This window comes from Alosa sapidissima, chromosome 9 (genome assembly GCF_018492685.1).
Source record: "Alosa sapidissima isolate fAloSap1 chromosome 9, fAloSap1.pri, whole genome shotgun sequence".
Lineage (NCBI taxonomy): Eukaryota > Metazoa > Chordata > Actinopteri > Clupeiformes > Clupeidae > Alosa > Alosa sapidissima.
The window spans coordinates 22,852,045-22,996,223 of NC_055965.1; the positions used below are offsets into that span (position 1 = coordinate 22,852,045).

Here is a 144,179-nt window from a genome sequence, read left to right on the forward strand (position 1 = left end):
TTCCCAAGTCTAAATTTGCTATTCCAAGATATTCTGCACCTCTCGTGTGTTCCTCATCAGAACAGGACACTGTGTTGATTAAGGCTACTCGGCCCTATAACGGGTAAGATCCTTGTTTTTGGCCTGCATTGGGACGACCTAAGGCAGGGGGGTTGCCGCCACAGGTTCTGGATGGCTGCTAGCCAGGGAAGTTTGGTTTCAAAGCGGCCTGAAACCTCTTCCTATCTGAGTACTGATCTCAGAGTCTATGTGTTGTTCACATACCACAACAGTATCATGTGGGTCTACATGATTATGACAATGGGAACCAGAGGATGCAAAGCTGCACTCGCAGCACTAAAATTTGAAATAGTCTTACTTTGGATAGTAATGACTAGGAAGGCAGAGCATGGAAGGCATATTTAACCATATCTAATCATTTTTAGTATGTCCTCTGTAAAACTAAGGACTATAACCATTACACATAAGGAAACAAAATTACTTATGATAAACGAGAACAACTATTTTAGTAAGATTAGTAGCATTAGATGAAATTGTAAGTGTCGTGAATCAACCAAAGACTGTCATGATTGGCTGGTATGGGCTCCTGTAGATGTCATGGAGATGTAGATTTTAGTTCACCTGTCAATAGTGATAGTCCTCCGGTAGGGCGAGTGGAGGTACATTTTTAAACACCACTTTAGGGAACCGACTCGGAGCCCAGCCATTTGTCTTAAATATTTTGGTAAATGGTATCATTTATCAATTGCTGCTACACTAGTGTCACCAGTATGTATTTTAATTGTGTTGTTTATCTTGTGTGCCTTATGCAACTTATGTCAAGTTATAGCATCATTTATTTCCACATTTGCCTTAGCAATCAGCAAGCTAGGAAACACTGCCTAATGACGTATACTAGGCTATATGCAATGACTTATATTTTTTATGCAATCCTTATGTTCTTATTATACTTTATGTGTTGAAAATGTGATTCCCTTCAGCGAGACTTTTGCAAGCCTCGAAGGGGGGATTATGTGGCAGATTTTTTTGAAGATGTCATGTGTTGCCAGGCAGCAGCCGAGAGATATATGTAGTAAAGTTCATGAAGAGTTCATGTGCAGCCAGGTGGCCAGGCGGAAGCTGGGGGAGGATGTCATGCATGTGCACGAACGTGACACAGGCCTACTGGGGATTATTTAATAATTTTTGTGGCAGCTTGGTGAGCTCATCCACCAATATAATTTATTGAGTGTATACTGATTGGCTACAAGGGGGTCTGCCATTTACATAGGGGGCAGACACCCGGCCAGGGTTGGCCATACGAAAAAAGGAGGTGTTTTGATAACATACAAAAACTTTCCCCAAGAGGAAAATCCTCAGAACGTGCGCACCTTCTCCCCAAGGCCTGGGTCATGGAGTCTCCGCTGCAGAGGACATCCATCATTCACAACTCCTGCCTGGCGACACTTAGTCTCTGTGCATTTTTTTCAGAGCTGTACCCAGCAGGACTTGTGAATAAAAGGCCACAAGTGGCCACTTCTCATCTCAGACCGTTCTCCGCTGGTTTTTGTTCAGAGTGCTAAGTTAGAGTTAAAAGTTAGTGAATTTTTCCACGACAATATCTCAATTGGAAAAAAATAAAACAATATTTCTATCGGGTGCCTACCATGGACTAGGCTGGGTGAACCCAGCCTGATCTGCTGGCGATTTCTTTTTCGATTTCTTAAAAGATTGAGCTTGGTCTGGCGACTAACCATGGACCTCACAGTTGCAAAATGCAAGGGAACATGAATCAGCCTATATTTGCACGAACAATAACGGACAGCAGCTCTTCAACGTTAAAATGTGTATGAACAGTCTAGAGACGCATTTCATGAAGGCCCTTTTGGACATGTCAGTTATTTGCACCACTGGGTAAAACTGCATTTTGTTTTAGACTACTGGTATTTAATTTGTGCATTGACAATAACGTTGAATATCATATGAACTAGATAACTAAACTCTTGCATATGTAGAAGAAGAAACATTCACAAAAATCTATGACATGACCTCTCTTCTTGATAGTTGTTGAAAACCGCATGGATCTGACAGGGATTGTTTTGTTTAATAATAAATAAATAAATACATACATACATACATACATTATGTTGCTACCTTCTGCTTTTCCCAAATGCAACGTAGCCTACAGGTGTACCTTTCATCAGTCCAGTTGCAATGGATGGACTGTAATGTACTGCCCTACTTGTGATTGTTTAGATATTTTAAAGGTTTTATAACAATGCTACAATTTTTTTGGCAAGTGTTACAAATCTATTCACCTTTGCAGCGCCAGTAGGCTACTTTCTGTGCGGCCCGCAAACACACATGCCAAACAAGCATACACAAAAGTTTCAAGAGTGGGGGATGGAGTAGAAGATGGAGACAAATTGATTAATGTGATTTATTTTCACGGAATGGATGTACAGGACTGAGCGGCGCTATGCGGTACATCTAGTTAATATGTGCATTTTCCACTGTACATGTGAAGTGAAGCTTTCTTTTTCTCCACCATATGTATTGGTTCACTCTGCCAACATAGGTGTGCTTGTATGCTGGGCATACTGTATACAACTTTCTCTTACTCTTTTATTTGTATACTACTGGGCTGTTGTGACAAGTAAATTTCCCAGCTGTGGGATCAATAAAGTCTTATCTTATCTTATGTTATCTTAAAGGGAAACTTGGCAGGATTTCCCCCTCTGCTGGAGACATTGTGCATTATGCTATTTCAAACTGTGGGAAAAGGTAACGATAAAGCACATGGATTTGTTTACAAGCTAGCGAACGGTTAGCATAAGTTTGGCAGAACTATGTGGATGTTACAAGGTAAGAAACACGATTTAAAACAAGTTTCTTGTTTCTCACTTCTCTTTCCGGGACGGTAAGTCTCAATGTTGCAAGGTTGGTTTTCCACCTGGGGACGCTAGGCGCAGCGGGGAAAGTCACCATTTTCACCGGAACAGGTCATTTAACCATCCGAATGATTTTTAAACGGGTTTATTACGTTGAAATAGTTGCCAAGTTCCCCTTTAAGAACAGGGACACCATGGTCCCTAAACCAGCTACTGGTAGCTTTGGCACTGTGTCCTGTTGGAAAATGAAATCTGCATCTCCATAATAGTACATGAGCCACAGGCCCAAAAAGGGGCGTGTCACTACCACTTGCGGGGGGGGGCTACATATCTCTGGAGTATAAAATGGTATGATAGCAAGTTGGATCTTGTAGCTTTGTGGCTGTACAGGCCTTGATCTACAAGAGTGGCTTGTAGATCAAGATAAACCAGGTCCCTTAAGGTTGGTTAGGACGGAATTTACATTGTCCCACACCCAATTGTTCAGGCTCTATCATGTTATGCCTTTGACTCTCTCTATCTCTCTCTTTGGACCCTGGAATCAAAAAAGGGTTGATATGTATTCACCTTTTAGAGATACAGTATGCTGCTGTTTGATTGGCTGTCTCCTCAGCCCTTCTACTCTACTGGACAGACAGGAAGGGAGGAAGTTTACAAGCTTTGTGAATGCAGATGATATTGGTGTCAGCTATGAGAGTGTGTGTGTGTGTGTGTGTGTCCAAACATGTGTGTATGTGTGCGTGGCATGCTTTTATGCTTTTTTCAGGCCCCACCCGCTTTTATCCATCTCAGGGCCTGTCCAACTGGTTTGAGGACGTCACACAGATAGATGACACCTAGGTGAAAACAGTATCTATCTCACTGTCTCTCTCACACACACACACACACACACACACAGAGAGAGAGCCCGATGGATATGTGACCTGTTTCCTACAAGTGCAGAAGCCGAGAAAGTCAACAGTGACTGGGACATGCTGAGTCCAAAGAAGAGCGCCACATTCATGTTTATGTATTTTATTTGTTTATTCCACGATTTAACTCGGTATGGCAGGCGTGCCTCTTTCATCAAGTACCTTCGGAAAGGTCTGCATCCTGATCATGGTCCTCGGGGCTATCCAACTGCTTTACATCCTGTACTGTGAGGAAACCTGGTCGATTCTGCCATTTTTAAACAGCACCAGAGTGCCAGGAAACAGCAGCACGACGTCAGAAACAGTAATACACAGAGCCATCGTGTCAACGGAGAAGAACTTGGAGATTTGTCCGGAAACACCTCCACATTTGGGTAAGTCTACAAAAGGCAACTGTATAGGGACTTATAGGGAGCAGCGCTCTCACACTACAAGCACACCTGGAGCTCCAGTTTATGCATTCCCCCAATGCCTTTACCAACTCCAATTCTGTGTGCCAAGAAGGACTTGATTGACTTGAGGGTTTGATATTCAGTTACAGGATATAGTTTGATCCTTCCCAGCTGTCGACACCACAGGCAATAGACTCAGGCAGGTAATAGGTCCTCATTAGTCTGAGGAAGGGCCGTAAGGGCTTGACACTTTACCAATAAAAAAAATTACTTAGACAGTGATATAAAAAACAATATCAGTGCAAGAATAGGTTGAAGTAATAGGGTTACAACCATTGATCAAGTATTAAGTATGAAGTATTAAGTAAGGCCTCAATCCAGGCTGTGGGAGGGAGGGGTTATGCATATGTGCTAATATAGCATGTTAACAGTGTAGCAGTAATACAGTAGGCTAGTGGACAGCCATTACACAAACATGGAAAAGGTGGAGATGTGCGTGATTAAACCATGCTTGTTCAATAGGTCCTCATTGTCTTTGCATATTATTTGAATCAGGGCGCGCAATTTCTTCACCAATGCTAATCCTGTGTGCCAAGAAGGATTTGACTGATATTGATAAAATTGATAGAAAAAGATTGGAAAAAAAATGTTGGGGTTATAATCCCGATCCCTCATAAAAAGGTTGAGAGCACAGGCAATAGACTCAGGTAGGTAATAGGTTCAGGTAGTTTCCCTGGTGTGCCTGAGTACAGTGCAATACACAAATACGAGGAAGCAAATATGCTTATTACCTGCCAAATTTGCCTGCCACCTGCGTTTGCATAAGAGTAATCGTCTGCCCATCTCTCTGTGTTGGTGAGCTCAGCCCCAGCCCACTGCAAAAAAAAATATGTCCTTTTAACTTAAAAATATACTGCTAAAAAAATTAAGGGAACACTTCAATCAGTCTGAAAGTCTTTGTGAATAACTTTTAAGAGAAAACGGACCCTGAACACTCTGATTTAACAACAGCAATGAGTAACAGGCAACACTAGCAGTGCTATTTAAAACAAGACCAACATTCTCTATTCAACACCGTCCCTAACATTTCAACACTTATCTATTTTCCAGGTAGGCTATTATATCTAGATAATCTGTAAAATATTATTACTGGACGCTAAAGACCATAATGTATCGATAATTATTTAATTTAGTGGACTAGACTTCATGCATGGCACATTTACACAGTAGGCTAACTGCTGTAGTTAGGACCATAACTTACAGTTTTAAGTTCAGTCCGCATACAGTATTATTGAGTTGACGGTAACACTTTATTTTAATGTGTTGCTGTTACAGTGTACCTAATTAGGTACAGTGGTACAACCTATGTAACAACATGTACTATCAGGTACTATCATTGTACTTGCATTATGTATTTGTGGGTACCTACATATAGTTGTTACATTGTAATACTGAATGCTTTTACAAAACATTGTCAATTTGCCTACATTTTCATCAGAGGCAAAGAGCTGACCTGACACCTGCTGGATGGGGTAAATCTGGTCATGATAGATTTGATATACAAACCATTCTTAGCTCCAGTCAAAGCCTCATTGTCTTCAGTGTACATGTAACAGCTGTGCTGTTACAACCTTGTTACTCTTTGATACAGTGGAATAAACCTATTAAGTGTACCAGTTAATTACTTACATGTACATATGACATGTATGTTGTGTCTTCGATGTCTTGGAACAGGTCTACTAATTCACATGTACTGTGTGGTGTAACAGCAGACACGTTTCAACACATCAATTACAGGATGCATGACATCATTGACAGGATGTATATAATATTTTGGGTATTGGATATTTCAGCACCGCAAGCTCCCAAACTAGCAGCTATGACTCCATCACACTCTCGACCGGCAGCTGACGCTCTGAAAGTTCTTCCGTAGCTGGCGGTGGAAACCCGGCCGCTGTGGTCGTGTTCCGAGGTCCTCAGAGAGTTCGCGCTCTTTAGGGATGACATCCTCGGAAGACGGCAGCATCGACATCGTCGAGTTAGGAACTTCTTGCCAGCCGTGGACACTTCCGCGACATCAGCCGGGGCCGCTTCCTCCAGCGCTCCAGCTTCCCTTTCCTTGCCTTAGTGCTTTTTCTTAGCGTGTTCAATACTTTTTCCCTGTGTCATTCCACTTCATTACATATGACTCTACTTATGGACTTGTTTGGATTTTTTATGTGTGGATTACCTGAGTTAATACTAATGTCTGGTGAAAATGTTGTGCCCCCCGTATTCGACTTTTCAAGGGCCCTTTCCTCCATTGGGGTCCTAGTACTTCCCACTTTTCCCCCCAGTCCGATGCCCTTGAATTTGCTGAACCTTCAGCTCGTTTCCAAATATTAAAAAAACTCTCTGCAACTCAACATTGGCCTGCCTTCCTCCGCTGCCTGTGAGCGGCTTTTCAGTTGTGCTGGATTACTGTTCACTGCAAAGCGACCAAGGATGAATGCAACTAACTTTGAAAATCAACTACTGCTCAAACTTAAAGGAGAACTCAGGTGATTTTTCACATAGATCACCATTTCTCAACGTCACCGAACTCTCGGTACGAACAAAAACGGAAATAATCAGTTTTACCAAGCTCGAGTTGCTGCAGCTACAGCGCTACACACTTGGATCATTAACATGGCTGCCTTAGCTGCTGGCTGCAGCCATAGATATATACAGTATAATAAAGGCTAGATGTCTCTCTGCTGGCCAATGGAGGTCAACGTCCGCATCTCGCTCCATCTTGCCACAGTCAGCTCGCTAACTCATAACATTGTAGTGACCTGAAGGTGTCATTGTTATAGCCTGGGGGCATTGTTCTGCCTTTAGTAGAAGAAGAGATATACCTTACATCAGGTACGACAGAGCCCACCAGAAAGCTTGCCTGTGACAAGATAGCCGCCGGTGATGCCGTTAGTGACTCCGCCATAAGACATCTAGTGTTTATCATATATATCTATGGCTGCTAGGTAAAACTGATTGTTCTAGTACCCCCCCCCCCCCTCCTTAAAAAAAAACGAAGTAACTTTTACTTAAAGTACATTTTAAATTAACTACTTTTTACTTTTACTTGAGTACATTTTCAGATCGGTATTTTAACTTGTACTTGAGTAGCCTAATATTTCATCAAAGTATTGGTACTTTTACTTGAGTACAATATTTTTGTACTTTTTCCACCTCTGCCAATCTGGCAACACTGCCTACACATTTCCTCTCTTTCTTACTCGACCTCTTTCTTATCTTCAAACGTCTTCTTAAGTGACACAGACATAAAAGGTGCAACAATCTAATCTTAAAGGGGTCATAGAATGCAAAACCGAGTTTACTTTGTCATAGATGAATAGTGATAGTTCAGTGGGTGAAATGGACATACAGAGAACTTCAAAACCCCACCGACACCTCCTTCCTATGCAAATCTCACAATTCGAAACTCCCGCCATAAAACGGGCGAATCCAAACGAAGCTGCGAGTTTACGCAAACTCGCAGGTGGTACCTTATTTGGCTCTGGCCTGTACATTTGTCACGCCTCAAAATTTACATACAGACCAGCCCACTGGTGCTCTGAGCCCAGGAACGTGAATGGAGAGCGAAGATGAGACAAACACTAGTTTAGCTGCCTGCTCGTTTACTTCCACAGGAATTATAAAGCAGACAGTTCTTCAAGGATATCGAAAATGAGCCACGGTCGTAAATGCAGTGTTCCAGGCTGAAACTTAGGCTACAAAGAAAGCTGAGACTTTCCTTAGTCTTCTCAAGGATTCAAAAGTTCGAGGGGCATGGATAATGTTTTTCTACCAGAAGATCCCTGCAAAGTTCGACACTCCGTTATTAATTTGCAAAACATTTCACCGAAGGCAGTCTTCAAAACCTTGTACAGTTAAGCAGGATTTGCTAAGCTGCTGTTACTGAAACGAGGGGTTGTTCCGACCGTAAGGTCATCACAACCGCATGCTGTAAGTATTATTTTGTCGCTAAACAGTTATTAGGCATGCTAACGTGTATCTAGCAAGTAGAATGTGTGATTTAGTTCATTGGCAAGGCTATTTAATTTTCCTGTGTGTCATTCGGATAAAACCTGTGTTGTCATGTTAACCTACATTTTACTATGCATGTTTGTCGAGATCTCTGACAGGTTCTCAGCAAGATAGCTAACTGAAGCTGAGTAACACGATAGTTTGGTTGCTAAGCTGTAATATAACCAATACCCATATAACACATACGTTTTTGACGTCAGAAGTGGAAACAACTTCACGTTATCAATTCAAATGATATCTAGTCGATATGTTGAAAACCGTGTTGTCTAGATACAATGGATTTATTTGCACGTTCTTATTTTAGAACATTACAAGAACGGCAGCATGCCAAACAGATGCTCCAAGTGTGGCATCTTGCGGGGCTTAGAATATTAGCAAATGCTTTGCTGTGAGTTAACAGCTTGGTGTGTGCATGCAAAAGTGACTTTCACTTGTGTTACAACATTTCTGTTGTTTGGTTTAGGTTTTATCTACAGTGGGTCCCCGTTAAGTTTGGACGGGTTCCTTCAGGAATCACGATCCCCATTTTCTCAGCAGAAATGGCACAAACTGCAGTTGACACAAACAACCACAAGGTGTCACTTTGGAGTTCTGCCACTACTATTTTTGATGCGACTTGACTTACTGCTTCCATGATGCAGTTTCCAAGTCAGTAGAACAATCAGAGAAAGCTGAGCCATTACCAAACATATATGATAATACAATAGCGTGAGTTTATATATCTTATACCCTATTTGTCACGGTTACTTATAGATTTGATAGTGTAACGATAAGCGCATAAGAGACTTTCAGCGGGGGCACGGAAACTTAATTTGATCTCGGTAGTTTAAGCTTACACTTCACAAAACATTCTAATATGAAAATGTAGATGCAATTGTTGTAAGATGGTGCAGCTCCTTTAAGAAAGCACCGTGCAAAAAGGTAGACGTGCTGGAGCGAGTCATTCAAAATGCAAAAAATAACACCGCAGACAATTATCCTCATTCATTGCAACCGCAGCATGCCTGCTTGCCGACGTTTAAACAAAAAAGATATCAAAGCACCTTTTGCGTTTGAATGTAACACGAAAAAATGTTTAAACAGCTGGACAAATGATTTAGCTAATTGATTATAGCCTGTACACCAGCAATTGTTGAACATTTGGAAAAAGATCGCTCAGCTGTTGCCACAGTCACAGGCAATGTAGAAACAACATGAGAGCAGTACACACTTCCCCGAATGTGGATGTTACACTGTCATAATCTACCACCAGCCTTTTGGCAAGTTGAAAAATAGATGACTTCTGTGAAATCTCTGCTTTAAAGCAAGACCTAAATGAGAGGAGTTGTGTTGGGAATGTCGGTGCAATGTCCATGCTATAATGGTCTGACAAACGTACTGCCTTTTCAAGCAGTTCATCATCACCTGCGAGTTGAAGGATCATAGGACGTAAAGACTCAACCACATAACAAGTTTCCCGCATGCTTGCACATCTTTGGGAGAGCTGACTGATTATGATGTCCAGAGTTGCATTAAATACCTGCACTTTGAAGTATCTCTCTGCATCGGTTAAGCGTTCATCTTCCGATAGTTCGTCAAAGTGACGCTTCACTCTCCGTGCTCTAACATTTTCAAATGTACTCTGAACCCCCATTTATTTGCGAGTGTCTGCGCTGTAGCCTTGGCCTGGTCAAAGGCACGCAGGTAGTCAGAAAGGACCGGTATAGAATTTTCCAGCAATTGCATTGCGGGGGTAGCGACGGAGGTCACAGGCCCTGGTGCGACTGCACTTGCTACACCTACTAGGCCTAGTTACGCCACTGCGTGGAGCGCTAATGTGTCTACTGTAAATCATTCATGTGTGAAAGTCATTAGGCTGGAAGCGCTAATGTGTCTAAGCTCATTAGTCTACTTTCAATAGGCCTACTGTACAGCCTGAGAAGGGGAACATAACCTATAGCCTAGGCTACTGTAGAGTAGGCCTACAGTAGGCTACTGTAGGCTAAACAATCAGTTGTGAAAGTCTGCAACGAAAGTTTCCTAATGGAAGCGCTAACGTGTCTATTGAGCTCATTAGCCTACTTTCAATAGGCCTACTGTACAGCCTGAGAGGGGGAACATAGCCTACTGTAGAGTAAACAATCAGTTTACTTAGTTACATTTGTTTAGTTAAATCCAGTTTTCTACTCTATCTCCATGATATGCTTAGCCTATAGAAAGACGAAGTCGGGAAAGTGCTTCAGAGAAAACTTATTTATTGAAATAATGAACAGTCTACATTCTACAGTCTAAATTTAAAGCACGTTGAATCCCTGGGAAGATCTGCGTGTTGTGCAGAGGAATTCGTTGATCTTATTGATGCAGTCCTTCAGTTCACTCCTCCCCATAGCAGGGAACTTTCGTTGTAGTGTTGAGACCACAAAGTTTTTCACATTTTGTGGCAGTGCTCGCTTGCCCTTCGCTCCATCCCAGTTGGTGGTTTTGCTCCAGGCTTTATAGTGTTCCTCTGTGACGATGGACCTGAAGAGCAGGCATCCGTATCTGCCCACTTGGCCGTAGCTCTGTTGGTGAATCTTAGCGTGGTCTTCGGGACCAACATCACGCAAGGTCACGTCTGCGTGTTGACTAGGAACTTGGATGCTGTCGTTGAGTGTGACGGAGAGGGCCAATGGAGACATCTGCAAGGAGGACGTTTCTGGAGCTGGTGTCGAGGTGCACCTGGGGATTGGTCTCTCAGGCGTCGAATAACTTCTCTGCTCACGTAGCGTCGCCTGAAGTTCTCCGATTCCAGCTCTCATCTCCTGTAAAATGTCTCTGTGGCTCTCCAAGTGGCTGGTCTCTCGGAGTTGTTGAAGCTCTCGTTTGAGGTTTTTGACCTCCGCTTTCAACCGATCATTCTCGCAGAAGACTATTATAGGCTATTGGCAAATCATTGAGCATCATTCACACATTGTATTCTGCACAGTCTCTACACGTGGAGCGCTAATGTGTCTAGGCATACTGTAAATCATTCAAAATGTGTGAAAGTCATTAGGCTGGAAGCGTATCTACTGTCAGTGACTAATGCGAGAGTTCTGTGTTGTAGGCTATGCATTTTTCCGACACTTGGCTGCAAGCTCCCCTCCCCCACCCCCTTCTTTCACAAGCAGTGCAGCTTTCTGAAGCGGTGCCTTTTGAAGCTAATGTAACAAATACCACCAATATTGTTGTGTGGCAATAAAAGTATCCAGGGTTTGCGCAAGTAGCCTAAATAGGCCTATATAAATAAATTAAGGACATACAATCCTTAAAGCTTAACGTAGCCTACATGTAGATTAATGTCCCAAAACGTCAACAAGTCGTTTTATGCGCTCATTATATATGGATTTCTATGAAACGTCACAAAAACATGTGTGCGCAACCAAGAGGCAGAAAGCACCATAGAACAGCATAGAGCAATGCAAAAGAGCAAAAGAATAAAATGATTTTTTGTGCTGACAACTGCACCAATTCGAAATCACGATGGTTAGAGAATGTTAAATATGTTCAATATCCCTAACGGAATGCATGTCTTCGCCAAAAATGTCAAAATACGATGTTATGTTAATAATGAAAATGAAAGGCACACTTTGAAATATAGTCGGAAATGAGATGTTATCATCATTGAGACAACAGGGGTATACAATAAAATCCGATTGTAGCTTACAGCAGCCGGCTATTTAGGTTAAGTTTATAACGTTGTGGACGGCCACCAAGCGTCTTCTGCCCCACGACTGCGGCACAGTCATGAGTGACCGGATTCGTTTTCCTTTGTCATATGAATGCTGTCATTTTGTTAACATTACTGTTAAGGAGATGCTGTAGGCAAAGGCTATATTTCAACCTCGTTAGTGTCAGAACTATTCACAAGGTTTCTGGGCAGCATTTTTATGTTCTGTTAGCAAGCGAACTTCTCATGACTACCGACAAAGTAGCCTACTGCCAGCTGACGAAGCTCTCATTTTAAAACATTACTGAGAGACAGGCACTATACAATCAAGAAATCTTGCCACTGAATCCAAAACTATGTTTAACATTATGTACAAAGCTTAGGCTACAGTGGATTAGCATGTTGCAGGGGCTGCTAAAAACAGAGAAACACACTGAAAACTCGGCCAATCACAGCCCTTGCCTTGCCGTCCGGTTCGACCGTTGAACGCCACAGCGGACTATGCTGCCCCCAAGCGGCTGCAGTTGTACTTACATGTCACCCAGCTGCGTGAATCACCATTATCGTGAATGAAGTGTCAATTTTTAACGGGGACCCTCTGTAGGCTCAAATTGAAGATGTGCTTCAGTGGCTCCCCCAGTTCAGCAGCACAAGCCTTGAGTAGCCTTGGACACAGTCTGTCAGGCCCAGCTGCCTTATTGCTGCGCAATTTCTTAAGTTGGACTATCACTTGATCTGTTGTAATGGTGAGGGGTGTAAGGGGAGGGGAGGGGAGGGGGAGGGGTGCATCTGGGATCTGTGTGTCTGATGGCTGTTGACTGAGGTCGTTGTCACCTCATTGTTCGTGATCGCCATGTGGGGGAGGGGTGCAAAATCCAGTGATGGTGGGGGTACGATAGCCTGTGATGATGGAGGTGAGTGTTGCGCTGGTATTGAGGGGGTGTGAGGGTGGGGGATGGTGGACAGACCACCGCCATTTGAGCTGGAGCAGGGCAGTCAAACCTGTTGTAGAAGTGGTTCAACTGGTTCGCCCTGTCCAGGTCCCCCTCCACAGAGCTGCTGTTCTTCTTCAGGCCAGTGATAACCTTCATGCAGTCCCATGTCTCCTTCAAGTTGTTTTCCTGAAGCTTCTGTTCCACCTTCCTTCTGTAATCCTCCTCAGCTTCCTTCAGCTTGAATTTGAGTTCCCCTTGCACGCGCCTCAGCTCTGCCATGTCCCCCTCTTTGAACGCCATCTTTTTCCTGTTAAGAAGGGTCTTGACATTGCTGGTTATCCAAGGCTTGTTGTTGGGAAAGCAGCGTACAGTTCTGGTGGGAACAACAATGTCCATGCAGAACTATTTTAAATGACAAAACAGCTTTGGGGTGTGTAACAGCTTAAAATGGCTTACAATGCAGTGCAACCATGCAACATATTTGGGGACAATTATGGGCTCCAGACATCCCATAGTGCTTGGAGGAGAATGCACTGAAGTTCTTGAATTGTCAAGGACCAGTTGGGGCAGTTTCATGTCTCTGTTGCTGAGGGGCAATTCCACAAGCAGAGAGGGGGAGTGAGGGTGTTTTAATGTACAGAAGCATACATACAGTCCATCTAATCAATACGTATGGATTCAATAAGTGGATTCATAAGTGTCTGGATTAAATTTTATACACTGACCATTTTCTCACCCATTCATTTCTAATGGCCGGTCATATTTGAGACCGGGAATACACATGGGTGTTAAATAAAACACTCAAATTGTCATGAGAATTAATAAAAAAATATTTTGTGTGTTCCGATGCCCTGTATTAAGTCATGGCGCCTCATGGTAGTCAGAATAAGGTAACAATATTTTTGAGAGAAAAGAATTGTCAATCGGTCACATTTGACCGCAAACACAACAGGAGAGGTTTTATAACTGCAGTCTTAAAGATGAACTGAACTGGAATTTGAAGTAAAAGTGATATAACAGATGTATTTTATTTCTTCTCATTGGTACAATGATTAAAATGGCTGAATTTATTAAAAGGGATAAAATTGTATGTTGAAAGTGGTGTTGTTGTTACACGGGCGCCGCCATGTTGGATTTCAACAATCGGCTACGTCACTGGCATGGTAAGCTACTCTGCACTAGCACTAGCAGCCATAGCAGATAATGAGTCTGAGGCTAGCTGACATGGCTGAGGAAACTAACATTAGGCCTAGCTGAGTTACATATTGGCCATAAGCCATTTATCATAGGCTAGCCTACATCACAAAATCTCATACAAAATGAAACCAAACTAGTGAAACAAAGGCGAACACTTTAACAGGGGAAATTAATTGGGCATGAATCATACTGAACGCTATTTTGTCAATGAGCAGAAACACACACGACATTCAAACTATTGATAAGATGTGCACTATGGAAACTGGTCTGTAACTTTGGACGAATAAATGCCATTGACTTGCCATATCCTGACTTAAAAAACCCTTTTCTTGCTTACTTTATCGCGAACTCGTTGGGGCAGCTTGTAGTCTTTCCATTCATAGAAGGGCGAGCCCACAGTCTATGCCCACAGTCTAAGTTTCAACTTCGGCTTTGTTCACCCAATGCAGTCACTGGTCGCAATTACAAAGTCCGGTTCGTTCAATCGTTTAAAGTTTTAAGTGCAGTAGCCTATCTGTCCCCTTTGGAATAATATCTCGAAGTAGCCTCAGATGAGGTCCAGTGTTAGATAGGCTACCATACGATCCAACCTAGGAAAGGGCTAGCAGCTAAACACCTTGGAAACACTCTTATGTCAAACTCCACAAGCTAGCACTCCGACCATAGAGAGTATAAACCATGACTCCGACGATATCACAGATCGACAATAATGCTTTTACTAGCTGGTAATTAAACCACAGCGGGTCTGTAAACAGAATCCAATGTCCCTTTCTACTCACCCTGAAGCCAGTTGTTCACCGTCTCAGGGCAGATTGTTGATGCGAGGGAGTTTAACTCGCAGTGCTGCTATCCAAGAGACTCGTGCAATATCAACATCCACAAGGTAAAAATCTGCAAACTCTCCACTAACGTTAGCCTAAAATAAACGGCAAACTCGTGTATCCTCCGTGTATCTGGGGTTAACTTGGGGTAACGAAGTTTGTAACAGTTTCAAGGGAGGGAGAGAGAGAGCCCGTGTGAGTTGCTGTTACGAGTGCCAGTAGTCCATACTGCGTTAGCCTACATTGACGTGACAATGCGTGTTATATAGCTTATTTGTATATGCACCGTAGCCTTCGCATAGGCCTAATGTAGTGGTGGTGAGTGAGTATGCAGTTGTGTGGAGGATGTACAGTAGGCAATGTGTGTGTGTGTGAGGGATGGAGGGAGACAGAGAGACAGCGTGCGTGTTGCTGTCTCAAGCGCCCCTCGTCCAGTTTTCCACATGACCTGTAGGCTAGGTCTACAGTAGCCTATGTTGTGCCGCACAAAATGTATCTATGTTGTACATTGCACAAAATGTATACCCCCGAAATAAACACATACATAAATAAAATATTTTTCCCGTCACTTTGGCTTCCTTGAACATTTTCCCTACGTTTCGCCACTGCTTTGCAACAGATAGATTCCAGTGTCCATGCTCCGGCAGCGCCCCCAGTCATTTTCACCCAAATGATCCTACTGAAGGTTGAGCTGGAGCCTGAAACCCATCTAGTGGTAGTCAAGACACTACAGGCCTGTCCCTCACAGGCTCAAATTTGTAACCCATGCCATTAAAATTACTAATTTTCGTGTATACATAATATGCTGCAGCTGTTGCCTATAGAACTTCTCAGGTCCTACCATGCCAGTGACGTCACTGAAACTGGCAGCGTTCTAATACTAACAAACGCAATTTTGGTGTTGCTTAAAAAAGGCTACGTATTGATTTTTTTAATTATTTTTTTTAGTGTCATTTATTTTTAATTGTCATAATCAACACATTATCAATGTTGATTCTTTCAGTTCAGTTCATCTTTAAGTGCTGCTGGGAAAATGCCTGAGCTGAGAATGGTTCACAATTTTGTGATGAAAAAAAGAACCAAAGTCATTTTTTGTTGACTTGAAATCTTGAGGTAGCTCTGTTGGGGAATTTGTTAACTTATCAACAATGGCAAAAAGAGCACGGGAGTTATTAATGTGTTAATAATGTTACAATTAATGAAGAATGCCTGGCCCTATACATAACTAAGAGTTATAAATGTGGAGTCTCTTTTTGAAGATGAGTTAATCTGAAGCTTAGTGTTTCTCCATTTACGTTCAGCTTTCCTACATTCTCTCTTCTGATTTGCTACTGTTGTGATATTCCTCCATGGTGTTTTAGGTTTACTGAAGTCTTTCTAACCTTGGCAGGTGCTATTATACTATATAGAGTCAAGGACCCTGAGAATATTAGAGCTAAATTGAGTAAGATGGTCTTCCTGCACACATGGTGTCATAGCTACATAGCTAAGGCTTCCATAAAAAGAGTGCTGCTATTCTCATTAATTTATTTGTGGTAATTTGATGGTTTTACTGTAAAATTCACTATGATAGTTCATAGTAACACTGTCAACTTATGGATCTTTAACAGTTCAACCATGACCGCTTTTAATGTGTTCATGATAAGTGATAATGGATGACACTGTGTTCTTTAATCACGTTTGTTTTTCTGTCATGTTGTTAAACTTTAGTCGATACAAGTAGCCTAACATCTGAGTAAGTAAACATAGCCTATTTGATGACCACATCAAACATGGCATAGGCTTAAAAGTAGCCTAGGAAGCACAGGAATGAGGTAGCACAGGAATGTGAAGGATATAAAAAGAGGGAATTCATGTTTTATTTCATACAGTCTGGTATTATCCCAGAAATGTGATTTACTTTTGAAGTTGAAAATGTTTAGTTGAACTGTAAACTTTATAGTAAACCTCATAATTATGAAAACCTCAGTCTGACTATAAACAAATTGCAGTCAATCATCATCTTTACTTATTATCTGTAAACTTTAAAGTCCGCATCAGATGTGCGACCATGACGTTCATAGTAATGGGAGAGTTCATAGTCAAGTTATGATATATTCATGGTCGAACTGTAAAGGCAATGGTAGAACTATAACAAATTTAAGTTGAACTGTAAATTTAATTGTTTTACTGTGAAATTTTACAGTTCATTTTTTCGTAGGGGTTCAGTCCGCATCAACGGGACGGACCAACCTAGCCAACTTAGACCATGCCTAGGTTGGTTAAGGGTATTTGGATGTTTGTTGTGGTAATATGGTGGCAGCATGGGGCATAAGCTAACTGGCTAATTTGTTTTGTGTTTGTGATGGGCTGTGCCTGGGTTGATGGTGGTTGGCTAGCGTTTGTTATGGTTATGGTTCAGTCGGCATCAACGGGACGGACCAACCTAGCCAACCTAGACCATGTCTAGTTTGGTTAGGGACTGTTTGTTATTTATAAACAGGGCCACCGGAGGAAAATAGGGGAGGGTCATGTCTTTTTATTCTTTGTTGAGGGGAGGGTCACCTAACTTTTTTTTGTCTAGGAGGGGGGGTCATCCATCTTTTGTATTAATGAAAACAGCAAAAAATCAAAGTGGCTTGTTTGATTGTTGATTTCTGTCACCATATAACGTTCTCTTTCGTTCCATAGCTCTGTCAACATTGAACAATGAAAATAAGGGAGATTTCCCGGGTTTCTCACGCAAAATACGGAAAATGTCAACATCCGTCCCCATTAACGTTGGAAGGGTTGGAGCAACAAAGTAGCCTACTTTATTCACGCCTAACAGCCTATATCCATTTGGTCAACTTTATCCAGCCCTAAAAAAGCTAAATTTAACTTTGGTTTACTTGTAGTTTACCATGTAGCCTAGTCTAACTTTAAACAGTGTGCATGCTTATAAAGCATACTTGTGCTTCATTCATCCACACATCCAGCTCCTAACGTTTTGACAAGCATTTCTACCAATTGACCTTGTTCCTGCCCATCTCTAGCTTTGCTGTCTCTCAGACAGCTCTGTTGTTGTTGTTTGCAAAAAAATATATAGTAGGCCCTATTTATTGGTAACCAGCAACAAGTGCAATTTGTTCATCGCTGTCATTCTCTCTCCTGCCAACAAAAATGTGTTACGTTCCAAGTAGCAGTGCGTAATTCTGCTTCATAAAGTTGAACAAATACATTGGTCATATAAATAGCCAGTTTATGGTCTACAGTGTAGAGTTGGTAAGTTATGGTAGGCCAACTTGGAGTGAATATACAGGGGGATTTTTTTGGCTCTTAGCCTGGCAGGTGCGCACGTAGACATAGCCTACGGCCGAACACTGCAAGCGCCAATGAATCGTGCTCTCACGACAACCACGTTGTTAACTTAAATAGGCCTACTGTAGGTTAACATCACTCTGAGTTCACATTCAAGCAAGCAAAACGATGATTTGAATGCATATGTTTCTCTGGAAGGGCAAGGGGTAACAACAGGACAACACAGAGACAGGCCAGAATGCAGGACTAATGTTATGAGAGTATTACAGTAATATGGGATATAACCCGGAATATAGGCCTAAACCCGGAAAAAGTTGACATGTTGGCATTGACGCTCGTCTGAGAAATTGAGTTTTGGATAATGTTCAGCTTTGGCAGCTTTACAATGACTGAGGAAGCCTAGAGACGAGTCCATAGCAACAAGTTCGTGTGTTGAATTTGTTATTACCCAGTGTGCTTTGTTGAATGGTCTCAATGTTTTATTGTTTTATTTCATGTATGAATACTTACTGGAGGAGTAACTTATTTCAAGTAGGCAAATGCAGTTGCAGGAAGTGTGCATTTAGTTTCCATGCTTATTGTGTTTCCACAACAATGTTAGTGAGTAAATCTACTGAAATGGCCACCATCTTGGTAAAGTGTGATGTGTAATATCAGAAAGCAGAGGGTTAGTTTAGAACAATAGCTTAAGTCGATGTGTTTTCATAGCGTTTTATAGCGTGGGCGGAAGGTATCGACAATTGGCCGGGGAGGGCCATGTCTTTTTTGAAAAGACTGCTGAAGGGTCGTTGAAAAATTTCTTGCAGGCAGGGGAGGGTCATGCAACTTTTGATTGAAGCACTCAAAATCCCTCCGGTGACCCCGTTTATAAATAACGAACGGTCTCTTAAGGGTATTAGTTTATTGTGGTAATATGGTGGCAACATGGGGCGTAAGCTAACTGGCTAATTTGTTTTGTGTTTATGATGGGGCCTAAGCTAACTGGCTAATTTGTTTTGTGTTTGTGATGGGCTGTGCCTATGTTGATGGTTGGTTGGCCAGGGTTTTTATGGCTATGGTTCAGTCCACATCAACGGGACGGACCAACCTAGCCAACCTTGACCATGCCTGGGCTGGTTCAGAGTATTTTGGGTATTGGATATTTCAATGTGGTGGCAGCATGGAGGGGAGTGTCTCCAGGACGCTGGTTTCACTGTTAAGCCTTCATGAGGTGTCGTGGACCTAACTTAACGAAACATTGGTGAATGGCGGTGCCCACTTCATAACCCCAATGACATGCCGCATACTATATATTGCTGTTGGATGGGCCATTTGTCTTGTGTCTTGTTACATGTGTCACATGTGCTTCCAGTAGCCCGAATGGCCAACACAACAAAACATCACCAACAAATCAACCATTTCAGATAAACACAGGAGAGGTGTTGTATTCATTGTGCTGTAAGTAGGTAATTTTCCACAGTGGCCAATAACTAACCTATGCAACAATGCACAACACGATGAAGGACAACACAACACGACAAAACATCACCAACAAATCAACCTTTGTGTGCCAAAAACATTACAGATAGAGTAGCCTGTGAGATGAGTATAAAAGGAACTAAAGTAAGAGATGAATTAGTTTTAGTCTCTCTCTTTCAAAGCAATCTCTGACCCAGTAAACTTTTGTCTCTCCCTCCTTCTCTGCTAGTGGGTCCAATGAACATAAATTTCACACACCCAATACAATTAGAGATAATGCAGAAAGACAACTCTGAGGTCGTGGAAGGGGGTCGCTGGTGGCCCAGAGACTGCATTGCCCGGCAGAAGGTAGCCGTCATCATCCCCTTCAGACACCGTGAGTTCCACCTCAAGTACTGGCTCCACTACCTCCATCCCATCCTGCAGAGACAGCAGCTGGACTATGGCATCTATGTCATCAATCAGGTAATGAGCTAGACGTTTTATTATGTTTGACTGGTTTTTATTATGTTTTACTACTGTATGTTTGAACGCCCATGGTTATATGATCTATACATGTTCAGGGCAAGGCCGTAGTCATGATGTCAAGAATTTCAATACATTTCCTGCCATGCAAAAATATTATTAAAAATCAAAACCGCCTTTTTTAAAAAATGACCCTTTAAATGATGACTTCTGCTGAGTTTTGTGGAAAGAGAAGGGTGGAGACGAAGCAACTGCACACACTTGGGCTTCAGGGCCCCCTGAGCTCTTGGGCCCAGTAGGCCCATTCAGTAATCCATTCCTGGACATAGACCTGTGGTATGACTCCATTTGTCTCCAAAATTTATATTTTAAAAGAAATGTCAATCTTTGTTAACCTCTATATTACACAGAATGCAATGGCTCTTTGACTAATTACTAATTGTTGCCAGGGATGGGCAGTATTTCTAATACATGTATTTAAAATACGTATTTCAAATATAAAATAATATTTTGTAATTGAAACACTTGAACTCATCATTGACATCATTGACTGATCATTAACATGTTCAGAAAATTTAAATAGTCTGGCGAGGTGGGGCCACGGGTTGGCACATTCCCGGGATGGACCTGCTGCGTCTTCATCCATTGTTTCGTCCATGGTTTCGTCTCTTATCTAAATCTGACCATGCTTGGCGGAAAGCTGAAGGTGATTGCTGATAGGCTGCCCCAATCAGTCAAAAGGTCACACTTGGTATCATGTTTCAACACACTTTAGGTCAATATCACACCGAACTTTTTCTTTAACTGTCTTCAAATTAATATGTAGCTTGCGTGGGTTTTTAATTTGAATATTTTTCGTAAAGCAGATCTTGTCGGTAACACAAGGGAGCGGCAACATCAAGGCTACTGTACTTTGGTCCGAGTTCTGAACGCTGCTGTTTTGAAGTTTGGGTTTGGCAAACGATTCCCCCTAGATATATATATATCAGTTTGACTGCCAGCTGCCAGTACTTCGGTGGTTCACATTGATCTTACATGATTCTGTTGGATATATTCATTGCTGTGGTATAATATGTCAGTTCAATGTAATACATTGTGTTTGAAAGAAAAACATGAGTTTGTTTAATTTCATTTTATGTGGTTTAGTAATTATGTGACAATCCCTCTTTTATTTTTAGTATATATTATGCTTACATTATGTGATTCAAAAAGAAAAAATGGATTGCTCAATTGGAATGACCATTTGAACACAATAAGGTTGTGTTTTATTCAAAACTAGCCTGTTCCATATAATTGTAAAAATGTGAAAGAGAACCCAGGGCGATTTGTGTTCACAATGCACAGATAATGTGAACCGTGCCGCGGACTTCATGTCGAGACTATCTCTCGAGGTGGTCTCAGTTTGGTTCGGTTTGTGGACTGAGTTTGCCCCTGGAAGTCTTAAGTCAATGAACCCTTTCCAGACCCACTCTCAGTCTCAATTGAGATGCGGTCTGGTGTCAACAAGGCTAGTTTCTGTCAGTATCAAAAACGTATTTTTTTTTTTGTCGGCTTCAGTATACTATGTTTATCTATGGCAGTAGACTCAACTCTGAGGGGTGCAGGTCTCTGATTTTGAGGAAAAAAAAAGAGTGATTTGCTGTGAATTGTGTTTCACATACAGACATAATTATGCAAGAGATAAGAGAACATGCATGTTTGTGTGTGTGTGGGTGGGTGTGTGTGTGTCATTGCAGTATGGAGAAACGACATTCAACCGGGGCAAGCTGATGAACGTGGGCTATGCAGAAGCCCGGAAGCAGTATGACTATGGGTGCTTCGTCTTCAGTGACGTGGACATCATCCCCATGGACGACCGAAACTTCTACAAGTGCTACAGTCAACCAAGGCACCTTTCTGTGGCTATCGACAAGTTTGGGTTTCGGTAGGTAGAATCAGTTTGACGTGCTGTACCTCCATTTATTGTTTGTTTGGGTCCATCAGGAATGCTCAAGGCTATTCTGAGAGGATTAAATTGAGCATCTTATGCTGAAATAGAAATAATGAATAAAAAAGACCTTAAACTTGCTTGTCTTTACCTGCAAAGTCTTCACACAAGGAGGGCTTCACACCAGGGCTGACACTTCAGCAATATGTCACTAAAATGCTGTGAGCTTCATTGCTGGTTGGTTCTCACATTAGCTGGTTGTGATTAGGTTAAACCATTGTGGCCTAATTACCAATTATTCATTATACCACACATGTATGTAGTATCTACCGTAAAACTCCAAATAATAGCCAGGGCTTTTATTTTCCCAAATCGCCAAACTGCACCGGCTAGTATTAGAGACAGGCGTCTATATTAGACAGGCCTTTAATTCCCTTTACACAAAACTTTTCCTTTGCAAAGATGGAAAATATTATCAAATTAATTAGTTCAAACACACTGAATGTCTACCTATATGACTAGGCTATCTGATGACTCTGATGAATTAAGGATAATCATTCACAGGTGCCTGCTTTAGTCATGACTCGAGCCTGTCACTTACCAGCCAATAAAAAAACAAGGAAAAAAGAAAGGGGCCATAATAGCCAATCAAACAGCCTGCATCAGGGGCGATTCTAGACCTAGAGCTTTGCTGGGGCACAGGCCCCCAACACCCAATACATAAAAAAAAACATTTAAATGTGCACGCAATATGAAATAAATGGCTTTTACGTCTAGCACCCATCATGTCCTCATCCATTTCTTGCCTGTCTTTATAACCAGTGATAAAGTGACAGTGCACCATTTATAAATAAGGTAAAATACGAAACGTATTGCTGCCACACTAAAATAAATAAAAAGGCTCAGTATTATGTAATTAAACAGCATCAAACTACTACTTTATTTTTTCTGCTTAGGCCACCCAAATGACCAGCAGCGGTCCTGATACCAGCCTAAAGTTTCTTGAGACCTTTAATCGTCCAATTGGAAGACATGGAACCGGTTATGTGGTTGCCCTGCAAGAAGTTGCATCATGTGCAACGTAAAAAATGTTTGCTCACATACAGTACACAATACACTCCTTCATACCAACCTCAAGTTTATTGAGACTGTTTATGTGTGGTTGCCCTGCAACAAGTTACCCTACGTGAAAATGTAATTAATAATTTGCCCAGATTTGTTGTGATCATAATATTGAGATTCAGGAAGATCAAATTGCTCACATACACAACACACTCCATACCAATCTCAAGTTTCTTGAGAACTTTAAAGAAAATAAACAAGTAGACAAAAAAGCAGGTCAAAATATTTTAACAGCTACAAAAATAGATGGCCATAGATATAAGTTATTGTGGGGGAGTATATTTGTATATCTTCATGATTTTAATGTCCCCATGATGGAATTTGTTTTAGCACAGCATAGCCCAGTGACAGACAACTTTGATAATTAACTTTAATATGTTTGTATTACATTTTATTCAAGTACAAAGAAATTTTATGTGAGAGTAAGGTATTTGTGGTTGTTTGTCATTCAATTTATGAGTATGGTGTTTGCATCTGGTTTCCCTAATGTATTTGTGCTAATTTCACATCTTGAGCCTGTTTCTGTTTATCTGGATGTTTTGCCTCATGCCACCCTTGAATTAATCAGTGCCTCACTAGTGCCACCCTTGTTAAACATGTCTAGAATCGCCACTGATCATTCATTTAGTGTTGAGATGTTGTTCATTAAGTGAGAGAGGCTACAATAAGATCCAAATAGCAGGGATAGCCAGAACAGATGAAACATGTTTTAATCATTAATTACAAAGAGATCGTATCACACTGAAAGCTCATATTTTGTCACTAGCAAATATCCTATATCGGTCCTTTGTCAAATACAGTTGCATTATCAGCCCCGACCAAAACCGTTAAGGAATTATTCATGCAAAAGTGGAACGTGCGTATGTTTCATTCTCCCTTCCTTTCCGCATGAATGAAACAGCATGAGAGAGCAGGAACCATATCGTTTCTCCCGTATTTTATTTGCCATATTTGACAACCGTCTACATTTCAAATCATAGCCTATACTTCCAGGCGCGTGGAAACATTTTTGACCAGGGGTGCTGAATAACAAAATCATGGATGTCCGACGATTTCTCCCCCATATGATTCGAATTTAGACAGCTAAATATGCAATTTCAGCGCCGTGTATGAGTAGGCCTAAAAGTGAAGTTTTATAATGCCCTGGGCAGCCAAATTCCACTGCAACTTGCCACTCCGACTCATCAATAAAAACTGCGCTTGCACACACCAGACCCATAGAAGCGCACTTGACTTTACATCATTAACCTAAGGTAAAATCCTTTTCTGACTTCTTTCTCGTTATTGCCATGGCAGTACGCATTTAGAATAAAGAATAATGTTCGCGAACCATTTTGTTTTGTTGCTAGCATAAAAACAAGCTTAGGCTACCATCGGCCTATCTGCACATTTTAAACACAAGGGATGAATTGAACGATGACGAAGTCGGACATACTGTATGGGCATAGTTCATATTGAAAAAAGTTATACAATTTGGAACTCTAGCTTTTCCCCAACGCAGTCTTTTAATGCCATCTCATAACGTGCATAGACTCAGTGGCGGTTCTAGGATTTTTCTGACAGGGGCCATAAAGGGGCCACATCATACACTGAGGGGCCAAGAACCGGTCAACATCCATACACAGAAAATCTCTTGTTCAGTAAGGCAGAGGCACGTTGTCTACGTGATATGCAGGACTATACGCGGTATACCCAAAGTCCTTTTAGGCAAGTCCCTCCACTCGACGGCCATATTGCAACGCTTTTTGGTCACTCATCGGGCATCCTATTCGGCAGAAATATGCGTGCGCAAGGCTTCACGACACCAATCTTGCTCCAGCGGCAAGTTCACAACACATGATTGGCACGATATCTTCACAACACACCATATGATTGGCTCAATGTATTCACATCACACCACATGATTGGCTCAATGTATTCACATGTTGACGTTTTGCCGAGGAAGGGTTGGGATATGTGTAGACAACGCCATTGGCGTTACAAACTAGCCCCATGCATTTCTATGGAGGATTTTTTGAGTGCTGTGTCTCCTCATTAGAAAGTCTCTGGTATACCCACTTAAAAAGCATCACCATCTCAGTATACCCACTTAAAACAGACAAGGATAGGTATTAATATTTGGGGTTCATCACAGTATACCCACTACAGCTAACTAGACTACACCACAGCAGTAAGGTGCACACATTTCACCAGTCTTACCTTGTTCAAATACTTGAATGCTAAATGCTAAAAAACAAAAAAGCCAATACAATTCTTAACAATTTTCCCATTTATTTATAATGTGCATTGAAAACACAATATAAAACTAAAATATAATAGACACTTCAGTGGAAATACATTGCAATTTTAAACACAAATCATACATCATCATACACACATTTTTCGTTCAATTAAACAAGTTTTACTTTAACTGTTTCCCCTTTTGTTGATAAGAGAAACCACTTTCACTGCCAGTTTGCGTACATTAAAACAAACACACACACACACACACACACACACACAGCATGTGAGCAACAACTACATCATATTTACACAATTTTTTCAACAACTATTTTTACAATGGTCTTGTTTGGAATGGTCTTTGAAGCCAGCGTCTTGCTTCCAGTTAGAAAAGCCTGATTCTGATTTGAAGACTGACGATAGGTCATTTGAAAGCGAAAATTACGGAAGGGGTAGCAAAACACTAAAGATGGAATATTCCTACCATTTGAAGTCTTTGTATCAGAAGTCATTGAGTGGCCTCTTCCTATTTCCGTGCTGCATCTTGCGGAATACCAGTTTAGGAGAGGTTGCACAGAACCATCTGCTCTAGAATGGGAAATGTCTGGAGAGAAGAAAATGAAACAAGTTTGAGTAACTTAATTGTTATTAACTTGCATAACCCACTGTCAACCTGGCGTTTCTAAAATGAATGACAAAATATGCTCACTGTAGTGGCAATAGGAAATAGCATCATACCATTAGGACCAGCTATGCTTGGTGACTGGTGGTTCTGAAGACTGTGGGTTGAAGTCACCAGCTCCTGCGCCATCCCAGTCTGTAGGTGAAACACAAATGCGTGTTTCACAAAATCCATGCTTGTATTCAGCATGTCGTCTGGCAACTGTAAAACCAGTTATTATTATTATTATTATTAAGCCATTCAATTCAATTAATATTATTATTATTAAGCCATTCACATATTATCAAAAGCATTATGCTTATATGTTTGGGTCTATAGGTAAGTGCAGAGCTATGATTTTTCTCTACGGCTCTGGGTTAATGCACAGAGTAAGAGTAATGTTAGCTGCAGAGAGAGTGATAGAGAACAGTGACAGGCGACACTCCCATTGGACTCCGTTGTACCTTTTTGCTTTTTTGAGAAAGAACAGTCCATTCAGCATTTACACCCACTTCTTCTGATGAGGCAGGAGTTGACCACACAACCATGATCATTTTAATACTAAGCAATGTACAAAGAATCAAATATATTAAAGAATAACAACTCATTAAGCTTGGATGAATGAATCAAATATTGTTTAATAAAAAATACTGAGTGAGACAACAAGATGTGTGTGTGTGTGTGTGTAAATGTGTGTATCTAACTGGAAAAACAAGAACAAAGTGAAGGAACAGGGAGGAATATTATAAGTGATTTATACATTTAAAAAAAATCCTCCACAAATCAGGCTTCAGAGTGCATCAGGGCTGAAAGGAAGGACAACATTCATAATAAAAGTACCTGGCATAAGATAAAAATGAACAGTGTGGAACAAAAAAAAATGGGAACAAGGAACAAGCATGAATAATATCAACAAACATACGTACAGTGGCCACAACAACGATACTGGTGGTCCAGCAAGATCTGTTGAGACGGGCACAAACTGCCTAGAAAATACTTTCTCTTGCATACATCAGACTCACACCTGTGGAGTTCCACTATACACTATGGCCAGTCACTGCAGGGCAGTTCCTCTCGACAAAGCATATTAACATCCTCTTCATCTGTGTCCTGGACACTAAAAAGCAGATAAAGTGAAATAGGGCGACAATAGATTCAACAATGGACAGACACCACCAGCAGCCATGGCCAGCACCAGCCACCATTACCAGCAGCCGCCACCAGCAGCAGCCGCAGTAGCCGCCACCAGCAGTAGCAGCTACCAGCAGCAGCCACCACCATTACCAGCAGCCGCCACCAGCAGCAACAGCCACCATTACCAGCAGCAGCCGCCATCACCATCCTTCTCCAACACCAGCCAGCTCAAGCAGTCATCGCCTCCAGCAGCAGCCGCCTGCAGCAGCAGTGTTTGGGGAACAAATTAGTCACACTACTGTCTGAGTAATAAACATTTTAAAGCTCATTATGGCTTATGATATTTTTTTGTGTGTAATAATTTGTATTCCTACATGCAATCCAACAGCCATTTCAAGGGTGTAATTAAACAAACCTTATTTCTACTAGCATCAGATACACAGTACTCAGCTGACTAGCTAACACCGCCAGGTTCAGCAGATACAACCTAAAAAAAAACGTCCTTAATCAACCTTAAAGATCCTAGTAATCTAACATCAATAATTTACTAAATAAAATATGTCAGAGATTCACTACTGAACTTCGTAATTTTTGGTGTAGCGATACCTTCTTCACAGCTCGCAAAATCGAGATAACTTAACTAAGTAGCAGGCAATGACTGAAAATCGGTTGTCTACCAAGTTAAGAAAATATATATAAATTGCACTGTGCACATACAAATAAATATAAGCATATGCACCATAAAGGGCCTATTTATATAATATACAGAGTTGACAATTCAAAAGAGGTAGCTATTTAATCAATTTACGCCTGGATATAACGTTAACGTTACCTTTACAGAGGGCGAAGTCAAGCTAACAAACTAGCAGGCAATCGGTGGTCTACCAAGATAAAACATATATATAATTACGCTGTGTACATACAAATAAAGATCAGTATATGCATCATAAAGGGCCTCTGATAAAATATAGACAGTTGACAGTTCAAAAGAGGTAGCTATTTAATCAATTTACCCCTGGATATAACGTTACCTTCACAGAAGGCAAGTCAAGCTAACAAACTAGCCGGCAATCGGTCGTCTACCAAGATAAAAAAAAAATATATATAATTACGCTGTGTACATACAACAAAAGATCAGTATATGCATCATAAAGGGCCTATGATACAATATAGACAGTTGACAATTCAAAACAGGTAGCTATTTAATCAACTTACCTCAGAAGTTACTCGACAGTCAGCAATGGAAGTGAATGATGTCCAACGCCATAGAATGGCTTTTTGGAACTACGCGAGGCTGCATACCCCGCAAGTAGGCGGCAAAAAGCGTACAACGGAGTCCAATGGGAGTGTTGCAACTCTTTCTCTCTATGGCTCTGGCCAAATGTATTGTTTCTTTTACAGTTCACTGTTTGCTTTAGCTTTCAAGGTTCATAGGTGCATTACTGCCACCAGTTGTTTGGGAATGGAATTGCATCTCTGATCGTCGTTCTCAACAAGTTTGACACTTATTGATGATTGACGGTACAGGGGCCAGTCAGGGGCCAATGAGATTTCAGATGGGGCCCGGGCCCCTGTGGCCCCGCCCCTAGAACTGCCCCTGCATAGACTGCACCATGCTTAAGCCCAAATCACACCAAAGATTCGTAACGAGATGAGCTGCAACATTCTATTAACCAGCAACTTGATGCAACATTCTAAAACCTTGCAACTGTGACCAGACATGGTGAATGCTTTGCGATTGCTTGTAACGACGTGCAACATCTAATTCACACCGCTGCAACTCCTTTCTGCAACGGTTTCGTGTCATTGCACATCTTTGGTGTGAATTGGCCTTTTTTTTTTTAGACGATTAAATACAACCCGAAGCTAAAAAACAGACCAGGCCTCTACTGGAGACCGGCCTTTAACCCAAACCTGTAGCCACGCTATTATTTGAAGTTTTACGGTACAATTTTTTTCAGAGTGCCCACACTCCAATCACATCTACATTATTTTTTTGAACAATAATAGTGTGAATATTATGGTATATATATATATATATATATATACAACCAAACAACCAAATGGAAATTTGATAGAAATTATCTGGAATTGACAAAAAACATGCAGATTTTGCACATTTATGGACTTAACTTTTTTTGCATCTGAACTCTTCAATTGCAAATTTGAGCTTAACCGCTTCACTAACAAGGGTAATGTTATAAAAACATTTCAAACAATATACAAAATGTGCTATTAAATTTGTTGTTATTGAATTTGCTCTTGCAAGGCTGCCATACATGCAGATCTTCGGTGGTGTGACGGCGCTGAGCTTGGAGCAGTTCACGAAGATCAACGGCTACCCCAACAACTACTGGGGTTGGGGAGGAGAAGATGATGACGTCTCCCAAAGGTAGACAAGACAGAGCTGAACACAAACACACACACACACACACACACACACAGCCACACAATACAAGCAACGGCTACCCTAACAACTACTGGAGGAGAAGATGATGACGTCTCCCAAAGGTAGACAAGACAGAGCTGAACACGAACACACACACACACACACACACACACAATACAAGCAACGGCTACCCTAACAACTACTGGAGTTGGGGAGAAGATGATGACGTCTCTAAAAGGTAGACAAGACAGAGCTGAACACGAACACACACACACACACACACACAGCCACACAATACAAGCAACGGCTACCCTAACAACTACTGGGGTTGGGGAGGAGAAGATGATGACGTCTCCCAAAGGTAGACAAGACAGAGCTGAACACGAACACACACACACACAATATAAGCAACGGCTACCCAAACAACTACTGGGGTTGTGTATTGTGACGATGTGTACAACAGGTCTTCAGAATAGAACTAAGCATGAAGTCACATGTGTGCATTCATGCTCTAACAGCAAGACTTAATGTACACACGCAATACATTCATGATAATCACAACTGCAACACACACACTTGAATACTTTATTTGAATTCATCAATAATATTTCTAACAAAACTGACAAAGTACACACTCTCTCTCACTCTTTCTTTCTTTCTTTTGTTCTTTCTTTCTCTCTCACACACACACACAAATACAGAATAAATTATGATGTTTGTCATCCCTCTAGGGTCTCCATGAGGGGCATGTCCATCTCCAGGCCTGATGGTCAAACTGGGAGATGCCGTATGATCAAACACCATAGTGAGGCTCACAATGAACCCAACCCAAAGAGGCAAGTCCTGCAGTCGCCCGACACGCACACACACACACACACACACACACACACATAGTCAAGATCTGTTGACATATGAACCAGAGCCCAATGTAACACCTTCAGTATGTTTATGTAGCCAAAGCAGACAATCTTTTTGGCTTGGTGCTGTGCACATGTGAATAAAAACAACTTATGATTAATACGAGTGGCACCTATGCAGCCCAATATGCAAGTACATTTTAAATTGTAAATGTTCTTGAGTAAGAATGACAAGCAGTCTGAATTAAAGGTACAGTCAGCGATTCTACGCAACTTCACGCCCATAATATTGTTGGTCACATTCAGCAGTCATCTCACAACCTACTAGCTGCCCATTCTGTGGGTACACTGTAAAAACAGCTTCTCTGTAGGCAGCCCAGATTCTGAAAACTGGAAATAAACAAAAATAAAACCCTGTGTAGAGTTTCTCTGGAAATACTGAAGGCAGGGGTGAGCTACATCTTTAACCATGTTTCTTGGTTAAAAGATAATGTACAATGTGTTGGGAGAAAAAGTGTCTGCTGATACATTTAGATATAAATATAATAAACATAAAACTACTAATTAATTGGAAATAATTACCTCTGGCACTTACAACTTATACACAGTAGGTAATGCGAGTGGTGGAAGTGGCACTTGGTACCCTACACACAGTATGTAATGTAAATGGTGAGGGTGGTGGCTGGTTGACACACACACACATACACACACACACACACACCATTCCCTGATGTATTGCCATTTCTTCTGGTGCAGGTTCGACAACTTAAGACTCACTGGACAAACCATCAACAGCGACGGTCTCAGTTCCCTGCAGTACCGTGTCATTAGTGTCGAGAAGAACCCTCTTTACACGAACGTCACAGTGGACATCGGCAGCCCATGAACTTTTGTCAAACAGCATGATGCTGCTGCAATAAGCCACCTCTATCAGTTTGTCGTAATGTCTCGAGACAACTTATGGGGTGGTACAAATAAAGAGCTCTTTTCCAAAACGTTATGAATCCATTTTTGAAAACATTAATAAGTCATGTTATTTACAGTTTTTTACAACTGTTTACACACGTTTTCAAAACTCCACACACAAAACCAACAATTGCTCACACAAAATGCAAAATGCCTCAAATCTCCAGCAAAATGACACACAACATTCAAAATGTCATAAACACATCTTTAAATCAAACATTCGCCTCACATTACAAACACTTTTGTCATAATATGACATTTTGGATGCATCATGTACACACTGTTGCTCAAAACCTAACGCTATTCTGTCTTTCATAGGCTTTATGTATTTCCATACAAGAATTAAAGTTATGGTATCTACAGAGAGAAGTTGAAAATCACAGTAAAAATGCAAGCAATATTGAAACCAAAAAATTGTGATTTTTCCCAAATAATTTGCTGTTGTGAACTTGTGAATACAGTATTTTACAGCCAACAAGAACAAAGCAAAGCAAAATAGACCACCATATGAGGCAATGACCACCAGATGTACATGGAGTTCTGAAAAAGCTGATTTTGCCTATGGAAATGACTGACTACTATCAAATTACTTTGCTTTTTCCAAAGAAAAGTGTGTGTGTGTTTATGTGTGTGTGTGTGTGTTTGTCTGTATGTGTGTGTGTCTGTGTGGGGGGGTGTATTCATAGGTCTATAGAAAAATGACACAAAAACACAAAAAAGACACAAAAATATAGTAAAAAAGATAAGTTTTGAGTTTTAAGGCAATGACTGGATGGTGTTCCGTAAAGAGTGTTTACACATGTGAAGAGAGAGAGTGAAGCACTGGTGATTTAGTGTGGCATTTTGATGGGTTGTGATTCAAAAAGGAAATCAAGTTACTTCCTGTTCGATTTTTGTGTGTTAAGTAGAAAATTGTGTGTGGTGTTTTGCAAAATGTGTTTTAGTCAATTGAAAACTGAGTCAAACACTGAGAATTAGTGTATGGTTTTGCAGATTTGGTGTGGGGTTATGATGTTTGGAAGACATGATTAGAAAATTGTGTGACAAGCAAATATTTAGTGTGTAAGCATTTGAAAAAAACTGTAAGGACCCTGAGATATGCTGCCTCCATGTGGTCACTACTCATATTGCACCAGTGAAACACAGTAGATCAGTCATTCTGCACTCATTTTTAGGGCCCGAGCACCGAAGGGCACAAGGCCCTATTGTTTTTGTAAGGATTATTATTATTATTAGGGCCCAAGCACCGAAGGGTGCAAGGCCCTATTCATACTTTGCAGTCACGTGATTACCATGGATACCTGGTGGGCAAGAAACGCTAACAAAATGGTGACGAACAGTGGCCAGCCAGGGGAATTGCAGCCTTGCAGATTTCCAATACTACAATCAATTAACTATTTAGACCATATGTCACCAAAAGTTAAAATAAATATCAAGAAAAGATTAACATAACGTTAATCGGAACGTGTGATCCATAACGTTACACAGCACCCGCCGATGTTTTCATTGCGTTGAAGCTGGCAAAGTATCTATCATACCAGAGAATCCGCCACCTTACACCGCACAAAAAATGAAAGCCTACAAAAGTACAGATAGCTATCTTTTTTCAAGAGTGGATGGGTTAATAACGCTGTCGTATGGGAGGTGAAAATATCTTTATATAGGTATATCTTCATAAAAGGTGAGTGTTACTAGTTAGCTAGCTAACGTTACCCGTTTGCTAATGTTTGCATGTTTGTAGCTATAAGTTACACAAAGTGACATCTGTTCCATCGTGTGATGAAGTCTTCATCTGAATATGTACACCCTGTCTGCCGGCGAATGACAGCTTGATAAGTAGTTAAAAAAACCCTATGCCAACTGTATCATATATAGCAGGATGTCAACATTGTAGCCTACCTGCTTAGTGCTTATCCACTCCACATAGCATCAGACAACAGACAAGAGCAGTTGGGGCAGCGAAATGCGTATAATCCTGTTAGCAATCTGTTAGGTTGTAATGTAGTAGTAATAAGTGTACGATAGTATGCATGCAAAGTAACTAAGTAATAAGTAGACGCAGTACAACAGTAACGTGTCATTCATTCACCATGTATTCTTCTTCTCATATCAAATCACGTACAGATGATAATGCGTTCTCGCCACCTACTGGCGAACGTGTAAGCATGTTTATGTTAAGATTACACGAGTGACATGAAACATAACATCAGCGAATCATAAGTCTGAAATTATGCACGTCAACTGTCTCTATGACAGGAAAATGTATGACCGTCACTTAGAAGTGAAACCCAGCTGGACGCACAGCTTGCAGTTCATCTGATTTGTCTACCCACGTGATGCCACATGTAAACATAATATGTTTAGGTTATATTATGGTAAACTAATTAAAAAAAGGAAAGAAATGTGTATCTTTAAAATTATCTGTGGTAGGCTATTGTGCTTGTGAATGATATACTTTATCTAACTAAAACCTTTTTCTATGTTACATTAGGCCTTCCTTATTTGGTGTGCTGAGTAGAGACAATTCATTAATAAACATTGGCTATTCATCACTATTTCGGTATTTAAGAAGGCTAAAGTAATTTTTGATATTTATTTTATTTTTTATTTATTTACTTTTTTTTTTTTGGGGGGGGGGGGTGGGTAAAGTCGGACTTGAGTCGGACTTTGCCTCTTTGACTTGTAATGACTTGACATGTCTCGAGTCAAAAAATGAATTTCCTGATCGTGGACCAGTCACCCCAGAGACGCTTTGACCTCGTGACGAAAAAAACAAAACACATAGTGGACACAAAAAGGCAGAGCACAGTGATCAGTGCTGCTGCTACCACCACACGCATCACACACTGTGTGTAGGGCACCAAGAGACAGAGGAAGGACCAATACTAAATACATATTAGCTTTACTGCAAACTGATTTGCATTCTTGTTAGAGAACGTTTACAATGTCAAAATGTATCAACAGCATGTTACATAAAGATGATACTTTTCGGGTCCTCTCCATTAAGATCCAACGTACTGTATGCTAGCCTACTCCATTTAATTGAGAACGCATCTCAGTGTGCATGAAAGGGAGAGAAACGTAGGCCTTTGAAGGGAAATCATGAAGGAAACAAAGACGAGATTAGAGGAAATTACGGATTTATCCGGTACTCACTACTGTTATAAACTGTGAGAGCCAGGGCATTTTGACATAGGCTGCACTCACTGTGATTTGGAAAATGGACAAGAATATGAAGAGTTGTCTTTGCCTTTGTGTAATGGAACTGGTAAGTCTTGAAGTCATCAATAATTCATATACATGAAGCACATGATACAGGGTTCTCAAGTCTCACGCAATGGGCGTGAGACACACACAATTCAACAAGTTCACACACTCACACGCCACACCTTGCATTTCTCACGCAGAAATATTACTAGGGATGTCAAGGTATCTGCATAGTTATTAGAGGCGAAAGGATACAAGAGGATTTCTCGCAAGGTTCACTTACTATTTCAAGCAGAGTACTGTATGTAATGTATGTGAGTGATGACAGTGAAGATGTGTGTGTGGGCGGGAGGGGAGTGGAGCAGTGACTGTGTGTGTGTGTGTGGGTAGTGTGTGTGTGGGTAGGTGGGGGCAGTGTGCTATAAGTATGTAGAGGATGTGTGTTGGAGAAGATCCTGAAGACAATGTGCTGTGTATGTGGGGGGGGGGGCAGTGTGCAGCAAGTATGTAGAGGAGGCTTACTGTAGCAAGCAGTGTGCTGTATGTATGTGAAGTGATGACAGTGATGATGTAAGTGTGTGTGTTGGGGATGGGGGTGGGGTGGGGGGTGGGGGGGGCAGAAAGGCTAGGCAATCAAGGACATGGGTAGATGGAGGAGAAATCAAAAATAATAAATAAAAAGTGTGCAAAAGTTGGAGAAAGTCAGATATGTGTGTGTGTGTGTGTGTGTGTGTTTTGACGTGTGATGAAATAAGAAAATAAATAAAAGGTCTGTAGCATAGGGAGAGGGATGTAAAAGTGCTAAAAGTCTTGTAGGTGTGTGTGGGTGTGTGTGTGTGGGGGGGGGGGTCATGAGTGCTGAGGAGTGAATGAGTGCAAAGTCAGTATAGTGTGAGTTCAGAGTTGGGAAATGTTTGAGAGTGCTGAGGAGTGAATGTGTGCAAAGTCAGTATAGTGTGAGTTCAGAGTTCGGATGGCCTGGGGATAAAAACTTCTCCTGAGTCTCTCAGTTCTGGCTTTGTGACTACATAGGCGTCTTCTTGATTTCAGCGGTAGGAATAATCCATTGTTAGGATGAGAAGAGTCCTTCAGAATCTGTTGGGCTCTTAGGAGTACTCTTCTGGAATAGATATCTTGTAGAGCAGGGAGTTGAGTTCTTATAGTACGTTCAGCTGAGCGCACTACTCTCTGCAGAGTACTACAATCTCTAACTGTGGAATTCCCATACCAGGTGATGATGCTACCAGTTAGAACACTCTCAACCGCTGAAGTGTAGAAGGCCTTCATGATGGATGTAGAAACTTTGAATTTCCTTAGCTGACGAAGGAAGTAGAGTCGTTGTCTGGACTTCTTCAGAACATATTGAGTGTTAACAGTCCATGTTAAGTCTTCAGTAATGTGGACACCAAGGTATTTAAAACTTGTGACTCTCTCTACAGGTTGCCCGCTGATCATTAGTGGGGTGTAACTGTAGTTCTGCTGCTGCCTTCTGTAATCCACTACCATTTCCTTGGTTTTATTGATATTCAGTGTCAAGCTGTTAGATTGACACCACTGTGCCACCTCATCAACCTGATCCAAGTAGAGCTGTTCATTGTTGTTACTAATCAGGCCCAAGATCACTATGTCATCTGCAAACTTGATGATGGAGGTATGACTACTGTTGGCTTTGCAGTCATGTGTGTAGATGTTGTACAGCAGTGGACTCAAAACACAGCCTTGGGGAGCACCAGTGCTGATGGTTAATGAGTCAGATGTCAGACCCCCCACTCTAACCACTTGTGAACGGTTGGTGAGGAAGTCAAATTTCCAGTGACACAGGGTGGTGTTCAGTCCTAAGGCCTTCATCTTTGTGACCAAGGTGAGAGGTACTATCGTGTTGAATGCTGAACTAAAGTCAATGAACAGCATCCTCACATAATTCCCATTCCCCTCCTCCAGGTGAGTTAAGGTGGTGTGCATGAGGTTTGAGATGGCATCCTCTGTAGACCTGTTGGCTCTGTAAGAAAATTGGAGGAGGTTGAAGGAGGCAGGGAGGGATGAGCAGATAATGTTTTTCACAAGCTTCTCAAAACACTTCATCACTGTAGACGTCAGGGCTACTGGGCGGTAGTCATTCAGACATGATGGACTTTTGTTTTTCGGTACTGGAACAATAACAGACTGCTTGAGGCAAGTAGGAACTGTCTCTTGAGCCAATGATGTGTTAAAGATATAAGTGAACACAGGAGCTAACTGAGCAGCGCAGGATTTCAAAACCCTGTTAGAAATTCCATCCGGTCCAGTAGCTTTTCTACAATTTACCCTCCTAAAGGCATTGCTCACATCGACCTCAGAGACACAGAAAGGTGCATCCTCATTTGCTTCATATGCTGCAGCTAGTCCAATATAGTCTGTGTTTTTCATGTCAAAGCGAGCATAAAAAGCATTAAGTTCATCAGGGAGGGCTTTACTCACATTCATCATAGGAGGGGACTTTCTTTCAAAGCCAGTGATGGTTCGGAGTCCTTTCCACACTCGTGCTGGATCACCCTCCAAGAAATCAGCTTCAACTCTGTCTCTATAGCGCCGCTTAGCATCTTTAATAGCTACGTAAACTATAAGATGCTGCTTTGTAATCCGTCATATCCCCTGAAATAAGCCCAGCATTATAAGTCATGGTGCGTGTCTTTAATGCCGTTCTCACTTCTCTATCCACCCATGGCTTCTGGTTAGGGAAGCTTCGGATCTTTACAGTTGGGATGATGGAATCAGTTAGCATATTGATGTAACTCAATGATACTTCCGTAAACTCATTGATGTCAGCAGAGTTCGTCTTGAACATCTTCCAGTCAACGTTGCTAAGGGCGTCCTGTAGCCTGGCTTCCGATTGGTCAGTCCAGCGCTTGACCTCCTTCGTCACTGGGGGGTCCGTCCGACTTCTCTGTTTGTACATAGGCAGTAGGAAAACAGCGGCATGATCTGATTTTCCGAAAGCTGGTAGAGACTTCACTCACCAGAGCACTCACCAGCCAAATAATAATAAAAAAAAATAGCCACCGACATCCAATAAAAAAATAGTGTTCGTTGTGTCCGGGTATAATTCCAAAATAGGACATCCCTTCCCTGCAAGTGCAACCACGTTATGCTTGTGCGCTTATGTGGGGTTACACGTTTAAGATTTCAAAACTGCACCAAAATTCTTTTTATTCAGAAATTCAACTGTCTGTCATTTAGTAAACCAGCCTACTTATGGCACTTTAACAGTGTATTTTATTTATAAACTAAACTAAACTGTCGGTCATTAACCCTCTACTGCACAAAAGTTGATTTTGCATGATAAAAAATATTCCAGTTCATTTCTTGGTTCATTTTGGGACATTTTATTGATTAAAAAGTTTTTTTTTTTTTTTTTTTTTTGGACCCCCCCCCTCCAAAATATTTTTTCGTTGCCGTTTCGTTTCGTTTCAACGTTGTGCAATAATGTCTAGAAAGCAGTATAACTTTACAATTCTTTGACATTATCATACAACTTAGAAAAAAGAACACTTGTAACACATTGTGACATATGACACACTGGGTTATTCATCATGCAGGCCTAACATTCTTATTTTATTCAGTGTGAAATGTAACAAAACAATTACTTTGCGCAGTAAAGCAGAGGTGCACATTACACTTTCTACACACAACTTTGGGTGTTCCTGTGCACCCAGGAACCCTACATCTTCCCTTTTTTTCAGACATCATTGGCCAGTGGGAGGTTTGGTCCAAGCGGATGTCTTGGTTGGGGATGGGAGCCGTGGGTCCCTGCTTCTTCCTCTTCTCCTCGTACTGCTGAGACATTCCACTACTGGGTCGCCCTCTTTTTCTTCCATCTTTTTGGTATTTGCAGAGACTGTGTGCAATCTGTGACTTGAAGGCATACAGTCGCATGTGGTCACTTCCCGTCATTCCATTGTCAGCACAATCCCGCCGGTAGATGAGCCAACATGTCACCACCACCAGGTCAATCATGTGGAAGACAAGGCGATGATACCACTTTTTTGATCGTATGTTTGTGCGGTACAAGGCAATCAGGGAATCCAGCAAGTCGACACCTCCCATATGCTGATTATATGTGGACACGATTGCAGGACGTGGGACCTTAATGATTTTTTTTTTGCCGTTTGTCCCATCGGTCAACCTGGGACAAGGGCTGAGCTCCTACATAGGTACTGAGGAGGGTAACTGACCTATTGTCATACCATTTGACAGCATACAGCTCTGTGACACCAACACATGCCTTTTTTTCTTGGAAGGACCCACGGCCAGACCTTTTTAGGTCCTCATCCTTCACCATAGAACTGCCTGGCAAGCGGTTCAAGCGCACCGTACCTACACAATGGATGCCTTGCTGGGCCAACACGAGCATCAAACGGACAGAGGTAAACCAATTTGTCGAAGAAAACCTTGAAATTTTTATTTTTGGGAATTGGTTCTGCCAGACGCAATACTACGTTCCCACTTGCTACTATATCCGGCAAATCAGGCGGATGATTCCCACATACACCTCCAAATTGTGTGGAATGCCATCTGATCCACAAAAGGACAAGAACTTTGTATCCCCACTTCTTTGGCTTTTTTGGTAGGTATATACACCTCCAAATAGGCCTTTATCACGGCAGCCGAAGTAGGAAGTGAACAGCCCTGTTCCTGTGTGAGCACAGGTGTTTCTAATTAAGTGTCAGATTCGGCCACAGTTACTTCAACCAGAGGCCTCGTTAATGTTTTTAGGAACACCTGTGGTTTGCCTGCCAACAGGAAATTGAACAGCCCTGCTTCAGCTGCCCGTGGGCTGCCGTGATAAAGGCCTATTGTGTGGAATGCCATCTGATCCACAAAGGACAAGAACTTTGTATCCCCACTTCTTTGGCTTTTTTGGTAGGTATTGTTTTATTCTACTTTTGCCTTTGAATGGCACCATCTGCTCATCCACACATAAGGTCTCCAGCATCGGAAGATCTTTCAGCTTAGGTAAAATGTGATCAAGGAGAGGCTGAATCTTGTAGAGCTCATCATAGTTTGGCATATCTCGTGCGGGCTGACCACTGTTTGTCATTGAAATGGAGACATTTTTTAATGGCCTCCCACCGTGCGAGAGGCATCACATCTGCAACCTGAGAAATGCGGCTACTGTCGCTCCAAAACATATGGGTGGCTGGGAGGCCGAAGAGAGACATATGCAACACTGTGCCAAAGAACTGTTCAAGTTCATCAACTGTGAGATTGAGTGGCTTGGCAGGATTATTCTGAACACTGTACAGGTTGCTTTCATGAACAATGCATTCAAGTATCTCGTCTGAGAAAAACTTTCTAAAGTATAGATAAGGTGACTGAATATCACCAATATATTACCAAGGTGGTTGGGGAATGCCTGTCCATTGAGGATGTACTGAAGAGGCAGTGGTATGGGATGTTTTCCATCTTGGGGTCTGGGTAGTATAGTTCTCTACAGAAGGATCACCTTCTTGGCCACTATCTTCCTCCTCATCATCTTGGATGTCTATAGAAATGATAAAAACAGCAAATAAGAAAATACGAATGCAATAGCCTAGTAGTTGAAACCTCTTTCTTTTGCTGTCCTGATCTATAACATCAAGAATCAGTAGTTAATACCCTATTTTTCCACTTCTGCTCAAACCTTTTTCTGTATCCAGCTCTTCACTGGCATTGCTCTCTATCTCACTGTCCTCACTCTCAGATGGGATTTCCCTAACATGAAGATCCTGCCTCTTTCTCCCATAGAATACTCTTGTGTCCATTTTGTCTGTCAAAATGTGTTGAAAGAAGTTATTTTAAATAAAAAAGCAGTTAAAGATACTTATTTATAGCTTTTATTGTATATAAATGCGACTCACCCACACACAAACAAAACAATGATAACAAAGACATCCAAAAAAAGTACCCCTTATCGCACAACATTGCCTTAAAGCAACGAAAAGAAAAAGTGTATTTCTAAACAAAAAAAAATAAAAAACTTACATTAATAATGCAAATTATCTTACCTTCTTGTCACGCCATGTGGTCCAGTGACTGCCGATCAGAAAAGGAAGTCCCGCCTTCAAATGATGCCTGATAGTGGCACCCAAACCACATTATATTGTGATTGGATGGTTTTTTCACTATTCTGATTGGTTTTAATAATTTAAAGAGGCAAACACTGGACATGGGGCTTTAATAAACTTTGTGTTGCCCAAGGGCAACGTTGTGCAGTAGAGGGTTAAGAAAACATAATGTTTGTGTCGTTGTAGCTTTGTGTAACCCAGACATCAGCAACGTTCATTTTATACGACCAATCACTCTCGTGGCTGCCTGCACTTTCCCTGTCGTCATGGCTGCAACTTTCGCACTTGTTTGTGCATTTTAGCGGCGTGTTCATCAGACACCCGTCTGAGCCTCCATGGACCATGTCAACAATGAATAAAAATTTGCTTATTATCAATGAGTGTTATCAATTTGAGCGAGTATGCTACACATACATTTTTTTCTAAAGATACAGGACTGCTGCAGACAATGAGATGCCAACCATCATAATGTAATAGCAACCCAAAATAATGAACTTGCTGTCCTTATAAAAATAGAAAATAAAAAGTTGGTCTCGGCATGCACATTCTTGGCCCAATGTTTCAGTGACAATAGACTACTCAAGTGAATAAAGTAGTTAACCTAATAAATAAAATATTTGTCTCACTCAGTACATATATCTCGTAAATTGGTGAGCCATAGAATATCCCACCGTCAAGATTATTATATTTCAAGATTCCAATCTATCCCACCTAAATATGAAAAGTTATTTCTACTGACATGCTTCCTGGTGACATAAAAACACAAATGGTTTCCCTTTGATAAAGGCTGACATAAGAGACATAGCTATGCAAGATGGGTACAAATCCCATACTGTCCTGAAAAATAAACAAAAATGTATGTATGGATGGATGTATACTGTAGATACAATGACAAATTCAAGTTCTCAAAGGGTTAATGCTTCTTTCCAAAAAACTCACCAGAAGTCTTTATTCAATTCTACCTTCATTGAATGAGCACATGATTTAGCAACCTGCGTGAAGCTGGCCCCCCATGTTATTCAAAAATGATTAAAAACACTGCTATTCGTTTGTGCCGGTTTGTGCTGGGGTTCACTCTTTATTACGACATCCCGTTATTACGACAACCCTCTATTACGACATATCGTTATTACAACATGCCTCTATTTAGACATGCCCCTACTCCGATTTTTTTTTTAGTACCGCTATTCCGACATTACCAATCCTCATTTTCATTTATCTCTGCAGTTCATCCACTCCAAACAATGTTTTTCCCAATAATTGATATCGGCACACATTTTAGTCAAAACCTTAGGTGATTTTGAAATGGCCATGTGAATAAATGTTACACATTATGTAAAACACCGGTAGCTCTCATTTTATTCTCTAAGCTCTCAGGGGAAAACGGTCGTTAATGGCCGTCAATCAATGGCCAATTGCGCAAAGACGGTCGGAATTCTTATAACCTGACTCTCGCCAGATGAATTTAGTTTTGCCTAGCGAGAGTCAGAGAATTCTTGTACGTGAAGGCACTCCAGGGGGTACGTGAGATTTTAACCTTTAGAACCCGATTGACGCAAAGTGCGTCAAAAAACACACCCTTTCTTCCCTTTTACATTGCTCCGCAACTGTTAATTGCAGCGAGATGAAACCTTTATTGCGTGACAGAGCAGAAGTGGAGCTTTCCAACGAGACAACGCACTTGTCTGTACGTTAAAGTATGAAAATAAAAAAAAAAATCATGAAATTAAATCAAATTGCACCATATTTACAGTCTTTACTTCTCGTTCACCTGCGCACCCATTACTCTCGTTTGAATTACTCGCGAACCCGTGAACGCATAGATATGACAAGCATATCAGATGAAAGAGGAGACACAGGGCTATCCAACGATGTCGTGGTTGAAGTTTATAGATGGAGTCGTGGTTCCAAAGTTTAATAAATTAGACACTGATGTCACAGTGCTCTGTTTTAAGTCTTTTTTTCTCAACTAAAAATGCTTTGCGCTGGTTAGGGGGTACTTGGCTGAAAAAATATTTCACAGGGGGTACATCACTGAAAAAAGGTTGAGAACCACTGGCCTAAACCACTTCAGTGAATGTTCAAATAACCCCCAGAGTTCAGTGTCCATCAGGGTGTTCAAACGATATATTCGATATATTCAAGTTGCTTATATTGCATTTTAGAGGACAATGATAAAGCCATGTGCAACGCATTTTGGCTTGCCAGCAGGTTGGATAAACTCAATTTACTACACAATAATGTAGGCTAGGAATATATCTTTTATATGTCATGCGTGCAGTTGTCGAATTGCACATAACATGTCTGCATATTTATTTAGTATTCTTTCTCTCGACTCTAGGCTAGCGCATGCATTATCATGGCCCTATAATTGTGCAAAGACAGGCGGGATATCCGACTGACGATCTGGTGTGTGTGAGGCGCACTCTTGGACTCCTTGAGACGTGACTAACCTTTCGGTATTGTGCGTAGGCTATTATAGAATCCAATCCTGCTGCCCCTGCTATTTATCAATGTAGCCTTTTATTGTTTTTTGCCATGAATCATCTGATCTGTGATGAAATCGTGTTGTTTAAAGTTGGGATTACTGTAGGCCTAGGCTATACTGCCCATATTGGAATAAAAAAATAAAGGCCCACCCTAGGCCTAGGCCCTACTTCGCAAAAGTCCACTCCGTTGAAAAATCCTGGCTACGCCACTGTTAATGACCTCATGTCGGAATGGCAGGACATTTGAAAAAAAAGGTCAAGTGTCACTACTCCGACAATGGAAAAAAAATTGTCGCAGTAGTGGGACGCTTGAAAATTAATGTTAATGCAGCCACTTCGACAATTAGACGCCAATGTCTAAGTAACGGCATGTCGGAATAGCTGCATGTAACCGTTTATGCTGTAAAAATGAACGTTTGTGCTGTTAAGGGTTTTAAGTAATTAAACTTTGTATTTTCTGGCCAGTGACATCACTCAGTCCCCCATACTTGTCCAAATTTCCCCAAAATAGCCTCAATCGTTTGTGCTCATTTGTGCCGTTAAAAGTAACATTTGTGCTACTATGTTTTTAAAGATATTCCACGTTATTTGTTACATGTGTGACATCATCCAGCCCCCCATCAATGTCCAAATCTTCCAAAAATGGTATCAATCGTTTGTGCTAGGTTTGTGCTGATTTGTGCCGTCAAAAGAAACATTTGTGGTACTATGTTTTCTAAGTTATTATGGTTTATTTATTACTCGCGTGACGTCACCAGCCCCCCATCAATGTCCAAAATTCCCCAAAATGGTCTCAATCGTTTGTGCTGATTTGTGCCGTTAAAAATAACATTTGTGCAGCTATGTTTTTAAGTTATCACGCTTTGTTACAGGTGTGACGTCATTCAGCCCCTCATCAGTGTCCAAATCTCCTCAAATCTCCTGGACCACCAACACTGCATCACTGGCGAAGAGAGCTCAGCGCCGCCTGTACTTCCTGCGGAAACTCAGGCGAGCAAGTGCTCCACCAGCCATCATGACCACATTCTACCGAGGCACCATTGAGAGCATCCTCTCCAGCTGTATCGCTGTGTGGGGCGGAAGCTGCACTGAATACAACAGGAAAGCCCTGCAGCGCATAGTGAACACAGCTGGAAGGATTATTGGTGCTTCACTCCCCTCCCTGAAGGACATTTACACCACCCACCTCACCCGCAAGGCGACCAAAATTGTGAGTGATGCAAGTCACCCCGCTCACAATCTGTTTGATCTACTGCCCTCTGGGAAGAGGTACAGAAGCCTGCGCTCCCGCACTACCAGACTCACCAACAGCTTCATACACCAAGCTGTAAGGATGCTGAACTCTCTCCCTCCTCTCCCCCCTCCACCCTCAGCTACATAACATCCTGGACATTGGACCCAAAATGGCCGCCTGCACTACTCCACTTGCACACTTGCACACTTGTACACTTTACAACTTGGTGTTGTTGTCCTGGAAACACAACACTTCTGCTGCTCTTACATAACTTGCACCACTATGCCACTTTCTTTCTTACTTAGGTCAAACAGAACTACCCAAGCCTTTTATTGGCCTGACTTTGCACTAGTATTTTATTGACTGTCTATGCACAATTTCAACCAAATTTTGCTGCTCTTATTTTTTCATTATTATATGTGCCCTCTTATTTACTTATTTACTTACTTTTTTGTTTACTTGAATGTTATGTTTGTCTGTGGACCTAAATTGGTAAAATATGTCTTGTCTTCACCGTGGGATAGTGAGAAACGTAATTTCGATCTCTTTGTATGTCTGGAACATGTGAAGAAATTGACAATAAAGCTGACTTTGACTTTGAAAATAGTTGCAAAAAAATCGTTTGGGCTACGTGCGTGCTGATTTGTGCCATTTAAAGAAACGTTTGTGTACTACGTAGAAATGGACATCACCCAGCCCCTTCATCAATGTCCAAAGGCCTCCCCAACCCGCTGTGTTTTTTAAGCTATTAATTATCATTTAATAGAATCACCCATATTCTAAAATATTACAATTAACTGCAGACAACAAGACAATTGTTAACAGTTATTTATTTAAGACATTTGGTGAACAGGAACATGACAACACAGGTAGAACATAAGTTAGGGATAATGGACGACACGCCATTAGACTATCCAAAGTTAACATGATGGAACAATAATGTGAATTGATACAATACGGTCAAAAATAACCAACCTTATTTGCATGTTCTAAAGAGCAATGATAAACACAATGGCAATATTGAAATAAAATAAAACATTGAACAATAATGAACATGTGCATGAACATTTAAAACAGAAATGAAAAGAAACTTCTTACAAATCTCATTCCCCTGCCACTTGATATAAAGGTCTGTGGCCCCCTTCATAAAAATAATGAAAATTAAATAAGAAAAAACATTAACAATTACATGGAGTACAATTACTTTGTATTGCACCACATGTGATAAGGGTCTAAGATGGTGATGTAGGAGTTCTGTCAAGGAACTTAATATTATTATTATTATTATTATTATTATTATTATTATTATTATCAAATTATGATTAATTATAGCATCCCTATATATACCTATATTATATATTATTATTATTAAAGCTGTTATCAGAATCTCACCTGCATCTAGTCAGTTAGCAAATAGAACTCTGATGAAGGATATTACATGGGGGTTCATGTAAGACGTCTTCCACTTCACCACTCTCCCAGTTGTCTTGCTCATCTGCTTCTTGGCAGTGCACTTGTTGGAGTCAGATTTAATCCTGACTAAAAACCTATGAACAAGAGTATTGGAGTTAGGGGGTGGGGCAATATGTACATGTTAATGAGTAACTGTAAGAGCAATGAGTGATGTAGAATCATAACACAACAGGAGTTAGACAAGGCCTCTGACAACAGGTGCCCAATGGACCCTGTTTACACAACTGGACAACCTAGACTTTGCAGATGATCTCACATGGTAGCGAGTGATGGCGGATCAGAAGGGGATGTTAAGAGGAGAATAGGAAAGGCAATAGCTGCATTTGGCATGGTGGGGCCATATGGAGAGCATGTAACATCACACTCAAGACTAAGGGTGCGTTTGTAAATTCAATCTGACACTCTGAAAATAAAATAACGCTCTGAAGTTCAAAAAAGATGAGCGTTCTAACTCCCTGTGAATTTATTTAGGATTACAGACAGTATGGTTTACAATATGGATGCCACTACAGCACTTGTGGAACAAGGTTGGATGTGTCATTCAGAACTCAATTCCACTAATGCAAGAGCTTCTTGACAGTGATGATTGTGAGACAGTGAGGACTGTGTAAGCAATTGTTTTAACCTACTAAATAACCCCATTATCCCTAAGACTTACTGTTTCAATTAGTAGATGACCCCACAGGCACCGGAGCTATATAAGCACCAGTAGGTCACCTGGATGATGGAATGTTAATGTTACCATAATGCAACCCCGTCTCACTACTGACAAAGATTTAAATAATGCAGGAACACGCTACTGAATGGGAAAAGGTGGAGAAAAAATAAATAAATAAATAAAAAATGGCATGACGAAGGTGCTAAATAAGGACCCGATGGGATCTAGAGAAAGCATAATGGTCTCGCGATAGCCCCAGATCGGTAATTGCTTACCCTCCTCATGGACTGTAAGTTGCGCATGATCATCTGATCATTGCACAAGGGGGGAAGATAAAGCAGCAAAATACAAGAAATCAGATATTATTTTAAACAACTGTCTCATATTCACCAGGAATTCTTTAGTGAAAAGAAAAACAATGAAGAGTGGTTGGACAGGATGACCACAGACGGACCAATTTAGCATGGAGATTTGGTGTACCTGCGAATGTTTAAAGGTTATGCCTTGACCCTAGGGCAACCGGACCATTCATGGTGATCCAGGCCATCCCAACAGCGGTGCTGATGCAGAAGAACCAGAGGTCTGAGGGGAAACCACACCCGACCAACAACCTCAGCCAGGATGCTCACACTGGGGGTGAGCCCGCTGGTCACTCAGACATCACTGCAGTCTTCTCAGCAAGGAGCTCCAAACGCCAGAAGCCATGGCAGTCACACCAGCTCCCACAACCACCACTCCTGTTTAGTGGGAGGACTCAGGGTTCCAGGAGGCAGCAGAACATCCAAGGGAAGAACAACACATCAACGAGCAACGCCAGCAGGAACAGCAGCCCCACCAGTCCCAGGAATCGGAGCCAGAACCAGAATCAAGCACAGCCTTTGCCTATCCGACGAACAGCACGCAGAGCCAGAGGGGCCTCACTCTCCAGAACAGTACACCACCATCGGCCCTGTCATCCTCAGCTACATTCTTTGGGGAGGACAGCAACCAGAACTTTAGCCCCTTTTTCCCTGACATTGTTTCAACAGACCAGCACACGGTGGCAGCCCAGCCGCAGCACACATAGCAAGAGTCCAAGAGACCTGGCCAGGTGCAGCTATACTGGACTGGATTGGAAGGAGCTGGAGGAGATGGTCCAATACTGGACCACCGATGACGATGACAGTGAATAAGCCATATGAAATGTGTGATTTGTTGTTTATTGCCATGTATGGGACAGTATTGCTCAGACACTGTGTCTAAACAACTTAATGTGTTAAATGAAGTAGAAGAAAACACTCATTTAGTTGAAGGGAAGGTTGACCAAAGTAAGTATATGGAAATGAGGGTTTTGCAAACAAAATGGACATAAAATATGTGTGCGATGAGTTTCCACCACCACCAATATGAAAGGTCGAACAAATTCAAGTAACTAATAGCTGTTAGTGTACATGATGATGAATGATATGGTAACATGTGAAGCCGTGTGACCCACATGGCACGTTGATGAGGATATGATGTGATAACTATATTAATTCATATTATTAATAATGATCTACTATTGATACGCTATAGGCAGTATGGACAACACAATTCTGCAAGAAGCCTAGAAATGTGTAGGGATGTGGAAGGTTATACTTACATGTATGTTTTTTTATATTAATCATATATAATTACACACATAATTCCTTTAACCATGTAATCACATGCATGTTTTTTCATTTAATCATATACTCATAGTAGAAACTTAGAAAAAAAGCAGTTTTTCCTAAATAACTACCTGAACCGTGGCACTGAGGATGAAGAATCTTTTATGGTATGTTGGTCTCAAGGGCCCACATCAATCTGGCCCATAATCACTCATTTGTGATTTGCACCCCCCCCCCCCCCCCCCCGGTAAAAAATGAAAATGCAATATTATTCTGCTTTAATCGCCCCTATCTTCAGTTAAGATGTTCAGAACTGCACTAAATTTTATGTGTATGATTGACCTGGCATTCTCTGGGGGTATGCCAAGTTTCGTAGAATTTCATCCATGGGGGGGTCTAAAAAAAATTAGTTTATGTGTACATTTAGTGACTGTACACTCATTGGCCTGTAGATGGTGGTGCACACATATACACATGCACACACACACACACAGGCACCCACATACTATCGGTATTAGAACGGCCGATACATAATTACAAATTCAGTAGGATTAAAAGAAAGCCAAAATAAATATTCATCATCATCATCATGGCTGCATTTCCAGTATTGGCGATAAGTAGTCGTTTGTCCACTAGATGGCGCGTCGTTGCAGTGAGACGTAATTTTGTTGGAAGTTAAAAGTGGGTTGGAAAAACAATGGACGCTTCATACAAGGAGTGTAGTTTACCGCAGAGAACGTCTAATAAGGATAGGATGATGTTCCCATGAAATGTAATTTCCATTTCTTCTTGAAGCCGAAATAAATCTGAGGATGTTTATCAGACATGCTTGGTTTTTACTGCAGGTACGTTAATCTTATAATATCAATAAGGACCTAGGTAATGTTACCGTTAGTGTTGGTTGAGTGATGGAGGCCAATTTGATTGATTGCATTTGTAGAAAACTATAAATGAGGTTATACCAAGCAAATTGATAGCAGCACTGTAATTGTATCTTTCGACTGTCATTTGTTGCACGTGCTACAAAAATCATTCTGTGCAATGGAAGATTTACCAACGTTACACCGGTCTGATACAGTTTTGCCTATACATGCGTGAGACTGAGACGCCTGTTTATTTTGTTAAGTGCGTGCAGGGTGTGAGAGGGGAATCGATGTGCTTTGATTCCAGCTTGGTAGTTGTAGTCTGTGAAATTAAAAAGCACGTGTGTGTGAAGTATCCAATGACACCTTCATTTCATTATGGCTGCTTTAGCAACACACCTTAAGCTACTGTGTAGTGGGTCCCATTTAGAAGTGGCTACTTCATTCGCGCTTTCCTTGACTCATGGAGCTGCGTGAATTTTATTACAACTTTTCGCCACAATATGGCAGTTTAAGTCCGCTTGATACTGTAAGGCGTAAGCCATTGGAGATTTTATTTGTGTCGGCAGCATAGCCTATTGACAATTTATGTTGTAAATAGGCCTACCTTATAAGCCTACCTGTAGCTTAGGGAAGCTAACAGCTTTCTATTAGGATCTAGTTTGTTAGTTACAGTTTTGTCCTGATGCATTTTTGCATTTAGAATAGCCAGAGCGTGGATATCTCAATCGGAAAATTAAACAATATCGGGTGCCTATGGACTAGGCTGGGTGAACCCAGCCTGATGCCCGCTATTTATTTTTTGATTTCTTAAAAGATTGAGCTTGGTCTGGTGAAAGCCAGACTAGCCATGGACCTCAGTTACACAATGCAAGGCAACATGAATCAGCCTATATTTGCACAAACAATAACGGACAACAGCTCTTCAACTTTGGCCCGTTAAAATGTGTATGAACAGTCTAGTGACACATTTCATCAAGGCCCATTTGGACATGTCAGTTATTTGCACCACTGGTTAGATGTAAAACAGCATTTCGTTTCAGACTACTGTTACTTAATTTGTGCATTAACAATAACGTTTCAGACTACTGTTACTTAATTTGTGCATTGACAATAAAGTATTACATGAACTAAAGATGACTAAAATCTTATGTAGAAGAAGAAACATTCACAAAAAATCCATCCATCCAAAAATGACCTTTGTTTTTGATAGCTGTTGAAAACGGCATGGAACTGACAGAGATGTTTTTGTTTATAAATAAATAAATAAATAACATTATGCTGATATCTTTAGCTTTTCCCAAATACAATGTAGCCTACAGGTGTAAGTGACCTTTCATCAATCCAGTTGCAATGGATAAACTGTGATGAACTGCCCTACTTGTGATTGTTTAGAGATTTTAAAGGTTTTATAACAATGCTACATCTTCTTTGGCTATTCTACAATCTATTCACCTTTTCAGCACCAGTAGGATACTTTCTGTGCAACCACACACACACACTCAGGCATGCCAAACAAGCATACACAAAAGTTTCAAGAGTGGGGGATGGAGTAAAATATGGAGACAAATTCAAGTGTGATTTATTTTCGCGGAACGGATGTACAGGACTGAGCGGCGGTCATATTTTGTACCGCTATGCGATACATCTAGTTTATTGAGTGTATACTGATTGGCTACAAGGGGGTCTGCCATTTACATAGGGGGCAGACACCCGGCCAGGGTTGGCCATACGAAAAATGGGGGTGTTTTGATAACTGTGAGGGCTCTGTCGGGGATCAGTGCCCCACATGGCTACAGACAGGCCAGCAAAGGCAGATGAGAGGCATAGTATTGGATGGGCGGTACTACCTAAGAGCAGTGCGTTAGGAAGCTCCGCCCCCCAGGTGTCTGTGCTTGCCTCTGGCCAGGTGCAGAGGGTTAAATATCGGTCAATATCACACCGGAATTCTCCTTTAATCAGGAAATTAGCTGCCTTTTTAAAGCTCAACAGGACAAACCTCAGGCAGACTGGCTTGTGAGTGGAGACCAGACGTCAAAGCCAGTCTCAGGGTAAGGGCTTCCGGCCACCCTTTTCAGAAGTAACCTGTTTGCCCGTTGTGGAACGTTGTGTTGTGATTTTGTTGAGTTGTGATTTTGTTGAAGTGGAACGTAGCTGAAGATTCAACATCAATATGACATCAAACATTGACGTCAAAATGATGTCAAAAAACAGGTCTAGAATGAAAGTTGTATTGACGTCAATGTACTGATGTCAATTTGATGTCAAGATTTTGACCTCCGCGATGTCATTTTGATGTGATACTTTGTTGCCATTTGATGTCAATTCAACATTTATTTGACATCAAGATGTTGATGTTTTGATGCTATTCTGATATCATTCAATGTCAAGCTTTGATGTCAATTCGACATTTATTTGACATCAAGATGTCATTTCCATGTCAAGCTTTGTTGGCATTTGATGTCAATTCTACATCTCTTTGATGTCAAGTCAAGTTTATTTATATAGCACATTTCATACACAGAGGTCATTCAATGTGCTTTACATAAACAAAACCAAACGATAATAACAAATAAAAGCATAGAAGGGCAATATAGTCAAAGAATAGTTAAAAGGTAAAGATCATAATAAAAGGAAAACATAAAACACAAGGTAAAATCATTTAAAAATAAAGAATAATTAGTAAGCAAAAACAAAGGCAAAAGTAGTAAAAAAAAGTAATAAAAGACAAAGTAGAATAATTATCGAGGCAGATTCAGAATTTGTAACTCGGCACAATTAGCAGAAAGCGTCTGAGAACAGTTTGGTCTTAAGTCTAGATTCTAAACTGGCTACAGTTGGGGCCTTTTTAATGTCATCCGAAAGTTGGTTCCACAGCTGAGCCGCATAGCAGCTAAAAGCTGCTTCACCATGTTTAGTTCTAACTGTAGGTTTTACTAGCAGGTTTTTCACCTGGGACCTGAGCGGACGAGAAGGTGTGTACTGCTGAAGCATGTCTGACAAGTATTTAGGTCCTGCTCCATTTACTGATTTATAAACAAGCAATAGTGCTTTAAAGTCAATTCTGTGACTTACTGGAAGCCAGTGCAAGGACTTAAGAATTGGAGTAATGTGGTCAGTTCTTTTAGTTTTTGTTAGTCCTAGCTGCTGCATTTTGTATCACCTGAAGCTGTTTAATAGTCTTTTTAGGAAGGCCTGTGAACAGTCCATTGCAGTAATCAACCCTGCTGGAGATAAATGCATGAATGAGTTTTTCTAAGTCATGTTTTGACATCAGCCCTCTGAGTTTGACAATATTTTTGAGGTGGTAAAAAGCTGATTTAGTTATCGCTTTCATGTGGCTGTTGAAATTTAGATCACTGTCAATTAATACACCAAGGCTTTTAACAGTATCCTTTGCCTTCAACCCTTTTGTGTCAAGGAGAGTGGCAACCCTAAGTCTTTCCTCATTTTTACCAAATATAATTACTTCAGTTTTTTCTTTGTTCAGCTGAAGAAAATTTTGAGACATCCAGGTGTTGATTTATTCTATACACTGACACATAGATTCAAGAGGACCATAGTTGTTTGGTGATAGAGCTAAGTAAATTTGTGTGTCATCTGCATAGCTATGATATGAAATCAAATTATTTTGAATGATTTGTCCAAGTGGGAGCATATAGAGGTTGAATAATAGTGGCCCCAAGATCGACCCCTGGGGAACACCACAGGTCAAGGACGTTGGTGTTGAGGTACAGTTTCCGATGGCAACAAAGAAGCTCCTTTCTTGTAGATATGATTTTAGCCAGCTGATAACTATGCCTGTAAATCCAACCCAGTGTTCTAGTCTGTGTAGTAAAATATTGTGATCAACAGTGTCAAATGCTGCACTAAGGTCCAGTAGCACTAGGACTGATGTTTTACCTGAATCTGTGTTGAGGCGTATGTCATTGGAAACTTTAATGAGAGCTGTTTCAGTGCTGTGATTTGCCCGAAAACCAGACTGAAAGTAATCAAAATACCCATTTGATGTTAGGAAGGTGGTTAATTGATTAAAGACTACTTTTTCAATAATTTTGCCAATAAAAGGTAGATTGGATATGGGCCTGTAATTGTTTAGCATGGAGGCATCCAGGTTATTCTTCTTGAGAAGTGGCTTTACAACAGCTGTTTTCAGTGACTTAGGAAAAGTGCCAGACAGCAATGATACATTTACAATTTGAAGGACATCCGCCGCTATGAGGTGAAACAGTTTTGAAGAAATTGGTAGGCAGAGTGTCTAAGACACATGTGGAAGGGCTGAGATTCTGTACCGTTTTTTTCAAGTGTTTCGTAGTCTATCAATGCCTCTGTTTGTTGCTGGAAGTTCAGGTTGTTGAATTTGTAATTGAGCAGATATGTTGAGTCTGATTTTGTCAATTTTACCTTTAAAAAAAGATGAAAACTCATTGCATTTATTAGTTGAGAGAAGTTCAGGCGCTAATTGTGAGGGGGGATTTGTTAACTTATCAACAGTTGAAAATAGAATACGAGTGTTATTTGAACTTCTATTGATAATGTTAGAAAAGAAAGACTGTCTTGCTTTGCATATTTCAGAGTTATATGTGCGGAGCATCTCTTTATGGATTTCATAGTGGATCTGAAGTTTGTATTTACGCCATTTTCTTTCAGTCTTCCTACACTCTCTTTTTAGAAGTTTAACTGCTGGATTTTGCCTCCATGGTGCTTTCTGTTTGTCCTTAACTTTCTTGAATTGTAATGGAGCAATGTCATCCATACACTGTAAACCCGAATAAGTTCCCAGAACTCAAAAAAATTAAGGCAATCGATTGCCTTAATTGTTTTAAGTTGACTAACTTAAAAGTCCACATTTTCCAGAACTTAAAAGGTTGGATGAATTGCCACTTGTAGCTTTTGATAACAGTTAAATTAAAGTGCTCAATTTAGCTCAACTCAAATATTTGCAGTTAATATGACTTGCAATGTTCAGTTTAGGCAACTCAATTATTTGCAGTTAATATGACTTACAAGTTTCGAGTTTTCAAATCAACTGGAATAAGTTCACAGAACTAAAAAAAAATAAGGCAATCGATTGCCTTAATTGTTTTAAGTTGACTAACTTAAAAGCCCACATTTTCCAGAACTTAAAAGGTTGGATGACTTGCCACTTGTACCTTTTGATGAGATTTAAATTAACATGCTCATTTAGCTCAACTCAAATATTTACAGTTAATATAGAACTTAAAGAAAATAAGTTCACAACCACACCATTTTCATGTTGACTAAACACAATGTTTATTAGTTTGTGTTAACTTAGTCAAGTCAGTGAACATCTGCTATTGAACAGGATTTTCTTGCCTGCTCCCTTTTCACACTGCAATGTTAAAATGATATAGAAAAATAAATAATAAACATTTATAAATGAAAAATAGAAAACAATATATACTTTTTCAAAATGTGTTCTTCCTCACTTAACAGTATCAAGCATTATATTAAAGCGATGGTTCGGAGTAAAATTAGGTTAATTGCACAATAATACCCCCTAACCCTACCCCCGATAATACCCCCAAACCAAATAGTGTTTTTTAGCAATGGTCGAACATTCGTGTTAGGTCTAGTCGCTGATTAGGTTAGTACTGGCGTTAACGTAACGTGTATATCTGGTAAATTACCCCACTATTAATGCCTGGAATGTTACCACACTTCTTCAGTAGTACACCTGGGGTCCGTAAGTCATCATAAACCGAGGCATTGGAAAGTTCGTAAGTATATCAGATTTTATTAAAAATAGCACTGCCCTGATAGTTTCTTCTCTCTGCTACTGCTAGCTACCACTGCGCAGACACCACTTCCTCGTTTCAGAAAAAGTGAGTAAAAGCAGTGCACAACGGTAGCTAGCAGCAGAAGATCAGAAACTAGTAGGTAAGTGCTATTTTTAACAAAATGTGGTGTACTTACAAACTTTCCAATGCCTTGGTTCACAAGTACAGACCCTATGTGTACTACTGAAGAAGTGTGGTAACATTACAGGAATTATTAGTGGTGTAATTAAGCAGATAAACACGTTACGTTAGTGGCAACGTTTTTGACTGGTTGTCATGGTGCAATTAACCTAGGGTGAATTTTACTCCAAACCATCACTTTAATGAGAACCAATGCATATTGTGTTTTTTGGGCCTATTAGCTTAACACCTGTGCAGTAACTTAGTAGGCATTACAGTATGCAGACAAAAGGAAAACTGAACTAGTCTGGTAACCCTACAACCTTCTTTCAGTTGAGTTTCTACAACATCAAGTCATTCTTGAGGGTCTGCAACTTGGGTGACAGTTTGCCACCTTCTAGACCAAGTAAAATCTTTTGAATAAATTCAAAAGTGTTGGTCAGTGCTTTGGGATAGCTGAGGTGTAGTGCATAGATCAGTCCAAAGATTACCAGAAAGGCTTCGCCAAGTCTGGGGAGGCTGACCACGGCATCACTTTCAATGACGACAGAGACTCTCACAGGTTGGTAGTGAACTGGACTTTGGACTGCGTCATGGTCACTGATGACAGTAAGGAGGCCCACTGCAATACCATCAAGCTCTGGCTCATCAGACTCGTCCTTAATAAATGAAAGAGAGATACTTATCACACATGGAACAGAACAGATGACATACCATTTATCTTTCTTCAACCAAGTCCTGTTGAAATCAAGTAAGGGAGACCTGGGTCTCATTGTAACAGGTGAAAAACATAAGATCCATGTTCTGCACACATAAATTAGCCAAATTAACAGATAATCGAAGTGGTCTGAGAGACTGAAACCAAGCTAAAGGGCATTTGCAGGAAAATGTTTTACTTTACATCTTATTACTATCGTATTACTTTGAATACAACGCCAATGCAGTTTCTTCATAGTGAGGAGAAAGAAAACAGGCCACATACTAAAAATATATGGGTGGACTAAACAAAGGTAGGTCCTAAAACATGTTAGTATTTTGATGAACTGTCTACATAATACACAGTAGAATCTAGATTTTTTTTTTTTGTGATTAACTTTTTATTAGGTTTTTAGTAAACACAAAGATAAAACAAAAAACAAACAAACAAAACCGTCATCCTCATAACATGAAGTCAGGGAATAGTGGCCATGGGGATGGGGGGGGGGGGGGGGGGGTCATCCAGTGGGCCAGTAACCAAAGAAAATTGTTCAAGGAGGGGTGCAGATATAACTCAAGAGTCTCTAAGAAGTTCACACACAAAATGTTCCCAAGCATCCACAGTCTGGCTTTGCCCGATGGGCTCGAGCTGTGGAGAGTTCCAAGTTAGCCATGTATCTGACATTTATCATCCAGTTGCTGACTAAATTCAAGTTCTTATCATACCAGTAACTCAAAATTGTTTTTTAGCTGCTGTAAATGCACAAAAAAGCATCCTCCTGTAAATTATTTTAAAATGCAAGACTGTGTCATCATTTAACAAACATAAACATGGATCTGGGTCTATTGTACACAAGAGAATCTTACTCATAACTTTACACACATGAGCCCAGTAGAATCTAGATTGAGAGGGGCACTCATCTAGCAGCTGACAGGTGCTTCACAGTAGGACAGTGCTTGTAGGAAGAAAGAGCTAGAGCACACTACAAGCTTTATCTTTTATTTGGTGCAAACAAATAGGAAATGACTGACGTTAGATATTACAACATCTTCCTCAGAAGATTATGTAGTAACACCGTCAGTCATTTTCTATTTGCTTGCACAAAATAAAAGACTAAGCTGCAGTGTTTTCCAGCTCTTCCTTTCTGCTAACACAGTAGAATCTGTTAGTGACTTAGGAGACTCACTGTGCAGGTTCTGAAAAAATCAGAAACGTCCTCGCGCAGATACACAGGAAGGGCTCGGAGAGCCGTAGTGCGCTTGGTGAAGATGTCATGGATTTCCTGTTCATATAAAAACAGAGTTGTATATACAAAAGAGGTTACTGAACAAAGCTGTCCAATCAGAACATTATGTCCACCAAAACTCAGAACAGAAGCATTTGTCATTGTCAACATTAGCCCATTGTATTTCCTCTTAAACAATCTGCAAACTAGGTTAAATGTCTTAAAAAAACTGAACTTGTGCTTTAATGAAATGTGTAATTTATTTACCTGTTCATCGTGGATTTTTAAAATTTCAGTGAGAACATCTGCGGTCTTCCCAGTTTTTGATGCTTTCTGTCTGAATAAGGTCATCAGTCGAGGAAGATGGCGGTCAAGCTCAGAATAGAATGTGTTGGGCAGGTTCTGATTCGTAATCCGCTGGAACTCTGCATACAACTACATTGAAATAACAGTAGGAGAATACAGCAACACAGGAGTTTAATTTCACAAATCTAGCAGACATTTATACAGAAGAAAACTGTGGCAAAATGAGTAAGAATCACAATTTTAAGTGAGAGAGCTGATCCACATTACCTCAGATTCTATTTTGAGAGCAGGCCAGAGGTTCATGAGCTCGTTCACTGGTGGGCAGGACATCACTATGGTCTGTCGGCGTAGGGGAAATGTGGTCTCCATCATCTTTCTAATGAGGGGCAGGTCCTTCTCAGTCTTCTTGACTTCCTCAACAATTGTCTGCCTCAACTCCTCAAGGCTTGAAGGATCCTTTCCTTGGGCAAAGTTGGGTAGGAAGTTCACTTCTGCTCGCTTGGGTCTTTTAATGTTGGAATGTGAAGGTTCATTTTCAGGATTACTTCTACTTCTTCTTCCAGCATTAACGGTGACCTCCTGACATCCAGCACGCCTCATCTTGTTCCTGTAATTGCCCATTTTGAACTTGAGGCTGTATTTCCATCCATTCCAGCCACTCTCAGATCCTGCTTCCTTCAGGCAGGGATGTTTGGCTACAAGAGCCTCAGCAGCCATTGTGATGTCTTTATCACTTGCGTAAGCCTTAAAACCATATATAGTAGATGCAAGCTTTTCTAAAATGTCATGCTTTAGGTCTCTTGTCACTTTAAGGGGTGTGTGGTTCTTCTCATATTCCGCATTCCCATCTCTAAGTTTCAGCTCAACATCAAAAGCAAAGGTGGGAACTGGAAAAGGTCCCGTAGGCCACCTGCTGAGACGCTCTGGAGAGGACACATCTGAAAGCAGAATAGTAGATGCAATAGAACTGGAGTCTTGTGAAAGTGAAATGTGCACAACTGCTTTTTGTGGCAATTCCTCAATGTCTTTCAGGGATGTAAGTTTTCCATCGAAGTCTGGATCTTCATAAAGTAAATCAAAGTCAAGGTCAATGTCCAGCTGTTCTTTTAGAATATTGATCAGTGCATCAACAGAGGCTGGTCGTGAGTTGAGTTTTAATTTTCTAGCCTGGTCTGGCTCAACAACACGTAGAATCATTGGTTCAGGGGATGCAGCTGCCATTGTGCTACTGAGAAGACAAAATCAGGTTGTTACAGAATACCATATGGACACCTGTTTAAATTACTATAGAGACTTTTAGATTTTTTTTTTCTTAGCCAGTTAATACATGGATCCAGGATACTATGCATCCTGATAAAGTCACTTCGGCCTCTGGAATTAAAATAACCCCACACCATCACCTATCCATCACCATACCTAGAGATTGGCATGGTTTTAGTTCAGTTAGCCTATTAGCTGGTTTGATTTGCATTGAGAAACCATAATTGGCAAGCTGAAAAGAACCATGCCAATCTTTAGGTTTGGTTATGGATAGGTGATGGTGTGGGGTTATTTTAATTCCAGAGGCCTAGGTGACTATCAGGATGCATAGTATCCTGGATCCATGTATTAACTGGCTAAGAAAAAAGAAAAATCTAAAAGTCTCTAAGGCAGAGAGTGAATAAAGACACAATAACTGATACATAAAATAACCATTATTACCTTAGTTCTGTCTCACTTGAATGAACCGTTTGAGGGTTAGCAGCAGCGAGCCGTCTATCTTGTATGCTGGAAGAGGGACTATCATTCAGACCAGACTGCAGGTGGATCGACAGGCTTGTGTTTGCAGTTGTCACCTCATAGGACCGTAGATGTTCTACATACCAGGAGTCATAATCACAACAGAGAAAAGATACATTGTGATTTACAAGGAAGATCTGTTCTATTTTGCAAAATGTTGACAGTCCACCGCTGACTCCTACAGACAGAAACATTCCACAGACATAGTCTGTGCCATCAACAGTCACATTTGATGTCTTGTAGATTGTATCACTAGTTGTTTGTTCTCTAATGTGCACTTGAGCAACCTCTGGTAGAGCTGAAACCAGAACAGATTCAATGCTGGAGTTTTTGGCCTGAAAAATGATGGTGCAGCAAGATGATATGCCATACGTTTTGCTTTCTGAGATGACTGAACACATCTGCTTGAGAAAAGGTTTGCTGAAATGTGTATAAAGGGCATTTAAATACCACAGGCCCTTGACTCTGCTCTGTGGGACCGATAGGCTGTGTGATATCTTGACAAATGAGTACTCAATGCAAGTGTCAGAAATGTACATATGCAATCCGCGTAGAGACATGGAAGAGGGCTGATTGTAGAGTAGTGGCTATGCTGCAGCCTGTAGTGTCTAAATAACTCTATTTTGGAAGTGAAAGAAGCTGTGCACAACTTACAGTTCCAGATCATTCTTGGACCAGCAACCTAAAAGGCAAAGAACAAGTTTAGAATTTTAAAATGCTTATACTTACTACATAATATAACCACATATTACCTTACAAAAACTGCTTGCATGTTTGTTTTACACGGACGCAGCACTAGTTAACTCTAGTTCTGTTAACAGCAATCTAGCTAGATGCTCACTGCACCAACTCACTCAGAATTTAAAAACTAACGTCCATAGAAGCTACGAAAAAATGTGAACGTGCAGTGTAGGAACTCAGTTCAGCATGCTCGTCAATGCTATTTTAATATTGGACCTTAGCGGTACACTATTGAACGTTTCTATCGACAAAAAAAACTATTACATATGAGGTGTCTGACAGCACATTAGCGCTCGGAATGAGCGCGTGGCTAGATTCATCCGTCGTCAAATTATTTTGAGTCTGGTGGTGCTAGCCCACTCTGGTAGTGCTAGTTGTGCTGCTAGAGTGTGTAATTTGTCGAATTTCCCCATGGGTTACAATAAAGTATGTATCTATCTATCTCCATCTAACTTTTAGTGGGCCACATACAGACTCAAGCTAAATGTCAACTGCCGACCACTCCATTAACGTTAGTGCTCATGCTAGCAGCAACCTCTCATCTGTTTGGCAGGAGAGTTGCATCGTCTCGCGCTAGTGGTCGTGCTAAGTAACTTTGAGAAGGTCTACGTTCTCTGAGACAAACACGTTAACAATAAAATAAGTAAAAGTAAACTAATTCAACACTTTCATTCAAAACTTACAGTAAGTGGCAAGTGTAATGATGCAGACTACTCCACGAAGGCGGTGACTTCCTGCTGAGGCTTTCTGTTGGCTTTTGTTTGTTTGAAGTTGCTTCCCGCCCGCTGGGCTCGACCAAACGGCTGAATTCCGGGGGGCGGGGGGAATGTCTCTGATTTTAAACGTTACTCTTTTCTGATTTTAAACGTTACTCTTTCCAATTGCGGCCCACCAAAACCATGTTACTAGTTTTTTTTAAAGGTTCTTCCTTTAGTGCATGTAAACTTCTAGGTACCCACTGATTAGTTTTTCCACAAAAAGTCTAATGCATTTCAGATGAAACTGTTTTAATATGATTGCGATTTCTTTGTGATCGATTTTACTTATTTGGCGAAGCACTTCGACATTTTACTGTAGGCTATTTGAGCATGTAGGCTACTATATCTGATATATATGTGCTTTTTTAAAAAAGTTATGTTTTAAAGTTCTGCTTACTTTTACACATCATACATTTAATCAAAAAGGTTTAGTTGAACTAGGCTACTCACAAAAGTGGAACATGAAATTACTTATTTCTATTAGGCTAAGTTGTAGGCCTACTTAAATTGCTTTTTTTAAGTTATACTTATTTTACTCAAAATAGTTCCACTTAATCAAAAATGATCACTTAAAATGACTCAAAAAGGAAGAATATGTAATTGCTTATTCCTCTTAAGTTGTACGTAACTAATGTTTTTAAGTTATACTTACTTTTACTCAAAATAGTTCCATTTAATCAAAAATGATCAGTTAAGTTTACTCAAAAAGGAAGAATATGTAATTACTTATTCCTCTTAAGTTGTACTTAAGTAATGTTTTTAAGTTATACTTACATAAAACACAAAACAGTTGAATTTAATCAAAAAATATTAGTTAAAATAACTTAAAATGGAAGAACAAGTTACACCAACTTGACATAATTAAGTTAGTAGAACTTTGTCTAAAACTTTGAGTATGCACTACTTAATATATTTCATTACTTTGGACGTTCGGGTTTACAGTGTAATGTTTGCCATTTTTGCATTAAAGTGATCAAATAAGTCTTCAGAGTCTGACAGTTGACTTGACTTTAGTGAAAGTGCTTGCTCAAAGAGAGCACTTGTCTGATCATTTATGATTCTCCTTTTTACCATCATAGCTGTGTTTTGAGTGTGTGGGGACATAGACACATCAAAGAACACGCAAAAATGATCAGATAAGGCCAGGTCTTTAACAGCTGTAGAGACATCGAGACCCTTTGTGATAACAAGGTCGAGGGTATGGCCGAGAGAGTGTGTTGGCCCCTGTACATGCTGTGTTAGGGAGAAAGTATCGATTAGTGCAATGAATTCCTTGGCATAATTGTTTTCAGGATTATCCACATGCAAGTTTAGATCCCCTGATATAATAAGACAGTCATACTCTATGCAAACAACTGATAGCAGTTCACCTAGCTTTTCAAGAAAAACTTTAGCTGAATGTTTTGGAGGCCTGTAAATTGTCAGTAATAAAATCTGAGGAGAAGACTTAATGCATGCACACAGATATTCAAATGAAGTAAAGTCACCGAATGACGACTGATTGCACTGAAAAGACGTCTTGAAAATTGTGGCTATCCCCCCACCTCTTTTATTTGCTCTGGTAGCACTCAAAAAACTGAAGTTTGGGGGAGCTGATTCGATGAGAGTAGCAGCACTGTTTGCTTGATCTAACCATGTCTCAGTTAAAAGTAAAAAATCAAGGTTGTGTGTGCAAATTAGATCATGAATTAAGAATGATTTGTTTGAAAGAGATCTGATATTTAGGAGTGCTAGTTTTGTTAGTTTAAGTGTTGGGGAAATATGATCCATGGGGGAAATCTGAGGTTGATTTGGTACGGGTAGGAGATTGGACTGGTTTACCCTATAAGCTCGATGCATTTGTGTTCTATTTCTTGTCAATACAGGAATAGAGAATGTCATGGGCTTACTGGGTCCCGGCATGTTCTCAAAACTACTGTCAGTACCATTTATATTGCAGGGACCCTGAGAATATCATGCAATACAGTCATCATATAATTGTCCCCTGCTGCTGCCATCTGTATTTTCCACTGCACATTCCATGCTATATGCCGTCTGAGAAAATGAACTAAGAGGTTGCTGCTGCTTAAGAGATCCTTCTAAACGGGGAGGGGGAGGGCGAGGGGGTGGAGGTGCCCTTCGCTTCTTTGGTGCTAATGATCTTGGGCTAGTAAAACTCTGCATGGCTACTGGTAGCAGTCTCTCCATTCTTGCAGGGAACATCATGTGCTTGGGTGGGGATGGTGATGGGTATTCAGGGGATCCTGTGGAGTTTGAGTGGGTGGTGGGATGAAGGGGTGGGGATGGGGATGGGAGATTAGGGGGGTTTGTGTGGCCTGGGGAGTTTGATTGGGTGGGGACGTGATTGGGTGTGGGTGGTGATGGGAAATCAAGGAGGTTGGGGTTGAAAATTGATCCAGAGTCTCCATCTGCCTGCTGAGGTTCTGGGAAGTTTGTTGCAGATGCTCCGCTTTCAGCATGTATTCCAGTAGTGTATTCCATGTTGTGTCTTTGTGGTGACAAGGAGACGACGGAGGTGGGGAGGGGTATTGGTACTGGTGTTAAAACATGACCCTTCCTTTCTGATATCCTCTCAGCAGCTTTGATAGGTGCTACCTCCTCATGCTCATCACATCCATTTGTTTGCTGAGATTCCAGGGAGTTTGACGCCAGTGATTGACTTTGAGTCATTTTAGCAGCACCCATCTTATCTTGTCCAGTGGACATGGCTTGGCATTGTTGAGCTGGTTGTTTATGTTTCTCCAAGGTCTGCATTTCAGTGGAGGCTAGCGGGTGGTTATCAGAGGGCCCCACAGCAGGGGAGGTTGGGCATATCTCTGTTTCAGCCTGTGCAGAGTGTTTTGGTTTAGCTGAGTTGTTGATGTCATCCGCTTGTTCTGTCTGTATGGCCACTGAGCGCTTATCAGAGGCTCGGCTCAAGGTTGGCAGAAAAAATGTTGGGTGCAGGAGAGAGAGGTGATAGTATTCGGTTAAGATCTTGGCCCCAGTCCAACTCAGCTCTGTGCTATTTGGTCTGAAGTATTCCCTGTGATTCCAAAAAAGGTTAAAATTGTCAATAAAATTCATCCCAACTGAAAAGCATGTTTTTGCGAGCCAGGTGTTTAAACTGAATAGTCTGGAAAATACAAAGCTTCCCTCTGCTGGGAGTGGGCCACTGATGAAAATTTGTATTCCAAGCTCATATAGGGCAGAGAAAAGTTCCTTGAAATCTTCTTTGACATACAGCTGTTCTCTGTAGATGTCATTTGCTCCAACATGCACAATGATGCGCTTGATAGTTGCATATTTTGACACCAGTTCTGCAAGCTTGTTTTTTGTGTCAGACACTGAAGCATTTGGGAAACAACATACAATCATCCTTTCCCCATTTATATGTCTCACAGCAAAGTCACCTAGAACGAGGGTTGTGGGATGAATAGGGGTCGAGTGCTGCTTCTTGTCTGTGCCCATCTTTCTTTTGTTGTGGTTTGATCGCTGCCTGCTTTGGGTCTGTTCCCTGGAAAATTCCTCTCTCACGTCCCGGAGGCATTCAAATCTGTTCCATAGTGTTAGGGGCTGTGGGCTTCCCTTAGGACCACAAGCCCTGTAGTAGCTTGCTGATCTGTCTGTATTTCTGATACGAGGCCTGAAGTTAACATCTGAATTTACTGGTGTTGAGGTAATTACAGTTCTTGTATTACGTTTTTTGTTTTTTGGTCTGGCACCTTGCCTGTGCCAAGGCTCTGTACTCACATTTCCCTTTGTGAGGTCGATGCATTCATCTGCTCTATTAGCAGTGATATTAGACTGCTGGGTTACATTCTCTGCATTTCCAGTAGTTGCTGTACTCACTTCATGAGATGCCTCTCGTAGTTCATCTGTCGTTGATGGAAGGGCATGCATCTTTGATTCCAAAGTAGAAATCCTCTGTTCTAGCTCAGTACATTTTCGGCATGATCTCCTGGGTCTCTGGCCGGAGGAGCGCATTTTGTTTTAATCCAACTTCAAGGTGAATTGCCGTTCAGTTTTTGCTCGTTGACTTGGCTGGCTCATTTAAAGTAAAAAAACTAACCACTAAAGTTTCAGATTTAAATGTACTGGTTTCACTGTCTTTGCTAAACTAGCTTGTAAATGAAATAAAAGAGTGGAAATTGCTAAAAGGATAGGTGAAGCAGGAGCAGTGTGAAATGCTTCCTACTCGCTTGAGTAGGAGTTGAGAAAAGTCAAGATGTTGATGTCATTTTGATATCATTCAATATCAAGCTTCAATGTCAAATAAATATAAATGCGACAAACATTGATGTCAAAATTACATCAGCATTTATTGACATATATTTTGATTATTTGTGCAGAATACAAGTACAAAGACAACAAAATGCAGTTTGTGTCTAACTAGAAGTGCAAAAAAGCAGAAAAGTGATATACAAAGTATAGACAGGTGGTGCATAGACAGGACAAGACATATAGTGCCGTGTAGACAGTAGTATACAGTTGGTTTATAGAAAGTGGTTTAATATAAAATAGATAGATAGATAGATAGATAGATAGATAGATAGATAGATAGATAGATAGATAGATAGATAGATAGATACTTTATTGATCCCCAAAGGGAAATTCAAGGGTCTCCGTAGCATACAGACATCACACACAACATGCACTTACAGCAGAAATGGTAAACATAAGTATAAACATATAACTAAACTCCACTGTACAATAAAGACAGTAGAAGATAACAAGGATAATAAAACTAAATACACTATATAAATTAAATTAAGAAAGTCCAATGTGCTTGAGGGTGATCAAGCATAAGACGCTTGTAGTGACCGGGCCGGGACTGGTAAGGTGCCAAATATGTGCAGTGTATTAGTAGTTATCTTATAAGGGCAGAATAAATATGGCTAAAATATGAACAATGTATGACATGTACAATGTAGTAACGAGTAATGGAATGTTGGAGAACACAGAGATCCAGTTGAATGGAGAGAGACAGAGAAAAGGTTCCTTTTAACAGGGTTCCTACACATTTTCTATTTCAAAATCCCATACTTTTTCCATCCTTTAATTTACAAACTTCTTGGTACATTTTTCTGACCATTCTTGACAATGCTACTCCAAAACCAAACGTTTGTCTCAGCATCCAGGAATCGTTGAGCACCTACATTTGTGCTTTAACATTGATGGTGTGCCACTTTTTAAATCCTCCAACTTCCAAATGTGGCCCATACTCTGCAACTTTCACAACTTTGCTCCTTTCATTGTGGCCATCTACTGTGGAGTTGCTAAACCAAATTCAGTGGAATTGGTCCATAGGCACCCGATATTGTTTAATTTTCCGATTGAGATATCCACGCTCTGGCTATTCTAAATGCAAAAATGCATCAGGGACTTATGACAACTGTAACTAACAAACTAGATCCTAATAGAAAGCTGTTAGCTTCCCTAAGCTACAGGTAGGCTTATAAGGTAGGCCTATTTACAACATAAATTGTCAATAGGCTATGCTGGCGACACAAATAAAATCTCCAATGGCTTACGCCTTACAGTATCAAGCGGACTTAAACTGCCATATTGTGGCGAAAAGTGACTTTCTCCAGGAGTTGCAGCAGTTACAGCAAGATGGCATTGTTCATGGAGGCAAAGCACTTCAACTGTCTGTGAACTGTCTCCTGCCAGGGCATTCTTTAAGTGCATTAAGAACCACAACAGTTACCATTCTTGTGAGTGATGCACTATCAGAGGCACCTATGACGGAAGGTTTGTTCTTGGGGCCAAAGAGCCAGGTGCGGTTCCAAGGACTGAAGACTGTTTTGTTTAGGCCAGCTCTGCTGCCACTCTGCCTCCACCGCACTGCTGCCACCTGTGGACAAGGAGGAGAGTTATACAACAAAATTAGTTATTAGTTGTTAGTGGCAGCACTAGTATAAAACCTCTAAAAACAATCACAAATAGGGCAGTTCATCACAGTTCAACAATTGCCCGTTGTGGAACGTTGTGTTGTGATTTTGTTGAAGTGGAACGTAGCTGAAGTGGACCCTTTCCCCACACATTATAAATAAATTCCTAAGTTTGTTTCACTGCAACCTCTGCGTCTGACTGCTTTGTTCCAATTGGTTGACCCACTATTCTGCCTCGCGCGGCCACATAACATACAAAAACTTTCCCCAAGAGAAAAATCCTCAGAACGTGCGCACCTTCTCCCCAAGGCCTGGGTCATGGAGTCTCCGCTGCAGAGGACATCCATCATTCACAACTCCTGCCTGGCGACACTTAGTCTCTGTGCATTTTTCAGAGCTGTACCCAGCAGGACTTGTGAATAAAAGGCCACAAGCGGCCACTTCTCATCTCAGACCGTTCTCCGCTGGTTTTTGTTCAGAGTGCTTTTCAGAGTGCTTTTCAGAGTTTAAAAGTTAGAGTTAAAAGTTAGTGATTTTTTTCCACGACATCCTCTTCCACAAAGATTATTCCATCCTACAAACGTGTTTTCTCTCAAACCTCAGAAGCTCCTCTGTTGAAAGTTGCTGCATCACTTGGTGAGTGAGGACTGAAGTTGACTTAGGCTACTGTAACGGTCGCTTCAAAATCCCCTCCCCCAAAAACATTTGAGTGACGTGTTACTGTTTAGACCTTTTTCTACATAAATGTCCCAAGGGTAAGCCTACATGTTGCTATGCTTGGGGCTAAAGTTATTTTTAACCAATATGTTTTTAAGAGTGTAAGAAGATAAAAAAGTAAAATACAGTAGTTTACTTTAGTATTTACAGTACTACAGTGGCTATATTGTGTTTTTTTTTTTTTTTTTTTTTTTACAGTAATGTTTTGACTACTGTGACTTCTACAGTAACACTCAGACTACTGTGATTTTATCATGTGGACACGGGTTTACTGTAAAATTTACAACAGTCTATTGTAAAACAGACCCGGCGGCAGACAAAAATTCACGGACGGGCATTACACCTTTTCAGGGGGGGCACGGGAACTTAAATTGATCACAGTAATTTAAGCTCACACTTGACAAAACATTCTAATATGAAAATGTAAATGCAATTGTTGTAAAATGGTGCAGCTCCTTTAAGAGGGCCCAGTACGCAGGGATGGAGAGGGAGAAAGCGAGAGGGGATATGTGTGAACTGAGACGAGTGTGGAAAAAGTAGACGTGCTGTTGAGACTGGAGCGAGTCATATTCAAAATAATGCAAAAATAAATCCGCAGATAGGCTAAAACCAAAATCCTCGTTCATTTGCTAACCACTTTCAGATAGAGTGTTAGGAAATTAGAATTAAAATTAGTTTTGGTGAGTGGTTGTTTTGACCATTATGCACTGGCCAGTTGTCCCCGCCCCACTAATCCCATCTAAAAGTCAAATAAAATAAAATAAAAGTTAAAAAGAAGAGATAAAAGAGAGGAGTTATAAAAAAGACACAGAGTGGTTTAAAACTTTAATTTAATTTTTCATTAAAACCTTTTGGGTGTAATGTTTTGAAGTTTTAAAATCCACAATCTCTCTGCTCTTTTCCTCTGTAAAACGGTCCAGCCTGGGTTCCCTTCAAGGCCACAGACCCTCAAATGTGTGATGTCGTGCGTCTGAAAGTGTGTGACGAGGTAAGTGTTGAGTGTATTTTTGTGTATGTTGTGCAGATGTTGTTTGAGGCTTGTGCGTAGTGTATGTCCAGTTTCCCCAATGTACAGCATGTGCCAGTAAGTGCAGGTGATAGCATAAACTAAATTGGGAGTGTCTAATTAATGGGTGCAGAACAGTGACTATGGATATTGGTGATAAATAAGTGAGGGGTGAAATATAGGTTTTCTTTAGGGGGTGGGGGTTGTAAGTAACGGGTGACGGTTGTGCGTATGAGGAGGTCTTTGAGGTTTTTATTGCGTCTATATGCGGAGATGAGTGTGTGGTGTTGGAAGGTGGGGTGTGTTGTTTGGAATTCAGTATAATGTTGTTTCAGTGTGTGTGTTGTAGGTGTTGTATGCCGTGTGCATAGGTGCCAATAAGGGGCAGGAGATGGGGTGGGTCAGGGTTGGGATTAGGAAGAGGGTTGGGGTTAGGGTTAGGAAAAGGGTTGGGTTTAGGGTTAGGAAGAGGATTGGGGTTAGGGTTAGGAAAAGGGGTGTGGTTAGGGTTAGGAAAAGGGTTGGGATTAGGATCAGGGTTGGGGTCCGGGTTGGGGTTAAGAGGAAGGTCTGGTGTGGGTGATGGGCAAGTGTTTGGAGTGTATGAGTGAGTGGGAGCAAGGCCGGCCAGAGTCGAGTGTTTGATGTGGCGGAGGAAACGTTTAGAATAATGCCTCTTACGGAGGGCTTGAAAGAGTTGTTGTATGGCATGGTGAAGGTCTGTGGGGAAGGAGCAGATGCGATGAAACCGGATGATTTGGGATTTAACTATGGATCTAAACGTGTGTTTGGGGTGATTACTGTGCTTGTGCAAAAGTGAGTGAGTGTCTGTGGGTTTAAAATAAACTTTGGAACTAAGATTTATGTGTAGGTGAAATGGGGGTGAAAAAGATGGTGGTGTCTAGAAAATTAATCTGGTGAGGGTCAATTGTGGCCTTAAGTGAGATGGATGGGTGATGTGAGTTTAAGGTGTCTAAAAAAGTGTTGAAATCCTGTAGGGGGTGTGGCCAAGCTCCAATGATGTCATCCAGAAAACGAAAGTAAAAAGTGGGTTGAAGGGGGCACTTGGCTAGGGCGGCCTGCTCCCACTCACTCATGTAGATGTTGGCGTAGGAAGGTGCAAAGCGTTGACCCATGGCAGTCCCGTGTACTTGTAAGTAAAGTTTATTGTCAAAGTTAAAATCATTGTGAGTGAGACAGATTTCTAAAAGTTGCAGGAGGATGGTGTCCGGTCTGTGGGGGTCTGGGTATTTTTGAAAGGTGTTTTGAACTGCTTGTAATCCGGCGGGGGTGTTGATATTGGTGTAAAGGCTATCTACGTCTAAAGTGACTTCCCATGGGTCGAAGCCTAGAGAGGAAGTGGTATGTATCCTTGAGGTAGGAAGGGTGTCTGTTGGAAAGGGGGTTAAGATAGGAGTCAATATAGATGGAAATGTTGTATGTGGTGCTGTTGCAGTCTGACACAATGGGATGACCAGGAGGAACCTGAGAGGGAACTGTCCAAGTGTGTGGGGGTTTGTGCATTTTGGGGAGGAGATAAAATTGTCGTGGTCGGGGGTGGTCCCGGTAAAAATATACTTTGTTTATGGTTAATGAAGTGTTGTTGATAAAGTGAGGTGACTAACCGGTGGATTTCAGACTGTGCTGCGGGTTGGGTGGACTGTGCTATGGATGTATAAAACTGGGTGTTGTTGAGCTGTCTGTGTGCTTCAGTGAGGTAGTGATGGGTGTCCATGATAACAATTTTGGAACCCTTGTCCGCCGGTTTGATGACTATATTTTTATTGTTTGTGAGTTGTGAAATGGCCTGTTTTTCTGCTAGTGTGAGGTTGCTGGTGGTGGGGGGAGGGAGGTGTCTGAGAAAGGAATTGAGTCCTCTGGAGTTCCTCCCGGTCCATGCGAGTGGTGTGTGGAATGAATGTAAGCCCCCTTTCCAACAGAGAGCGTTGTGGGGAAGTGGGTTGGAAAAGGGTGGAAAGGTTCATGATTAAATCATGAGGGAGGGTGGGAGTGGGTGGAGGGGGTGAGTGTGCAGGAGGGGGGGTGGGGGTGGGAGTTGGGGGGGCCAGGGTTATGGGTGGAGTTATTGAAAATGTAAATATTGGCACCAATGTGTAAAGATTGTATGAGTTGTATGGGGTGTCCAGTGTATGTTATCTTGGGTGGTGTGGAAGGTGTCTGGGGGGATAGTGGGGATGTGGGGGAAGTGGGAAGTTATAAAGTTCACTGTAAAAAGTTTCTGTAAATTTACACCCAGATTCCAACATTATTCACCTGTTTCCTTCAATAAACAGGACTTTCCAGTCATTAGTAAGACAAATGTGTAAAATCAGGCTCCAACACTGTTATTTACCACGCCCGTAATGTTTATTCTGGAACACACGTACTTCCCGTTATCTATTAACGTTACCTTCGAGCTGGTGATGGGAAGCTGTCTGATGAGAGAAGACGATACGTTGGAATCATACCCAAACCCATCAACACAATAAGGTGAGTTTATCTGTCATCTTTGACCAGAAATACAACGTTTGAAAGCACACTGGTCATGTTTATACAAGTTGTATAATACAACATCTCTGAATGTTACCCTGCTGAAACGAAGTTAGTAGCAGTGCTATTCAGCTAGCCAAACCCACGCTTTCGCCATGCGTTATCGTTATCACTTGTTGATAGTTTAACTCGCGTGATTTACTGCTATAACACTGTTTGCTAGCTAAGTCTGCTTAGCATCATCAGTTTAATAAACCAGTGGCCAAATAAACAATATGGCACAAACGGATCAGTGTAGTGTGACTACTGCTTTCAGTGTTTACTTGTATGCATGGATTTCGCCCGTGCTGGTAATTACTAAAAGTTGTGTTAAGTCCTTCAGTTGACAGTTTAGAAAGCTAATGCTAGTTAGTAGCCTAGCTAGCTTTCCATAGCAGAGGTGGTTGCATGACACGTGTATGGTATTCCTCCTGAGTTCATTTGAGCTAGCGGCATGCAACAGGAAGATGTTTACATGTCATATATGTGGGCATCAGTCCACTGCGTCTATTTATGTGAGCCATACCTAAATTCATGACAATATACCCAATATAGACCTTCCATGCTGTGTTCCAGATTGCCAAATTAAAGAGACATGCAGGTCTTGAATTTCCCCTGGGGATCAATAAAGTATCTATCTATCTATCTATCTAGGTCTTTAGACACACATATATAGAAACCATAAACAATGTGGTTTTGATAAGACAGACCATTTCAAAAGCAAGCACCCTCACTTTGCACACACATACACACATTCCTCACACAAACATCTTATCACACCCGCCTCATCACTTTTAATCATTCAACGGCAGACACACATACACACACACACACACACACCTTTCATACTCACCTTGCAGACAACTCACATTCACTCACTCCTTACACACACACACACACACAACACACTCACAGAGATTACATTCACTTTCTCACTCACACACACACACACATGAAGAGTTGTTCAGTGCCTTTCTTTTCTTTTGCTAAGGGATGTGCGACTGTAGCTGATGTTGAGTCTTCCAAGCCTACCTGTGACGCCTCGCCTGATATTACTAGGTATGTTTGTTTTCATTCACTAGAGTAATAATGATCAACATATACATATTTAAATCAACTTTTGAACACTAAATGTTTTTTTTTTTTTTCTGTATTGAATTTTGTTTGGACAAAATCCTAAAAGGAATCTAATCATAGTTGACATGTGGATCTATATCTTAAATTTAATATGATAAATTCTTTTTTTCAGGTGAACGACAAGGTAATCATCAAAAGTGGATGGTCAGCATTGAATCCTTAATCGTTTGTGAAGGGTCCAACCTCGCCACATTTCTAACAGGGATTGCGACATGTTTCTCCACCTTCTATATTCTGAATCTGCAATATCAGGAGGAGGCAGCGTGCACCCTTGAATTCTTCCAGAGGTAAGTTCATGTCACACTTTCGAACCAGAGTTTGTTTTATGTGTGGTATGTATTGGGGGGGTTGTGTAGTAGTCTACTATGTAGTTATAAGCACTACTATGCAGGATTACACCCTCTGAAGAGAGCAATCATGCATAGTACTGCTGTAATAACCACATAACACTATACTTCTACTTTATACAACTGATTAAATCAAATATAAATGCAGTTACAGTAAGTAATAAATGTCAGTTAATTTCATTGTGAGAAAGTGTGTTAACGTTACAAATTCACATCCGATTCATTCACTTTGGCACAATTTTCCTCTACATGAATCCTAGTGTACCCTATCAGTTTTTGTAACTCTCTCTCTCTCTCTCACAGAAAAAGGCCCAGAAGAAGCCTAAGAACAATCACTAATAAGTAAAGTGAATGTTACTTGATTTCTCATGAATGTTACTTGATTCCCTCCCTGATTATCATTTATACTCATCTCTTACTTTAAATTCTTCTGGACATAATCTGTCAGTTTATTCATTCTCACATGTACACAAGGCCAATGCGATGCAATGATATTGATAATTGATAAATATCTGTGATGATTATTCTGTATCTTATTTGATTTTGAAATAGTACTACTTTAGATAACATGTCTACATTTTACATACATATGTGATACACAAGCCTAATGCGATGTTTTTATTTTCCATGATAATTCTTTTGTACCTTATTTCCGATTTTTGAAATACAACTAGATCACGTGTCTACATTTTACATTCATACGTGATACACGAGCCTAATGCGATGTTTTTGTTTTTCATGTTAATTCTTCTGTACCTTATTCCTTGTTTTTTGAAATACGATTTTCAAAATACTACTAGATAGCGTGTCTACATTTTAAACGGGCCTAATGCAATGTATCTGTTTTCCATTGTAATTCCTCTGTATCCTATTACCTGTTCTTTGAAATCCGATTTTCAAAATACTACTATGTATCTACATTTTACATTCATACATGATACACGAGCCTAATGCGATGTTTTTATTTTCCATGATAATTCTTCTGTGTCTTATTCCCTGATCCTGAAATACGATTATAGTCAGTCTACATGTTCCTGAATTACTATTTACTATTATCTTGCTTCATGTCCCTTCATCTTTCAAAGATTACTTTACTGTTAGACTGTCAAGTAAGTGCTGTGAAATAAAATATCTGTTAAACTACAAATAAGTAACTGATGTGAAAAAATTGATTTTTATCTTTAAAATGTTGATTTGAGAGTGGATGAACTCAATATATGGAACTTGTTTCCTGTAATTGTAAAAAATTAAAGACCTGTTGTGTAACTAACGTGAAGATCACATTTTTTTCTTGTTACCCAACATGAAAATGATGTTATATACTTAACAGGAATTTAATGTTATGGTAGTCTGCCGTTAAACAACGGGAAGCTCCTGGAAGTCCTGCCAGTTGTTTCCTGTTAATTTACAGGAAATTAATGTTGTTATTTTACATTAACTTAATGTTAAACCAGGGCACCGTTAAATAACAGGAACTTCCTGGAAACTCTGCTGCCAGTTGATTCCTGTTTTTTTACGGGAAATTTTCTTACAGTGTTGTTAATGTGAGTGAGATTGGCCTGCTGTTGGGTTGTGAGGCGGGGTGAAAAGTTAATGAGGGGAATGTGTATGATTGCATCGGGGAAAACTGTAGAAGCATGTTTGTAGAGGATGAGGAACTGTCTGATGCTGGTGTTTTTGGGGTCGTGGTCCTTGTTGTTGAGGCCCACTGACAAGACCACCGACTTCACTTGGGGAAGGGGGGTGGTTTTCTGTAAGAGTTTGGCAAAGTGGTAGGTGGTGGCTCCAGGGTAACTGTCAATTTGTATATCGGGATGGGTGAAGGGGGGAATCCTGTTGAGATTGGAATCTCCTATGAAAACTAGTGGTTTGTGTATTGAAATTGACCATTCTTCCAGTTTGTTTCTGAGGGCACGGTGGTAAGTGGGGTGGAAGAGGTGTGTAGTGGGTAGTGTGGGTTGTAAGAGGAGGTTGGAGATGGTGTGGAAGGGATAGGAGGGCTGGGTGTCTCCGGCGGTCCCACAGCTTTTGATGGAGAGGGCTCAGCTGCGGTTGTGACAAATCGTTTGACTTGATGAGTCCGCCCTTTCGTCATCGCCCTCTCCAGCTGCGGAGGCGCCGGAGTCTCCCTCTCCTCCTCTGGTGGGTGCTGTGGGGACAAGGAAACTATATTATCGAGGGTGTGTACTACTAAGTGGTTGGGGGGTTGTGTATGTGTTGGCCTGGGTGTGTGTGGTGGTGGGGGTAGTGTTTGTTTCAGGTTGGCTGTGTGCTGTGTGGTGAAACTGTGTTGTGACTCTCAATGTGGGACGCTGGGGTAGTGGTTCTGCTGTATGTGCTTGTGATATTATGTAGGGGGAAAGGTGTGTGGTTGTGTTAGCAAGAGTGCAGGGAGGTGTAGAGTGTAGTGTAGTGTGTGTGTGTGTCAACTGTCTGTGTTGTATGTGTGTGAGTCTGTAAGTTGGTGGGTCCTGGTGGTGTGTTGTGATTGTGTATGGATGGAAGTGGGAGGGGAAGTGGAAGTAGGGTTGGGAAGTGTTTGAGCTAACGTGTCTGTGGTTGTGTGTGATGGTGAAGTTGTGGATGAAAGTGGTGGAAAATCAGAGAGGCATGTTAAATTAGGTGGGGGGGGGGGTATGGGACGGAGGGGGTATGGGCAAAGGGGCGGGAGTAGGGGGGTTGAGGGCCAGGTGAACTGTGGGAAGAGTGGAGTCGGTGAATCTTTTCTGGTACCTCTTCCTGGCCCAGCCACACGCTATTTGAAAAGCTGTGTTGTTAAAAGGTGCTGAAGGTGTAGTAAAGTTTAAAATGTGTGAGGTGTAGTGGTCGTGTAAATGTGTGAGGTGTAGTGGTTGTGTAAATTTGTGAGGTGTAGTGGTTGTGTAAATTTGTGAGGTGTAGTGGTTGTGTAAATTTGTGAGGTGTAGTGGTTGTGTAAATTTGTGAGGTGTAGTGGTTGTGTAAATTTGTGAGGTGTAGTGGTTGTGTAAATTTGTGAGGTGTAGTGGTTGTGTAAATTTGTGAGGTGTAGTGGTTGTGTAAAATCTGCATGTTCTGCTCCACCCACTGTGTTGTGTTGTGTTGTGTTGTTTCTGAGTAATTCTAGTGTCTGGGGTGTGGGGGCAGCTGGTTTGATAAATTCTGTGAGTTTGGTGACCTGTCTGTGCATGCCTGTGGGGAAAGTGTGTGTGTGTCCAGAGCTGTATGTGTAATCTGTTTGTGATGTGTGACTTGGATTAATTTAAAGTAATGTTTGGCTTGCTGGCGTGTGAGGGGATCTGGTTCGTGTCTGAGAGTGTTTGTGTATATGTCTGGTGGTGGAGTAGGGTGTGTGCGTGTGTGTGAAGAGGGGGGTCTAGTGGAGGTTAAGGTGGATGCATATGTGTGTGTATGTGTGGGCCTAGGGGGTCTATGTGTGTGAATGTATCTGGTGTTGGGTGGGGGCATAGGTAGGAGAGGACGTGTTATGTGAAGGTAGGAATGGGTAGGGTATTGTAAGGGAAAGCCTCTATGTGTGGGGTTGGAAATTGCATTTCTGTAAGTGTGAGGGGGGGGTGGGTAGGAGTGCGGTAGGTCTAGGATGGGGTTGGGGTCTAAGGGGGGATGTCTAGGAGTGGGTCTAGCTAAGTGTTTGGGAGGGGGAACCGTGGCAGACATGATATGTTATGGGTGGATGGAGACAAAACATGCAGTAAAAAAACAAAGAAATAATTAAAATAGATTAAAGATAGAAGTAAAATATAAGAAGTGTAGATGTATGTGGGGTAGGGATTAGGAGAGAAAGAAAGAAGAGTGTGTTTGTGTGTGTGTGTGTGTGTGGTGTATGGTTAAAGAGTGGGGAAGGGAGGAAGTTAAAGTGAGTGGTGGAATAAAAGAAAAAAGAAAAAGTAAAGAAAGGGGCTATGACTGTAAGGTTAGGCTAATCCATGGGGGGTATATGAGACTAAAGTAAATGTGTGTAGTTATAGGTATACAGGTGGACAGAAATAGAAGGGGCAAAGAAAAGGTGTGGGTAAAATGACTTGTATAAAAAGGGAAGGGCAAATAAAATAGTTTTAATTAAAAGAGAAGGACTAAAATGTGAAGGGGATAGCTAAAATGTAAGAAAACAAAGAGTCAAAACAGGCTTAAACAAGATTAAAAGGGGATAGCTGTGGGGAAATCTTACCTCAGTAAAAGCAGTAGTCCAAGTAAAAAGGCTCACCTAAGCGGTTAGGTGAGCCTCAGAGTCCAGTAGAAACTTTATTGCACAGCCAGTGGTAATGAATCCTTGTGTTAAGGTTGGAAAAACCTGTCCGGATGAGTTTATGGAGAAGGGTGAAGTTGATGATCCAGTGGTGAAGTCCTTGGTGGTTTGTAGAGAGAATATTGTCCATTTTATTTGCTACTTGCTATATTGACAAACTTATAATAGACGTATAGGCTATGCCTACATTTTTAATTAGTGTTCAAAATCAATCCATGGGATTGGGGAAGTGGGGTTGGTGCAGCCAGCCAAGCTCGTCCAGGGCGGGCACAGATGACTTCCAGGACGGGCCCGGCCCCCCAAACCCCCCCCATGACGCCGGGACTGCTGAAAAAATCATATACAGTAATGGTACTGTGAAATCCACAGTAAATAACTGTAGATTTCACAGCCATTTTTTACAGTGTGCCTCTGAGTTTGTGTGTGTGTGTGAGTGACATGCTTGAGGCTGGCCCCACCCTCCTTTACTCATCCCAAGACCTGTTCAGCTGGTTTGAAAACACAGACAGGTGACTCCTACAAAATATGATCTCTCTCTCTCTCTGGCCTGTTTCTCACAAGTGCAAAAGCCAAGAAAGTTGAGTGACCGGGACATGCTGTGTCCAAGAGAGAACGGCTCATGTTTATTTATTTAATTTGTTTATTTGTTTGCTACTCCCCGACTTCACTACTCCAATTGGACGTGAGCAGGCATGTATCTTTTGGCAAGTAGCTTCAGACGGCCCTGGCTCCTGGTCGTGGTCCTGGGGGTCGTCCATCTGGTCGTGGTCTTGCTCCACGTCCTGTGCCACATGGAAATCAAGTCGTTTCTGCCATTTTTCAACACCGCTTCGCTCAAAGTCACCAGCCTGCCGTCAGACTGGAGTATGTATGACGCAAACTCAGCGACGGAAATGGACAAACACAACGTGTCGGGGGCGGCAGAGGGCCAAATCTCAGGGTTGTCGATTTGTCCGAAATATCCTCCACATTTGGGTAAGTCTTTAGAAAGCAACTTGAAATGTAGCCTATAGGTTTAACAAGCTGCAAATTCATACTGGGTGCAGCAAAAATCACAGCTATCCACAAGTTTTTTACATCCCATGTCTACTTATAGTGATTTTCGTTGGATAGCCTACACATTGCGCACTTAATAGCCTACAGCCTGTCCAAATAGCATTTAAGGATCATTATTTGTGGAGCCTAAAGTGAATCCTTACTCAATATTGATTCACATTGTTTATTATCACATTACAGCCTAGGACAGCCTAGACACAGGGCAAACTTCTACCACCATTCCCAAAATGTTATCCCAACCAATAAAATAAATTTGTGCCTATAACAAGAGTAGGTGAAGCGCTTTCTCAAACAACTTCTTTTCCTCTGAGGGAATGTCCAATCTTCATCAACGACATACTGTGTTGTACCTTACCTTGTCTCCATCTGTAACGTGGAATCTAATTGGCTAATTCTAGCTGGTGCCAGAAACGAGCATGGTATTTCATGGTACCCATTAAACGCCATTTTCATGAAGATGGCTCCGGTTAATTTCAAACTTATGCTTTTACTTATTTTTATATGATGTTCTCTGATGATTTTGTTATTATTTTTATATGATGTTCTCTGATGACGTAAAGCACATTGAGTTGCCTTAGGAAATGCACTACAAATGAAGCAGCCTTGCCTTGCCAAACAAAGGAACCTTCGGGCAACAAAAAACAATTACCAGCAGAGCAGCCTTTGTGAGCTAAGAAAATGAACTCGTTTGGTAAAAAAAATGAAAAAACTGGTGGCATATTTGATTAATGTTTGTCAGTGCAAACTTATTTGTAATAAAAGAAACTAAAGAGTATTGGTGTAGCAGCTTTGTTTTAATAAATGTTTTTCTCTCTCCCTCTCTCTCTTCCTCCTTTACACACTCTCTCCCTCTCTCTCTTCCTCCTTTACACACTCTCTCCCTCTTTCTTTCTCCGTCATTTACTCTCTCTTTCTCCCTCCTTTACACACACGCACACACACTCTTTCTCCCTCCTTTTAAACACACTCTCATTCACTCTCTTTCTCCCTCCTTTACACACACACTCTCTCTCTCCATCTCTTTGCTAGTTGGTCGGATGAACATAAATTTCACACAACCAATAAGTTTAGAGATGGTGCAGAAAGTCAACTCTGAGGTCGTGGAAGGGGGTCGCTGGTGGCCCAGAGACTGCATTGCCCGGCAGAAGGTAGCAGTCATCATCCCCTTCAGACACCGTGAGTTCCACCTCAAGTACTGGCTCCACTACCTCCATCCCATCCTGCAGAGACAGCAGCTGGACTATGGCATCTATGTCATCAATCAGGTAATGAGCTAGGTGTTTTATCTCCGTGTTTCTCAAAGTGTGGTCCGCAAGCTATCCCAAGTGGTCCGCGAGCAGATGTAGTAAAATATAATATAGATGAGTTGTTTGCCATATTGAACCAACTTGTATGTAAATCCAAACAGTTCTGCAACACTGCCTATGTAAGCTACGCCAGTTTAAATCATATGAATCCTGACACAATAAGCAAGGTTCAAAGACAATAAACAAGGTGGTTCAGCGAGTAGGCCTATTGTGTACTGATGCGCTGATACTGCTGAAGTAGGTCTACTGGTTTTTATTTTAGCTAGGTGGTCCGTGAGGTTTTTTTTTTTTTTTTTTTTTTTTTTTTTTTATTGGTTAAGTGGTCCTTGGTCTGAAAAAGTTTGAGAAACACTGTTTTATCTAACGTTTATCTAGCTTTGTGTCACTCTGAAAAAATAAATGGTTCCTCAGACGGATGCCATACACTCTAAAAAATGCTGGGTTATTTTCTCAACCCAAACGCTGGGTTGAAACTGTTGGGTCATTGTGTGGGGTTGTTTTACTCATTTTGGGTTATTTTCTGTAACCCAGCTTGTTGGGTTGATAGTTTAGGACAGCGCCCCTCCTCTCCCCCACCTGACGTGAGTACACTACCCAGCACCAGGGTAACTTTAACACAGCTGCATAGTTACTGTATTTGAGAGTTGGGAGGAAATCGTTATTCTTTCAACCGTCCATGCAGTCCAGCAGCTGTCAACATGCAGTGGAAATCAGGTGATTTCTGAAGGTATGTATCTGCTTTTAACTTTTTTTTTTTTTATTCAGACGGATTTTAAAAGTCCACCCAGAGACACCCTTCGTGATGTGAATGGATATTCTGCCTGCCAATTTCGTTCTGCCTCAAGCGCGTTAAGAAATGAGTCATTCAAGCCAGCTAACATTACAATTACTGCTCATGTTAAATCTACACAAAGACAGACTCTTAAAAACATAGTTCTGTGTTCGAACTGCTGAATAGAAACAAAACAAACTTTTACAACAAACTAAAATTGGCATACCAACAGTTGGCTAGGTTAACGTTAGCATACGGTTGGTATGCTAACGTTAATTAAATATAATTTGTGGTAGTGCAGCAGTGTCAGCTAATGTATACAGTCAAAGTAGTCTCTTTACACGTACGGTAATCATCATGCCAAGCAACGTATTAATTCATTCAGGGTAGCTTCATATTATAGCCATGTAACTTACTGGGTGGTATTTGGTGGTAACATTAACGTTACACACAACTTGGATTTAACTAACTGAATGTGTTAACATGAGCTGGCTATAGGTTAACGTTAGCTAACAGTATCACTGCCACTAACGTTAACATTACTGGACCTATGTTTGTCAGTCTGCTGTTAAACGACTCCATGAGGTGGTTGTTTCCGAGTGTGTCGCGCTAATATTTTGTCTCCTGGGGGATTTTTAATGTTTGTCAACATCATTCACTGATAATGGTTCCTGAAAGTCTTGATATAAAGTTCTGTAAATAGCAGTGATTAATTCACTCTTTTTCTTTCTTCGATTGGCAGGGCTGACCCCCAAATGGACCGGCGGAATCTAGCTGTCTTCATGGAAGTAACTTATCACATACTGATGCTGCTTTTAGAGTAGGCTATCCGTTCAAAAATAAAGTAAACTGTCAAATAAATAATTATGTTGAACTGTTTTATTTCATTGCATGGCTGTTGCCCATTTTCTCTCAATGCAACCCAAATACTGGGTTTGGAAAACCCGACAACTGGTAATTCAAACACATACACACACACACACACTGGAGCAGCACCCTCTCAGTGCTCAGGTACTTCCCTGATACACACACACACACACCGGAGCAGCACCCTCTCAGTGCTCAGGTATGTCTTGATTTTCAACTTAAGCACTACCATATCACTGTACCATATCTTCTATAAGCGCTGGGACCAAGGTGTCGCTTAGCAACAAGGTTAAGGGCCTACAGTCAGGTTTGATCTTTAGTAAGACAACTTGCTAAACAGGTTTGCCTCTGTTAGGATGTCGTCACCCTCCCTAACTAGCCCCTCCACTCTCTGTAATATCTAAACAGATTTCTCACTCTCTACTACTGTCCTGTTTAACACCTCCTCAAAGACACACACACACTTTCTCTTTTTCTCTCTCTCTCTCTCTCTCTCTCTCTCACACACACACACACACACACACACACACACACACACACACACACACACACTCACACACTGACACATACACTCTCTCTTTCTCTCATTTCTCTCTCTCTCTCTCTCACACTCACACACACACACACACACACACACACACACACACACACACACACACACACACACACACACACACACTCACACACTGACACATACACTCTCTCTTTCTCTCACCCCCCCCCCCCCCCCCCCCCCTCTCTCTCCCACACACTGACACACCCTCTCTCTCTCACACACACACACACACACACACACACACAATGACACACACTCTCTCTTTCTCTCACCCCCCCCTCTCTCTCTCTCTCACACACACACACACTGACCCCCCCCCTCTCTAAATCATCTAAACTAAACAGGTTTGTCTGCCTGAGGCCCATCTCTGTCAGGACATCTCCAACCAGCTATGACACAGGAAAATATTTTTTAACATTTTTTAATCCTTAAACAGGCAAGAGTGAAAAAATAGTAGTAAAGAATAATTGTATGTTACATTCTGTCTCATTTGTACCTAAGGAAAACATTTCCACACTCATTTTTGAAAATTTTTGGATTTTATGAGTTGTATCTCCTGAGATACGTTGCCCTATTAAGGTATAAAAATAATCAAAATGGTGAAACTTTTCTAGTTTGTTAGTTACAGTTTTGTCATAACTCCCTGATGCATTTTTGCATTCAGAATAGCCAAGAGCGTGGATATCTCAATCGGAAAATTAAACAATATCGGGTGCCTATGGACAAGGTGAACCCAGCCTGATCTGCCTGCTATTTATTTTTTGATTTCATAAAAGATTGAGCTTGGTCTGGTGAAAGCCAGACTAGCCATGGACCTCAGTTACACAATGCAAGGGAACATGAATCAGCCTATATTTGCACGAACAATAACGGACAACAGCTCTTCAACTTTGGCCCGTTAAAATGTGTATGAACAGTCTAGCGACGCATTTCATCAAGGCCCATTTGGACATGTCAGTTATTTGCACCTCTGTGTCACGGACAGAAGACGACCCAAGAGCGCAAGTTCAAATTCAGAGTCTTTTTATTGAAGGGTTCAGGGGGGAAGAGGAGTGAGAGAAACGTGAGGTCTTGGAGGTTCCGGTTCCAGGGGTGCTAGGAGTGCCAGGGGTGTCAGGGGTTCTCGGGGCTCAGGGGAACCCACACACAACAGCAAGGTGAACAGCAAGCAGTGGTACAGACCAGGGCTAGGCACTAAACGTGGTGAGAGACAGAAGGCAGATTCGAGTTACCGGGGGGACTGAAGATCGGAGAGTAAACGAGAAGATCCGGAAGGCGGGTCGGGATAAGCGGGGCGGTAGAACAGGGAGGCAGTCAAGAAAGGATCCGAATCACAGGTAGGAGTCAGAGAGTAGACAGGCAGGCAGGCAGGCAGGCAGGCAGGTTACTGGTACAGGTTTGAAGACGATCTGACAGGGCTTGGCTGAAAAACAGGGCTTTATATACTGGGAGAGGTTAGTGGAGAAATGCAGTGCAGCTGGCAGAGTAATAGAGCAGAGTGGGGCAAGGTGAGGATGGTGAGTGGGAAATGCAGCGCAGCTGGCCAGGTAACAAGAGCAGAGCAGGGCGGAGCCAGGTGGAGCTCGTTAGGCAGAGTAGAGAGAGAGTGAATCAATAAAGGTTGTTGCCCGGGAGAGAGAATGCTCATGACAGGACCCCCCCCCTAAGGGACGGCCCCAGAAGTCCCAAGAACAACATCATGCCGGGAGGGTGGAGGGGAGCAGGCGGCGGGTCAGAACTCCTCCGAGCGGTCCGAGTGAGCATCCTCATCCTCAGCTGGAGGGTCACGGTTGGGAGACAGGACAGGTACTGAGACAGGATCAGGGTCCGGCACAGGACAGGAAGCCGGGCGGGCAGGACGGCTAGGGACCCCTCTGGGACGGCCCCTACGGATTGCAGGCTGATCAGGATGTAGTCGGTGGAAGTCAGTGATGAGGGTCCGGTCCACTATCCTCCTGGCCGGGATCCAGGTCCTCTCCTCCGGACCATATCCCTCCCAGTCAACGAGGTACTGGAGACCCCTACCCCGTCGCCTAGAGCGGAGCAGCCGCCGGACGGTGAAGACAGGACCGCCATCTAAGAGGCGCGGAGGAGGCGGCGGCGGAGCCGCAGGGACCAGGGGACTTTCATGGACCGGCTTGACCTTGGAGACGTGGAAGGTGGGATGGACCCGCATGGAAGTGGGCAACTGAAGCCGAACCGCCGTTGGACTGATGACTTTCTGCACAGGAAAAGGACCAATGAAGCGAGGGGCCAGCTTTCGTGATTCAACCCGCAGCGGCAGATCCCGGGCAGACAGCCAGACCTTCTGACCAACCCGGTAAGTAGGTGCTGGGGCCCTCCGTCGGTTGGCACCGACGGCGTAGCTGGTTCCTGACTTCAGGAGCATAGTGCGAGCCTGGGCCCAAGTGCGGCGGCAGCGGCGGGCATACGCAAGGGCAGACGGACAGGTGGCATCCGCTTCCTGGCTGGCAAACAGTGGGGGTTGATACCCGTAGACACACTGAAAGGGGGAGAGCCCGGTGGCGGAACTGGTGAGTGAATTATGGGCATATTCCACCCAGAGCAGGTGTTGAGCCCAGGCCCGGGGATCTTGGGAGGCCACGCACCTCAGTGCCTTCTCCAGCTCCTGGTTCATGCGTTCAGTTTGGCCGTTTGACTGCGGGTGGAATCCAGATGATAGGCTGGCGGTGGCCCCAAGGAGATGACAGAACTCCTTCCAAAAGGTTGCTGAGAATTGCGGCCCCCGGTCTGACACTATATCCTGGGGTAGGCCATGGATACGAAACACATGTTCCAGGACCACCTGGGCGGTCTCCTTAGCAGAGGGTAGTTTAGGAAGAGGCACGAAGTGGGTCATCTTACTAAAGCGGTCAACAATGGTAAGGATGACTGTGTGTCCGTCAGAGGGCGGAAGACCCGTAACAAAGTCCAGTGAAACGTGGGACCAGGGCCGCTTGGGTACGAGTAGGGGTTGCAGCAACCCAGCAGGAGGCTGGTTGGGGGTCTTGTTTCGGTTACAAGTGGGACAAGCTCGGATGAATTCTTGGACATCCCGTCTCATCCGCCGCCACCAGAACCGCTGGCGGACCATATGAAGGGTGCGAGTGATGCCGGGATGACAGGCCAGACGGGATTCGTGCCCCCACTGGATCACAGGTGACCTGAGATTTGCTGGAACAAACAGACGGTTGGGGGCGCTGGTGCTTGGGCCAGGCTGGTTCCGAAGAGCCTCCATGACCTGCTTCTCGATCTCCCAGGTGAGGGCCGCTACGACAAAGTGGCTGGGAAGAATGGGAGCTGGCATGGCGGTGATCTCGTCCTTCTGAAACATCCGGGAAAGGGCATCAGGTTTGATGTTGCGAGATCCCGGGCGGTAGGAGAGCGTGAAATTGAAGCGGGTAAAGAACAGAGACCACCGCTGTTGACGGGAGTTCAGCCTCCTGGCTGTTTGGATATACTCCAGGTTTTTGTGGTCTGTCCACACTACGAATGGTTCCTTTGACCCCTCTAACCAGTGCCGCCATTCTTCAAGGGCGAGCTTGACGGCCAGCAGCTCGCGGTTCCCAATGTCGTAGTTGCATTCGGCTGGGGTTAGCCGACGGGAGTAGAAGGCACAGGGGTGCATCTTGCCATCCTCGGCTGCTCTCTGAGAAAGCACTGCACCCACTCCCACGTCCGAAGCATCTACCTCCACCACAAACTGCCTTGGATTTGTTGAACACCTCTTTCAGGCTGTGGTAACAGGTCGGAACATTGGATATGTCGGGGGTAGCGCTAGATATTTCCCGATGAACGGGCAGGGTGGCCCCCCTTAAACAGGTCTGGTGACAACTCCTTCCCCACGAACGGACTGTTCCTGTCTCCCAGTCGATGTGGGGGTTGTGCTGACGGAGCCACGGGTATCCGAGAATGAGTGGTTGGCCAGGTGAGTGTAGGAGGTGAAACTGGATGGACTCTTGGTGGTTTCCTGACAGCAGAATTGTCACAGGGGCTGAGATGTGAGTGACCGTGCCCAGATGATGTCCATCCAGGGCTCGTACAGGAATGGGTTGTGCCAGTTGATGATGGTTCACGTCCAGTCGCCGTGCAAGCTCAGGGTCCATGATGTTTGCTTCGGCTCCAGAATCCACAAGGGCGGCCAACGTATGAGTCGTGTCGGAAAGCTGAAGGCGGAGATGAAGCAGGGGTTTTCGAATGGAGGGAGACTGAAGACTTGTTGAGCTCACCCGGATCTCCCCTACACCTGGTGAGCTGCGGCTTTTGCCGGACAGGTGGCGACCATGGTGATTTTCACCACCACAGTAGAGGCAAAGGTTGGAGGTTAGACGGCGCCGACGCTCCTCGGGAGTCAGAGAGGCACGGCCAATCTCCATGGCCTCAGGCTGATTGAGTTGGCCTTGGGACTTGACAGGCAGGGGCTGGACAGAGGAGGTATCGACCCGAGTGCGGATGGCAGGTTGACTGAGACGCCCCTTCTCCCTCCTCCGGGTCTGTATACGGCGGTCAATGCGGACGGCAAGGTCAATGGCGGCATCAAGCGTTGAGGGCGGGTCATGAGAAACAAGCTCGTCTTTGATATAGTCCGCCAAGCTGTGGAGGAAGGCTTGCACCAGTGCCTCTGAGTTAAACGAGCTTTGACTGGCCAGGGTACGAAAGTCAATGGAGAAGTCTGCCACTGTCCGATTGCCCTGACGGATGGTGAGCAGAGCTTGTGACGCTTCGGCTGTTGGCGAGCCTAGATCAAAGACCTTTAACATCTCCTCCTCAAAGGCACTGAAGGAGGCACAGGCTGGGGTTTGCCGGTCAAATTCCGCCGTTCCCCACAACCGAGCTCGGCCGGTGAGATGGGTGATGACATACCCCACCTTGGCTCCCTCCGTTGAGAAGGTCCTGGGCTGTAGTGCGAACTGGATTCGGCAGCTGCTCAAGAATGGTCTTACTTGCTTTTGGTTTCCATCGAAACGTTCCGGGTTCCCAATCTTTGGTTCAGGAGTGTGGGGATCTGGTGGCAGCACTGCCGGTGGTACAGGAACAGAAGAACCAGGGGTGGGTGCAGGTGGAGTAGCCGGGTTTGAGAGTAGTTGCAGGGCTTGGGCTAGCAGTTGTTGCTGCAGTTGGAACTGTTGCTGCTGCTGTTGAAGCTGTTGCTGCTGGAGAAGGGAAGCGATGTCGCCAGCCATCCGATTGATGTCTCCCTCAGTGCGTTCCAGTCGCTGTAGGGCAGTCATCTCGGGCTCTTCCTCCATAGTGGTCAGGGAGTGCGCTGGGTCCATGATGGTCAGATCGTTCTGTCACGGACAGAAGACGACCCAAGAGCGCAAGTTCAAATTCAGAGTCTTTTTATTGAAGGGTTCAGGGGGGAAGAGGAGTGAGAGAAACGTGAGGTCTTGGAGGTTCCGGTTCCAGGGGTGCTAGGAGTGCCAGGGGTGTCAGGGGTTCTCGGGGCTCAGGGGAACCCACACACAACAGCAAGGTGAACAGCAAGCAGTGGTACAGACCAGGGCTAGGCACTAAACGTGGTGAGAGACAGAAGGCAGATTCGAGTTACCGGGGGGACTGAAGATCGGAGAGTAAACGAGAAGATCCGGAAGGCGGGTCGGGATAAGCGGGGCGGTAGAACAGGGAGGCAGTCAAGAAAGGATCCGAATCACAGGTAGGAGTCAGAGAGTAGACAGGCAGGCAGGCAGGCAGGCAGGTTACTGGTACAGGTTTGAAGACGATCTGACAGGGCTTGGCTGAAAAACAGGGCTTTATATACTGGGAGAGGTTAGTGGAGAAATGCAGTGCAGCTGGCAGAGTAATAGAGCAGAGTGGGGCAAGGTGAGGATGGTGAGTGGGAAATGCAGCGCAGCTGGCCAGGTAACAAGAGCAGAGCAGGGCGGAGCCAGGTGGAGCTCGTTAGGCAGAGTAGAGAGAGAGTGAATCAATAAAGGTTGTTGCCCGGGAGAGAGAATGCTCATGACACTCTGGTTAGATGTAAAACAGCATTTCGTTTCAGACTACTGTTACTTAATTTGTGCATTAACAATAACGTTTCAGACTACTGTTACTTAATTTGTGCATTGACAATAAAGTATCACATGAACTAAAGATGACTTAAATCTTATGTAGAAGAAGAAACATTCACAAAAAATCCATCCATCCAAAAATGACCTTTGTTTTTGATAGCTGTTGAAAACGGCATGGAACTGACAGATGTTTTTGTTTATAAATAAATAAATAAATAACATTATGCTGATACCTTTTGCTTTTCCCAAATACAATGTAGCCTACAGGTGTAAGTGACCTTTCATCAATCCAGTTGCAATGGATGAACTTTGAAGAACTGCCCTACTTGTGATTGTTATAAAACCTTTACAATCTCTAAACAATGCTACATCTTCTTTGGCTATTCTACAATCTATTCACCTTTTCAGCACCAGTAGGCTACTTTCTGTGCAGCCGCACACACACACTCAGGCATGCCAAACAAGCATACACAAAAGTTTCAAGAGTGGGGGATGGAGTAAAAGATGGAGACAAATTGAAGTGTGATTTATTTTCGCGGAACGGATGTACAGGACTAAGCGGCGGTCATATTTTGTACCGCTATGCGGTACATCTAGTTATAGTACTTTGTGATCTGCATAATTACTAATATCTAAACATATTTAGTAATTTGAATACATCATATTGATATTTAAATTATTAGGTTACACTTGTCTTTAATATCATCACATTTGTGGTGTTTAAAGGTGCTGTACTGACTAAGTCCTAAATGAAGTCTAGTAATGGTTGCTAATACAGCGGATTAAGTTTAGACGTGCGCCCAGTGCGCTCGAACATAGCAAACAGAGAGTTCATTAATTGTTACAATTATCTCGCAGATTTATTTTACATCCATATATCATACAGTGGCAATAACTTTAACTCATAATACATGTAACCAAAATAACAAACCAAATTGCTCACCACAAAGGCTAGGCACAAAGGCACAGTCAAAAACTGTTTGCTTCCCAAATTAGCAACACCTGTGTCTGGGTTTCCTGTAGGTTAAATGGCCTACCTGGGCTGACCCGAGGTCGGCTGAGCCACAAAGCACATACAGCCCCCTAGTGGCACCGAGCAAAATGAAATAAAATAATACAAAATGAATATGGCTCATACACTCCAGCCCCTAATTGCGTCTGCCAGAGCAATTACCCCAAATTCAAAAGAGCCATAAAAAAAAAAAAAAAAAATAGTTACCAATAGAACCAATTACTCTTTAGCTTCATTAAGCAAGCATATTTTGGTTATGGGTCGTTCAATGATGTTTGTCTTGGTCTTCAAACGAACCACACGTACCAGACCTCTCTTATCAGGGAAGGTTTCCAGGACTCTTCCTAGCATCCATGACCCACGTGGTGCTGTGGAGTCCGCAACCATGACCAGGTCTCCAGGAACAAAACTCCTCTTCTCCTGGTTCCATTTTTGACGCTCCTGTAAAAGTGGTAAGTATTCGCGGATCCACCTCTTCCAAAAGAGATCTGAGATGTACTGTGTTTGTTTCCACCTTCTCCTTGCGTAAACATCCCCTTTGTCGAACAGTCCTGGTGGGAGAACTGGTTTTCCTTTGAGGAGTAGCAGATGGTTTGGCGTCAACGCCTCAAGGTCGTTGGGGTCCTCCGACAGCCTTGTGATGGGGCGATCGTTGAGCATAGCTTCAGCCTCACAGAGCACTGTATGGAACCCTTCGTCATCCAAGGTTTGCTAACAGCGCACAAAATCTTCCTGATCATCCATATCATGCGCTCCCAAGCGCCACCGTGATGTGACCCAGCTGGAGGGTTAAAGCTCCACTTGATTCCCTTCTTGGACAAGGCTCTTTCAATGCGGTCGTGATTCAAAGAGGCTAAGGCTTCTCGCAGCTCCTTTTCTGCACCCACAAAGTTGGTGCCATTGTCGGATCTCAAGTGCGAGACTTGTCTTCTTTGACAGATGAACCTTCGCAACGCGTTGATGCATGAGTCTGTGTCCAGAGAATAGGCCACTTCCAGGTGCACGGCCCTGCTTGTCATGCAAGTAAATACTACTCCATACCTTTTCACGATGCTATGCCCTCTTCACGTCAACTGGCCCAAAGTAATCTACGCCAACGTTAGTGAATGGCGGAAGATCAGATACCACTCGCTCTTCTGGCAGGTCTGCCATTTTTTGCTCAGCGGTTTTCCTACCATGGAGCTTACAGATGAGGCATGCCAAGTTCCGTGAACTTTCGTTCATGGGGGGCCTTACAATAAAATAATTTATGTGTACATTTAGTGACCGTACACCAACAGAGTTTTCTGTGAATATCTTGAGAACCGTAGGGCCTAGGATGACCAATTTTTTTGCGTACGTTTGCCTCTAGGGGTCATGTTAACCCATTCCATATGCACACATGTGCATAAACAGATACACACGCACACAAATACATTCACAGTAATCATACGTATGACACATACTCACACCGTAGACATATGTACGCATGCATGCACATGCACACACACAGGCACATACGCAGGCACACACACAAGCACGCACACACATAAACATAAACATGTACACGCACACATGCACACAATTCAAGAATTTCTCATAATTATGAACAGGCAAGATGGGGGTGGGGTTGTATAAAATGAATTTTACATGTGAAATCTATGAACTAATCATGTTTTGGTACTTGTTGTCTAGCAGATACCAGTGAAAATTGAGTGTGCATAATGCAATTTAGTGAGACAGTTAGAATCATATATGCCTTTCAGCGTGATTTTATTTTTGTGGAAAAAATGTGCTGGACTGGGCGGCGGTCATATTTTGTACCGCTCTGCGGTACATCTAGTTTTACCTACTCTAGGCTATTGATATAACTTAAGATTAACATAGCCTACCTGCAGTAAAAATCAAGCTTCAAGAAGAAATGGGAATTACATGTCATGCAGAAATCATCCTACCCTTATTAGACGTTCTCTGCGGTAAACTACAGTCTTGTCCTTGTAGGAGGCGTAGTGTCTTTCCAACCCACTTTAGATTAACTTCCAACAAAATTACGTCTCACTGCAACGATGCGCCATCTGGTGGACAAACGACTATGTGACGCCAATACTGGAAATGCAGCCAAATTATTATGATGAATATTTTGTTTTCCTTTAATTTGTAATTATGTGTCGGCCGTTCTAATTGCAGATACTGATGGTATGTGCGTGCCTGTGTGTGTGTGTGTGTGTGTGTGTGTGTGTGTGTGTGTGTGTGTGTGTGTGCACCACCATCTACAGGCCAATGAGTGTACAGTCACTAAATATACACATAACTTAATTTTTTTAGACCCCCCATGGATGAAATTCTATGAAACTTGGCAAACCCCCAGAGAATGTCAGGTTAATCAAACACATAACATTTGGTGCAGTTCTGAACATCTTAACTGAAGAGAGGGGCGATTAAAGCAGAATGATGTTGCATTTTAATTTTTTACCGGGGGAGTGCAAATCCAAATGAGTGATTATGGGCTAGGTTGATGTGGGCCCTTGAGATCAACATACCATAAAAAATGTCTTCATCCTCGGTGCCACGGTTCAGGTAGTTATTTAGGAAAAACTGCATTTTTTGGGTTTCGGGGGGCCCAGCGCGGAAGTCTAGTGGGGCTACATACCCACCAAATTTCATATGCCCCGGTGGTTCGGTGTCCCGGGTATCGTTGACCAAAAATTCAGGAAGTAGATGACAATCCCTATAAATAAATGTTCAAAAAACTAACAAATCAAAGAACATCTTTCTGGGATGAGATCATAGAAGAGATATCTGGTGTCTCGCAATGTTTATTTCTATGAGTATGGAAATGCACCATAGTTTATCTTTTATTTCTTTGCATTGTGCAGGTTACATTCATAAATACATTAGCCTACATAAACAGAATATAGGAACAGGAAAATGTCTCGGATCCATTGTTTTTTGCGACTGCAAGATTGGAAGCCTAATTAACAGTCAGTGATGGTGACTTCTTCTATTCTGTGCTATACAACTGTCCGTGCGGCACACCATTATTCAACATAACTTTGGTTGAAAGATTACCGGAACATCCGGTTCCGGCGCCGACGAGAGTGGCAGCACGTCAAGTAGCTCTGTGTCTGTTTTTTTCTATGTTTTTTGCTTACTTTTTACTTCGCAACTTTTTAGATTTATACACACTTTGAGGAGTGTTTCTTTATTCTATCCTATGGATACGGACATATTGCAACGCTCCAGCGGCAGCAAACTTGTGTACACAAGGAATCAGCTGATCGCACTACGACGGAATGCTGGCTGTGTTCGCGACAACATCCCAGAGGAACTGTGGTGCTTTCAGGGTTGCAGAGCGGGAGTAAAAGTGAAGATGAGGCGTCAGGAGAAGAAATGGAGATACAAGCCCTCAGTTCCATTGATTGTGATGGGAAACGTGAACTCACTGGCTAACAAGACTGACGAACTGGCTGCCCTGGTAAGAAACCAGAGATTATACAGGGAATGTAGTTTGCTATGCTTTACGGAGATGTGGCTAACTAGCCATATCCCCACTTCTAACGTTGAGCTGCCCAGCTTCAGTGTAGCTCGTTTGGACAGAGAAACTTTCTGGCAAAATGAAGGGTGGTGGACTGGTGCTGTACATAAACAATAGATGGTGCAACCCCGGACATGTTACAGTGAAGGAAAACTGTATGCTGCAAGGATGTGGAGTTATTAGCGGTTAGTCTCCGTCCGTACTAAATGCCGAGGGAGTTCTCGGACGCAATTGCTGTCTGTGTTTACGTTCCACCTCAAGCTCTCCCGGATACAGCATGTGACGTCATCCACTCCACAATCGCAAGGCTTCAAACCCAACACTGTGATGCCTTTTTTGTGATCTCTGGCGACTTCAATCACATAACGCTGGATTCCACACTCACAAATTTCTACCAGTTTGTTGACTGCCCTACAAGGAAAAACAGGACAATAGACCTCATGTATGCAAACTTAAGGGATGCATACAGTGCAAACCCCCTTCCCCCTCTGGGAAAGTCAGACCACAACCTCATTCATCTCCAGCCAATGTACAAGCCCAAAGTACAAAGGCTACCAGCTGCCACACGCACCTTCAGAAAGTGGACACCTGGAGCTGATGAGGCTCTGAGAGACTGCTTTTAGTGTACTGACTGGAGTGTGTTACAGAATGGAGAGGACTTAGAGGAGGTCACACAGTGCACAACTGACTACCTGAATTTCTGTATGGACATTGTTGTTCCCACCAGAACTGTACGCTGCTTTCCCAATAACAAGCCTTGGATAACCAGCAGTGTCAAGACCCTTCTTAATAGGAAAAAGATGGCGTACAGAGAGGGGGACATGACAGAGCTGAGGCGCGTGCAAGGGGAACTCAAAGTCAAGCTGAAGGAGGCTAAGGAGGACTACAGAAGGAAGGCGGAACAGAAGTGGCAGGAAAACAACATGAAGGAGTCATGGGATGGCATGAAAATTATAACTGGCCTGAAGAAGAGCAGCAGCTCTGTGGAGGGGGACCTGGACAGGGCGAACCAGTTGAACCACTTCTACAACAGGTTTGAAGGTTTGACTGCCCTGCTTCAGCTCCAATGGGAGTGGTCTGTCCACCACCCCCTGCAGTCTCAGGCACTGCTCTTGTTTGCGTGCCTGCCCTACCCCCACCTCCCAGTCTCTCCAGCTCTGCATCCGGGTGACACCCAACGACCTAAACCATCACCACCTTATGCCCAACGACCTAAACCATCACCACCTCACACCCTGCCCCCGCCTGACTCCTCCTTGCCTGTGCCTGCTGAGGCGTCCACGACTCTGGCAGCCTTGACAGGGACATCAAGGAGGTGGTCATCCCCAAGCCCCCACCACCACACCCCCTCAACACCAGTGCAACACTCACCTCCACCATCACAGGATATTGCACCCCTCCCCCACAACAACGAACAATGAGGCGACAACGACCTCAGTCAACAGCCATCAGATCCCAGATGCACCCCTCCCCTACACCCCCCATCATCACAGCAACTCAAGTGAGCGCTAAACTAAAGAAACTGTACACGAGTAAGGCAGCGGGGCCTGACAGACTGTGTCCAAGGCTACTCAAGGCCTGTGCTGCTAAGCTGGGGGAGCCATCATGTCTCACCCCTGTTCCTAAAAAGCCACATCCTAGTGAGCTTAATGACTACAGACCTGTCGCTCTAACATCACATGTGATGAAGACAATGGAGCGACTCGTCTTAGGTATGCTCAGACCCCAGGTACGCCATGCACTAGACCCGTTACAGTTTGCATACCAGGAGAAAGTGGGCGTGGACGATGTCATCACTTATCTTCTACACAGGACACATTCTCACCTGGACAAGGGAAAAAGTGCTGTGAGAATCATGTTCTTTGATTTCTCAAGTGCTTTTAACACAATCCAACCCCTCAGACTGGGAGACAAGCTCTTGCAGATGGGTGTGGACGCTCACCTGGTAACCTGGATCACAGATTACCTGACAGAGCGACCACAGTTCGTCAGACTGAAGAACTGTCTCTCTGACACTGTGATCAGCAGCACCGGAGCGCCACAGGGAACTGTGCTCTCTCCAGTCCTGTTCACCTTGTACACATCTTCCTTCTGCTACAACACTGAGTCATGCCACATGCAGAAGTTTTCTGACAATACTGCAATTGTGGGGTGTATCAGGAACGGGCAGGAGGAGGAGTATAGGAACCTGGTGGAGGACTTTGTGCAATGGTGCAAACTCAATCATCTCCAACTCAACACTTCAAAGACCAAGGAGATGGTGGTGGATTTCCGCAGGTCTAAAGGCCCACTCTGCTACCAGTCTCCATTGATGGGGTCAATGTCGAGGTGGTAAGCACCTACAAGTACCTGGGTCTCCACCTGGACAATAAACTGGAATACAGTTTAACAGTGTTGGTCAGCCAACACTGACACACTCTACAAGAAAGGGCAGAGCAGGCTGTACTTCCTGAGGAGGCTGCGGTCCTTCAATGTGTCCACCAGTGCAAGCTCCTCAGGATGTTCTACCAGTCTGTTGCCAGCGTCCTCTTCTATGCAGTGGTATGCTGGGGAGGAAGCACAAAGAAGAAGGATGCGGGGCGACTTGACAGGCTGGTAAGGAAAGCTGGCTCTGTAGTGGGAGCTGAACTGAAGTGCATCACTTCAATATCTGACAAAAGGACCCTGAACAAACTGATCAACATCTTGGACAATGAGTGTCATCCACTCCACAACACTATTGTTAAGCAGAAGAGCCTGATCAGCTGGAGACTTCGCTCACTACCTTGCACAACAGACAGACTGAGGAAGTCATTCGTCCCCAGGGCCATTGAACTGTTCAATGCTTCACTTAAGGGAAGAGGAGAAATAGACTTCTCTGCATAGTCTGTTTGCCTCTTCACCACCTCCATGTCTTGAACTGTCTGTCCACTAGCCACTTTTTACCACTGTCTTCTGCCTCACTGTTTGCGTGCTATATTAGCACATATGCACAACCCCTCCCTCCATGCCACAGCCGAACTGTGACCACACTTATACCTTCTTAATATAGTTATTTATACATAGATATATAGACTTTATTCTTGCACTGTTGCACTGTTTGACTTACTCATTTGCACCATCACCATGACACTCATTCACAAAGAGCACCTTACCTTACCTTATGCACAGAGGACCTCAGGCTCAGTCCTTGCTTCAGTCATGGCAAGCGCACCTGATTGATTAATCACCCACTATGTGGAAACTGTTTTTTAGAATTGATTTAGATTACGTTTTTATTTAGTATAATTTGTATTTTAGTATATTCTTTATCTTCTGCAGTCCTTATTGCTTACTGTATGTTGTCTGTATGCTACTGTGACCTTGAATTTCCCTTAGGGATCAATAAAGTATCTATCTATCTGTCTATCTGTCTATCTATCTCTATCTATCTATCTGTCTGTCTGTATATCTATCTGTATATCTATCTGTATATCTATCTGTATATCTATCGTATATCTATCGTATATCTATCTATCTATCGTATATCTATCTATCTATCGTATATCTATCTATCTATCGTATATCTATCTATCTATCGTATATCTATCTATCCATCTACAGAAGCTAGGTTTAGCTGTGACAATATCCTGGGTAATATCCTAACAGCTAATGCTATTTTACACAGTAAAATCCACATTTGAAAGCCTGGTCATCAGTTGCCAGTTTGTATGGCTAGTTATTATGACCGCAGCGAAGCGGCAATCATATAGGTTTAGTCAGATTTTTTTTTTTCTTTTTTTTTCTTTTTCGCATGGCCAATTTTCCGTCAAAGATTCCCGGGACACTAAAAAGACCTGGGTGCACGAAACTTGGTGAGCATGTAGCCCCACATGGATAGCATGGAACTATTGTTTTTCTTTATGATCTGTAGCCCCCCCGCTGGACTGGACCCCCTGAAAGGAGGGTAGGGCAGACACAGTTTTCTGTGAATATCTCGAGAACCGTAGGGTTTAGGAAGACCACCTTTTTTTTGTATGTTGGTCTTAAGGGGCTATGTCAACCCATTCCATAACCACTCATTTATTTCATGTATAGCGCCACCTAGTTAAAAACGAAAAAGCAAAAATGAGGTGTTGTAATCGCAGGTATCTGTGACCTAACATGGTCAAAACTGCACAAAATTGGAAGTGTAGGATCGCTATGAAACCCTCTGAATGCACGCCAAGTTTCGTGGAATTCCGTTCATGGGGGGCCATATAATAAATGAAACACCAACTGGCCTGTTAGTGGCCGGACACAGTTTTCTGTGAATATCTCGAGAACCGTAGGGCCTAGAAGGACCACCTTTTTTGTGTATGTTGGTCTTAAGGGGCCATGTCAACCCATCCCATTACCACTCAATTCATGTATAGCGCCACCTAGTTAAAAATTAAAAAGCAAAATATTAGGTGTTGTAATCACAATATCTCTGGCTGACATGGTCAAAACTGCACAAAATTGAAAGTGTAGGATCATTATGACACTCTCTGAATGCATGCCAAGTTTCGTGGACTTTCGTTAATGGGGGGCCATACAATAAAATAATTTATGTGTACATTTAGTGACCGTACACCAACAGAGTTTTCTGTGAATATCTTGAGAACCGTAGGGCCTAGGATGACCAATTTTTTGCATATGCTTGCCTCCAGGGGTCATGTTAACCAATTCCATATGCACACATGTGCATAAACAGATATTCACACACACACATACATACATCATAACCCCCCCCCCCCCCCCTCGGTTTTTCAGCCAATCAAATGACGACTGTCGTGCTGGCTGTCCGAATGATCAGCAGCACAAATGAGTTCGCTGAAACATTGGTGGGGACAATTTTGTCATCTTAAAATTTTGATTAGGACTAGTCAACCTAACAACTTACAGTAGCTTAGAGGGTGCACCCAACTTAGGATAGACCTGTTTTACTACGGTAAGATTTATGAATTGATATTTGTATATTACTATTTATATCTGTTATTAATGTAATCTTTGTACAATTTGCACTGCTTATTTAATAAAACTCACGTTTTATATTTAAATACAATACAGAAATGTACTAGTACACCATTCACGTGTTCTGAGTCATTGCATTGCCACCTTTTACCTCCAGCAGTCTAACATTGAAATCTTCTGATAGAACTGGTCCAGACACTCTATAAGACTAATTTAGATAATTAAACAATATTTTCTGAGCCGAGTGCTACAGTGATTATATTCAGTCAGTCATTTGTATGGGAGAAGTCTCTGCTCTTTCTTTTTGGGAGAGTGAAATTGTATACTGCGGTCAGTGACACACAGCTCCTTCCGTAATGGAAATTTGCTTGGGATTTGACTGCTGTGTCTGGCCATCAGGGGGGTATTCCAGAAAGGAGGTTTAACAAAATCTCTGTCTAACCCTGATCTCTTTGACGTTTGACTTCCAAAACAGCTGATATCTATGGATTAGTTCAATCCATCTTTGAGCTTGTTTACTCTGCCCGATGACTATGAAAAGCCTTCATCAATGGAGCTCAGAAATGACGAGTCGCCATGGCAACTGGTAATTAAATGCAAATTAATTCGGCTTGTGTCGGACTGATAGAGGAGAAAATGGCAACCCATGTCCAATAACAGTCAGTAGGAGGGAGGATATAGGGAGAAACGCTGGGTTTGTTCAATAAAATGTGCTAGGTACCGGCTATGTTCACTGAGTCAGTAACTGTAGTAACTGATTAAAAGTTTGAGTTCAGTGTCTTACTTGGTTCAGCCGTGGCCTACTGGTTAGCGCCTCAGACTTGTAACCGGAGGGTTGCCGGTTCAAACCCCGACCAGTAGGCACGGCTGAAATGCCTTTGAGCAAGGCACCTAACCCCTCACTGCTCCCCGAGCGCCGCTGTTGTTGCAGGCAGCTCACTGCACCGGGATTAGTGTGTGCTTCACCTCACTGTGTGTTCACTGTGTGCCGAGTGTGTTTCACTTATTTACGGATTGGGATAAATGCAGAGACCAAATTTCCCTCACGGGATCAAAAAAGTATATACTTATACTTACTTATACAAACCTGTTTGTTGGATGTGTTTGATCCGTGTTAACAACAGGAAATGCATGTGTGTGTGTGTGTGTGTGAGAGATGGAGGGTGAGAGAGATAGAGAGGGAGGGTGGGTGGAGAGAGTGTGAAAGATAAACTGTTTCCGAAAATGTTCCACTGCGAACATGTGAGAAAGACTGCTTCTCAAAATGCCCCAAAACTGAACCATAAAAAGAAAGAAAGTGAAAGGTAGAGAAAGGAGTGCATGGAGAATAATGAGAGGTAGAAAAAGGAGTGCATGGAGAATAAAGAGATGTAGAGAAAAATACTTATACTTGAACAGGAAACCCAGAGTTTCCCTCTGCTCAAGGTTATTAACAAACTCAGATGGAATAGTGGTTACTCCTGATGTTACCTGGGTAAGCCAGTAAACTTGCTTTGTATACCCCTCAGGAGGATGTAAGTGCAAGCATGGGGAAAAGTGGGAGAGGCAATTGAGGAATTTGACCATCAGATAGAGGATTACCACCCATTACTATTGCTCCAATCAAAGAAAACTTAGGGCTGCCTTAGTGTCTTAATATTTATTGACATACTATGCTTCAGCAACAGCAACATATTCAGCATGTTAATTGAAAACATGATGGTACAACACATGGATGCTTGGTCAGAAATCAGGACCACTTGTCACATTTCAATGCACTGGACTTTCATGTAACGTCATGTATGTGCAATGCAATCTCAGGTGTTGCAATTTGTAATGTCAATGTGAGCCGTTCATACAGTCTATGTACTTTTAATTTCCATTTTGAAATGGGAAAACCAAAATCGACAAACATCTTGAGAAAAATAACCTGTTATCCGTTCTTTGTTTTGACAATACAAACGGAAAGCAGAATATGACCCATTATTTGATTTTACATGCTGTGCTTATAAATGGTAATCGGGAGACTTGCCTAGCAACTCTCTCAAAAGATAATTTTGACTTAATGTAATTAATTAATTGCAGTATGGAGAAACGACATTCAACCGGGGCAAGCTGATGAACGTGGGCTATGCAGAAGCCCGGAAGCAGTATGACTACAGGTGCTTTGTCTTCAGTGACGTGGACATCGTCCCCATGGACGACCGAAACTTCTACAAGTGCTACAGTCAACCAAGGCACCTTTCTGTGGCTATCGACAAGTTTGGGTTTCGGTAGGCAGAATCAGTTTGACGTGCTGTACGTGCCATTTATTGTTTGTTTGGGTCCATCAGGGATGCCAGGGAGTTCAACCGGGTCAACTATATTTCTGATACTTATGTCATTATAATATTTCTTATTTTTCCAATTGCCAAGGTGTTCCTAACAACATAGTTATCTAACATAATCACATATTTTGAGATACACAGATATGCAGAAAATGTCAAGCGCTTAGCCTGATCATGAAACTACCCTCAGCAGCTGTTTTTTATTTTTCTTCTGATGCTTGAGTAACCTGCATTGTGTTGAACCTGTGTGATTCAGCCCTGCACACGCCTGGAGGTTTTACTAACGTTCCACATGCACACAGATACTAGCTGGCAGCCGTTACACTCACCCCCCTTAACCTCACGCCAGGACTAGAACCCGCGAAACAGCAGCACCTCGGATCAGGAGTCGAGCGTGCTGACAATTGAGCTGAAAGCCCAGGCTGCTAGCTCTCATGCCAGCAGCACTCTTGATGCATTGGGGAGTGAGGTTTACTAACGTTCCACGCGCACACAGCTACTAGCTGCCATCCGTTAGACTTGCTGCTACCTTTCATTAGAATAAACTTTCAAATATTTAACATTTCACAAGAGTAATATTATCAAAAAATGTCAAACATTATAAAACTTTGCTGCTGAATTTTTCTGCCATTATTCAAGGCTGCCATACATGCAGATCTTTGGTGGTGTGACGGCGCTGAGCCTGGAGCAGTTCACGAAGATCAACGGCTACCCCAACAACTACTGGGGTTGGGGAGGAGAAGATGATGACATCTCCCAAAGGTAGACAAGACAGAGCTGAACACGAACACACGCACACACACACACACACACACACACACACACACAGCCACACAATACAAGCAACGGCTACCCTAACAACTACTGGAGTTGGGGAGGAGAAGATGATGACGTCTCCCAAAGGTAGACAAGACAGAGCTGAACACGAACACACACACACACACACACAAATACAGAATAAATCATGCTGTTTGTCATCCCTCTAGGGTCTCCATGAGGGGCATGTTCATCTCCAGGCCTGATGGTCAAACTGGGAGATGCCGTATGATCAAACATCATAAGGAGGCTCACAACGCACCCAACCCTAAGAGGTAGATTTTGCAGTCACACACACGCACGCGCGCACACAGACATGTACAGTGGGCAGTGCTTCAACTTGGCCAGCTTCCCTCGTGGTCCGCGCACCGCGGGATCATGCAGTATCACGCGACTTTAATTTGTATTTTTCCAGTGACGCTGCAACAACCCAAACAACCGGCAGATGTCTCAAGTGAGCAGGGTGTCTCGTGAAAAAAAATGGAGCCTGGAAAACCCTACACAGACTTCACTACAGACTTTAGCAGACTGGTTTAGAAATAATTTAATAGCCAGAAATATGCCTGCCCTGCCCTAATAAAGAAATATTTGGTTAACTGTTAGTGAATCCCGTTTGCAGCCGTAGAAGAAACGCAGGACAAATTAAACATTATGGTTTTCTCCGAGTGCAACGATGATAGACAGATGATAGACACTCTGTTATCACGGAGTTACAGGCGATAAACGATTTTTGATGGTCACAAGTTTACTTCATTAGCGTTTATTTTTTTGATTATTAAAGAGTGTTTTTCATTTAAAGGCTTGACTTCGTGCTTATTCAGTAGAGCATTTAGTGCTCTTCCCTATCCCAGACGTTCACATTGCATTTTTGTTTGTAATGGATGCAACCGCGAGATACGCTTGTCATAGGCGCCGATACCGTGGGTGCTCGAGCGACAGAGCACCCACGGAAAACATTGAGCACCCACGTGTGCCAGCTTACAGTCCCGGCTAAATTTACATTAATATAACCCTTAAACAGGCAGAAGTGAAAAAGAGTTGAGAAAAATCATTTCATGTTATTTGTCTCTTTTGCCCCTAAGAAAATTATTCCCACACTCATTTTTGAAATATGTTGTATATTTTGGATTTTATGAGTTGTATCTCCCAGGATACGTTGCCCTATTAAGGTATAAAAAGAGTCAAAATGGTAAACATTTTAATGCTTTATTTCATAAACAAAACTGATACAATATTTATTTTCTTGGTCATTTATTTCACAAATATGATTTTTAAAATGGATTTCATTCAATATTTCATCAAGTTCTTCTATAATGTATGAATAGCAACATACTTTAAAAAACGTTTTTTTTTTTAAATATATTTTTAAAAATTCAAGTTAAAAAAAAAAAAACCTGATGATCACACAATGGCCCATTTCCTCTATGAACTGTCAAAAGGACAAATCTTATACAAATATTTTAATGTTTTATTCTAAATAGTAATATTTTGTTTTATATCTTGTTTTTAAAATAACCGATCAAATCAGTTCTAACATTGATTTAGTTATGTTTCAACTGATTGAAAAACACAGAATGAACAAATGAACAAGTAAGAAATGCAACACTTTGCTCTCACTTCCTGTGAAACTTTAGGAAGCAGTTTTGGCATCCTGGCGATTATAGCAGCCATGCATTGTTAATGGACCAACGGTGGGACTTTGCAGGGGTACGGTACAAGGCCACTATCATGTCCGCAAGATCTACTCCGCCCATGTGGACGTTGTATTGTGACACAATGTTTTGGACAAGGCACTGCGACTTTTGTTTTCTGCTCTTTGGAGAAACGCCTGACTTCTTTAACCGGGCTTATAGCAGCACAGGAGCTAGCTAGAGTGACCGCTTTGTTGTCAACCCATTTCACCACAGCCACTTTTGCCTCATTATCCACCCTGTAATCATAGCTGCCCTTTCCTTGCTTCTGCAGGGCACGGTCATCCTCAAGGCTGCATCCTGTCAGCCTGTTTTTGCGAATGGTTCCCAGACTCTGCAAGCCTAAGGTCTCTTTTAGATGCACAATGAGTGGTATGGATGTGAAGAAGTTGTCAAAGTAGACAACACATTCTGATGGGTTCTTGATTGTCTTGCAGAGTTCAACCACAACACTGGCCCCAACTCCTTTGATAGTACCCTCTCCTGAGTGAAATGTGCTTTTTCCAGTGTATGGCAGGAAATCATACACTATCCCAGATACAAGTGCTCGAACAAAGATCTTGAAGCCCCAATGGTGAGGTTTGCTCGGAAGATATTGTCGGAGGGACCCAGCCTTTATTCCCTTGTAGGGAACCATCATTTCATCTATTGAGAATTGGTTCTCACTCTCAATTTCAAGACATTTCTTTCTTACATGCTCCAGAACTGGTGTGACTTTGCAGAGACGATCCTGGGCAGGGTCAGACATGTCGTTATCTTGAAAGTGGATGAATCTTGAGAGGCATTTAAACCTTTTAACTGGTATCCCATCAGCGACCTTGGGAAAACGTGTGGCCTCTGCCCAATAATCATCCATAGATGGCATTTTCACCACTCCCATGATTAACTTAATGCCAACATATGACTTGACCTCATCTACAGTGGTGTTAATGCTGCATCCAATCTGTTGACAACTGTAGAGATTTGTCTGTTCAGCAATAAGATGGAAGAGATTGTCATTGAAAAATCTGGCAAAGTAGCTACAAGGAGAAGACATCTCATCAGGTGCTCTGAATTCTGTCTGACTGGCTGAGGATTGGTGCTCAAATCTTTTCTTCCTCCAACTGTATAAAAAAACACAGGTTGCGCACACACACACACACACACACACACACACACACACACACACACACACACACACACACACACAGTTATGAAATTAGTTAACTTGGTCATTTGTCAGTATTTGTGTACATTAATCTGCCTCATACCAAAATACTAGCAAAATATAGCCGTTATAAACTCTAACAGTGTTGTGCTGTGTGTATAAGACAAGGGAAATTAAGTTTTAGCGAGCCATCCACACCAATAAGGGACAGCATATTGGTTAAGATGGTTTGCCTGCTCACTTCAGTAAATATGACCAAATGTCCCTCCAATGAATGCACTGTCACCTAAACTCCTTGGCTTTTTTGGGAGCTTGTTCCATCGCCTCTTCCTCCTCCTCCTCAGCATAACTATTTTGCTTCTCTATTTCCTCATTCTGCCTCATAATTGCTCCCTCATCTTCATCCTCATCACTACTGCCTGAGTCCTCTGGGATCTCCTCTATCACTCTCACACATCTTGTGTTGCCATAAAAAGAGCTAACTGTGATACTCTGTGGGGAAATATATGGTTACACTGTCATAATGTACATACCTGTACCTGATAACATTTGTTTTTGCAGTGTATATTAGTATATCTTCCTACCGCTAATCTGGCAACGTATCTTCCTGTCTGAAACTAAATTTTCAATACTGCACAGAATACACATTGACCAAATGTTATACCGCTAATCTGGCAATTTATCTTGTGGGATACATACATTTCAAAATAGCTAAACTAACACCTAACAGACTTTGTTTTCCTTCATCAATCTATTTTGACAATTGTTATAATCAGTTATATGAGTTAATATGATTGTTTTATTGAAAATAACTATGATTTATACATAATTACTCACCTCATGGTCAGCATAGCTCCAACACTGGCGGCCATTTTGATTTCTGATCAGGCTGACAAAACGATGACAGATAACCTGAACCAAATCATGTGACCTAGATACTGATAACAGACAAGACTTTTGATATCTGATAACTTGATTTGAAAAAAAAAATATATATTGTGCCCCATACAGGATGTTAAAAAGTATGTATCTCGTAGTGCACGTTGCCTGTTTAAGGGTTAAAATCAAACATTGCAGTTAATGTTAAATTCAGCATCTCTCATAATGTGATTGGCTACAGTGTATGTTGCTGTCAATCCCCTACTCCATATACTAACCACCAATGAGAGCGTCTCTTGTATGAAAATTCCTGCCAAATTCATGACACTTCCCACCTGAAGAATTAACGCAAGGCTTTGTCGGGTCTTCAGCCCCGAATGTTTAAAATGTATATAGCCCTGAATATCATTTTAAAAGTAGTCTGACAAAGCTTATTGTTTTGTGACACAGCTAAACACTGGTACCTCATAGAACGTCTATAACATAGCCTAGGTGGTCGCAACTCACAAAAGTAAAGCAGATAGAGAGAATCTCAGAATTTAGGTCTACTAGGCCTACAATAACGTCATCACCAAATACATCTTTTATTTTTAGTTGATCAACCACAAAGAGTAGCATAGGCCTACTGTGCACAGTGCACTGACTACTGTAGCAGCCCAAGGTAACCAGTTGTTGTAGATGCAGGGCAACCACTTGTTTCAGATAGCCTGGACAACATGTTACCTGGGTGTTGCCTACGTTATTAATTGATGGTAGCCTACAATAGTTAATTGTATCACATAACATATTAGTTGGCTCAAAGAGTAGGGAATCAGGCTGGAGAGAGTCACGCGTGTGTTGCTTTTGCGGGATCGAATCCAGTTTAATGCTAGTTTTCAAAACATATATTTTTTTACATGTCTTTTGTCCGAGTGGCTGTAATGTAGCCGAGCGCTCATGGCGTATGAAAAGCGACTTCAAACCGCCTAAAACAACTTGTTTGTGAATGTCTGACAACTGCTGCAGCGCATGCATGCGCAAGGAAACCAGTAGGTGGAGAAACCAGAAGGCACACAACACCGGAACGATTTTAAGGCTATTTCGCATAGGCTACTCAATGGTGCTATTTCACACGCATTATAGCGACCCCCACTCACCGGGGTTAGGTGGAAGGTGTTAATAGACGATTGGCGTAGTCTACAGTGGACTAGGGCTGTCAAAATTGCTCAAAAATGACGTTCGAATATCCCCTCTAAAATAAACACATGTATTTGAATATATTGGAATATCTAAGCTATATTATTTGCGCATTATGTCAGTGACGCGCATCAGGTCATCTGTTTTTAACTTTTTGTATGGTTATTGCTTGACAGGGGGGATCCCAAGCAGCTTTCAGCCATAAGGCTACTTTGAGAACATTTCCTAATTCACCCGACACTGATATTCAAAATGTTGAAACTATTTCGGCATAGCCTATAAGCAGTTTAATTAAATGTAATGTTAGTTGTAAACAAACGGGCTACTTGGTGAGGCTTGGCCTCACAGATGCGCTCGTGCCTTAAATGGCAATAAAAATCTTCACGATATAGGCCTATTAACCGACCGCCTGATTCACGTTGGCTGGGGGGCAGGGGGGCCCATCAGACATTTGTTCCCAAGGGTCTATGAATTGTTAATCCGGCCCTGCCCCCAACGAACGCAACTTTCCACCTCTGAGACAGCTTAAAAGAAGTCGAGAGGACTCCTAACTCACTAAGACCTACTTACTGTAGGCTGCACAAACCACAGGTCTTTTTTTTTGGGCAAGCCTGCATTCGAGGCAGGCCTTCTGTTGAAGAATTTTATATAAATCCTGCGCTAACAGTAATCCTCCTACCCCCGCTACCACAGCTGTGGATAGTGTGACATGCTCACGCTTTATGTCTCCTTCTTGCAAACTAGGCCTATAGCCCAACCGTTTACGTCTTCAAAAATTAACAACTTGCCAGATATGCCTTCATATCTTTGGGCTTCATTCAGCATTTTGTTCTTCCACTGGAAATTACTCTTCTACATTTGCTGCCTGCTGCATCCTCTCTGTTTGTATTGTTTAGAAAACGTTTGACGTCTTAAGTTAATGCATTAAACATTGTTTGCTGGTAACCAGCCACAAATAGCCTACAGATTCTTGCGTGCGTACATTCTCTATTCTCTCCAAAATGTGCCCGTTCTATAGGCTGGCCAAGTGCGTAATTCTGCAGCATAAAGCAGATGTATTTGTTTATTGTACAGAAAGATAAAAATAAAAATAACCTGTCAATTGACTACATTGCAGTCAATAAGTAGGGCAAATTAATATACGAAACCAAAACGTGGGTCATAGTTGTTTAAGCCTCTGCTGTGAGGCCAAACCCATGAACAAAGACGCATTGATATCTGCAATAGTTTTTTTGGGGAAACAAACTCACAGCCAAACGTTGCAATAAATACATAGACCATCTGGACAAAGTCATCAACAGAGTCATAGCACTGAAGGGAGAGGCAACTGCATTGATGTTTTTGGAAACAGAAACAGAAAAAGACAAACACTGTAATGTCTGGACAAGGAAGAGTAATAGCAAGGGGCCCAGGGAGAAGAGCAGGCCCAGTGAGCAACAAGGAAGGTGGCTATGGCGAACGAAGAGCGGTTGTTTGAATCGGCGTTGGCGTCAACTTTGGAGGAGTTGGACTTGTGCTTATCTTTGAAAGTTGAGCAACACAATGCACTTAAGTCATTCCTTTCGAAGGAGGATGTATTTGCCGTTTTGCCGACCGGATACGTCCTCCTGCTCTTTGTTCTGATTGGTCGTAGCGCTGGCCTATTGCATGCCTAGGCAGTTTGAAAGACAATTCTCTGCCCGCCCCTTGGATTAAGCAAGGTAAATGGGTCGATTCCAGACTATACATTTCAATGATATAGGGTGGCCCGCCAGGATAGAAGTAAAGAGTAAAGGGAAAAAATGATTTGCTTTTTACTGGAATACTTTTGAATGTGAACATTACATGTGGACATATGGTTCTCAACCAAGAAATTTAGTGTAAAAAACGGTGGATTGCATGTTTTGCATGCAAATACCTGTAAAACTGAAACATAAAAGCCTATGCAGTTGTAATGTCAACAATAGCCATTTGAAACCTGATGTACTTTGATTGACTGCATGTACCTTGTGAAATGAAAACAAGTGTTATTCTTTGACAGAATAATTTAATTTCGAGTCAGATTTCCAGTGTTTTGGTAAAGTTAGTGTCAAAGTCAAAGTCAGCTTTATTGTCAATTTCTTCACATGTTCCAGACATACAAAGAGATCGAAATTACGTTTCTCTCTATCCCACGGTGAAGACAAGACATATTTTACCAATTTAAGTCCACAGACAAACATAACATTCAAGTAAACAAAAAAGTAAGTAAATAAGAGGGCACATATAATAATGAAAAAAAAAAAAAAAAAAAAAAAAAAAATAAGAGCAGCAAAATTTGGTTTAAATTGTGCATAGACAGTCAATAAAATACTAGTGCAAAGTCAGGCCAATAAAAGGCTTGGGTAGTTCTGTTTGACCTAAGTAAGAAAGAAAGTGACATAGTGGTGCAAGTTATGTAAGAGCAGCAGATGTGTTGTGTTTTCAGGACAACAACAAGTTGTAAAGTGTACAAGTGTGCAAGTGTGCAAGTGGAGTAGTGCACGCGGCCATTGTGGGTCCAATGTCCAGGATGTTATGTAGCTGAGGGTGGAGGGGGGAGAGGAGGGAGAGAGTTCAGCATCCTTACAGCTTGGTGTATGAAGCTGTTGGTGAGTCTGGTAGTGCGGGAGCGCAGGCTTCTGTACCTCTTCCCAGAGGGCAGTAGATCGAACAGATTGTGAGCGGGGTGACTTGCATCACTCACAATTTTGGTCGCCTTGCGGGTGAGGTGGGTGGTGTAAATGTCCTTCAGGGAGGGGAGTGAAGCACCAATAATCCTTCCAGCTGTGTTCACTATGCGCTGCAGGGCTTTCCTGTTGTATTCAGTGCAGCTTCCGCCCCACACAGCGATACAGCTGGAGAGGATGCTCTCAATGGTGCCTCGGTAGAATGTGGTCATGATGGCTGGTGGAGCACTTGCTCGCCTGAGTTTCCGCAGGAAGTACAGGCGGCGCTGAGCTCTCTTCGCCAGTGATGCAGAGTGTGTGCAGAGAAAAATGTGTTCTATTTTTAAATGAAGAGTTAGAAGAGAATGAAAAAAATTATCCATTTGGCCAATTGTGTTTTGTAGGTGTGAGTCTGTGTTAAGAGTTTAGAAAAAGTATCTGAAGTATGGGTAAGCGCTTGTTAGCGATTGAAAAAAAAACTGTAATTGGAAAGATTCTGGCACTTGGTATCCTAAACACAGTACTGTACGTAATGTGAGTGGTGGGGATGGTGGCTGGTTGAGTCCTACTGTACACACACACACACACCATTCCCTGATGTATTGCCTTTTCTTCTGGTGCAGGTTCGACAACTTAAGACTCACTGGACAAACCATCAACAGCGACGGTCTCAGTTCTCTGCAGTACCGTGTCGTGAGTGTCGAGAAGAACCCTCTTTACACGAACGTCACAGTGGACATCGGCAGCCCATGAACTTTTGTCAAACAGCATGATGCTGCTGCAATAACCTGTTTTTGGTAACCATGCCAAAATTAAATGGCCTACATGTAGACAAGAAAACCATCTGTACACACTGCAACACTACACAAACAGACTTCACACCCACAAATCTAAAACACCTTTGCCCAAAGTGCAAATTTCTCATGCCCACAAACAACTACGAGATAAGATACAGTGGAAAACTGCTCATTAATAGCATCACATTTACACTGACACACCCTGCTATAGCTCACTACCTAAAAACATATCCATTTCATTACACCACAACTGATGACATTAAGGAACATTTCTTAGATCTGAAATCAATCATTGTGACTCATACAAAAGACTACAACATAATTGACCTTAAACCGTGTGACTTTGAGCCTATTGACACCCTCAAACTCCTAGAAATAACCGAATAGAATAAAAAATATGTAAAATCTAGTAATCTATTGGTGTATATTTGGTAACACTTTATTTGAAGGGGTCTACACAAGGGTGACATGTAACAGTCATAAGAATGTCATGACACATGTCATGCACATAAATGACATAGTATTGATGTTTATGACTGTTGTCATTAAGTGTCATTCGGTTTTTGGAATGTCAAGTTGACATTGTTTGGGTGGCATCATTATAACAACTTGACATTAGGCAAGATGACATTATTTGAGGGTGTACCGGTCATGACAACTTGACATTAGCCAAGAAAATGTAAACCGTTGTCATGACAACGTGACATTAGCCAAGAAAGAAATGCAAAATTGACATATAACTGTGTTTGGCCTGATTTATCTTCTAGGTTTGTGAAGTGATGAACCTGAACAATTGGCTGTCATGACCAGGGCTCCGAACCGGTTCAAGGAACGAAAACGAAAACCGAAAACGAACGGAATTTTACGGAATTTTACGAGGAGCGGAAACGGAAACGAAAACAAAATGGTCTTCAACTGTTCCGGAACAGAAACGTTATTCTGAAATCCACAAAACCGGTTAATAAAGTTTTTTTCCGTTCTCTATATAACAGCCTAATAATTTGATTTCTGCAGTTTGAAAAAAACAAAAACAATAAATGGACCTTTGGTCCAAATGTGTATATTTTGTCTTGCTGTTGTAATGTAACCTATCCGTCTGCCACTTCGGATCTTAGGCCAGCTCGTAGCATAGGCTACTGAAACTGATTTGGAAATTGTTTGTAGCCTATGCGTAATAGCCTATTTTGCCTGTCCACGCCTTGTCGTTTTAAAGTCGGGATTTGAAATGTTTGCGCAATCATAGCCTATTCTATGTAGAAGAGTTAAACGGGAAATTTGAAATAGGCCTTGTCAGCAACAGACAGGTTCGTTTATAAACAGGGTTGGAATTATAGCGCAAGCCTTTGAAGATCTCCATATGGATAAAACTTAGGCTACAACCAGGTAAGGAGTTTGGCACGTATCCAGAAATATTTTTGATAAGAAATTATTTATAGGCATAGGTTAGGCCTACAGTAAGTCTGTAGGTTATGGGATGAATAGCCCATCTGAATGTTTTTGGATGCCGCCTGTGATTTATTATTTTTGGGCATAGCTATGGTATAGGCTAACTCAAGGGGAAATAATGAGTAGCCTACGTCTATTCTAAGGTAAAGTCCACAAAAATAGACTTGATAGGCCCGCCAAACACTGCCGGAACTTTAAGAACGAACAATATTTTGCGTTCCGAACCGGTTCAGGACCAATATGTTGGTGGCGGAACGCATGCAAGAACGAAAACGTTAAACATAGGCCTACCTGAACCGTTCGGAACAGAACGTTTGAAAAATAATTTCGTTTTCAAGCCCTGGTCATGACACCATTATAAATTAGATATAGGCTACTCAACATATTGAAGGTGCATTGCAGATGTAACCCACTCGAAAATAGCCTACTAATAGGATTACATTATTCTAGTTTAATATCTAATTTCTTACTTTTAGTTATGTTTTCCCTGCACACCGTACTTGTCCAGTAGGTGGCAGTGGTGGCGCTGCATAGAGGGGAAACTGCTACACTGATTCTTAGAGAAGAAGACAGAAATCGCAAACAGCAGAAGGACAGCAGAACGATAGTGAGCTGAAGCCATATTTAGATTTTCCACACTGAGAAGAAAAGTTAAAAATAACATTGAAGAGCTAGTTAAAAGGGGTTTTCCCACCAAACCTACTTCTAAGGAAGGAATAACAGCAAAGGGTCGAAATTACGACAAGGAGTTTACTTACTTGTATGAGTTTTCTCCGGTGAGTGTTTTACACGTGTTCGTCATTTATGTTAGTAGCAGACATGGCGTGATAGATTTTTTTAGATAGAAAAGTTTTATTTTGCTGTAACTCTATGGAAGCATATGGGCAGCTTTATTCAAATGAGAATGAAATCTGCAATATGCAATTCAAAAAGACATTACATTATGCAATTGCCAATGCCTCAAAACGATGGCAAAATGTTTTGCCCAAAATAATCCAAAATGTTTTCAGGCTGGCATTGACAGTTTTGCCAAATATGTTTTTAAAATGCAATCCTACATTGCACTTTAAATATTAAATTGCAAAACGAATTGACAGTTAAATGATGAAACTGAATATTGAAAATTGAAATGCAAAATGAATTGCCATTTGAAATTTGAGACTGAAGTACCATGGCAAAATGGAATGCAATTCAACCCATGTTTATTCTATTTTTTAACCAAAATTATTGGAATTGATTTTAGGATTTCGTTGTCACTTTGCAGATTAAAATACAATTTGTTGGAAATTATTGCAAATTGCAATATTAAATTGCATAATGAATTTGCAATTGCATAATGTAATGTCTTTTTGAATTGCATATTGCAGATTGCATTCTCATTTGAATAAAGCTACCCATATGCTTCCATATAACTCAGTTGTTTAATGCATTGTGTGGAAATGTATTGATGGTACTGCATAAGCTAAAAACCAATCGGAGTTGAACATGAGTTTAATGATTTGAAGTGCTAATTCATGCTATGTTGAAGCCATGTTACAACGTGATATGCTAGTGCTGAAGTTTCACGTAGGCTTTGTAGTGAATGTATAGATTAAAAATAAGAATAAGCTACTACAGTTCATGAATATGAGTTATATTTCCAGATCTGCTAAAATGTATCGAGAGTAATTGAATTGAATTGTTGCCCTGCTATGCAGAGTGTTCCATTGGGACAAATTTGCCATTGGGCACGGGAGGCAGAAGAGCAGAGGGCGCGAATGATAATCTTGCCTGCAACATGAACTGCTTCTACTCAATATGTCTTCATTTCATCGTAGCCTACAGATAATCGCGAGATCTCACCACTTAAAAAAAAGCATACTACCCGGGTAGATGGACTTTGCTTTATTATTTTGGGGTTATTTTATCAAAGCTCTGAGGTCATTTTACTTTATATTTTTCTCAACTTGTGTGAAAAGGTTGAAAACTAAGAGAAATACTGATTTTCACAACTAAAAGGACAAAGAGAAACAAGGTCATACTGTTTGATATTTGATGTTTAATAAATGCCGGCTATATGTTCTGGGTAAACTATTTTGGTACTTTCATTTGTCTACTCCTCTTGTGAAAAGTTCCTTAGCAAGGCAGCGCTTCACTCTACATTAAAATAAGTGCCCCTTACGCAGACAAATATGACGTCTCAGGGGGAATCGAACCCCTCAGTCCCTCAAAACACACCTTAAAACGATTGAATGGTACTACTGGTTAGGAATCCGTCATCGTAATGGTGTGTTGGGTAGACTCGTGCATGATTTGAAAAAGCTGCAGAAATGATGGCAATGAAATGGTGCTTAAAGACTAGTATATGAATAGTTCAATGCATGTTCCACATGCACAGTTAGGTTAGCTGGCATGGTAACATGTCCATGTATTATGGTTTTGCAAAATGCATTGCTGAAATAAACTCTTAAGTCATGACTGAGTATGGTATTTGTTGTCATTATAGTTGAAATTAGACTCAATGTTCCAGAAATGTAAAATGTACAGAAATATGACCTACATGATAGTGTAATGGCACTTAATGACATGTTCAGGAAACATCTCAGATGGTTCACTGTAATTTAGGTCAAAGGTAAGTATTCATGACACTGTCAGGAAACTATTTTGGTGTGTAATAGTTCTTTGTGACAGCTTAATGACAAGTCAAAACTGTACCACTGTAGTTGAGGTCAAGAAAAGTATTCATGACCAATTTATAATGGCGTCATGACAGCCAATTGTTCAGGCCCATCACTTCACAAACCTAGAAGATAAGTCAGGCCAAACACAGTTATATGAACTTGTTCATGTAATAATTAAACAATTATGTCAAGTTGTCATGACAATTCATGACACTGTCAGGAAACTATTTTGATGTGTAATAGTTCTTTGTGACAGCTTAATGACGAGTCAAAACTGTACCACTGTAGTTGAGGTCAAGGAAAGTATTCATGACACAATTATAATGGTGTCATGACAGTCAATTGTTCAGGCCCTTCACTTTACAATCCTAGAAGATAAGTCAGGCCAAACACAGTTATATGTCAAGTTGCCATGACAATATCATGCCAAACACCTTGCATTTCTTTCTTGGCTATGTCAAGTCGTCATGACAATATTGTAAACGGGTTATATTTTCTTGGCTAATGTCAAGTTGTCATGACAAAGACCCATCAAATAATGTCATCTTGGCTAATGTCAAGTTGTCATGATGATGACACCCAAACAATGTCAACTTGACATTCCAAAAACCGAATGACACATTATGACAGTCATAAACATCAATAATTTGTCATTAATGTACATGACATGTGTCAAGTCATTCTTATGTCGGTTACATGTCACCCTTATGTAGACCCCTTCAAATAAAGTGTTACCGTATATTTTCTTTACACTTTTTATTTTTCAATATTTGTTTAAAAAAATCTTGTTGAAGCAAGTGCATTGTACTTTTTTTTTTTAAACTGGTTCATATAATGTATATGTTTATTATTGAATTGAACTCCTAGAAACTACTGAATAGAACATTGGACATCTTTTTTTTTATTAAAGATGTAAAATCTAGAAATGTTTTGGTATGTTTTCTTTACAATTTTTAGTTCAATATTTGTTTAAATCTTGTCAAAACAGGTTGAAGGAAGTACATTGTATTTTTTAACTGCTTTATACAATGTATCTTTATTATTGAATTGATACTTGCTGATGAACATTAAAAAGCTGAATTCATTGATTTGTAATTTTGTGGCCCCTATTTTGCACCCTGGTGGTGTTAAACTCATTTGCCACCTGGTGGAAAGTTTTTATTTTCTTATTTTTGCATGAACTATATATGTGTGTGTGTGTATATGTATATATATATATATATATATATATATATATATATATATATATATATATATATATATATATATATATATATATATATATATATAGCTTGCTTTCAAATATGTGCAAAGACTTGAAAGAGACTTGATAAAATATCTAACATGTTTTATGTAGTCATAAAAACACAAGGAATCACAATTTGCTCTCATTTCCCTTTGTCACATAGACTGCATCACTCACTAATTCGAAGACACTTTACCTAGTCTTGACTGTTACAAAAATATCAAACATATATGCCCTGCAGTTATTGATGAAAATGGTGATGTGAAAACCAATGAATACCAAAGCCAAAAAAAGAAAGCAGCATACACATTTCATTGCTACTCAAATCCTTATAAATAAATTAGATATGATCTGAATGTCTCAGTAGTCTTAAACAAATTTTATTCAAATTTAAAACTAACCTTACCCGATAAGATTTGTGTAAAGCTGGCCTTACACTACAAGACTCCAGAGTGTGAGACTAGATTATGAGCAAACTAAAGCAATGGAAGAGACATAAACAACATTAAGCAATCCAAAATGTACAAGCTCACATTATAGAGCTATTGAATAGGCTAAGCACAAAAACACTTTAATGGCATGAAATTACAAAGACCCAATTAATATAGATTTTGTAGTCATGGGACCAGTCCAGTAGAGGAGCCATTGTAATTAGATGCAAATATCAAGGAAGTAAGAAAGCCTGTATATAGTCAGCTAAGAAACATGTTGCGCCCTCTTTCATGCTTTTGGGCTAAGCCTACAATGGCTCAGCAAGGAACTAAACATATAATTATTTCACTTTGCTTTCAAATATGTTGAAAGACTTGAAAAAGACTTGAAATATCTAACATGTTTATGTTGTCATAGAAATAAAAACAAAACAAAGAATCACATAGGCCTAGCAGTTATATCTGGGGAATGTCAATCAGCATTTCTTGAGTGGTCAGCTTTTCCCTGCTGCAATTGTAAAAATGTTGTAGAAGGATGTGATGTTAAAATAAATCATAGATTTGAGTAGTGTTTTCTGTTAAGACACATGTGTTGTGATGTCAAGCCGTACAATTTGCTTCTTCAGTATCAAAGTTGGGGATATGGGTTTGAATAGGCGGGGGTGTAAAACTGTCATCATTTATGGACACAAGAACCATATTTTCTTGAGGTGTCTAGCCATGTTGAATATGAATTTAAATATTTACATTGACAATTTTATTATTGCATGTTTTAGACATAATGTGTGTATTCCCATTGGAAACCACTGTATTTGTTACAGATTCTTTGAGATGTCATACAACTATATGCCATTATGTACAGTGAATGTATTATTTAGTTTTCCAGTTCAGAAATAGCTTATCAATGAAATAATATATAACATACTATATGGGGAGACTGTGCACTATAATTAGTTCTTATGGCTTTAGACAACTGATTGGAAAAATTGAACTTGTAGTGTACAAGACTGTAACAGGATGACAAATTAAATAAATAATACCTCTTCAATGAGTATATATATGTATATATAGTTTTTTTGCCATGGTTTTACTTTTACCTTCAGTAACTGATCAGTCACATCCTTATGCGAGTTCAGTATACAGGTTCATGATGGTATTTCCTGCTTGGCCTTATGCCTGTCGCACCTCCTCCGGTGCCCTTCGGGTCAGATGCAAGGTCGTCAGCTGGTGCCACCTATCACCGATGTTTCGCCCCCTAGCCAGTACATCTCCAGGTGGGGGGGCAAGTGGCTTGTCAGGGGCGTCACCCTACCACTCCCTGCATCTGACCCTACTGGGGTGTCTGACCCCATCTGCCATCCTTCCTCCTTACCCACAACCAAAAGCTAGCTTTCTCAGCCTCTTCTGCCAGCTCTTTGACTGCTCGCTGCAGCCTTGCCCCTGATGTTCCTGTGGCACGGAGGTGCTGCATCACTGACCGGCCTACAAAGCCCCTGCACCCAACCTCCACTGGGTGGATGGATGCTGCCCAGCCTGCCTCCTTGCACTCCATTGCCAGCTGGTATGCCCTCTTCACACGGAACGGTCAGCTCAATTATGAGGACTCGCTTGGCGGCTGTGGACCACATGACAATGTCTGGCCTCAGGGTTGTGTCCACAATCTCACTGGGAAAGACGAGCTGCTTGTCCAGGTCCACGCGCATCTCCCACGCCTTTCCAGGAGTCAGCAGTGATCTTGACTGGCCCCCTTGAGGCTTCTGCTGGTTCTCTCCTGGTCTCCTCGAAATGTAAAGAATGTACAGAGTTCTAGGTTGCATTAGGCCTATAGATCTTTTACTTTCAGCAAGACCCTATTATGTAAAGAACAGAATGAGTTCATGTCCTGTTTGCTGACTTTGGGTTTTGTGTATCAAATGTGTCCTGTCACTTTAAATGCTGATTGGTCAATTGGCTGCTGAAGGTGAAGTCTACAAAGCATGGTCAATGCTTTGGTTGGCTTTTCCTAATGTGGAGGTGAGTGTTGTAGATAGACATTTTGAATGAAACAGTTTAGTGCAAAGTTGCCTTTGTAATTTTGATGAAAGTATTGAATTTGAGAGATATTGATGTTGTGCAGGCTTGATGCCTGGTTGACAAGCAGGCCATTTCCTGTTATTTCAGAGTTAAAGAGGTTCCTTCATGTAGGCCTATGCTAGTTTGTTGCTTACTTTTTGATGTGGTTTGGCAACTATTTGTTTGAGCTACTGGAATAGTGAAGTTAGTTTACAATGTGTTAAAGGAGAATTCCGGTGTGATAATGACCTAAAGTGTATCGAAACATGATACCGAGTGTGAACGTATGTCTCATAGCCCATCTCGGCTTGTCCCCTGCACTCCAAAATCTGGCGCTAGTTAGCCGATGCTACCAACATCTTTTTCAATAGTGGTGCTTCGGCATCGGGCTAGCCATGCAAATAAATCACTGTTTTACACCCATTTACGAGGCTCAATGTATCTCCACACTTCATTGGTAGACTTCCGAGGGCCCTGACATTTAAAACGAGACATTGAGAACTTTGAAAAAGCACTGGTAGTTTACTTACAAGACGATTTATACAGACAGTATCTTCACGAAGTTTAGCGTTTGCAGCCATCTTGAATTTAGTCACGATAAGTCGAGCAACGAGTAAGAATGAACAGCTATGATAAGGGATCAGATTCCAAAAATAATTCAGTGGAAATGCATGGATTCCAGTTGATGCTACTGGAAGAAACTGGAATCCATGCATTTCCACTGAATTATTTTTGGAATCTGATCCCTTATCATACCTGTTCATTCAGAAACTGACCACACTACCCAGAGATTTAGCTTGTTGAACCTATAATCTTCTAACCTAAGCGTTAAACCACAAATAATAATATTAGCAACAATATCTTATGCTCAACTAAGTACGGGTATTGTTCTAGTCTAAACAGGGAAAATCAAAAACACAATACCCGTGCACTATTAGGCTAAGTTGCTATCACTAGAGCTCAGGTATTTACACTTCAGTCTAATTTATGTCTTCTTGCCATTATTACATTGACCTTTGTAGGCCTACAATGATGTTTTGTTTGATTACTTGCTGTTGACTTAGTGTTTTGTATGTCTTCCAGAGCACATCCTCATGTCAGGCTACACAGCTTTCTAGCCTACATTAGGTCGTCACGTTAGAAGCAAAGGTTTGTGATCTAACTTTTATTGTTGTGTTAGTTAGTTTCTAGAAGTCTTTTTCTAGTAGGCTAATACAGGTTCTTATGTGCTCGTCAATGTTTGGGAAAATCAATTCATGGATTTCTTCAGGTCACTTTCCACAGGTGTATAAAATCAAGCACCTCTATTATGAATGTAGACTGCATGGTGCTTGATTAATACACCTGTGTAAATGGACCTGATGAAACCCATGAATTGCATAACAGATAGAATTGATATTACCGAATGTCTTCTTGTGGGTGTGCTACTTAGTAAATCCTACACCTTACCACAGTCACTAAAATATTTTTGTTTCCATTGTGCCAGTACAGTTTTGTGTGAGATGGTGAATGTCCTGTGTACTATTAGTATCTTGTAACTTGACAGTAATACACATTTATTTACTTTAGGTACCCAAACAGAATACTTCATGAAAAGTATGAGTATTGATACAAGCACTTCGGATACACCATGGGCATGGGGGCCTGCTACCTCTACTGCCATCAAGCCTGTTCATCCAAGGCCAGCTAGAAGACCTCGGGTTGATCAAGAGGAGGAGGAGGAGGATGAAAGCGACATCTCCACAATAACACCTGATGGCTCCACCTATGGCCCAGCGCAATCAAATAGCAATGTAATAGAATCATCACAGCCAATGAATGTGTTTTGTGTGTTGTCCCTTCGGGATCCCCAGGACAATACAAGCCGAAACAGCAACCCAGACCTTTTTCCCTAAATAATCCCAGCACCATTTTAAAAAGGATCTGTAGGCCAGATGTCTGCATCGTCTGGCAAAAAGAGGACCTCGTTAATTCTGTGCATAGTTTGGATGTTTTGTGTTTGCATTATTTTAATAGACTGCAATATTACTATTTGTCAGTGTTTCACGGACCACCTAGCAAAAAAAAAAAACAGTAGACCTACTTCAACAGTATATTACACAATAGGCCTTCTCACTGAACCACCTTGCTTGTTGTCTTTGCACCTTGCTTATGGTGTCAGAGGATTCATATGATTTAAACTGGCATAGGTTACATCAGTGTTGCAGAACTGTTTGGATTTACATACTTGTTGGTTCAATATTGCAAACAACTCATCTATTATATTTTACCACATCTACTTGTGGAACACTTGAGATAGCTTGCGGACCACACTTTGAGTACTGCTGTATGTAAATATAATAGTTATTTATTGAAAATTGACCTGTTTTGTATATTTGTATTAGGAGTTTAATCAGTTTTTGTCCCTTTTAAGCTAAAGGTTTATCTTACCTTTCATATCTTCTGTCTCACAGAGGGCCATAGTTGTCATAGTCGAATGTTTAGTTCATTTTGAAGGGAGTACATTATGCTAAGGCAGACTGGTTCTAATCCTGGGTACAGGGTCAGGGGTACTGGTGTTGCCCATTTTTCTAACCACATGAGCAATCCCCTTACGAAAAAGTAGTATAGGAATCTTATAGTATTTGGGACAAAATATTATAGTAATCTTATAGGAATAATTGGGACATACTGTAAAAGTACTACTAATAACTATAATATCCTGTAACCGCTATAGTTTTTCTATAGTAGTCTTATAGTACCTATGGTATGTCCAAATACTATAGTATTCCTATAAGATTACTGTAATATTTAGTCCCAAAATACTATAGTAGGCTAGTTTTTCTGTCATACGTGACAGAAAACAACTTGAGTAGGCTAACCTCTGCCATTGTCAGGCTATCAAAGCCATAGTTCTCATTACCGGAGAAGTCTTTCAGCACACATTCTCTGCTTCTGTAGGCATTCTGGTACAGCAAAATATAGCTAGGTAGGCGTGTTTGCATTTAGATCTATATATATATTGGGCTATGACCAAGTGGTCTTTCAATGATAGTATCATGGAATTCAAACCATAACTATCTAGCTATTCCGATAGCATTAGCAGGCTAGGTCAGTGGCTGAACTGCATTTAGGGTGCTTACCTGTGTTGTGAAGTAAAATATCTACTAGGAAGATTGCAAAGACTTTTGACTGTGTAAAGAAATAGGTCTTTATTTTAAAAAGTTTCCAACTGTTTATTACTTGAAAGCAAGATGACGATTGTCACAAACGTTTACCTCTTTTAGGAGAAATTTTAAGCTGACAGGCAATTGTTACCATTCTATTAAACCAACGTTCACCGACAAACAATCAGGAAGCGGTTCTTCTTCCTACGAATATTAGGATCAAACACATGAAGTTGTATCTCCGAAGACATTTTGTGCAACAGTTTTGACTCGAGTTTTAGCCAGGTTTTAGCACTGTAAAGTTGAATATGGAGCATAGCACAAGGCAGAATCGGATGAGGATGCACTGGAGAAAGCGTCACAGTACTGTTAGCCAATCAGAGGTGAATTCATTAGCATGTCATTAATATTCATGACTAGAGGCGAAATCCAGTCGTTCCTCCCCGCCCACCTTCCCCACCAAACTAGAACAGCATGAAACAGACGCAGGACAGCATTTTTTTCACCAAACCGACTCACAGGGCATTCATCAATACTACAGACCACTGCAAAATTAATGAAAAAACGATGAGATGAGACCTTTAATAAGCATCAAGATGATCAGTGTAATGTTGGTCTTACTAACCTTAATTACCCTCAATTAAAAAAAATATCTATTTTTGCAATTTTCACTTCCTCTCGCAATTTCTTCGCAACAAACAGCTAAAAATACCGCAACTTCCATCACAATTTTTTAGAAAAGTTGTCGCGAAATCAGGCATTTTAGATCGCAACAATCTCAAAAAATCCTCGCGAAATCCTGGAGGGACTGTCTAATACTCTGACTAAACTAATGCCCTGTTTTGTTCTTCCTCAGGGTTTATGTGGGGTCTGAGAATAAGAAAGAATTAATGTGTATCTCCCCAGGGTCTTTTTTTTGCATGAAACACATCAAATTAGCCGTGGAGACAGTATTTTTCATTGATCAACCACTAGAGCTTGCCCTGGTATACCCTATAGCCCCAAATCACATTTTTTAACCAGTAATAATGTTCAAAACAGCACCAAACCTCGTCAGTAGCTTGCTCAGGGTCCCTACACAAATAACGAAGCGTTCAGTAACTCAGCACCCACTGTTAGCATAGCTTAGCATAGTTCATTGAGGTGGGCAGTTCCAAATACTGGTTTAAAGGAATTATCTGGAGTAAAATGCACTTTAGATCAATTTATGGATGATTGGGAGTACATACGTTGAGTTGACATCAAAATCATGTCATTCGGATGTGTTTTGAGCAGGGCTCCGAACCGGTTCAAGGAACGAAAACCGAAAACGAACGGAATTTTACGAGGAGCGGAAACGGAAACGAAAACAAAATGGTCTTCAACTGTTCCGGAACAGAAACGTTATTCTGAAATCCACAAAACCGGTTAATAACGTTTTTTTTTCTTTTCATTCTCTATATATTTTATAAAATTTCAAAGGCACATCCTAAGTGTTCTACTCGTTTGATTGTAGGCGAACAGCCTAATAATTTGATTTCTGCAGTTTGAAAAAATAAATAAATAAATAAATAAATGGACATTTGGTCCAAATGTGTATATTTAGTCTTGCTGTTGTAATGTAACCTATCTGTCTGCCACTTCGGATCTTAGGCCAGCTCGTAGCGTAGGCTACTGAAACTGATTTGGAAATTGTTTGTAGCCTATGCGTAATAGCCTATTTTGCCTGTCCACACCTTGTCGTTTTAAAGTTGGGATTTGAAATGTTTGCGCAATTCTAGCCTATTCTATGTAGAAGAGTTAAAAGGGAAATTTGAGATAGGCCTTGTCAGCAACAGACAGGTTTGTTTATAAACAGGGTTGGAATTATAGCGCAAGCCTTTGAAGATCTCCATATGGATAAAACTTAGGCTACAACCAGGTAAGGAGTTTAGCACGTATCCAGAAATACTTTTAATAAGAAATTATTTATAGGCATAGGTTAGGCCTACAGTAAGTCTGTAGGCTATGGGATGGATAGCCCATCTGAATGTTTTTGGATGCCGCCTGTGATTTATTATTTTTGGGCATAGCTACGGTATAGGCTAAATCAAGGGGAAATATTGAGTACGTCTATTCTAAGGTAAAGTCCACAAAAATAGACTTGATAGGCCCGCCAAACACTGCCGGAACTTTAAGAACGAACGATATTTTGCGTTCCGAACCGGTTCAGGACCGATATGTTGGTGGCGGAACGCATGCAAGAACGAAAACGTTAAACATAGGCCTACCTGAACCGTTCGGAATGGAATGTTTGAAAAATAATTTTGTTTTCAAGCCCTGGTTTTGAGAAAGTTCGATTTTACCGTTTTTAGTCAAAACTCGTTAGCCTGGAAGTGACCAGGGCATGTAACTTACGTGGTAGTGAGTAGAGGGTCCCTAAAGCCAAACCGAAGTAGCCCGAGGATCCCGAGATTATGTGGTCGGATTATGTGGTCGTTTGATGTGAGGCATTAATGTATATTATGCAATATCATGACAGCAACAGTATATAACCAGTGGCGGACCGTGCGTTCAGTGGTTAGGCCTTCAATGATGACTATTTTTTGACAAAAATAATAATAGGGATTCCGGGGGGGAAGATTTTTTTGCATTTCGGCGTTACAATGTGCAATTTCCCAGCATTTCACGGTGGGGGGAAAAAGTTTTCTCTTTCTCACGCAAATCTGTGTAGCACTCTAGAATCTTCGTTAGACAAACAATTAATGTTCCGAGCTGAATTCCGCATTGCTTAGATCTTCTGAAAGTGAATAGGCTGCTTAGGCTAGGCTACTTATTTATCACCCATATTCATTACAATCTGCTGCCTGCTACTGTCCGGTGAAGACGTGCAATTTAGTCCATGTCATATTGAAAGTGAACACCAAGTGCGCTCAAGTATGGGTTTGTGCAGACTATTTCGAAATATTTAGGCTTCGGTTCCCTAACTTATATTAATGACTTGTACGCACATATGGTACTGCCACAGGTCTACAATGATGTGTCCAAATCATTTAATAGTTTAATCTGACATCAGCAAACTTGCTTCAGACTGTTTATAGGGCTCTCCTACTTAGCTGTAGCTTTAACGTTGACGTTACAGTGCAACTGTTTTAGGTTGTGCTGCTACTCTGATTACTCAAACGCTAATGTGGAACTACAGTAGGCTATCCTACAGTGTTTGCCAAACGTATTTATGAGAAAGTCTCAACAGAAAATTATAAGAAAATGTCTCAGTACACCACCGTGATATTAAACATAAAAGTCAGAAAATGTATTGCCCTATGCTGCTACTACTGCTTGTTGCCTATTTCATAATGTCTGATGGCCACGCCTTGGATTTCACCAATAATGTCCACAAAACACAGATATATAAAAAGTCAGACTAACTAGCAGGGCAGGAAACCAAGGCAAATGACAATGTTCACATAGATGCCGATTAGGGTTACCACACGTTCTGGTTTTCCCGGGATTGTTCTCTTTTTTTAATACCTGTCCCGGAAAATTGATCATCTTTCGCGGGACACCAAATGTCCCGTTTTTTGGTGCAAAGGCACTTCTATGTATGTATGTAAGTATTCCCCAGTTTCACTTTCAATAAAACCTATGTTCCGCTCCTGCAATCCTATTTTTCTTAGTTATCTTGATTGAATCCTGCTGTCGGAGGCAGGCATGCGCTTATTTGATTGGTTGTAATGCTGACCTGCGAAACGAAAGTTTACCTTAACCATCAGCATCACCTAACAACTACCAGCCGCGCGCAGGAAGCATGTCCAAGAGAGTGAGTGCGTGCGGGTAGGCAACAGATTGAAGAGGGTAGCTTAGTAAAAAATAAGAAATTTCGGTTCGATTTGGTTTGATAAAATGGGGCGCGAGACGGAGGAGGATATAGGCCTACAATCAAAGTCAGGGCCAGCGGTGAAGAAAAAGAGATACACAGTACACAACGCCGACAGGGTGAAAATGGGTAACTTTTCGAAGTGGGTAGGCTAACAACTTAATATTATGCATGATAGTGGAGAGACAGTGACAGCTCGGAGAGACGGCAACCGGGGCAGAATGGGCTGGCAACCCAATCTGTGTTCACCGTGAGGAGGACACCCAAATCAAGCTACGATGAACTCAATGGAGAGATACCCCCAGGGGTGCCCAAGAGGGGGCGAGAATGAGCACCTCAAGTGGACTGATTCAATGGACAAACGACTATGAGCGCACAGTGTACGTGTGGGAAAGTATGTAAGAATGTGCGTGGCTTGAAAATCCACTAAGCAAAGATGAAGTGTTTGGGGGGAACGCAAAGGTGTTCCAGCTGTTGAGTCGCAGGAGGGGCCGTGCCCGGAGTCACCCCACAGTGCTCGGAACCTCCAAGTGTTGGCGCCGGACTTCTCAAGCACCCAATCGTAACGGAGGCGGATCAAGTAGCCGGCAGCTACCATGACTACGCTGTGGAAGCAGTTGACGTGGATCAAATTCTGGAGTCTGTAGCTAAGGGAGAGGCGGAACGGAAGCTGCAAGCCATGACAACAATCATTGTCAGGATGGCAGCTGAGAGGTTCGGTGAAGAGGAGAGGACAAGCTCGGGTACGTCCTACACAAGGAACCACATAGCAGAGAAGGTCCACCTCATAAGGCGGGAGATGAAAGCGGCAGGAGAGGAGGAACGCTTTGGTTTAGCCCAACTAATAGCCATGCTCCGGAAGAGGATAACTACTCTTCGCCGGGCAGAGTGGCATCGGAGGAGGAGACGTGAGAAAGCACGTAAAAGAGCGGCCTTCATCACCAACCCCTTCAAGTTCACAGAACACCTGCTAGGCCAGAAGCGCAGCAGTAAACTGTCCTCTTCAAAGGAAGACATTGACCAAACATCTCACACAGATGTTCAGCGATCCCAGAAGAGAGCTGGAGCTGGGATATTGCGACATCCTCATTGACCCACCTGAACCAGAGGTGCAGTTTGACATGGATGAAATGATGGAAATCAAAGAGGTTGTCCATAAAGCTAGAGCAGGCTACGCTCCAGGACCAAGTGGCACTTCGTACAAGGTGTACAAAAACTGTCCCAAACTCCTACTGCAGCTGTGGAAAATCCTGCAAGTCTTCTGGAGAAAGGTGAAGATCCCAGAACAATCCCCCCAAGAACACCATCACCTTTGTCAAGAACATGGTAACAATCCCCCCAAGAACACCATCACCTTTGTCAAGGCTGGGGAGAAAGTTGCCTCAGCAAAGAAAGCACCAACAGGCATCCTGACCTCGGCAAGAGACTGGCAGCTGCTGGTGGACCTTGAGAAACAACTGAAGTTCCCCAGCAACATTGCAGTCACCACCCTCCGCCCTGATATTGTCCTTGTATCAGAGGCCACCAAGCAGGTCATAATGCTGGAACTGACAGTCCCATGGAAAGATCGCCTGGAAGAAACGTTTGAGAGGAAGCTCTCCAAGTACATGGGGTTAGTCAATGATTGCCAGCAGTCAGGATGGAGGGTGAAGTGCCTCCCAGTCGAGGTAGGGTGCAGAGGCTTTGCAGCCCGATCCTTGGCCAGTGCACTGGGGCGTTTAGGAATCGTCAGACAGCAAAAGAGGAGAGCCATCCGCAATACCACCGAAGCGGCAGAGAGTGCCTCAAGATGGCTGTGGCTCAAAAGAGGAGAACCATGGAGTCGTGGTAGCTAGCATGCCATCTGGACACAAGCTGGGGTCTGATCAACCCCGGCTGGGTCACCTGGATGAGGGTGTATGATGTTGAAAGACCCGAAACACCCAATGATTCCAGGAACATCACTAACGATGTGTCCAGTCACATCAGTAGATGTATTCCCACAGTGCATAGTATTGTTAATGTTTTATGGATTATCTTAAAAGAGCTGGTGAAAGGGCATTATAAGAACCGTTTAGACTCAGCAACCTTAAAGTGACAATGAATGCACCATTTATAGTTAAACAGTGTAAAATTTTCAGCATTTGTTAATAAATTATTATTTAAAACCAGTAATAGGCCTAGTATAATTAAAGGCATTTAACATTAATCAAAATCATAACTAACTTTTTTTTTTTGAGGGGGTGGGGGTCGGCAATCAAATGCGGCAACCATAATGCCGATCCAGACAGCTTTACCAAAGCCACATCAACTCACACACAACTTCAAGCTAGCATACAATCTAGTAGGCTAGTAACCAAGCACTGCGGTTTGCAAGCAGCACAAAAACACTTTCTTTATATAGAAAAGGGCCAGATTACAAGCATGTATTAAAAGTCTATGTTATCAAATAAACATGAAACAGAACTTACCAATTCCTGCATCCTGCATAGGCTACTGGGGGCAGCCATGGTCTACTGGTTAGCGCTTCGGACTTGTAACCGGAGGGTTGCCGGTTTGAACCCCAGGGGCGGCTGAAGTGCCCTTGAGCAAGGCACCTAACCCCTCACTGCTCCCCGAGCGCCGCTGTTGTTGCAGGCAGCTCACTGCGCCGGGATTAGTGTGTGCTTCACCTCACTGTGTGCTGAGTGTGTTTCACTAATTCACGGATTGGGATAAATGCAGAGACCAAATTACCAGCTACAGTACGTGCAGAGCTAGCTGACATTATGTGCATCTTGTAACATGTAGTCCAGTTGACACTGTAACGTAACATGATATAATTTTGCTTTATGAAGGCTTATCAATATATATTTTTTAAACAAAAACGGTCAATATTCTGTCCATAGCTATAACCATAGCCATGTCAGTGTGACATGTACTTTTCCAGTGAATGTCAGTCTGACTGACGTTAGATGCTCACAAAGTTCCTCAAGTCACATAGATTGATGAACGGTTCCGGGTATTCTTTTCGAACATTGCAGGCCCAACTGCAGTCAGACCTGCCTTCCTCGCCATAATAGGTCGATTTGATTGGCTAATCAGTCAGATGTAGCCATCAATCAACCTGAATCCAAACATATGATTTCTAATGGTTGCTTAGGTACCGAAAACGCAGTGATTTCTTGTGAAGGCCTGATGCGGGCCTTAACAAGGGAAGACATGCGATTGGATAAAAATGTATCGCACGCCCTCACTATTTGTTCAAACAATCTGTTAATCAAGTATAGCGGACAGTAGTAGCCAATCAAATATAGCCTAGTCAAGAACGATCGGGAAGGGGAAGGAGAAGAAGAAGTGAATAATAAATGGTAAAGTAAAGACACTATTATTTTTCATTCGTTTTGCCCCCACTGATAGTCTTTACTATCACTGTCACTTGGTTATGTATCGTAGATGTATTTAAACAATGTAATTGTATGATTAAATTTCAGATTAATATTAATATATTCAGATATTAATAAATTAATAATATTTATAATAATATTAATAATTAATATTAATATATTCATTAATATATTATATATATATATTCAGATTAATATCTGATATCTTTAAGAATACGTGGACTGGAGCTGTGAGATGCAACCTTTTCTTATGTGTCCTGTGAATTTACAGAATTGTCCGCATTTATGTTTGACAGATTTTGTCCATGGCGATTAAGTGACTTTGTTCTGGTAATTTTCTGCCAGTATAAATTCTTTTCTTTGACATGCATTTTTTTTTCTACTGTGGTCCATGTAAAACTGATTATGAATAAAAAGTAAATTGCTGCCTGTATTTATTTGCATGCCTAGTAATTCTGGGTCTGAGACTTTCCTTTGTAGTGTGTGGTGTCAGTCTTAAATTTCGTTCATAATTCATAACTAATAGCCTTAAAAAGTCTTAAATGTAACATGTTAAAAATAATCAGCGACCCTGTTCTTTCGCTCCTTAAAGGGAAACTTGGCAGGACTTCCGCCTCTGCTGGAGAAATTGTGCATTATGCTATTTCAAACTGTGGAAAAAGGTAACGATAAAGCACATGGATTTGTTTACAAGCTAGCAAAACGGTTAGCATAAGTTTGGCAGACAATGTGGATGTTACAAGGTAAGAAACACAATTTAAAACGAGTTTCTTGTTTCTCACTTCTCTTTCCGGGACGGTAGTCGCAATGTTGCAAGGTTGGTTTTCCGCCTGGGGACGCTAGGGGCAGCGGGAAAAGTCACCATTTTCACCGGAACAGGTAATTTAACCATCCAAATGATTTCTAAACGGGTTTATTACGTTGAAATAGTTGCCAAGTTCCCCTTTAATCATGTAGGCTGGAGACACGACATTCAACAGGGCCAGACTTATGAATGCTGGCGTTCTGGAAGCCCTGAAAAAGCATGACTACAACTGCTTTGTCTTCAGTGACGTGGACAGCATCCCCATGGACGACCGGAACATCTACAAGTGCTACAGTCAACCCAGGCATCTTGCTGCGGCTCTGGACAAGTTTGGGTTCCAGTACGTGCCAACGGTTTGATTTCTTTTTATAAAGTTATATTATGGTTGTACGAGATGAGAAAGTTTGAGAAACTGTAGATTAATACACACAAACAGAAACGCTTCAGAAATGTGCGTGGTCAAATGAACCAAGTGGTCAAAGCGACTTACAGCAATAGGATAACATGTAAGCTATTAACATTTTAAGCATTTTAACATTTAAACTACTGGGGTGTTCTTAAGGCTAAAAGTAGCTCCTAACTGGCGAAACTCCTAAAAATAATGGGCGTGTCACTCGTAACTTTATGACTCCTTTTTTTTTTTTACTAAGAGTAATTTATTAAGCATTTTATCCCTAAAAAGTAGCACCTAAGTCTGGGACAGCTTAGAAGTAGTTGAGAGGACTCCTAACTCACTAAGACCTATATTTTAACTAATCAAATAGCAAACATCCTGACTTACATCCACATATGCACATCTCATTTCCAAATAATAGCCTTCAGACACGGACACAAGTTACTCTTCTTCTTAAAGTGAAAGGCCCCTAGACTTACACACCACTAATATAATGTAATCATGACATTAAAGGTAGGTGTTAAAGTAAAGAAGCTGATAGTGGGTTATGAAAGTTAATAACAATTAATACTCAAACTTGTTTCATGTTCTTCTCTCCAGACATTTCCCATTATAGAGCAGATGGTTCTGTGCAACCTCTCTTAAAGGTATTCCGCAAGATACAACATGGAAATAGGAAGAGGCCACTCAATGAATTCTGATACAAAGACTTCAAATGGTAGGAATATTCCATCTTTAGTTTTTTGCTACCCCTTCCGTAATTTTTTCGCTTCCAAATGACCCATCGTCTGTCTTCAAATCAGAATCAGGCTTTTCTAACTGGAAGCAAGACGGGGGCTTCAAGGACCATTCCAAATCAGACCATTGTAAAAATAATTGTTGAAAAAAGTATATATACTCTTTTGATCCCGTGAGGGAAATTTGGTCTTTGCATTTATCCCAATCTGTGAATTAGTGAAACACACTCGGCACACAGTGAGGTGAAGCACACACTAATCCCGGCGAGGTGTGCTGCCTGCATCAACAGCGGCACTCGGGGAGGAGTTAGGTAGGTTCAGCCATGCCTACTGGTCGGGGTTCGAACCGGCAACCCTGCGGTTATAAGTCCGAAGCACTTGTGTGTGTGTGTGTGTGTGTGTGTGTGTGTGTGTGTGTGTGTGTGTGTGTGTGTGTGTGTGTGTGTGTGTGTGTGTGTGTGTGTGTGTGTGTGTGTGTGTCAGCTTCCTAGGCTTTAGAAGGAAAAGCAGCGGGAAACTGGACACACAAGCTGCAGGCTTTGGAGTCCGATCAGACTGGCCGGACCTAAATGATCTGTGCAACAGAATGTCAGTTAAACTGGAATGGACACAACACAACTCACACACAGCACCACAGGCATCTGATGCAGTTGTCACAGACCCATCTGTAACAGCAGAGGCTACTGTATATCACAACGAGGCACAACACACATTACAGAATACAACAGCAAGGAGATTCCTTCTTTACATAAAACAAACAGACACCAAACAACACTGGACTGGACTCAGAATGCAGGGAAAGTTGGCATGCCTACACTTTGTCGACCACTCTGTCTCACACTACATGTTTACAAATGCCGCTGTTGGGGAGGACATCCTCTGTTTCTCTGCCAAAGCCAGACTGCAGGTGTTACCCACCAAATACAACCTTGCACTATGGTACCCTGCAATCCACCATCCACGCTGTATAATGCACTCAGACTCTGACCATGACCTCGAATCAGTTGCCCATATTGTTAATGGCTGTACTATGTACAAAGGACTTTATACTGCATGCCACGACAGAATTGTTGACCTTATTGCTAGCACTGTTAAGGATGTACTTCCAGATAATGTGACCATGTACAAACATTCGTGTATTATGCCAGAATGGTTCCAACAGCACCACTAATGTGTTTTGTAACATCCCTAACACCCCTGAAGTTGTGTTTTTAGACCGAGACAGAAGGGAAGTACTTACACTTGAATAGGATGTGTGTACGATCTCTACATGGACATGGCTTTTAAAGGGACACCAGGCAAGCCTGATGCTTTTTCTCTACAAAACTCCCCCTCGCTCGGTCTGAAGCTCTTTTCCTTTTCTTTGTGTCTTCTGTCAAGGGTTTTCGCTGCTTATTCGCCGGCTCTGCCATTATACACACGTTTGCAACAATCTCTAGCGTTTCGTTAGCCTGCCTCTGTGCTGTAAACTGATCCTGCTTCGGTCGGCGGTTAGAATACACCGAACTTGCAAGTGGGATATTCTTCCTACAGGCAGTAGGGGCGGGCGAGAGAGCCTTCATTCGCCCCGTAATGAGTCATTTAACCCATATACCGACTTACGAAGATGATTAATTAACACGAAAACGTTGCCTGGTGTCCCTTTAATGATAAAATTATGAAGTACCAACCCATACGGACAAAACTATGTGACCTAGGCTATCAATGTAAGCTAGTGGTGTTGATCTTTGGCAGCTTAGGACATGTCCACAATCTTGTTTTCAGTGGGTTAAGGCTGGCAGGGCTCTTCAGCAGAAAAGCAAACTCCCGGACACTGAATTCTGGCAACTTTGAAAACCAGCTTCTTTTGAAGACGAACAGACACGTTTTCAGTTTCAACTAATGACTGGCATATTAGTAGCTGCTGGACATAGGTGGCCTGTGTGTGTGTGTGTGTGTGTGTGTATGAGAGAGAGAGTGAGATGGTAAGTAGGCTAAATCACCAAACAATATAGCCTATCCATGCAAAAAACATGTAGCCTAAACATTAGTTAAATATGCCTCTTTGTGGAAGCGTGGGATAAGCTACATTTCAAATGCTTTCTTTCTTTCTTTCTTTCTTTCTTTTTGTTTTTGTTAACTTGTGGAATAGTGGACTATTTTTGTTAACTTCTCAGTTGAAGTGAATTATTATATAACCTTTACACATTTGTTGAACCATGGTACTAATAAAAACTCAAGGATAGTAAGAGCTGAAATGTTGCTTCATTTATCCAATTTCCACCACTATCGAAAACGTGGGCCGGTCTTGGGCCTGAAACTCCCGGACACTGAATTCTGGCAACTTTGAAAACCAGCTTCTTTTGAAGACGAACAGACACGTTTTCAGTTTCAACTAATGACTGGCATATTAGTAGCTGCTGGACATAGGTGGCCTGTGTGTGTGTGTGTGAGAGAGGGAGATGGTGACCTGGGGAGTAAGCCCTAGAAATGCTCATACCACATGGCCAAAATGTTCTCCCTACAAGCAGGTCATTTATTTTTTTGAAAGAAATAAGTTATTTCTTTTTCATTTTTACCTGAAGTTCATACAAAATTGACATTTCTGTTTCTGTTTTTTTCTTTGATGTCAGCTCTAAAAATATGCTGTTTGTTCTTTGAACTTAAGAGAATTATGCATGAAAAGTCCTAGAAAAGAATGTGATTTTGATTTGATGAGTGAGATTAAGAATATATGGGAACCCTGAATATGCTCTATGCTTTACTATAAGAAAGCCAAAATAAAGTTCACAATAAAAGTTCAAAATAAAACCGCTTGCTTTTTACTTTTTACTTTTACTTCAAATACTTAAGTACATTAAATATCAGAAAATTACTTTTGATACTTAAGTACAGTATATATCAGATACCTAAGACTTTTACTTAACTATTGAGTGCCAAAAATGTAATATTACGCTTTTCCTTCCCATGCGTTGAGTGCCAAAAACGTAATATTACGTTTTTAGCTTTTTTTTTTAATTACGAAACTAGACACTCTAACACACCTTATATGTGATTTTGGGAACTCTGTGATGAATGAAAATGAAATATATGACGATCGGAAACTCATGAAAACGCACAATCTGGACATTTTATCTGGATATTTTATCATAACTTGGTTGCCGCTTTGGGTCGAATCAGTGATGCATGCACGTCATCTCAAAACCAGGCCATTTTCGTGGGTCTATCACTAGGTGGCAGTCTCGCCAGGTCACTTCCCGGAAACTTTACAGGCAACACTTCATATTTCATGAAAGACGTTATATCTCCATTTCTACAAAAAAGCTGTGGCTGTACAAAAATCATCAACAATGGTCTAGATTGCTGGCACTCTATGACAAAGCCTCGAAAACAGCTTGGCATTCAATGAGTTAAGTAATATTCTAAAAGGTAACTTTCACTTCTACCAAAGTCTTTTTCTAGTACGATACTTGTACTTTTACTCAAGTATTGCTTTCTAGTACAACACTGCATCACAGTGATTGTTGGGATGCCACTTTAACAAGTTAACCACCCAACTCTGACTCAATTCAAAGTCATAAACGTTTGACATAACGCTTCTGTTATAAAGTGTCATTCGTTTTTTGTCATAACAAGTTAGAGTTAAGGTTAAGTTTAGGGTTAGGGATAGAGTTAGGATTAGGGTTATGACAATGTCATGTCAATACTGTGTCCTAACAGGATGCTGTGAGTGAACATTCTCAATAAAATGTGTTTAATCCCATTGTTTTCAATTGGAGTGTCCTGATAGCAAGAGACGCGAGCAGCACAATGCAACGCAACATTTTGAAAGAACATCTGTTGGACACCATTTCTATTTTCTTTTCTCCCCAATTTTGGGAGCCATTTTAAAAGATGGTTGTGGCAAATCGGAATGCTAAGTGGCTTAAGTTAACCCTCTAAACCCTAGGACGATTCTAAGGGCCCAGCACTGCCCCCAGAGAGCCCCCTCTCTGTTAATATGTCTCAAACTTTTCTTCAGCTGAACAAAGAAAAAACTGAAGTAATTATATTTGGTAAAAAGGAGGAAAGACTTAGGGTTGCCACTGTCCTTGACACAAAAGGGTTGAAAGCAAAGGATACTGTTAAAAATCTTGGTGTATTAATTGACAGTGATTAAATTTCAACAGCCACATGAAAGCGATAACTACATTGGCTTTTTACCACCTCAAAAATATTGCCAAACTTAGAGGGCTGATGTCAAAAGATGATTTAGAAAAACTCATTCATGCATTTATCTCCAGCAGTGTTGATTACTGCAATGGACTTTTCACAGGCCTTCCTAACAGACAATCAAACAGCTTCAGGTGATACAAAATGCAGCAGCTAGGGTTCTCACAAAAACTAAAAGAACTGACCACATTACTCCAATTCTTAAAGGAAAATTCCGGTATTTAGCACTTTGAGTTCCTTTTCTGGTTTGTTTTGGATGAACTAGGGTGGTGGACACCGAAATTTTGACTGTCGTCCTGTCTCGACTTTTCTGACTCGTTTTGAATCACCTTTGACTTCTCAGTGTGGCTGCAGACAGGCACACTGTAGGCTACTCAAACATGTCCTAAAACAACCCTTAACGGTCGTTTTCAAAACTGTGCAACTCACCGAGTGGTAAGTGGTGTTCGTTGATTATTAAAAGCAAATTTATCGGCGCAATGTATGATTTCCAACTGTGTTATTTGCTATTGTGGAACTATTTACAAACTGCTCAATATTTGAACCTGAAGCATAGATGGTGGCGCAGTATATCAACGTGCAATGAGTCTTCCAACAGAAATCAATGGCAGACATCCCAAGTCTCCCGGAAGTTCCGGGAGTTTCCTGCATATTGATAGCGGCTCCCTGATGCCCGCAAATTAGATAAAATCTCCCGGAATCTAGAGCGAGCGAGCAAAAGCGTGCACGCAAGACCAAGACTTCAAATCACGTACAGTATGCATCTGAGTTTAGCGCGCACACGACGGGGGGAGAGAGAGGGAGGGGTAGTGCGTGTGTGCCTGAAGCAAGATAGATAGATAGATAGATACTGTAGATAGATACTTTATTGATCCCCAATGGGAAATTCGAGATTCAACCAATCAGTTTTCAATGTTGTCAGGCTTTTATGTCTTTTATCCCGAATTAAATTAAGCAGTTCAGTGTATCTAGGAACAGGAGCGTCTTGCAGAGTCAGAGTGCCCCCAAAACATGAACATTTAAGACCCATTTCGCATCAGACTACACGGAAGTGTAGGCCTACCCTTGTCTCATAAGAGTAAAAAATAATGATACTGTAGTTGCATTCTGCACTGTTTGTAACAGTGACTTATTGCCCATGGCAGGTTAAATGATTGCAAAAGACATGTTGAGATGAGTTTAACAAGTGTCATTTCATGTGCATATTATTCAGGCCTATACTAAATGGCTAGTTGCCAAGGCTACATGAAAAGACCAAACTACCAAAATCTACATATTTTATCATCACAATTTCTATCAATAGGCCTTCCTGATTTGGTGTACTGACTAGACATTATTGAACAAATATTCATCTGTATTTCAGTATCTAAGTATACTGGGGGTCTTCGGGATACCACCCTGAAATGACTTTTTGCAGGTTGAGATGTCTGCAATGGGATTTTACAAAATGGCAAATAAAACACGACAGAAACTGTATTTCGCTACGCTACTTGTTTTGGAACATCAACGAACACCACTAACCACTCGGTGAGTTTCACAGTTTTGAAAACGAACGGGGTTGTTTTAGGACATGTTTGAGTAGCCTACAGTATGCCTGCTGGCAGCCACTCTGACTAGTCAAAGGCGAGACAGGACCAATCGTCAAAATTTCGGTGTCCACCACTCTAGTTCATCCAAAACAAACCAGAAAAGGGACTCAAAGTGCTAAATACTGGATTTTTTTCCTTTAAGTCCCTGCACTGGCTTCCAGTAAGTCAGAGAATTGACTTTAAAGCACTACTGCTTGTTTATAAATCACTTAATGGAGCAGGACCTAAATACCTCTCAGACATGCTTCAGCAGTCCACACCCTCCAGACCTCTCAGGTCTCAGGAGAAAAATATGTTAGTAAAACCTGCTGTTAGAACTAAACATGGTGAAGCAGCTTTTAGCTGCTATGCGGCTCAGCTCTGGAACCAACTTTTGGATGACATTAAAAAGGCCCCAACTGTAGCCAGTTTTTAATCTAGACTTAAGACCAAACTGTTCTCAGATGCTTTCTGCTAACTGCACTGAGTTATAATTTCTGAATCTGTCTTGACAATTATTCTACCCTGAGTGTGTCTTTTATTTTGACTTTAATCATTCTCTATTTTTAAATGATTTTACCTTGTGTGTTTTATGTTTTCTTTTTATTATGATCTTTACCTTTTGAACTATTCTTTGACTATATTGACCTTCTATGATTTTATTTGTTATTATTGTTTGGTTTTGTTTATGTAAAGCACATTGAATGACCTCTGTGTATGAAATGCACTATATAAATAAACTTGACTTGACTTGACTTGACTAATACTATATATCATTGTGGGGCCCCAGAATTATTGTCAGTCAGTCATAGGGCCCAAATTCTCAAATCCCCTGCAGACACATAATGCAAATAAGCATTGAGTGCCCAACTTTGTGACACCGCCAAGGGAGAAGATCAAGATCAGGCTGTCTGACGGCCATCAGGCCTTGGCTGTCATTCTTTTGTCTGCTCCTCCTCCTCGCCTGTGGGCAGGGCGACTACTCAACAGCTGTTCTGCTACTCTGGCGCGCAGGTGGCTACTGGCTACTCTTTATTACAAACCTGTAGGGTAACGGATTGAATGAATATCTCATTCTGTCACGTTGGTGTTGGATTTAGTGGTGGTAGAATTTGGTGGTACCGATAATATTAATAATGCTTGTTAATATTAATAATTTGTTCAATTCGGATGTAATGGTTATAGGCTGTGGGATTTACTCAATTGGATAGCCCCATATGATTGTAATTGTGTGTGAATACTACAAAGCTGTTTGTCTGTACATTTTGATTAAGGTACATTTGATAATCCTTTGAAATCCTGGGGGATTTTTCTTATGGGGGAAATGTGACGGCCATCAGGCCTTGGCTGTCATTCTTTTGTCTGCTGCCCTAGATTTAATTACAGGTGTTCCTGTGGGCGGGGCGACCACTCAACTGCTACTCCGGCGCGCAGGTGTAGCCGGGCATATTGGGAGTGTCTAACTGGTCCCGCGGCCTCTTCCTTTTTTACTCTACACTGGAACATGCAACATGCACACAGCACACTCCACGCATCCCAAAACCCCAGACACGACAGATTACCAACTCTATACCTGCTGACTAGCTCCCGTTACTTTGACCGGACTATTGATTGCAAAATAAATCCGTCTTTGCATTGCAAATTGCACGCCTCTGTCCCCCTTTATTGTTCCGACTTCCCTAGGCCGTAGCAGGCTGTATAATACAATAATTGTCAGAAGTACTATTCTATTTTTTCTACATTTTTGTATGTATTTAATTGTTTAATTGTTTCATACTTTCTTCAATTTACTCTTATTATTGCTGGATCCATCTTCTCTGGCTGTTGTAACAAGTGAATGTCCCTGGTGTGGGATCAAATAAAGTCTTATGTTATCTTATCAGTACATGCAAAGTGTCTGGTACACAAGGAGCAGTCATATTGATTACAAAATTCACTGAACAAAATATCAACATGGGACCAAAATGTTGAATGTGATTTCTCAATTGACATTGATTTTATTATTTATTCATGCTCATAGAGTTTGTTTTCCTCTCAAATGATGGGCACATATTCACATCTGAAGCCATGCTGTGTCATTAGTATTCAATACAGATGCTTTTTGTATGAAAACTATATGTAACTAAAGTTTCAAGTCTTTAATATTGTCCAATGCTATACTGTATGTCTATTCCTGGCATCTATTGTATAGTACTGCAATGTCCATGCTCACAAAAACATCAGTGTCATTCATTCACGTCACGACATCGAGCAAGAACAGTCACACTCACACTTCCTGACGAGCAGTTTCACAACTTTTGAAAAAAAAAAAAGAAATTGTAAGAGGAAACTGACACAGAGTCAAAGCCAAAGCCACAATCCTCAGTAAATGTCCCACACACAATACAGTACATCACAAATCTGAGGAACCACAAGTGCCCACCCCAGAAAGGGAGTGGGGCAAAAAAAACAACACTGAGGAGTGTCTGTCTGTGACACGGCTATCCCTGTTCGTGTGAGGATGTCGGTCTCTCGTCTCAGGGTGAAGACCCTGTTCTTCTTGTTCTTCATACTCAACATGACCTCCCGTAAGACCTCACACTAACCCATGTCATTTATAGGCCCTAGGCTTATGTCAAGGCAATTGTACTATCAGGACTTTTATCTTACATAGTATGTATGTATGCATGTCTGTATATACCTATGGGATATACCTATGTGGTTCATCTGTGGTCAGACTGACAATTCAAAAAGGTACGTGGGGATGTGTTATGTCCAAAAATAAAGTGGTGTACACCGACTGTATAAATATATAAATTGGACAAATCCTCTGGGCCGTCTCCCATAGGTTTTCTGAAGAGCAAGTATAAGAGCTGAAAATAGGAGGCTATGAGTGGCACCATGTTTGTTATGATCACTATGTGGGGTAAGCCTGTGGGTGAGGCTGAATCATTTGACAAGAAACAAGAAGTGATACTTTGGCATGGGATAGATCTCTTTGAAACCATAATATGTGACATGAAGCAGCAGTCACAAGACAAAGAAGAGCTCCACAAGACATATCTAGGTTTAGGAGTCACCCCATGGGTAACACAACATGAGGACAGAGGATATAACAACGTTATTTCAGTGTCATGGATGACAACAGTAATAGCCCCCCTTAACTGCAAAATGGTATATCGCTATAGTTATAGACATTAAATTACACTGAATAAATAAACAATTCATAACTTTATTTATTTCTATTTTGTATAAAGCCTACACTGTAAAATGAATTTGTATAATTCACTATAAAATACTGGCGTTTATGGTTGACAGAACTAACTTATCTTGTCTTATACACAATGTATAAGACATTATTGTAAAAATAACTGTCAATAATAAATCATAACATCTAAAGTAGTATATTGCGGTACTGAAAATGTAGGCTGTTTTTTCTTCTTCTTTTTATTTGGTGACGTGTTTGATGTAAGATTTTCTATATTATATTTTCATGACTTTGTGTTTAAATTAATTCACATGGGTCCCCCATCCTCCTCAGCTCGACAATGACAGTGTATGACGGAGATTGCGTTATTGAATTGTGGTGTGAATCAATCAAACTCACTTAGTGTGTTGTCATTAGCCTTTAGGCCCATAATACTTGTTGTATCCCTGGCTGTTGCTGTGGTGGTGGTGGTGGTGGTAGGAGCTGCCATACTCCTGTTCTCCAGGTTCAGAAGACACAATAGACCAGGTGGGTCCTAACCAGTTACTACTATTGCAGTAGTATGCCTTCATAATGTATTTCATACATTATGAAATACAGAAAATGACCGTGTGTAGACAGTTATATGTATGATGAGTGTGGCCACACATGAACACAACACACACGGACACACACACACACACACACACACACATTCATGCAAACACAAAGACATACATAGACAAATGTGCAATTGCAGGTCCTCTTACTGGGAGTGAAATATTTCTTTCATTCCATCCTAGTCATCTGGAACATGAGGCATGCTCAATCCAACTCAGGTCAGGTGAGGTCTTGTCTGTCTGTCTGCCTGTCTGTCTGTCTGTCTGTATCTGTCCATCTATCAATTTCTCTGTGTCACGTGAGGTCACTGGTGGTGCTACTCAAACATGTCCTAAAACAACCCTTAACCCTCGGTGAGTTGCACAGTTTTGAAAACGAACGTTAAGGGTTGTTTTAGGACATGTTTGTAGCCTACTACAGTATGCCCATTGCCAGCCACTCTGTGAAGTGAAAAGGCGATTCAAAACAAGTCAGAAAAGTCAAGACAGGACCAATCGTCAAAATTTCGGTGTCCACCACTCTAGTTCATCCAAAACAAACCAGAAAAGGGCCTTAAAGTGCTAAAAAACAGAATTTTCCTTTAAGTCATTTAGAGACGAGACAGACTAGTCCAGGCAGTGACGTTAAACTGGAAGTAGGTACATAATATACTTTATTGTTTATGGGTAATTCATCGGGAAATTTTTTTCTTTTGACAGTCTATGGAAAAAATAGTCGCATCAGGTATACCTTTTTATTATTATTCAGAATTAACATTTATTTATTAAATAATTGATTGCGCCTGACTCTGTCCACGTGATCTACCAGAGTCAGCTGGGAGAAGCTTGAAAAGATGACCCTGGAAACACCAGCTGATGTGATTCACATAGCAGAGATCGCGGCTATGGTTTAAATGTCCTTCCTATTCATTAAACTTAACATAATGACTGACAAAATAAATTACTATGGTGTTTAATAAACAATTGTAGACATAAATTTAACAAGTCATCATTATATCACATCAATTAAGTGTTTTCTGTAGGCTAAGTTACTGTGTCAGACTGGTTTACTGGTTTAGACTACAGCCAAAAAATCAACAAGTTGGCTAATACGTTTTCAGTAGCCTACCACTGTTGCAGAAATCACATATAAGAAGGTATCCTTTTGATTTTCTGTACATTTTTGCAGTTCTTAAGTGAGAAAACAAAGACGTTCCTACGAAATACTGTCTTAAGAAGGCTTTGTGAATAAGGCCCCAGGTGAGTGAAAGTTAAAATGGTGGTCATTTCAAATGTTTTTTTTCCACTTCATAAAACTCTAATAGCTTGAGAACTTTAAATTATTTGTAGGGTATTACATATTCTCAAATTGAGCTGTCTATGCAAAGACATTTTGAATAAAATATACTTTTGGGAATGCTAAAGTCTTTTTATTAGTATTTCATTTGAGCTATTTCCATGTTGAACTACATTGTATATTGATATGACATGAGGGCAATATAAAATAAACACAGCTAACAATTGTATTAGATTTCAATAGATGATTAAATGTAATAGATTAATATTCAACTAAGGTATACTGCTGTTGTTCACAGCACTAAGCTCTTTACAGTTACTGACAAACTCAGAGTTTCTGGCCCTCTCTTAGAGCCAGATAGTGAGCTGGCCCTCTGAAGGAAAAGTTTGGGAACCACTGTTTAAGAAACACCCAAATGTAATAGATTAATATTCAACTAAGGTATAGACTGCTGTTGTTCACAGCACTAAGCTATTTACAGTTACTGACAAACTCAGAGTTTCTGGCCCTCTCTTAGAGCCAGACATAGTGAGCTGGCCCTCTGAAGGAAAACTTTGGGAACCACTGTTTAAGAAACACCCAGATTTTGGGGTTGCTCCTCCACGTGTACAGTAACTCCCTCTATATCAAATGGTTAAAAAATGCTATTTGGGAAGCGTTTGACTCACTGCCCCTAGCTAATCCCATAGACAGTAAAAGATATGGACAGAGTCATCACGTAGACGTCAATCGAGGCGGGTGAAGCAAATTTCAACCGTTTCCTGTTGGTCGACGAGGCTTTCTGCGCAGGCTCAGGGGACGTAAATGTAACGTAGGCACGTAGTCTGACTCGTGTAACTCTTGTGATAGCTGCACCGAGAGATTGGGTATGTAGCCACTTACTTCGTTACCACCATGTCTACATTACTGTTCTAAATGTCCTAGTTGTTCGTAGATAAATGTGATTTAATATAAACAGCACTTGCCACATTCATAGCCTAGGCTACTGTCAATCCATCAAAACTTCGCTGAAATGTTGTGCTCCGATGCTTTCGTTCTTATCCAGAGAATAAGGTTATTTTGCTCCTGTGCGACGCTTTCACCCACTCTGGCTGTATGCTTACAGTATTACGTTACTTTAGCATTGATTTCGGAAAAAAAACGTTTATTACTCAGCCAGTAAGTCAGTTACGAGGTTATGACGCCAATCACACAATGTTGTATTACTCCGAAAATAAAAAAAGTTCATATACAGGCTTAAAACACTTCAGCTGTAATGTTATTTGATGTCAAAAGTGGCGCCAAATTGAATGGGGTTCAATGGGGATGGCTAGGTGAACTGGTCTACTATTTAGCCTCAGATCCGCCATAGTGTCTATGCTCTTCGAACGTTCGCCTGCCCCCTTGGCTAATCCACTGTTTGCGATTTGGGTCTATAGCATACTGTATATCGGGCCAAGCTCTGTAGTGGTTGATCAACGGAAAATGCTGTCTCCACGACTTATTTGATGTGTTATAATGCAGAAAAACACCCTGGGGTCAATATCTGCCGGAATTACACTTTAAGAACCAAACCAGATTTTGTTCAAATCTACACACCTATGGCTACTGAAAAATGTAAGGTTAATTTATCAAATGTTATTTTGAAGTATTAAAAAACATCTTTGTTTTAGAATTTTCACACCCGGAAGATACTTCCTGTTTGACGACAAAGTTGCCAGGGTGTTGCCACTGTGACCATTAATGGGCTTACAGCTAATGACACTGGAGGTTATTCCTCGCACCTGTTGTTTCCAAAGACAGGATGTTAGGGTACAATGTTTTCAGCAAAAGTAGAGTATTTTGTGGTGAAACCATTTTTTTGTCATTCTGTCACAGTTTGAATTCATGTCAGGTGCTGTTAATATAAATATAATTGTTTTTATGCCCATCCAGTGGGGCACAGTGTAGATTCAAAACAAAATAGCCACACACTAACATAGGAGTCATAAACAGGCCGACAAATGCATTAAAATAACATCTGATCCAGCGGACCGAGACAGGAAATGTTGCGTAGAACCAAAATGTTACCATTTTGCCTGGGTGATGGGGACAGATGGGGCTTGACAATTCCCTACCTTACAAACACAGAAAGTTTGATAACCACTTCCTTAAAATAACATTTTCAAAATCATTTTGATGGCACATGTTATTTTATTAACCAGCAGAGGACACTGTCACTTTAGGAATGACGATAAAAAAATGTAGAAACAGTGGTTTGGATGAAAATGATCACTATAGTGCTTATAGTACTGTATAAAGACATCTCAGCGTACACACAGTATATGTTTCTGATGGCTACTGTAATATACATGTAACAGCTGCAGTATAAGATAGGGTTTGGTGAAGCAGTGGTAGAGTGGACCTGGGTTTGGTTCCTGAACCTGCTCTTGTAGCATTGTGGTGCTTTGAAAGGTGTCTGCAAAATAATCAGCCTCAGCTAAATAAATAACTCATGTTCAAAATGACATATGGGGGACAAACCCTCACTGAAAAGAATGCTTTAGAGTCCAGTGTCTACGACACAGTGGGCAAACCGCTGTTGATACCAACTTGCTATTTGTTTACTCCATCCAGCCCTGACCACACTTGCCTCTTCATTTCTCTAGAACTGTGAGGATGTCACACGTACAGAGGATGTGGCTGAGTGTGTAAGTGTGTGTGTGTGTGTGTGTGTATGTGTGTGTCTGTATGTGTGTGTGTGTGTGTGTGTGTGTGTGTCTGTATGTGTGTGTGTGTGTGTGTGTGTGTGTATTAATATCATTCTGCATGAGCCAACATCCCTTCTTTAATGTGTCACCTTTAAGGTTTGGGGTCACTTACATGTAGAAATGTCCTTATTATGACCGCCGCGCAGCGAAGCGTATTTGAGCCCCCTTTTTTTTTTCTTTTTCGCATGTCCAAATTTCCGCCAAGGATTCCCGGGACATTGTAAGACAGGGGTACACGAAACTTGGTGGGCATGTAACCCCACATGGATAGCATGGAACCTCCTTTTTTCATTTTGATCTGTAGCCCCCCCCCGCTGGACTGGACCCCCCGAAAGGAGGGTAGGGCAGACACAGTTTTCTGTGAATATCTCGAGAACCGTAGGGTTTAGGAGGACCTTTTTTTTTTTTATGTTGATCTCAAAGGGCCATGTCAACCCATTCCATAACCACTCATTTCATGTATAGCGCCACCTAGTTAAACACAAAAAAGTAAAAACGAGGTGTTGTAATCGCAGGTATCTGTGACCTAACATAGTCAAAACTGCACGAAATTGGAAGTGTAGGATCATTATGACACCCTCTGAATGCACGCCAAGTTTCGTGGAATTCCGTTCATGGGGGGCCACACAATAAATTAATTTATGTTACTGTACACCAACTGGCCTGTAGGTGGCCGGAGACAGTTTTCTGTGAATATCTCGAGAACCGTAGGGCCTAGGAGGTCCACCTTTTTTTTGTATGTTGGTCTTAAGGGGGCATGTCAACCCATCCCATTACCACTTATTTCATGTATAGCGCCACCTAGTTAAAAATTAAAAAGCAAAACATTAGGTGTTTTCATCACAATATCTCTGGCTGACATGGTGAAAACTGCACAAAATTGAAAGTGTAGGATCATTATGACACCCTCCGAATGCATGCCAAGTTTCGTGGACTTTCGTTCATGGGGGGCCTTACAATAAAATAATTTATGTGTACATTTGTGTGTGAATCTTAGCCCCATAGCCATGCTTTACCCAACCTAATCTCCACTGTAATACACCACTGCTTTAATAATCCACTGCAATGCTGTAATGCCAATATTTTTTTTTAAATAAACCAATAATATAGTGTGTGTGTGTATGTGTGTGTGTGTGTGTGTGTGTGTGTGTGTGTGTAGGGGGCAGGTGAAGTTGAAATGTATGGCTGTGCCATTTGAATGTGTTAGCAACGTCAGCATATATGTACGTCATGTGGTTTTCTGAGAAAGACTCACACCTCCCCTTCATTTGATTGTGCTCAGAAGTTCTTCTTGGAAACCAAGATTCTCAGAATCACCAACGGATTATCACATATGGGCTGCCAAAAATAAAAAAGACATCAAATGACATCCAAATAAAAGTGTCATCAGCTTATTAAGGCTTAGAGGCCATTTTTGTTGTTGCTGCGGCTTGTGCCAGGTTCTGTGACACTTCCACATTTTCATTAAATAATAATAGGCTTTTGAGCCCCATTCTGTATAGTTAAGATAAGACATCTTGTGTTCAAAACTAAGACAGTAGCCAAAATACCCTTCAGTGGTATTGAATTCAAAACAAAGCAGAGAAATAGTAGGTAAACGTGTGCCACTGTATCATAAACATAATTTGTTGAATTGTGTTGAATTGAAAGGGCCCACAGGGTTTCTTTTGCCTAGAGCCCCCAAAGTGTCTTGAAATGGCTCTGCCGCCGTAAGGAGTCAGTCAATGTGGGCTGGATGTACAAAGAAAGCGCTAATGCAGAACTGTTCTATGTGTGAAAGCGAATGCTGTGCCTTGGTATATTGCGTGGAATTTACTAAGCTGTCATTTCATTAGGAACACAGCGCTTCTCACCACTCCTACAATGCAATCTGTGTGCCCACAGCTGATTCAACCACAAGTGCAGTTTAATGGAGTTAACCGATGGCGACATTAAAAATAATCGAAAGTTTAGTAATCGAAAGTTGAGTGATCATACATGAAAGTAATATGAGACTTTGATACCTGTCCCTGCCAAGACATGTTGAAAGAACACCCTAAGTATACACACCCCTATGTTAAATTCCCATAGAGGTAGTCAGATTTGTATTTTTAAAGGCTAGTTATTTCATGCATCCAGGGTACTATGCATCCTGATAAAGTTCCCTTGGTCTTTGGAATAAAATTGCCCCACATCATCACATACCCTTCACCATACCTAGAGATTGGTATGGTGTTATTTCAGTTATTTCAGTTCAGCCTAATAGATGGTTTGACTTGCATTGAGAAATTATCTTAAGGAAAGTACCCCATAGTGTATACTTATGCACCCTGTATTTTAAGAAAGAACATTTATTTATTTACAATACATTATTCATTCACAAAGCAAATTGGTGTCCTTAAAGGTTGGATCTTTCCTCATTTTCTTAATTAAGGCATTAAGATCAGTTTCCAAAAGATGACCCCCCCCCCCCCCCCCTTTAGTCAACTTTAGCATGAGTTCACATACTTTTTCATGGCACTGTATGTGATGAGGTATGAGTATGAATCTTTCTGAAAAAGTAATTCACAACACGTGTTCCTTTGAGAGAGATCTTCATCGACAGGAAACTGGCAAAAATACTGATCCTGCTAGCATCTAACAACCAAAAACACAAATAGACATCCACATGATATAACGTCACCTAATCATGTATGTCATGTGTCTAGTTACACTAAAGTCAACATCTATGTAACGTACTATGTGTATTCATAG

The 144,179-nt window shown here is 41.5% G+C and overlaps 3 protein-coding genes and 3 long non-coding RNA genes across 9 annotated transcripts; 4 read left to right on the forward strand and 2 right to left on the reverse strand.

Moving 5' to 3' along the window:
- The first annotated feature begins 3,716 nt into the window (after positions 1 to 3,716).
- Positions 3,717 to 31,365, forward strand: LOC121719336 (beta-1,4-galactosyltransferase 1-like). The gene is made up of 6 exons (XM_042104821.1): positions 3,717 to 4,155; positions 19,825 to 20,060; positions 21,797 to 21,984; positions 29,394 to 29,516; positions 30,245 to 30,349; positions 31,127 to 31,365. The coding sequence occupies exons 1-6, from the start codon at positions 3,915 to 3,917 to the stop codon at positions 31,254 to 31,256; spliced, it is 1,023 nt and encodes a 340-aa protein (XP_041960755.1). The 5' UTR covers positions 3,717 to 3,914; the 3' UTR covers positions 31,257 to 31,365.
- LOC121719337 lies at positions 26,609 to 28,500 on the reverse strand. Of its 2 annotated transcripts, XR_006034250.1 has the most exons (3): positions 27,540 to 28,500; positions 27,015 to 27,383; positions 26,609 to 26,953 (listed from the first exon to the last, which is right to left on the reverse strand). It is a non-coding gene; the product is annotated as an uncharacterized LOC121719337 (long non-coding RNA). The 2 variants fall into 2 exon arrangements; XR_006034249.1 differs by having other exon boundaries at positions 26,609 to 27,383.
- A 21,976-nt stretch (positions 31,366 to 53,341) lies between the features above and the next one.
- Positions 53,342 to 73,277, forward strand: LOC121719680. Its single transcript, XR_006034281.1, has 6 exons — positions 53,342 to 53,354; positions 60,285 to 60,289; positions 70,217 to 70,484; positions 71,515 to 71,582; positions 71,773 to 71,947; positions 72,311 to 73,277. It is a non-coding gene; the product is annotated as an uncharacterized LOC121719680 (long non-coding RNA).
- LOC121719429 lies at positions 54,221 to 60,993 on the reverse strand. Of its 2 annotated transcripts, XM_042105057.1 has the most exons (7): positions 60,324 to 60,989; positions 59,554 to 59,581; positions 58,822 to 58,975; positions 57,388 to 58,348; positions 57,082 to 57,249; positions 56,776 to 56,871; positions 54,221 to 55,551 (listed from the first exon to the last, which is right to left on the reverse strand). In XM_042105057.1, exons 4-7 carry the CDS (start codon positions 58,339 to 58,341, stop codon positions 55,234 to 55,236), a joined length of 1,536 nt encoding a protein of 511 aa, XP_041960991.1. In that variant the 5' UTR covers positions 58,342 to 58,348; positions 58,822 to 58,975; positions 59,554 to 59,581; positions 60,324 to 60,989; the 3' UTR covers positions 54,221 to 55,233. The 2 variants fall into 2 exon arrangements, with proteins under 2 accessions (XP_041960991.1, XP_041960990.1); XM_042105056.1 differs by having other exon boundaries at positions 58,822 to 59,581; positions 60,324 to 60,993.
- A 3,529-nt stretch (positions 73,278 to 76,806) lies between the features above and the next one.
- On the forward strand, positions 76,807 to 107,920 carry LOC121719528 (beta-1,4-galactosyltransferase 1-like). Its single transcript, XM_042105249.1, has 6 exons — positions 76,807 to 77,228; positions 78,339 to 78,574; positions 98,366 to 98,553; positions 99,247 to 99,369; positions 99,594 to 99,698; positions 107,606 to 107,920. The coding sequence occupies exons 1-6, from the start codon at positions 76,946 to 76,948 to the stop codon at positions 107,733 to 107,735; spliced, it is 1,065 nt and encodes a 354-aa protein (XP_041961183.1). The 5' UTR covers positions 76,807 to 76,945; the 3' UTR covers positions 107,736 to 107,920.
- A 28,158-nt stretch (positions 107,921 to 136,078) lies between these two features.
- On the forward strand, positions 136,079 to 137,668 carry LOC121719735. Of its 2 annotated transcripts, none has more exons than XR_006034350.1 (3): positions 136,079 to 136,222; positions 137,260 to 137,370; positions 137,625 to 137,668. It is a non-coding gene; the product is annotated as an uncharacterized LOC121719735 (long non-coding RNA). The 2 variants fall into 2 exon arrangements; XR_006034351.1 differs by lacking the exon at positions 136,079 to 136,222 and adding an exon at positions 136,339 to 136,388.
- Positions 137,669 to 144,179: the final 6,511 nt, after the last annotated feature.

Bases quoted from the DNA above. Each gene is read 5' to 3' on its own strand.
- LOC121719336 (XM_042104821.1), top strand. From the start codon at position 3,915: ATGGCAGGCGTGCCTCTTTCATCAAGTACCTTCGGAAAGGTCTGCATC. The intron at 21,985-29,393 runs GTAGGTAGAATC...TGCTCTTGCAAG, and splicing joins ATCGACAAGTTTGGGTTTCG to GCTGCCATACATGCAGATCT. The intron at 29,517-30,244 runs GTAGACAAGACA...TCATCCCTCTAG, and splicing joins GATGATGACGTCTCCCAAAG to GGTCTCCATGAGGGGCATGT.
- LOC121719429 (XM_042105056.1), bottom strand. From the start codon at position 59,459: ATGTCTCTACGCGGATTGCATATGTACATTTCTGACACTTGCATTGAG. The intron at 57,250-57,387 runs GTAATGTGGATC...ATTTCAATGTAG, and splicing joins CTCTCAAAATAGAATCTGAG to TTGTATGCAGAGTTCCAGCG. The intron at 56,872-57,081 runs GTAAATAAATTA...TTATATGAACAG, and splicing joins TAAAAATCCACGATGAACAG to GAAATCCATGACATCTTCAC.
- LOC121719528 (XM_042105249.1), top strand. From the start codon at position 76,946: ATGTATCTTTTGGCAAGTAGCTTCAGACGGCCCTGGCTCCTGGTCGTG. The intron at 77,229-78,338 runs GTAAGTCTTTAG...TCTCTTTGCTAG, and splicing joins GAAATATCCTCCACATTTGG to TTGGTCGGATGAACATAAAT. The intron at 99,699-107,605 runs GTAGATTTTGCA...CTTCTGGTGCAG, and splicing joins AACGCACCCAACCCTAAGAG to GTTCGACAACTTAAGACTCA.